Here is a 144,179-nt window from a genome sequence, read left to right as displayed (position 1 = left end):
GTAGGAACGTCAGTATTTTAACCCATCCCTCCCAAGCTGTGTATGACGTACTTATTCAAACAAAATTGAAAATTAAAGAAAAGATTAGCTCAGCAAGTGCAATGTAGGATGACATCTTCTATCTTGACACCATTGACGTCCACACCTGTGGAGTAACGGTCAGCGCGTCTGGCCCGGGTTCGAATCCTGGTCGGGGCAAGTTACCTGGTTGAGGTTTTTTCCGGGGTTTTCCCTCAACCCAATACGAGCAAATGCTGGGTAACTTTCGGTGCTGGACCCCGGACTCATTTCACCGGCATTATCACCTTCATATCATTCAGACGCTAAATAACCTAGATGTTGATACAGCGTCGTAAAATAACCCAATAAAAAAATGACACCATTGACGCTCTTTCGATCCAGTCTTCGGAAACAGGTTGATGCAGAGAACATATCATGGATATTATTACTAAATTAGTCTACCACTATTTGAAGTGCCGGTTCTTCTTCAGGACAAAGGATATTCGAAGATAATTACAAGCTCGTAAATCCGTCAATTCATCTCGCAAACTCTCAAAGATAGCAGGCAACTAATCATGGTGAGTAATTTAATTCATTAATAGGCACGTAAAATATCATTCAACTCTTTATTTACTAACATTTTGTAGGTTTTTCTGTCCCTGATTTCGCAAGCTTGTTACGAAAATATTATTTAATTGCTGAATTTATAATATTGCTTTTACAACGTTTCAGATCCCATTATACTTTCCGTTACGAATGCTCATGATAGTATTACTTGATAGAAGACTATTAATTGTGGATAAGAGACTCTAAAGGTATTTCTAAAGTTACTAATAGCCGGGTTAAATGGAAGAAATTTGCTTTTAAAAAGGACTACATTCAACATAACAAGTACTGTGAACTCCTTCCGAGTCAGGCTCATAGCAGTAACAGCGCCGCGTTGCGGCGGATCCGTGTAAACTCACAGAGTGCGTACACTATTTCTTCTATTCGTCCTGTTGATACTAATATTAACAAAGCCGTCGTCTCCGCGACTACTAATACTACTATTACTAATACTAATATTAACAAAGCCATCGCCAAGGATATTATTAATACTAGTAGGCCTACTACTAATACTAATATTAACAAAGATATCGCCAACGCCACTACTAGTACCAGTACTATTAATACTAATATTAACATAGCTATCGCCTCCGCCAATACTAGTACTAGTATTTTTAATACTAGTATTAACAATGCCATCGCCACCGCCACTACTAATACTACTATTACTACTAGTAATATTAACAAAGTCATCACCAGCCACTACTAATACTAGTTCTACTAATGGTAATATAAAAAAGACATCGCCACCGCCACAGCTGGTGCTAGATATACTAATACTAATATTAACAAAGTCATTGCCAACGCCACTACTAGTACCAGTACTACAAATACTAATATTAACAAAGTCATTGCCAACGCCACTACTAGTACTAGTACTACAAATACTAATATTAACAAAGACATTGCCAACGCCACTACTAGTACTAGTACTACAAATACTAATATTAACAAAGTCATTGCCAACGCCACTACTAGTACTAGTACTACAAATACTAATATTAACAAAGTCATTGCCAACGCCACTACTAGTACTAGTACTAAAAATACTAATATTAACAAAGCCATCGCCACCGCCAATACTAATATTATTATTACTAATATTCCTATAACCAGAGCCATCGGAACCGCCACTACTAATACTACTATTACTAGTACTAATATTAACAAAGTCATCACCAGCCACTACTAATACTAGTTCTACTAATGGTAATATAAAAAAAAGACATCGCCACCGCCACAGCTGGTGCTACATATACTAATACTAATATTAACAAAGTCATTGCCAACGCCACTACTAGTACTAGTACTACAAATACTAATATTAACAAAGCCATCGCCACCGCCAATACTATTATTACTATTACTAATATTCCTATAAACAGAGACATCGGAACCGCCACTACTAATACTACTATTACTAGTACTAATATTAACAAAGCCTCGCACTCGCCACTACTAGTATTACTATTACTAGTACTAATATTAACAAAGCCAACGCCTCCGCCACTACTAATACTACTATTACTAATAATAATATTAACAAGGAAATCGCCACCGCCTCTACTAATACTAATATTACTACTACTAATATTAACAAATAAATCGCCATCGTCACCACTAGCATTAGTACTACTAATTCTAATATTAACAAAGCCATCGCCACCGCGATTAATAATAATACTATTAATAATAGTAATATTATCAAAGCAATCGCCACCGCCTCTACTAATACTACTATTACTACTAGTAATATTAACAAAGCCATCGCCATCGCCATCGCCATCGACAACACTAGTACTAATACTACTAATACTAATAACAAAGTCATCGTCACCGCCACTACTAATATTACTATTACTAATACTAGTGTAAACACAGATATCGGAACCGCCACAACTAATAATACTATTAATACAACTCGTATTAACAAAGACATCGCACTCGCCACTACTAGTACTATTATTACTAATACTAATATTAACAAAGCCATCACCACCGCCACTACTAATACTACTATTACTACTACTAATATTAACGAAGTCATCGCCAGCCACTACTAATACTTTTACTACTAATGCAAATATTAACACTGCCACCGCGACTAGTAAGACTACTATTACTATTACTAATATTAACAAAGCCATCGCCACCGCCACTACTAATACTACTATTACTAATACTAATATTAACAAAGCCATCGTTACCGCCACTACTAGTACCAGTACTACTAATACTAATATTAACAAAGCCATCGCCACCGCCACTACTATTACTACTACTAATATTAACAAAGCCATAGCCACCGCCACTACTAATACTACTATTACTACTACTAATATTAACAAAGCCATCGCCACCGCCTCTACTAATACTATTATTACTACTACTAATATTAACAAAGCCATAGCCACCGCCACTACTAATACTACTATTATTACTACTATTAACAAAGCCATCGCCACCGCCACTACTAATACTACTATTACAACTACTAATATTAACAAAGCCATAACCACCGCCACTACTAATACTACTATTACTACTACTAATATTAACAAAGCCATCGGCACCGCCACTACTAATACTACTACTAATATTAACAAAGCCATAGCCACCGCCACTACTAATACTACTATTACTACTACTAATATTAACAAAGCCATCGTCACCGCCACTACTAATACTACTAATATTAGCAAAGCCATAGCCACCGCCACTACTAATACTACTATTACTACTATTAATATTAACAAAGCCATCGTCACCGCCACTACTAATACTACTATTACTACTACTAATATTAACAAAGCCATAGCTACCGCCACTACTAATACTACTATTACTGCTACTAATATTAACTAAGCCATCGTCACCGCCACTACTAATATTACTATTACTGCTACTAATATTAACAAAGCCATAGCCACCACCACTACTAATACTACTACTGCGACGACCACCGCCACGATTACCGCCACCCACACTTCTACTGTTACTACCATCACCGACACCACTACTACTACCAGTGACACCGTTACCGCCACTTGTACTATTACTGCTTCTAATTCCACAACTTCAGCAACCGTCATCGCCACCGGCACTGCTACTACTACTACTACTACTACTACTACCACTACCACGTCCACCGCCACCGCCACCACAACTGCTACTACTACTACTACTACTACTTTTGGCACTGCCACTTCTACTATTACTAGTACTGGTACTACTACTTCTATTACTAGGTTCCTGCTATGTAACTGAATTCTTACAGAACTCATGTTTTATATATATGGAATGAGATCGGGTTGGTGAATTGTATTTTTTGTTATTGGTATTAATTTCCATTTAATTTAATTATGTTATTTGCCGAGTATATGTTTTTATTAATATTTTTATTCTATAATGACTGGGCTCTACTACTTCTTTTATTGTCTTCATCGTGACCATGATCATGATGATTATCTAAAATTCAATGGAGGATCATCGTAATTAAATGGCGAACATTTTGTAACATTATGTTGACTTGTTGGCGAAATGTTTATATATAGTAATTGATTTTCAAAATAATTAGTTACAATAGTGTAGGATTATTTTCATCTTAGAACAAAATTTGCTTTTTATTGCTTACATTTTTGTGCTCTCAGTTACGTGCAATTTCTTCTTTATTGCCGGAACATAAACTACGCATGATTTCTTGTTTTCCACCACGTCTTTATTTGTAAACAAGTTATTTGATGTAGGCTTACACTTTCGTCTATGGTTCATTCCATTTCGAGGGATGTTTTTGAAAATAACAAGTTTGTGATTTCCGCACTTTTCGAGACGCTGTATGCTGGCACTACGTTATTGTGATGACGTCGAACACCAAGTTCACCTTTTTTTTACCTACATATGATTTTGTCAGGAGAAGGATAAGTATTGTCTTTGATTGTGGATCCGACACTTTACTTTGTACGATCTAACGTTTGATTTGCAAACGTCAAGTCGAAGTGACATTCTTGAAACGGCTTTCAGAGTAAAATGTTCTTAGTTTAAACAACAAACTTTGAACAAAGTGAATGTTGGATGATAAAATGTGTTATGTTTTAACACCTTTGAATACTTAAAATAAGTTTCTTTCGATAAGACTCTTTCTGTATTTACTTACTTCTTTCTTTTCAGCATAAATTAGTTCAAAATTTCTTAATATATTTGTAGCTTACCGTAAATAGTGCCCTTTGTGGATGATTTCTATTAAATTGTTGTGCTGTCATCAGTAGTGTTTCAGTAAGTTGGGTATAGTCGCTCCACGGTGCGGCATAGGAGACTGGTCTTCACTTCACCCGCTTTGAGATGAGATGGTAAGAGATTTGTTGGTATGCCACAGAGGAACCGGAGCTTTCGGAGGAATCGCTCTCTTACCTGGACTGTGGGCTTATGCCGGTGGTAAGCCGGAGATCGAACCTGGGTCCACGGAACTGAGTCCAACGCTTTAGCCACTGGATCATCATGGCAGCATTATATACAGTGTTAATAATTTGCGAATGAAATATGATATTTTGTTCATTTATTGAATTATCCCATTTACGCTTTGAATTAATATTTATTATTAATTTAGGGATATTGGACGCGTTGCTATTTTTGGTTTCCTCCCCGTATAATATAATTCGTACAACTTTATATGCAGAATTCAAAAGCTATCAGACGGAGGATCCTGATTTATGAAGGAAGAGTAGGCTAAATGTAAGTGAAGGAAAATTGGAGATAGTACTCAAATGGAATTAATAGAAATCAAGAAACTTCTGTGTATTCACTAATGCAAGTTTTTTGTTTTGTTTTGTTTCTTTTGTTTCAGGCCCCGCTCATATCCTGTGCCTCATCGTGGCGAGCGGGTGAAACAAAGAATGATGCATGGATGACAGTTTCATTAATCGCTGAATTTATTTTTGTAATTTTCCTTGGTATTTAAATTAGTTTATGTTCACAGCAAATTTCTAAATTGCCACTTTCATAAAATTTCTTAGTAAAACTTTACTAATCCCTACTAATTACACAATAAATACTGTAAAATGGAAAAGTAAATGCGTCCTTCTTTGGCCAAACAGGATAACTGCAACTTGTGGTACATACATACGTTTTGAACTCTGTTCATGGGAGACTCATTAAGGTAAGTTAGAAATTAAAAATTTACTTCTTTAGATTTTAAATAATTATAAATTCTTCATTGATTATAATTTGTGCCCTACATCAGCGTTTCTCAAACTATGGTCCGCGGACCACCTGTGGTCCTCGAGGTCTGCCCTTGTTGTCCTTCAAAAAAAGGCAAAAGAAAAAATAAAATTCAAACGAATTGCGTATCAGTCAATAACTGAAAATCTCAGATTTTGGAAATGACACATGGCAATCGCCTTTTTCTTTTTCTCTCAGTACTGACATTTTATGGAATTTATTACCCTGTTCGTCTACTGACTTTTCACTCTACTCTCAACCACAAAAGAGGGATTTAAAGTACTATGAACGTGATGTTTCTCGCCATATTTCCCTACACATCTGGCGCCTCTCCTGTAACCCAGCCAGGGACCACCCAAATTCATAACACAGGACCGAACCTTTTCATATATTTATGACTTTCTTAATAGTTTTGCTGACACCCAGTCTGCACATTGACATGGTCATGTACTATACGTCGTACACCAATAAAACAACTCTGAGGTCACAATTTGAATCTTATTTTCCAAGCAAATATGACGGATCTTCATGGGTACGTGATCACTTTCATTGGGATATTGAAACTGAAAACTTTCATTGATTGAAAGAGAACAGTTAATTGAACTCTCGAATCAGACAGGACTTAAAATGAAATTCCAAGCGGAAGGTATGGTTAATTTCTGGACCTCATCACAAGTGAAAAGAGAATATAGTGAACTGTACAGTGGTGCTTTAGAGATTATAATTCAGTTTGCTTCTACTTATCTGTGTGAGGAAGGGTTTTCATCACTAACTCTAAAAACAAAGTAGGCTACCGAAATCGGCTCGATGTATGTGACAATCTCAGACTTAAGCTTACCAGCATACGTCCAAATATAGAACAACTGTGCAAGAATCGGCAGTCTCATTCATCTCATTAATGTATCAACATTTATTTATTTATTTATTTACTTACTTACTTACTTTCTTACTTACTTATTTACTTATTTATTTATTTATTTATTTATTTATTTATTTATTTATTTATTTATTTATTTATTTATTTATTTATTTATTTATTTATTTATTTATTTATTTATTTTGTTTTTAGTTAATAAGTTAAAGATTATCCAAACTCTAATACCTTGGAATTATTAAAGAAACAAAAATGAATTTTCTGCTATTAACATTAGCTTAATTAGTTAATGCTAATATAAATGAATGTAATTTAATTAATTTGAATTAATTCTATTTTGAAATGCATGTATATTGATATTAAAATATACTACAAAAATGATAAACTTGCTTTCGAAGGGAACAAGAGTAAGGTGGTCCGCGGAACTGTTCTGACTTAAAAAAGTGGTCCCCACTTCCAAAAAGTTTGAGAAACACTGCCCTACATCATTAATTTGAAGTTATTTTTGCAGGAGGAATATTCATCGGAGATCACAAGAAACAGCTTCATAATGAAGTGCTGTTATTTGAGCGCGATCCATCTTTAAAAGTACGGTAGATACAGTTCAGAAAAAAGGACCCGCCTGAATGTTCTAAGTGCCAGATACAACGCATTGCACATGCTCAGTGCTCCGAAGCAGTAGAATGTAGAATGTTTTATTTTCGCTGGCAGAGTTAGAGCCATAGGGCCTTCTCTTCCCCTCAACCAGCTTTAATCAATACAATATTGACATACATAATTAAGTTAAGATTCTCCAAAGATATTCTTCTCCAGCAATGGTACACACAAGATCTTTTTGGCCAAGGTGACAAGATTGGGCGGTATGTAGCCTTTTATTTTATTTCATTTCATTTTCATTCAGTGTTCTGCCCAAGGGCAGATCTTTCACTGCAAACCCAGCTTACTCCAGTCTTTCTTATTTTCTGACTTCCTCTTTGTCTCTTATGATCCATATATAAATGTCGTCTATCATCTGATAACTTCTTCTGCCCCGAACTTTTCTCCCATTCACATTTCCTTCCAGTGCATCCATCAGCAAGCAGTTTTTTGTGCTATGTAAATTAGAAATTAGCAACAATTTTTTTTTTCTAAAAATAAGACTATCGATATTTGGGCGATATTTATCCCGAAAAACGCGATTTTTGGCCGACATAATGCTATCTGTATTTTAATATAGTTTAATGAACACGATATCCTCCTTAACAACTGGCGAGATTTTTGATAGTGAATTGGACCGACAGGTTCAATATTAATCTAGGATCTCAATGTAATGTGGAATAGTACTCGCAGCCAAATCTAGTGCATAAAACCACAGCTGCAGCATTACAGTATACTTGAAGTGTTTTATGAATTCGAGCCTAACATACAGTAATAGAAAATATCATGCAACGCGAGCACTTAGGGTGGCGATAATTCCTGATAACAATTATTTATCATATAGGTCAGTTTGATTCTTTCCTTTTTAGTCCCCTTCATGTCATAACCTTGAAGATCTTATAATCATCCTGAAACCAAAAATCTCTTTTTTAAATTTTTGTTTGTACGTCTGTCTGTCTATCTGGATGTTTGTTACCTTTCACGCGATAATGGCTGAACCGATTTATATGAAAATTGGAATATAAATTAACTTCGTTATAACTTCGATTATAGGCTATATGGCATTCAAAATACTTTATTTAAAAAGGGGGTTATAAGGGGGCCTTAATTAAATAAATCGAAATATCTCGCTTATTACTGATTTTTATGAAAAATATTACGTAACAAAAGTTTCTTTAAAGACGATTTTCGATAAGTTTTATACAATGCTAAATTTTGGTTGTACAGGAATTGTGCATTACCATATGGCGAGATGTATCCGTTTTAAAATAATGCTTTTTATATCATGGCCAGGTCAGATTAAAATACGAGTAATAAAGATAAAACAAATGACTCTGCATTTATTTAAGGTCGCCTTGAGTCCTTGGACAATAATCGGATTAATATACGGTTGATATGATATGTGTTTATAATATACTAAATATTATTATATTATAAAGAGAGAGTATTTGTCTGTTTGTATGAGGCAATCTTAAGAAACTATTTAATATATTTAAATAATTCTTTCATCATTGGAAAGTGTAATTCCTTTAGTTGGACGTAGGCTTTATGTCATTACAGAAGCTCATGAGTAAATCGAGGACTGGGCACAAATGCATATTTTAAGGTAGGACTAAACAGAACCTTACGGACAGAACTACCACCGGGCTTTCTTAGCGTGGGCCTTGTAGGCCTAATCTAACCTAGAGAGATATTTATTAACGATTCCCAAAGACTTTGGTTGATGAGAACGGAACGGACTTTAAAAGTCCAAACCTTGAATGATGACGACGACGACGATAATAATGATGAAGACGATAACGACTATGACTAGACGACGACGACGATGTTAATGATGAATTCTTAGTCCATTGTACAATTACTAGTGTACAGCTATATGGTTATAATTGGAATTCCACATTAATGCTGCTAACCATTCTTCTTATCTTAAAATATTCGCATTCGTTCGTATACTCGAAATGTAAACCTTCAATTCTACGTAAATGTATGTTGATATTTAATTCTGAAGTAACACTATGTTAATAATATCTCTATGCATATATTGTAAGGCAGTTTGTCGTGTATAATTTATTAAGTGATTAGTTGCCTCATGAGTGATGCCTTTTTGATGTCACTTGTAGGGTCTAGACCTGTCTCCGGACAGTTTACTAAACAACAATGGGACAATAACAATTCATATTATTTTCCAGTTTAAGATATCATTTCCTTCTTGTCAAAAGTATAAGATCTAATTGATAAAATTTATTTGCAAGATTCTGCATCCAGTACTATCTTCAATCATCAGCCGATGTTCAGTGTGCATCTTCAAATATTTATAAGTTATGAAGAAATAATTGCAAAATAAATGCACTTTATCCTCACGACTGGATCATGAACTTCATACTGATTAAAATCCCACGGGTTCTAATAAATTGGAATTTCTTGAATCAAAACAGTTCGGATTCGTGTTTTCATGATATATTTTCACCCTTCATAGTCCATCATTCTTCTATGAATCTGGTGGTATGTGCGTAGATTCAGTTCAGAGAATCGTGAGCATTACGGACATGAGTATAAGTTGAAGTTAACCAGCCCTAGATGAAGGTGCTAATCGAAGACACTTGCAAAAGTACATCATTTTTAATTAACAAGAATTTTTTAAACCAGATAAATTGTAAATTGTAATTTTTGAAATAATGAAGCCATGAATTGACCTTAAGAAATATTTTGTATAGACTTTCCTAAAAGTTCATCTCAATTTATTTACAGCCTTGTAAATGTTGTTCGATCAATTTCATTACGTTTGCCTATCTTAATACAAACGCATTAGTTGCAAAATATTTCGCGAGACTGCGGTTTTTTAAATGGACGAATTCAAGTTAATATTACTTCCTGTTTGTTAAGTAAATTACATAAATTACACGATGGCCGTCAAAGCTTATCATATTGTTATGATAAGCTTTGACGGCCATCATGTAACTTATATACTTATACATCGGCTTATTGGACCACTCAACATGTAATTTAAATTCCTGTTTGTTGATCTAACTTCCTGTTTGTTGATCTAACTCCAATTTTTAAAAGCAATACGTAAATTTGATCCCATTTCATGAATCTATCTTTTCATATAAACATCACGATGAATATGGGGCGATGTCAAGAAAATTGGCAACAAATCGATAGTGATAAGCAGAGCTAGGAAGTTCGTACCAAAACAGATTTCAGTTGAGTACAGCGAGGAGTATAGATACCACCCGCGCATCGCAGTGCTGCTGCTCGCTACAAATGATACACAGTTTGATCACAAACAAGGCATAGTGACATTCTGTGGATCTGTGTAGAGTCGTGAATAGTATGAAGAATATTGTTAATTTATATTAATATTTTAGATTCTGAACAAAGTGAGCTATTCTGTTATTATTGTAATTCATTCATTTTCATTCATTCATTTATTTTATTCCATAGATCTTACATGAGCAATGAAGCTTTAAGATGTGGAACATGTCAACATTTTACAATATTACAATTACAATTTTTACAAATTTTTATAGTTTTACAATTTAGTAATTTTCTACAATTTTTACAATTTTGTACAATTTTTTTTACATTTTTTTTACATTTTTTTTACATTTTGGCGAGATGTAGTGAGATGAGATGAGGTCCGAGGATTCGCCAAAATATTACCCGGCATTTGCCTTTTCGGTGGGGGAAACCTCGGAAAAACCCAACCAGTCTCGGAAAAACCCAACCAGCCTCGGAAAAACCCAACCACGTAATGTGAATATTATGCATCATTCCAAAAAGGTAAACTCATCTGTTATTAAATAATTAAGCAAACAGGAGTGTGACACACGTTTTTTTTTTTTTTTTCGATTATGCTTACTTAAATGTTGACGTCTCATACTGCTATGCATTCAGTTGTGTTACAGTCCAAGTTTAACATCGGAATTACAATACGAACTTCCTAGCTGCCATTACAATAGAAACGAAATATTTTCTTGAAAACAATTATTATGGGTTTAATATTATATCCCATATACGAAATAAACTATTAGATTCACAATGTGGTTGTTTACCTGATGACAGTAAGAAATACTGTGCTATATTTCAGATTTGCTCCAGTAGGCTAACGTCTTGTGACGTAGAACGAATATTTTCAGAGTACGAATACTGTTTTCTTTTGATAAAATGAAAATGAAAATCTTAATTATTATTTGTTATATAAAGCTAGAATCATAATTGTATACACCCACGCCTTGGGAGTAACTGTCAGCCGTCTGGCCGCGAAACCAGGTGGCCCGGGTTCGAATCCCGGTCGGGGCAAGTTACCTGGTTGAGGTTTTTTCTGGGGTTTTCCCTCAACCCAATACGAACAAATGCTGGGTAACTTTCGGTGCTGGACCCCAGACTCATTTCACCGGCATTATCACCTTCATATCATTCAGACGCTAAATAACCTAGATGTTGATACTTCGTCGTAATATATCCCAATAAAATAAAAAATAAAATAATTGTATACTTTGTATGTATGGATGAATTAATTTAGATTGGTAGTTACGAACTTTATAATTACAAATTGTTGCTTTTTATATTATTTTCTTTTTCTAAGGCTGTGGACGATTGGAGCATATGCTTGGTTACCACCCGGCTGCACATGTTAGTCGTTCTGTTTTACGGACACCGAGAGACGCTCTATTTTCTATTACTTTTCACTCGGTAGAGGTATAGTCCAAGCTCACACAACCTAACAGTTTTGGTACCAACTTCCTAGATCTAGTGATAAATATGAGACTTGCTGTGTTCATTTCTTTGTGTAACAAATATTGTGTTAAGTGATTAGTTTACTGCATTCTTGTTTGTACCACTAGTTCTTCCCATGTATCTAAATCGCTATATAATTTGGTTGATTGGAAACGATTCATTTCATTTTTCATTTCATTTTATTTATTGTATTCCATACTTCTTACATAGCATTGAAGCTTTGAGATGTGGAACAAGTCAAGATTTCACAAGAATACAATTTCTTTTGACGACATGAAGTGAAGCTGAGAATTCACCATAGATTACTTGGTATTTGCCTTATGGTTGGGGAAAACCTTCGAAAAAATTCAACCAGGTAATCAGCCCAAACTGGAATCTAATCTAAGCTTGAGCGCAGCTTCGGATCAGCAGGCTAGACTGTCTGTCGACTGAGCTACATTGGTGGCTCTACAAAAAAAAAAATATATATACAGTACATAGCAATCAGACGATTCAGTTTGCAAACCTAAACAATTATTCATTAGTTGAACTAAAAATATAATATTAGTAAATAAATTAATGCAATTTAAAATCATAAACAATTCATACAAAGTAAATAATACTATGTACATATGACGCAAATTACTTCAATTTACAGGCTTAAACAATTCATCAGTTGAGCTATACAAAAATATACAATACATAGTAAACAGATCATGTGACTTTACAGTTTACCGTAGCCGAAAACCAGCTTGGAAAAAACTCTCTATTAAATTACGAGTATTTAACGATACGTTATAATGATAACTGGATGGATGGATGGATGGATGAAATGACTTATTAATTAAGCGGTTAAGAAATAAGGAAACATGTAAGTAAGGAAATATGTAAATAAAGAAGGAAGCGAGCAAGCAAGCCAATAAAAGTGGTTGGTCATTACTCATTAGGATTCGAACCATTTTTAACTTCAAAGTGTTGGGATTGAAGATAATGACACAAAATTAGTGTTATTAGACATAGTAAATCTTTGACTTTATATTTTTGAAAACATCAATTTTAGTACATGCACTCCGAAAGGAAGTTCCAAAGGTATCTAAACACTCAAACATCGATTTTATAATTCTATATACATATTTTAAATTTAAAAACAAACATTCAAATCCGCTTCCTGTAAAATTTTGAAATTTGCGGTTACCTAGTTGTAGTATTAAGGTAACGTTATTAGTTAGGAGAAATATTTATCGGCGATCACATAAAAACTTCATAGTGAAGTCTCCTTTGCTTCGGTGTCAATTCGGTCTGCCTGGACTTGGTTAAATAGACGGCGTTGTGGCTGAGCGGTACTTTCCCGGTTGCTTCAGTCTCGTTTAAAATGCTTTAACAGCTAACCGTAGTAATATCGTTATCACGTTTTAGGAGGAAATCTGTTGCATGATTTCTTTACCGTAGTTACTCGGGGGTCGATTATCTTGCTGTTATTCGTATTCGCAGCAATTGAAATGTAGTATTCTGGTGGCAGTGATTGAATGCGTTATTCTTTTGTCTGCCGAATTGGTGCAAACAAGCAATCTCAGCTCTTCCGTTTTATTACAATTTCATGTCTATTATGAAAGAAAATAGAGTAAGAGCTCCAAATTTCAGTAAATATGAAGTGGAAATGCTCATCGAGCTTGTACAGAAATATAAACATACGGTATAATAGAAAATAAGAAGACGTACGGCGTTTCTTTGAAAGAAAAGGACGCAACTTGGAGGAAAATTGCAGAAGAATTTGATCATTTTCCTGGTAAGTTATTCATTTATATTTATTTGTATGTATGTATTTATATTCCCGTAGGATTGTAGAACTGGTGTTATAACTTTAGAGTTAGAGAATACTTCGTCACTACACTTATTAGTATAATGCATATTGTAGGCCTACAGGTAGTCGAAACCACAGCTGTAGATCTACCTACTTTTTTTTGTCATGTAATCAGGTGCTGGGGTTGGATACATTTCAGAACACGTATACCTTCATTTCCCTTTACTCCAAAATTCCAATCTTGTGCACACAAAGTAAATTATTGGCACTGGAAAGTGTCTTTTCGTAAGTATGATGATGTGCATTCGACGTACACAGACAAATCTGAGTATTTTGAGATTTACTGTTGCCAGTGAGGTATCCGTATACAGAAATTACTATGTAGACATGATATTTAAGTTAGATAAAGGAGTTTATTGAAGAATATCAAACTCATAATTACAGAATTATGAAAGTGACAAAAATTGATCATCCCTTATATGTAGACCTAACTGTATATTAACATTGTCATATAATACATATTCCGAAGTGATAAAGTGTTAAAAGTTGTGTAATCAAGATGTATTATCGTTGTATTTTTACTGCACAGGGGTTACACAATGGACCTATATGAACTTGAAAACTACATATGAAAACTTGAAGTGGAAAGGGAGGAGGGATTCCGCTAATGACAAATTGGAAAAATATAAAACAGGTGAAGGAATTGTCGGCGCGTCAAAATTAGATGAAATCGGTCAACGTATCCTAGGTATCATCAAACCAAGTGTTTTTGTCAAGAGCACTTACGATTCTGATGCAGCATATGGAGATAATGAAATGCACACTAATCATGCAGAAAATGTTTATACATACAACTATATTATGAGCGCAAGCAATGTACACGGACATCATTTCAGTTTTTATTGTACCTGAATTTTTTAATGTACTTCCCTCCCACCCTTTCTACTAGTAAACTTCCACCCGTTTTCCACACAGAACCAAGGCCATATATGCATTAAAAGTTGTTTTAAGGTCACAGTATAAAGTAGTGACTATAGTACATTCCAGAAACATGGTCTTATTTTCCAGTGAATAAAGTGAATTCATTATTGGATGATATTTTCGCATAGATACTGTGTCCGTTTGGTTATTTCGTTTTCCGGTTTCCCCCCACTCGTTTCTGCTGGCCCCTCTGCAAAGGCTAGTGGCTGGGCTATCTTAGTTCTTTTCTGAGAACATTTGCTGTTAGGAATTGGACGTGTACATAATATTATAAAGTGTTTAAAATAATTTAAATAAAATGTGTTCGTTAAGTAAGTAACTTTCACGTGATTTACCCCCTTCCTACGACCCTGCGACATAACCACTTGGGCGGACAGTAGATAGCATATCTGGGTAAATTTATCTGTGCGGATCAAGCAGAAGTGAAGATTGAATTTACAGTACGTAAGGTACTGCTCTGTTATAGAGTAGGTACAGAACTATTTCAACATGCCCAGGATTATGGCTCCTTATGTCGCCTGATTTGAGTGCTTTGCATTATTTATTTTGGGGTTACTGTAAAACACATGTCTGTTAAACATCCTACAACTATAGAAGAATTAAAGAATTACGTTGAAGAAAAAAATACATACAATTTCAGAAGATATGCTTAGAAACATTTTCGATAATATGCACAAAACACCTGCAGCATGTAACGAAATGAACGTCAACCATTTTCAACAATTTGTTTAAAATATACAGATTTTGATTATTTTTCAATTTAAATGTCCTCTACATATTGTACGCTAATGTGCTGTAGACAGTGTACTATACATTGTATAATGTATAGGTCCGCCTGGATAGTTCAGTTAGTGAGTAAAAACACTTACTGTTAATACTGTAGTACTGTATTTTGATTAAATAAAATCCCAACGAAAATTATCAAACTCAAAATCGTAGTAGTTCCCAGTTTACGTAAATGGATGCACTACTTTTCTTGCGTTCTATACATAGTAAAGTGATTTGTTTGTATTTTATACTAGTAACATCAAACTCCGATCTTCGAAGGGGTAACAAACAGTCTTTCTGTTCTCAACCGTTAATCCAAAAGTATAGCCAGGTTAATATTAGAAATGTTAGTAAAAACAAAATGATGTCCCGGTACAATGTTACACAGAGCTTAAGCAAACAGTAAACATAATTTTAACTGCTTACAATACTTAACTTGAATCAGGGAAACCCTCACTATCCAACTAACATCACAGGCCTATGGTAGTATAGCATAAACTTTCAATTATTGTGCCCAATTGTCTTATTCAGTAAGATTTATAATATACCTAGTACATACGGAATTATGCTTTCTTTTAGTTCTTTTAGTTTAGTTAATGATACTATAGAAACTACTCTGTTAATTAGCGTTGATTGAATTGGTGATAGCGAGGTGGTATCTGACGAGATGAGGCTGAGGATTCACCGTAGATTACCTGACATTGCCTTACGATTGGGGAAACCTCGGAAAAGACCCAATCAGGTAATCAGCCCAAGCGGGAATTGAACCCACGCCCGAGTACAACTCTAGATCGGAAGCCAAATGCCTCTACTGTGTGAGCTACACCGGTGGCTGGAACTATGCTGAGTGGGTCATTCCATATCAAATCAACAAAGCGCTCAACCCGACCGACTCAGATTTCTTTCAAAATTTGAGGATTTGTTTTACCTGCCGCGCTAACTAAAACTCACGAGTTTCATATGTCCTGTGCTTTTCGTTTTCTGTCAGTGGCGTTTCAAACATGAAGAAAAATCATATTTTTGTAAGCACGCCGCTTCAGTTAAAATTATATATCTCAACAACGTCTCCAGATAAATTTACAAAAATTGGGTGATACATTCTTAATATGTGATAGTTTTTATTGCTTATATTGTTTTCTGCATGTATTCAATTACACTAAAAAACATGGTGAAACAATTTTTATATATTCACATTTAAAAATGCGGGAGTTCTATTTTAAGGAAAAAAAAATATATATAGTACGCCTCAATTAGTGATATAATGAACTGATAAGTTTCAACTTGGAATCGTCATAGGTTACAAAGATAAAAATTATTATGTCACTGCAAGCGTAAGCTAACCGTGTAAGTCGCGATAATTATGTCCCACACATTCGTTGTATTTAATTATATTTGATCATATTCTTGAATGTCGCTATGTAATTTAACATGTATTACATAATTCGAATTTTTTTAATTATTACCTCAAATAAATTATTGTCACATGGATTTTGTTAAACCTGAAGTTCTGTAAGAATGCTTACCATTCATTGCTGAGATGAAATAGCCTGATCATCTTTCCAGACAGGATGCTGCGTTGTTTCAGCTGCATTTTAAAGCTGCTTAGCAAGTATAATACCCATCCTAAACAGCAGGACTGTATGAAACTTGTGTTCCAGGCAATGCGGTGGATTTTGCAAATCGAAGAGCAAGTATTTTTTCCTCTTCAGTGTAGCTTTTTTCAGTCACATAAACGGTATTAGTGTTTGGGAGATGATCCCTTGTCCAGTCGTACAATTCCCTAGGTGTAGTTATTTGTTTATTGGATGGTCTCTGCAAACTAGCACAAGCCGCAAACCTTTTAAGTGTCCCACCTACAACGTCGCATGCTCTTTTGCCATGCGATATGCAAAAATAATGCAATTCTGTTGGAAATCCAAAATCTTCTTCATGTAATGTGAGATTCAGGAAATTTTTACCTATTTTTATACTCAGCAGAAAATCCATAGGAGAAATACATAATTTTTGTGGTGAATAACAGATGTTTGTTTTAATGACTCCATTAGATATTTTTGAAACAGATGTACAGCTGTCAAAAGAAAAGTGGCCTCTCTCCTGAAATAAAGTCCCTTCGGATATCTTCGCTACAATTCGGAGACAGGCGATGTTACATGTTGTTGGACCACGTTACCTGATATCTACAGTTATAATTGAAGTATTCTGTGTGTTATTCGATAGCGTAATGATAGCGTTCAGGCCTCTTATTCATGAGGTCCTGCGTTCGACTACAACCTCGTGCTTTTTATGTTCTTTTTTGTTCTGTTTTTTGAGAGAAACAAACTATACATAAAAGCTCCTTTCTCTTTTATGATTATTTTAGTAATTAACATCAGGTTAATTAATATATTATGCCATGACTTTATCATTATGATATTGTGGCTGCAAATGGAAAGAAAAAAGATGTTATTCTCAATAAAAATATCTTTCGTGGCATAAACAAAACAAATTTACTGGGTCGGCCTTAAAATATTCAAACAATTAAGCGTTCAAAAAACAAAACAAAAAGCCACAATTCAATATTTAGTCTAACTTCCTCTTATCTCGATCATCTTGCAGTCGAGTGGGCATGGAATCGACTAGTCTTTGCAAATAGCGACTGCTCTTAGTCACGATATTCCAGGCATTCTGAACATACATGCATAAGTGTTCTGTCCATGGGCAGGTCTTTCATTGGAAACCCAGGAATCTCCAATCTTTCTTATTTTCTGCCTTCCTCTTAGTCTCCGCATATGATCCACATATCCTAATGTCGTCTATTATTCTTTTCAACCAGAGACCCAACCAATTCCTTTTTCTCTTTCTAATCAGTTTCAGCATCATTCTTTCTTCACTCACTTTTTCAAACACAATTTTATTTCTTATTCTGTCTGTCCACTTCACACGCACCGTTCTTCTCCACATCCACATTTCAAATGCTTCAATTCGTTTCTCTTTATTTCGTCGTAATGTCCACGTTCCTTCCCCATACAATGCCACACTCCACACAAAGCACTTCACTAGTCTCTTCCTTAGTTCTTTTTCCAGAGGTCCGCAGAAGATCCTTCTTCTTCTATTAAAAGCTTCCTTTGTTCATGTTTGCAGTTTTGTTGGGAAGGATAGGCCTAAATGCGGTAACATCCCGTTGCTTTCCGCACACCACTATCTCTTTCGCATCTTATTAAATTCCAGGGGGCCCAAGCGTGGAGATGAGGAGAGTGGATTTGACTAATTGGGCCCTCCGGACTTCACCGAAAGTCACGGCAAGGGTTAAATATTAATTCTATCAGGATGTTTGACCCTATCAGAGATCGGGAAATCTCAATTAGCCTTTGCCCCCCGCATCCTAGACTAGCTTCTACGAATCATCAGAAAATCTTAGAGTGTGATTGGGCCAATTTTTCCGAAAATGTTACCACACTTTTGCCCTCGTAGCTCACCGGACGAACGTCGGAATTTAGATGTCAACGTCTCAGGTTCAATTCCTCGTTACTCCTTTTCATTTTATTGTGGTTCAAGATAGTATAATGTAATAATACAAAAAGAAAAACTAATAGCAGTATTATGCAACTGGATTTTTCCAAACCTAATATTAAATTTATGTTATTTATATCGCTAAAGAACGATTACAATATAAATAACTTGAATATTATTTATACAGTATCACTAAAGAACGGTAACAGAATATAAATGATAAATATCGGTTTGTTTAATTAATATAAGATATTATATAATACGTATTTAATTATCTAAATAAAATTACCTATTTTACAAAGAAAGATGTTTTATTTGTGTTATAATAATTACAGATTATTTATATTGCGAAAGAACAATAACAATATAAGGAACTTGAATATTATTTTATAATGCTAATGAAGGAAAACAGAATATAAATGATAACTTGAATATTATTTATATCGCTAAAGAACGATAACAGAATATAAAAAGTGAATATTATTCATATCGGAATTTCACAGATTTATTACAGATGTATTTAAGAAATTGTAGAAGAATAGTAATTAGTAACAGCGTCCTATTTATTCTTCTTGGAGCCAAATTTGTAACTTTTAAAAGTGTGGTTACTATGTTGAAGTGTATATGTTGCAACGGATGCTTGATTTGTTATGTATGTGAGTCAGTTATGGGATGCTTGATGTCGTCGCAATGTCGTAATTATAGTTTGATTGTGTTTGTGTGACTGTTGTGTATTAATTTATTATGTATGGTACGGAAAGCTGCATATTTGTGTTATAGAAGTGTTACGTATGTGTGTTGTCAATGTTTTTGTATGGTTCAAATTGATAACTGACATTTGTTTTGCAATCGCAATGCCTAATTTACGGATTGTTTATGTTTTGTTTACATCGCGTAAGCCAATTTAATTTTCTTTTCCATTTCTCTTTATGCTTATCTTTTTGTGTATAAAACTATAGCCCTAACATACATACGTAAAATAGGGCTAACCCCCATTGGAGATACAATAATAATAATTATTATTCATAACGTTATAAAACGATAACAGAATACAAATGATGACTTGAATTTTATTCATATCTCTAAAGAACGATAACAAAATATAAATAACGTGATATCCATAAAGAACGATAACTGGATGTAAATGATAATTTGAACGCTAAAGAACGATTAAAAAATAAAATGAAAACTTGAAGAAGGCCCGAATCCACCACCTTTGAATCATTAAACAAGCACTCTAGCGCTGGTCTATGAGGCGCAGATATGAAACACTTTCATAGTTCCGGAACTGCTTGTACAAGCACATGCATCGTGTAATATCGCCACGACCCGAAGTGGACTTTGAAAATATTCGCTGTTCACGAGTGCGGCCACTTTTTTTTTTTTTGACAACTGTACAGCTGTAGTGTCATATTTCGGGCAGTGTGAAATTATTACCAGATTTTTAATAGAGACTGTATCGGATGACGATTCGTTATAATATATTACGAAAGTATGAATGGTTGTCTGCACATTAGTCCTGTGATGTGACTGAATTTCACCTTGAATTACGAAATAATAGTTTACAGCGAAGTCGCATAACACAACAAGCTGGCATGGCTGTAGAAATGATTTCATATCACGTAGAAACTTACTTTGTTCAGATGATATAAATGAGTGAGTCAGTAAATCACCAAGTTTCTCCAAGAGACAATCGAAAAATTTGTCTGTGGGTTTCATTACGGTCTCATGCGTTGATCGGTCAGTCGTCATCCACTGCTTGTAGGTCATTGATTCACTGAAGTTTTATTCGAAACATTTCTCTAAACCCTCTCCTATTTTGAATGGTTCAGGACATTCTGTACATTTCCTGAACAAGCAATTTATATGAGGAGGATTGCACACCATATTAGCCAAGAAATGTTGATAAGTTGGAAGGTATAAAGAAAAATTTTCTAGAAATCCACATAGACCTGAAACTTTAATAAATTGCTTCCGGCATAAGTTTTACATTCTGATAAGGACACAAACACAGACAGTATAGTTCCATTAACTCCAGCTAAGTACAATTTCTTGGTCTAAGAGCTGAAAATTTGGAGAATATTACCTTCATTTCAGGGTTAGAATTTTTAAACACTGCATATAATTCATTTCTGCTCATGTGATTTATTCCCTGATTCTTTAATCACAACAAATATTTCTTATCAGGCATCATTCTGCTTATCTCGTCAGAACGACAGAATTCTTTAACTTTACCGACAACAGCCGCGAGCAAGGCTTTTCCAGGTTTCGGATTTGGTGGACACAAAATTCCCTTTCCCTTTGCCAGGACTTTTGCTTTCCGAATTATGTATTCGAAAGCTGAAAGAAACTCTTTTTTATATTATTTACGCTCCAGCTTTTAGGTAGTAGTGTTAAAATGGTGATTTTCTCACTTCTACCGGAATTTTGACAATTTTTCTGCAACTGAGACAAAATTTCAGAATCAGAAAGGTCCTGGTTCCTCGGCGTCTTTAATATCGAAGACTTTATCTTTTATAATATTTTCGAATTTCTGTCTCTTATATTTCTCTTGTTGTAGCGTTTCTTGTTTAATAAGGAACACACCTTGGTAAAAAGACTTGTATTTAATGAACTTACATTTGCTGTAGAATCGACGTATTCTTCATTACTAGAGTCATTCTGAGGATTCTGCGTAATAGCATCATATTATATTTTTATTTCTTTGCGATACATAGCGCACACCTTTTGTTTCTGTTTTAAATCAGGAAATACATTAAGCATCCACGATATAACACTTCTTAATTTTTCCTTTAATTACAATGCCCTGATTTCTCGAAGGGATTGTAGCAAACATATAACTTAAAACGCGACTCCATTACATCGCACAAAACTACCACATGCTACAAAAACTAACGACACTGCACTTGAAACAGATCGCACGTTTTGTATAAATTGAAGACTGTATAAACTGCCACTCATGACGGCCTGACAGATAACGACGCAGATAATAATCAGACAAGTACGAACTCGCGCGCATGCAGTGTTGGTGTAAAATGGGTTTAAGTGCTACAAACCAATACATTGATATATTTTTTCACTGATATTCCTGAAACGTTTCCAAAATGAAACTTACACCAAGGGGAGAATACTCTTACCTCTATAACATACATTTTTCACGAAATAATTTATTCCCGCATTTATAGACATTCAATGTTAAAATGTGTTTCACGTGACCATTCAATAAAGAATTCATTACTTTGATGCAAACCTATTTTTTATTGAAACGTATGATCCCTTAGCTTTAAAATAAGCCCAAGTTTAAGATTCTACCTCGAATAGAAGAGAAGTTATGAATTATTTTTGTTGACGTAGTATGTGACATTTTTACATTTTTTTCTCGTATTGACAGAATTGCTGTATGGATATTGTACATTATTGAGGGCTAAAATTTTACATAATTAATTAACTTAAGGTTCTTTACCACCCTACAAATTTAATGAAAATCTGAGGTGGTCGGGTTTGAAAAGTCCACTTTTTTTGTGTTGATTTGACATGGAATGGCCCCATATAAAATCTTTGCTATTTTGTAGCATTGCGAATGAGTAGGAAACAAATATACTGGAACTATCTTGTGGTTTTGAGTTACAGGGATGTGGTAACAATAAATATCCACATATCATGTTTGCTATTGAACTATCATTTTATTCATGGAATTAAGTTAAACGTTTGTATTTTAGGGAGAGTGCTTTATGCCTGTGATTGATGAGCATGACGGAGGCGACAACACAAACTCTGAGCCAATCACTCCTACACCACTTAACAGAAAGGTAATAGTTCTTAGTTGAATAGTTTTGTTTTATGTTGGAGTTCAACCCATATATTTTAACTTCAGTGATATTAAATACCTACCATACCTGAAATTACTTAAATTCAGTGTTTCAAGTTTTAAATACTGTACCTCTTACACAGATTAACGTACAGTATTTGGATTATATTCTGTTACGCAATATCTATTAAAATAAGATTTACAGATCTAACTTGTAAAGTTCTCATAAGGATGACAGTACAATTCCTTTTCCGACACCAATACTTCTATTTCTTGCAGCGTCGTTCCACGGAGACCGTCAAAAAAAGTGGAAAGAGGAAGGTTTCTGCTAGAGACTCCATTACAAATGCCGCAAAAATGCAGTGTGAACTCCTGAACAAGGAATACCAGCTGAAAAAAGAACATAAATTGTGGAAATAAGAAATGAAAAATTACAGTTAGTAAAAACTAAAAAGGAGGTGGCAAGAGAAAAATTAAAATATTAAAAGCTAACAATGTAAATTAATAATGTACATGTTCATTTCAAATAGTTTGAATAAAGACAGTTCACCTTACTTTTACATAAAATGTCTGTTGACTACAGCCCTTCTAGTAGTTTGTCTAGGATTATCATCATCATCTCTGTAGTTTAGATGCACAGCAGGTATCTGTTGGTTATCTCTAAGGTTGCCTTGTAAGGGAATTTGATCTTGCTGGCGAATCAACTGCAGAATACGATTAACTTTAGGGTCTTCAGGAGGTAAGTTTTCTCGAGCTGCAATGGCAGTGTTGTGCAGGACAGCTGTTGCCACTATAATGTTTGACATATTTTGTAAATAGCATCGAAGGCCCACAGATAAGACAGGAAATCGTCGTTTCCAGACACCATACTGTCTTTCAACAGTGTTCCGAGTAGCTTTGTGTGCATTATTATAACTAGGGAGCGGATTTTTATGTGCTAAAAAATTTAAATATATTTATTTTTATGTGCTAAAAAGTACGAAAATATTTGCTAAAATAAAAAATATATATATTTTTTAAATATGACAAAATACCTTACTTAGCTTGAAAAAAAATGTTATTAGATACTCACCAATCACACTTGAGTATCAGTTGCTAGTAGTTGTCCGAGAATTGCAGTGAAGAACAAAGGTCATTTCCAAATTCTCTATCACAAATGCATGCCCATTATCTCTGAACAACGACTTATACTGTGAAAACGATCTTTCCACATCACAGGACGTCAGACGAGCATATTTAAAGAGAGGAATGTCACAAACACATACACCGTCAATTTCACCTACAGGCACACCCTCCAATACTTGAGCAACTTTACACATTTTTTTATATCCACTGTTTTGTCGTGAATGCACACGTGAAGCAGCAGCAATGTGCTTGTTTCCAGAAAATTGTTGGGTTACCTGAGAGCTCTGATCTCCACTTACTGATTTACTACATGGTTGGCAAAATAACACTTTTCCGTCGATAGTAAAAATGTTTTTAAATTCATCTACATATTGCTGTAGACGCGATCTTAAACTCGATTTGATTTTAGGCATCGTAAGAGGCTAATATAGGCCTACACAAGTCTTAAGGTAAAAACATGTTTCTGACTACTGACTGACAATCTCAGAGAAAAGCATCCTATAGCGACGCCACCACGTCTATACTACGCAGCTTATGCTTATGGTCCGATAACGGGGAATCACAACAAGATGTATTTCCTCACTTCATAGGCATGAGCGAGAGGCGAGAGATTTGTTTAAATTAAATAATGATTATACTGGAGCTCTTATCCGTTGTGTTTCACAAACAAAGCGGGAATGAAATCATCTTCAGAAACAATGAACATTCCTAATTATGTGTTGCAAAATCTCTCCTTCTTGTACATGTTAATTTATTCTCATATAATAACACTGATATGCTACCTAGTAGTTCTCAGAACTTGAGGCGATACTATTACAAAAATGGATCACGGATACACTACACAGCCCATAGAAACACGAAGCAACCAAGAATTTAAAAAAAAAGATAACGTATTTCTGAGTGATATAATTGATTTAGTTTTAAAATATTTAAAAGTTCTTGTAAAAAAATTATTTAAGTAAAAAAACTCCAAGATTTATGTGTTTATAATAGATTTCCTGAAAATATGTATTTACATAATTTTTTTTGTGAAAATATGTATTTTTATGTGAAATAAAATTCGGGTTTTAAACTTGAAACTTGACATTCGGAATTTTTAACTTTGTTAATTGTGTTTTATCACACGCAAGAAAAATATTTAATTACACAGGACTCCGCTCCTTAATTATAACGCTGCTCTGCTCGTGTGCCTGGATTCTGGAGGGGAGTAATGAGGTAGGACTTACATGGATAACCTCCATCTCCTAGAAGATACCCATTTGCTATTTCCCTTGTTTCCAGACGGGCCCTCAGACGAGATTCATGGAATATGGTGCTGTCGTGAGTGGAGCATGGCCATCTTGCTACTACGTCTCTGATTAACAGATTACAATCACATTTAGTGAAAAATACCCTTTCCTATTTCTATACAGTTCCCCATTTTCCTCTCCAGGAGACTGGATTCTTATATGAGTGGAATCGAGAGCACTTAATACTCCTGGAAATCCACTAATTGTAAAAAAACCTTCCATGACTTCCCTTTGGTCTCCTTGTGTGAGAGGAAGTTTGATAAATCCTTGTGCTTGTTGCAATAGCAGCTGACACATCTTGATGTATTATGCGACACACAGTTGCTTTGTCAACATTATTTACGTCGCCGAACACTCGAAGGAAGGATCCTATTGCATAAAACCGAAGAGTGGTTAGAACGCGATTTCTCGGAGAATTAGGTCTGTTTCTCTGAGTAGGAAACTCAAGTCTTTCACCTATTAATTCTAACAGCGAAGTCACAGTATCTTTTCGTAATCGAAATCTTTTTTTAAAATGCAGAATTATCTAAATCTTGAAAAGGATCGCCCCTACTCACTCTTCTATCTTCATTTTCCAGATATTGCAAATACACAAGATGAGGTGCTAAATCCATATCGACGATTATTCTGATCACGGCTCCTGGATGCACATGCATGCAATCGACAATTTAGGTATCTAGGATGCCGTGATATGTATATATCTATCTCGCAGTCTAGATGCACAAAAATTAAGAGGTCGGCTGATGACCGTATTTAAAGGCTTTTTCAATGATGCTGTTAGCTTGTTAAACGCTCGCCAACGACCGGCAAACTTTTAGCTAAAGATGGTTAAATGTCCAAAAACCCTTAAACGAGCTTGGTGTAACAGAAATTCTACTTAATCATGTTAAGTTACTAATTTTACGACGGTAAAGTCGTAACCGAGTTTGAAGCAACACGCCATTTATTGATTTTGTACTTTGTATTGGTGCGCGCGCATATAGTCTATGTGGCAAAATCTGGATAAATTGAGCTGTCTACTATCCGATTATGAACTAAACTCATTCAAGTAATATATGAGGTAACACAAGGCCTATATAAAGAAATATACAGATTCTTTCAATTAACCGAGTTTCAAACTCCTACACTATGACTTGCAAGTCATGCGTTTTACCACTCATACACAATAGATCTATTGCCTAACGTGTTTGAATGAAATTGTAACACATAAAAGGAGACAAGTGATAAGATGCTTTTACACAAATCAGTCTTGCAATTTTCGGTTTGAACCCTTTTTACACTCTTACATAGTGATCATACCGAAAGAGCTACGACTTAATTCTTTTTTACCCATTTGTGGAATTTATTTTGTATATTCATCTGAGAAACAAAACTCCATTTTCAAACAAAAAAATGGCATAACCCCCTTTACCAGAACACCGTCGAATTCAGCTATATAATGTTAGGGAAATAGAAATAATGTTATTTAATGTTATATAAATTACGTATCCTTACAGAGATGTGCTTATTTCAGGAACAACTTGTAGTCTGCATAAGTACAGTAGTGTGTGTAGTTGTAGCACAGTCTAATAGATACAGTCACGCAACTCATACGTATAAAATATGCCAACATTTGACAGCTGGCGCGACAGTAGCCCTCTAGCGGCAGGCAAGTTAAAAATGTGCACACGACATATGGTAACACATCAGAAAACGGGTTTTGCGTAATTTATTTTATATTTTTATGCTATACAATAAGTGTATATGGTTCTTATTAATTCTACTTTAGAATCCTGGAAGAATTTCACACGCAGTTAATCTACAAGTTTCGTAAGCTGGGAATAAACGTAATTCTTTCTGTTCCTTACAACTGAATCATGGCCCTGATCACGTATCATGGTTTGAAATAATATAATTGTTCGTGCGTGGTCGGTTAATTCAATTCATTCCTAAATATATTTATGAATCATTGGAACTTTGTAATTTCTGTGAGAAGAGTAAAAATTAGTAGCTTCAAAATTGTAGGGTACATCGCGTGGTGAACTCTTCTCCCTATTTCCTGAGAAATTAACGATTTTGCATACCGCAAATTGAGGTAAACTCGGCCGCTGAGGTAATCTTGAAAATAAAGAAAAGGGGAGGATTTAAACATTAATATGAAGTTCATTATTTTTCCATTTCTTAAGAACCGGTATTTCCTTTATTATTTTGAGTCACAAATAGTGCTGATGTTATGGTTGAAATTTTTATGGCAAGTTTACCGCATTTTACATTACATTTCCAGTTTTCACACATAATGCCTAATTTTAACTTATCCTACCTATATAATACGTAATTTACATGCACTTACTGTTAATATGACGTAGGTGAGAACAGATAAATGAACACACAATTTTGTTGAAAAAAATTTTAACTTCAATTAACTCAGAAAATGTAGGCCTAATTTTATTTTCAGAGCAGAAGTGGTGTAAGTCAAAAATGGGTAATGAGGGGTGAAAGTAAACATTCTGTAAAATACAGCGCAAAGTGGCAGTTAATATTGAATGTATTTAAACTATTAATAGTCAGTGAATAGCACAAAGGATATATTAATTGCTACTTTGCGCTGTATTTTACAGATTTTTTACTTTAAACCTCATTGCCTGATTTTGACTTAGACCACTTCTGCACTGAACGGCTCAAACAATCACTGGGAATGTAAAATCAACACCAATAACAGCCATGCAAATTATTACAGAAAAGATTGCTTTTTCTATTAAATTAAAAAAGGCTCTTTTATTTCTTGAGAACTTAATACGTCTGCCACATGAATCTACACCAACACATCAGAAATTTATCGACACAGTCTGGATTTATTCAAGAAGTGAATATTTTGCAAAAGGATCACTATACTCCAAGAATTCTTGCAAAATTAACACCATGATACCTACTTGAATGCTACATAATATTCAACTTTTGAAAAATATAAAGAAAAAACACGAATACAAAAATTATGGAATTACTTGCATTAAAAACTGTAGATATATTATCCAAAATCGGAATGGTTACACATTTACACATATGATCTCTGCAAAAAAAATAATATACTGTAACAGGTACAGTATTTACTTTGTTTTTATTTAAACTGTCCTTCCTGACATACAAATAGGTAACTGATAAGTAATAAATGTTTTATAGAACACAATATGTAGGCTACCTACAACGTGGATTATTGGTTATGACTGAGTTATGATTTTCTCTTGGTCTTTAGGGAATCTGAAGAACGACAAATTCGGAGATTTAAACTTGTTGTTATTGCAATTTTCGTCATTGCACACATTACCTTTATTCCGACGCATGATTAAAACGTTATTATAATATCTCGCATTCCTTTAAAGCACGTGCTGGCTGTATCAACCCTATGACCAGTGCCTTGCCTGCCGCTTGGGCGCTAGTGTCGCGAATGTTGGCAAAAAAAAGTGTTGAAGTTGCGCGACTGTATGTATTAGACTGTGATAGTAGCCTCCTACAGTCGCGCTCGAACCTGCTGACTTTTCGCGAGATCCAGTAACATGCGATCGCGACGTTGTCACAAGTACTCTCTCCGTCTCTGTCTCTCAGCGGCAGTAGTTTTAAAACTGTGGATCGCGACTCTCAACCTGAGATTGGTTCCGTAGAGAGATACAGAAGGCTTCTTACCAATAATAATAATAATAATAATAATAATAATAATAATAATAATAATAATAATAATAATAAAGGCCGAGACGTAGATGGGAAGATAATATTAAAATGGATTTGAGGGAGGTGGGATATGATGATAGAGAATGGATTAATTTTGCTCAGGATAGGGACCAATGGCGGGCTTATGTGAGGGCGGCAATGAACCTACGAGTTCCTTAAAAGCCAGTAGTAAGTAAGTAAGTAAGTAAATAAGTAAGTAATAATAATAAATATCACATTGCATCGAATGAAATTAAAAGTCACAAAATATAGAAAAATTAGTTGAGTCAGACGTAAAGAATCATACTCGCTGAATTTATATCAGTTTTTGTAATAGTTTTACATTTATTACGGTTAATAAAGTTATCGAATAACACAAAGGCGCATTGTGATAAAATAAATTGAATGATAGGCTTAATTTGAAATATCCCCACCATATTTTATTGAAAGCGGTGGCGAATGCTCTCCATACCGCCGTTTCTCTCTCTCTCTCCATTAAGGTTTTTCTTTCGTCTTTCCCCGGCAGCATTTTACTCAAATACACGGGAGAGTTTTCTTCTGGCAGAAGCGAAGTGTGAATCGTGTATTTCAATAAAGAAAAATGCTAATAGATACTGTATACAAGTCAAGATTAGTATATCCGCCTAATTCGCGGTCTCGGTTATTACAAGATTTACACGCGGTGCCTTGAACAGCGTCTTATCGGGGTTTTATTGTATTAATCCGTAAAATTGGAACCACTGGGGGTAGAAATGTGATTTTTGTTTCTTTGTGTTCAGAAAACATTAAATATTCATCATATATATATATATATACATGCACGGCCCCTACAACATACACATTTTCAGAGAGCACTTTTTATTTGATTTTGAGACTTTCTAAGCGGTGAGTATGCGTGCCCATATGTTGCAACGCAGCACTGGCGCTATTGGCTATTGCCGATAAGAGGACACACCTGCAAACATCAGGAGGTAGAACACTTCGCGCACACAGACGGTAGACCGCCGGTTCATGTACACGTCTTTGTTTATATGGTCGTCTGCTCACGCCACGCGACCAACATCTAGTATTCTAGAGGAAATTTTCGGTCCATTAACCTTATGTTCACGGGGCCGAAACCGCGAGGCCTGGTCATGACTAGGGAGCGGATTTCTATGACATAAAAAATAGGATATATGCATGCATTTATGATCTAAAAATATACAAATTTGACCAATAAAATTCAAAATATTACTTCATTAGTAACACATATATGTTAGATGTTTTAATTCTCGGCATTATACGTTGATTAAAATATAATACTTAACCAGTTGGATGTTATATTTAAGCAAATTACTTCAAACGTCCTCTGTCTTTAGAATAGCATGCTGGAAAGATACTGAAGAAACAAGAGTAACCGGGAAGGAGGAGAAAGTTACGAACACTTGAAAATTGTAAGAAAACCCTGTTTGTTGTGTACAGCATGTTTTCGTTCACAGGGCCGAACAGAAGCCTACCTGCCACTTGAAACCCCAAATCCACAGTCGGTGCATACTTTCTTTTCATTGCACTTCTGTATTTTAGAGCTATCCTGAAAAACTTTCATAGTATTACATTTTACCACGGGTCGTTATGGTTTGAATGAATGCATTGAAAAAGAGAAATGTGCAAAATATAACATTATGACGAGAATTTTTACTAAATATGCCTCAATATGAATATAGTTATTCCCAAAATATAACGTTAATATGCAGTTCCGTACTAAATATGCTACAGAATTAAAAACGGTCCAAATATGCATTTATATGCCCAATAAAAACCCTTCCATTTTCTTCAGAATACTTGGAATCAAGTTCAAATCAGTCTGAAAACCGAAACAATCCCATAGGAAAAAATATGACATGTCATAGAAATCCGCCCTTTAGTTATGACCATTAACAGTAAAGTTATCTAATTTTTCATTCTTGGCTTCCTTTAGACGTGAAACACATAACCAATCCAACCAAGCGCTATATCGTCGCGGGGTACGTTCGTACTAACAGTGTTTACTTACAGTAAACAGTATTTAAATAGTAGCGTCTGCTGCGAGTCTAGAGTTCCTTGTGCGTTCATAATATCGAAAGAAAAAACTGCGTGGCCAAGACAGACGTATGATATACAATGTGATTCTATTTTGTGACATTGAGAAGACTGCTGGGCTTACAAAACTGTAAAGAACGCAACATTACGTGCTGCAGCATTGAAGAAAAATAAGAGAACTGTTAGCAGAATACGAAAAGAAGGTAAGAAGCAGGATGTAGTGTTTCAACTACAAAGAGACGTAAAACATCACCTGTCAATACAACTGTTCTTGATGTTATGGATAAATGTATAACAAGACGCAGATTTCAATAATATTACGAGTAAAGAAAGTATATCCCAACATTAAGCAAGCTTAATTAATTTTGTAAGAAAAAACGTAGGTTTCGTGGGTGCAAAGAAATTTTAAGGAAAATTATCATATCGATTGAATTTAAGTTCAAAAATGCAAAGACAAGCGACATACTCTAATTGAGAGCTCTAATATAGACTTGAAAAAGCAGGCATATTCTCTGCCTACCTTAAAACGTAATGAATCTGGAGAGAAAAGATCAGTACACTTGTTTATTTGGACGAAACGTAATTTCATACAATTACACGATAATAAATGTTGATAAGATGAAAATGTAATACAGTATATCAGGGGTGTACACAAACCATAATGCAGGTCAAAAACTTATAGTAGTTCATGTTGGGGTAAAGATGGATTTGTTCCAGGTGCATTTTTAATGTACGATTCAAAATAAAATTATCTGATTACCATAATAAAATGGACAGTAGTAATTTTACAAATTGTTTAACGAATCACTTCATACCTGGACTACCAAAAGGATGTATGGTTGGTTTAGACCAGCGGTGATCAAAACTCGAACGGCAGTGATTGATTATACGCTAGAGACAGTCTAAGAAGTAAGGAGACGGGGGAGAGGTACATGGCATGAAAACTACAACCAGTGGCGATTCATGCATTGAAATTGATTTCTTCATCAACCCCGCGAATAAAAATAGAAAGCTTTGCTGTATCAGTGATATCACTACTGTCATCAAGAACCAATGAAAAAATATATACAAATATTCTTGTTCTTTTTTTTTTTTTTTAATATTCCTCAATGAACACAATCAGAAATTTCCTGAATTCTCTTCTGGATACTTAGTCGAGAAATGCGCAGTTTTTCAAAATTAATTAACAACTTGCATTGGACAAACTATCTCAGCCACCTTGATAATTACGCTTTTATAAGAAGAAGGCTTAAGAGTACGAGCTATTTCGTTCGCCACTAGATAACTGGCTTCCTTACATTTATTTATGTCATCTTTCTCTTCATGACGATGATTGAAGGCTGATTTCAGTTCTTGGAGTTTAATACGAGTAGCTCACTTCATTACTACACTACCACGTAATATTCAATCAGTTTCTCTATATTATTATTATTATTATTATTATTATTATTATTATTATTATTATTATTATTATTATTATTATTAAATCAATAACCAGTAAATAACTCATGACAGTCATCAAAAGATTAAAAAGAACAATGAAAATGGAGATATAGAGTAGTAATTATTTTATCATTCAAGTAAAGATGTTGGTCTGTATATTGAGGCACGTAAACTATATAAGAAATGTGGTAACACTTGCTGATAAATAATAATAATAATAATAATAATAATAATAATAATAATAATAACTGTTATGCCTGTGTATTCAGCGTAATGCTCTGTAATGTCGCTTTTATATAGGTACTACTACTAATTGAACCATTGAGCAAAGCAACATATTACATTTCCTCCGACAGAACAGCGAATAAATTCTTCTTCCTATTCTGCAGGCTACGAAACCTTCTATTCCTGCTAGAGACAGAGGGTTTGTAGAGCGACATGGTACCGATACTGCTTACCATCAGTACGTGAGCGAGAGAGAGAGAGAGAGAGCAATGTACAGGAAACTCCCCTTACTAGTATGAATGTCTTTGATTACACGATGTGATCACGATACCCAGTTTGGTCACCGCTGGTTTAGACAATGCTTCTTACCAAAACAAAGAAATTAAATAAGGCACTCACTGCAAGTTCCCGAAAATGTATTAGAAATAAAGTTGTTGCGTATGGACAGAAAATAGCAGATAACTACTGGAGAACAGAAGGTTTAGTAGAAGACGAAGTTGAAAGTATTATAGATGATAGTGATAGTGACGATAGTGAAATACATATTGCTGAAGATGACGATAGTGAAGCAAATACTGCTAATGATGGGAACGATAGTGAAACAAAAACAGCGGGCGATGCAGGCAGCAGAATGAGAGCGCGGACGAAGAAGACACAGAATAGAAGGTGGTGTTGTATCACTATAAATACGTATAGTAAGACAAACGGTACAGAATTCAATACGTAAGTGTTACTGACGCATGATATATCTTTGCACAGACGGAAAATGTTCTGACGTTCTGGCTCTTTCAGTTGTCACGAGAGCCAGATTGGATCGCAATGTTGTGATTATCTAGGCCAAAAAAATTTCTCGAAGCGCCCTCAGTCGATTCGCCAGATCGCTTGGTTGGATTATAACTGCAATGTGACATCGGATGCGTTCGACAAGGCAGACGGTGCGTTTACGTGATTATAAAATAACTAGTGGCTCGTCGCAGCATTAGCTGCATATTTTGGTGATTATATCAATGTGTTGGAACTGATAATCATTTAATTGATTATAGCAAAGTTAATGAAACCATAATTATACCATTGCCATATCTTCAATATGAAGTACTGCTTCATCTCAATACTTCATCATAAACGATGTTCTTGGTGAAATATCCTTCAACACCTGGAAATTGACCTTGATGTGAAGTAGGCATAACCTTAATTTTCACATCACTTGCTGCTTTGACTCTGCTGAATGCCACATATAACAGCCCATGGCTGAAAACGACCGAGACAAATAAATTCCAATTTTGTCTAAAGCCTGGCCTTGTGCTTTGTTGATGGTCATTGCGAAAGCAAGACGTAATGGAAACTGACGCCTTTTAAATTTAAAAGGCAAATTATTGTCAGTGGACAACAAATCCATATGTGGTAAATAGGTTACTTGTCCTTTGGATGCACCAGTAATCACTTCTAGTTTTAAAAGATTATTATACATCTCTCTAACAATCATTCGGACACTATTTACCAAACCAAAGCCCATATCCATATTTCGGATAAGCATTACAACTGCTCCAACTTTCAGCTTTAATGTATGCGGAGGCATCCCAGATGGTGTGATGGAGTGCAAATATTCTATTGGTATGATATTTATTAAATTGTCATCATGGTCATCGGGCAGTACCATATCAATACTGTTATATTCTCCTGTATATCCGTCAATTAGTTCCATTGCTTCTTCATTAATGATTGTACACTCATCATTCAATGGATAGACAATAGCTCTGTTGCAGTAAGATGTAATATTGTTATCAATAGAATTACCAAAAACATGAGTTATCAGTGAATCATTAGTTATAAATTCATCAGGAATTCTTATTAGGTTATCTCCTATGTCACTTTTGATCTCATTATTTCCCAATTGTAAAAGCCACACTGCAAAATTTTTTTCTGAAGATTTGGTTCTCATATTTGACTTCAAATGTAGTATTTTAATTTTTTACCAAACTTGAGCAGCCTGAATACATGACTCAATTACTTTAACCTTCCCTCCTTTAGGTATCATAGGCAAAACCTGTCGAAAATCTCCACCAAACACCACAGTCTTACCGCCCATCTCTTTTCCACATCTCATAATGTCCTTTAGCAGGCGATCAATGCAATTTACTGCCATTGCAGGAATCATTGATGCTTCATCTATAATAACTATGTATCTGTCCTTGAATTTTAAAACAATAAGGACTTATCCCAGGAATATGACTACGATTAGCAGAAAACGAAGAAAATGACATGGCACTATTATACTCTCTTATGTTGTTCATAAAATGATTATCATTTATCATCAAATCTTTAAGAGTATCATTAATATGAGGTTGTGGGAAATAAACCAAACCATTATGACAGCAAGAATTGAAATGCCCGTTCACCATTTCATTTTGGAAGTGTCTTGCTTGACAGTGTCCACAAATTTCATTTAAAGAGCCAACACTGAAAATTTCAATTAATCTTTCATCATGAATAGTATTTCGTGCTAACGGATTTACATTTCTATTACGGATATTGTTCACTGCATCGCGATTACAAGCCCTGGCTGCAGCAGCGCAGCGATGTCCACCGCCTCGCCTTCTTGGGCGTCCTCTTAGACTCATTTTGATATCGCTTAAAAAAGGATGAAATCACTTTATACGTAGTTCATTTTATCCACTACACTTACGAAATTGCAATTCAACTGGAACACGTTTAACTCATTTCGATATTACTTTAAAAAGATTAAATCACTTTTTACATAAATAATTCACACCATTTAAGAAATTACAATTAAACTGAAACACATGTTCAACTTATTTCGATATTACTTTAAAAATACGAAACCGCTTTTTATATAAATAATTTACTTCAATTACGCACGAATCAACTTAAACAAATGTTGAACTAAATCAAAACACGCGCTGTTTGAAAACATGATCGCTTCATTCTTGGTGGATGGTCAGGACTTGCTTTAACAAACGAAAACGCTACTGCGCCGAGCATTTCCAATCTCGAAAGTTCATGTTACTGGCGAAGATCGCTAGAAGGCTCTGACGCATAACTTTGAATTAGCTTTTGATTTTAAAATTATTTTCAACAATGAATTAACTTATTTAAAAAAAGCTATATTATGTTTCCCAAAAATCCTAGGATTAATCCTTTATATTGATATAAGGTGATATAATCTCATACCTACTGATTTTACGTTTTGGTAGTGACTTGGATTTTTGTGTGAAATAGCATAAAGATTGTTGGTAAGGATATTATCTGACAACGTTTGGAGTATATTAAGTACCAGTGAATGCCGGACATCGTTTTGGCCACGTAAAACGTTAGCATAAATTATGTCGAATAAATTATGTAAAATTTTATTGTCCATAAGCTCGTAATGATTGCACTACTACCTAGGAAAATTAGATACTCACACATAATAGCCTACATATCTACACCACACCGCATTTAAATATCTGAAAAAGACTCACACCACTAAAATATTTCATTTTTAATAACAATATAAACAATAGGATAAATCGCAAAGAACAGAACATCAGTAGGGGAAGTTATCCCCACCCTCGCTGCTTTGCAGCTCGCTAGCCACACGGCAGCTCTCTCTGTCTACTTACATAACCTCAAAAGATTTTTCTATCAATAATAACGCTATACTTCAGAATATCACGTAAATACTTATGTACAAAGACTGTGCAAATTAAAAATAATTAAAACACATGTTTTTATTGATGGCACAAGGGTAGAAAAAATAAATAAGTACATAAAAATATGTTCCCTGAACCAAAAATAAATCATTCAACAAAGCAATAACGACATGTAATTACGCGGTATTCTGGAGTCGTTCCAATAATAGAATTAATGTGTATCATTAGGGACAAAAAAACCATGAGACCATCTCTGTGGTGTAAGAGGTCAGCATGCTGGTCTCTTACGCAGAGGGCCCGGGTCCGATTCCCGGTCGGGTTGAATTTCCTCGTTGAGGTTTCTTCTGTTTTCCCTCAAATGCAAATGCCAGGAAATTCGGGCCACAACATCCCTGAATATCACCGGAATCATATTCATAACAAATCAGTAATACGTATACAGTCGCCATCTAGTTCACAACAATAGAACCAGTCTCAATAATAGTACACAGGCCTTCGGATTTCACACAGAAGATAACTCGCAGTATGATTTTAAAGAGAGTATAAATAACAGCGAGAAAAAAACCGTGATATTAACTATATAATATTAAAAAAAAAACATCTTAAGTATTCTCTGACATCAATGAAAATCAAAGACGTTGTAGTTATATATATCGAAAATCGACCTATTGACACTGTGATGTCAAAGAATCTGTTGGAAATCTTGGAGGCATGGCCTCTCTCAAAACTGACAACAGATGGATTTTAGAAAATAGGAAAATTATGTAGGAAAATTGACATTTCACTGGAAACTACTACTTTTCCGAAAAAATTTGGGTTCTAACCTTCAAAATGAGGGGCCATTTATTAAAATCCGTTCAGCCGTTTTCCCGTAATTTCCATTACCAGTTCAAATTATATATATAGATACACGCTGAAGTAGACAACAGAGAATGAGTAACTGACGTTGTTGCTATGTTTCCATGGTTACCAAGTATCTTCACGTTATGTTTATGTTCCCATCGTGAATGGTGGTCTGACTTCTTAATTTTACGAGAGTATTTATGTTCTCAAGTTAATGCTCAAGTTTCCACTTTGAATGGAGCTAACTTCAAGGCTGTGACGTAGTATGGCATACAGTGTGATTTGTAATGAAGCCTCCCATCACTACAAGACAACGCTTGCATTCTCAGTCTGCAGCATAACATAATAATGATCATCGAAACTTTTCATCAGAAAAACCAGTTCTATATATTTTATTTTATATATGTAAGATTAGAAGTTTAATTCACATTGAATTATAAGGTTTTTTATTCTATATATATTATTTGCGTGTACTTATATTTCCAGTATAATATGATTAGCCTAATAACGTGGCAATTTTTATCGAAATAGTGCGATACTTACATTCGGAAGGAGTACTTAGTACTAATCTAATTTCAGTATATTTTAATTTGCAATACAATAAGAATCCATAACATAAAACTGTTGAAAATTTGATTTATAATGAAGCCATCTTTACTTAAAGAAAGACATGGAAAGACGTGGATCCTCAGTCTGCAATCTATTACAGTGATCTACCGAACTTTTCATCAGAAAGGTCAGTTCCATCTTTTCTATTTTATGTATTTATGATTAGAAATTCAATTGGCAAAGGTTTATTGAATGCATACTATTTTCGTGTATTTTTGTTTGCCGCGTAATGTGATTAATAACGTAGTAATTCTTATAGAACTTTTGTGACACAATCTTAGAAGGAGTATTTAGTACTAAAATATATTTTCAGCGTAATTATTTCAAAATATATTACTTTTGAGTACGGGACTGTAATACAGAAACTCTTCCTACAATGTGATTTGTAATTACACCAAGAAATACATAATATGAATCCTCACTCTACAACCTGACTTACGGTGATCATCGAAGTGTTTCTTCAGAAAGGCCGAATTATCTTCTTTAATTTTACATATCTAATATTGAAGTTTATTTCGTATTAAATTATAAGGTTTTTTTCTATACAAATTATTTGCGTGTGCTTTATTTCCAGCATATTATGATTAATAACGTGAATTCTTATAGAACTTCGCGAAACTTATACGCGGAGAGAGAAATTTATTTTCAGTGTATTTAAAAATACGTTGATTTCCACTACAATAAGGGAAAATAACATACAAACTTCCTACAATGCGATTTGTAATGAATCCTTTGGTTTCTTAAAGGAAGACATGGCATGAATCATCAATATGCAGTCTATTAGGTCTATATATGTAGTGATCATGGAAACGTTTCATCAGAAAGACCAGTAATATCTCTTTTATCTTATATGTCTAATATTAGAAGTTCATTTCGCATTATTATTTTAGGATATTATGACTTCCGGGTACTGTATTTCCAGCACAATATCATTTATAATATGGAAATTCTAATAGAACTTCTGGAATACTTAATTGAGAAGGGGAATTTAATTCATTTAGTGTTCTGCCCAAGGGCAGATCTTTCACTGCACATCCAGCTTTCTCCATTCTTCCCTATTTTCTGCCTTCCTCTTTCTCTTCATATGATCCATGTATCTCAATCTCGTCTATCATCTGATATCTTCTTCTACCCCGAACTCTTCTTCCGTTCACCATTCCTTCCAGTGCGTCCTTCAGTAGGCAGTTTCTTCTCAGCCAGTGACCCAGCCAGTTCCTTTCCCCTTCCCGATCAGTTTCAGCATCATTCTTTCTTCACCCACTATTTCCATAACAGCTTTATTTCTTATTCTGTCTGTCTACTTCACACGTTCTATTCTTCTCCATATTCACATTTCAAATGCTTCTATTCGCTTCTTTTCACTTCGTCGTAATGTCCATGTTTCTGACCCAGACAATGCCACATTCCATACAAAGCACTTCACTAGTCTCTTCCTTAGTTCTTTTTTTCCAGAGGTACGCAGAAGATGCTCCTTTTTCTATTAAAAGCTTCCTTGACCATTGCTATCCTCCTTTTGACATCCTGGCAGCAGGGAAGGGGAATATATAACATTTATTTTCAGGGTAATTTTGTGAAAATAGGTACTTTGATTTTCAGTACAGTATGAGACAAAATAACGTAGAAACTGTCACTACAATGTGTGAAGCGTTCAGTTACTTCAAGAAAGGCATGGCATGAATCGTCGATATTCAGCCTATCATATAGTGATCATCGAAACGTTTCATCAGAAAGGCCAGGTTTATCTTTCTTATTTCACGTATTTAATATGTGAAACAATTCGCATTATTGTATAAGGTTTTATTCTAAGCACATGATTAGCGTGTACTTTTATTTCCAACACAATATCATTAATAACGTGGTAATTCTTGTCGAACTTACGCGTTAGCAATGTTTAATTTCTGAAGGACTATTTCGTACAATAATTTACATTTTCAATGTAAATATTTTAAATTATTTGTGATGAAACCTGTGGATACTTCAACAAGCACATGGCATAAATCCTCACTCTACAGCCTGGCATATAGTGATCGTCGAAACGTGTCATCGAAAAGGCCAGTTCTAAATTTCTTACTTCAATTATTTAATATTAGAAATATAATACATATTAATTTATAAGATTTCATTCTATGCATATTATTTGAGTGTACTTTTATTTCCAGCAAAATATCTTTAATAATATGGCAGTTCTTATACAAATTATGTGATATTTAATTTCGATAAGAGCATTTAGTAGAAATGTATTTTCAATGTAAATATTTTAATAGGCTATATTTTAATCTTCAGTACAGTAACGTAGATATTCTTCCTACAATGTGATTTGTGAAGACGTCTCGCGTTGTTTAAGAAAGATGTGACATGAATCCTCAATCTGCAGCGTAACATAAAGTGACCATCCAAACGTTTCTTCAGAATGACCAGTTGTATCTTTTAATTTTATATATCTAAGATTAGAAGTTTAATTTGCATTGCATTTTAAAATTTTAGTCAGTGCACATTATTTGCGTAGCCTACATTACTTTCCGGCATAACATGATTAATTTCGTGGCAATTCTTATAGAATATATACTTTCTTTAAATTTGAAGAATTATTTGGTACACATTTATTTTCAGTGTAAATATTTGAAAATACTTTGATTTTCATTAGAGTTTGTGACAATAACATAGAAACTGTTGGTACAATGTGATTTGCAATGAAGCCTCCGGTTACTTCAAGACAAAACATGGCATGAATCCTCGATGTGCAGCCTATCATATGCCTATAGTGATCATCTAAACGTCTATCAGAAAGGCCAGGTTTATCTTTCTTATTTCACGTATTTAATATTAGAAATGTAATTCGCATTATTTTATAAGGGTTTATTCTATGCACATTCTTTGCATGTACTTTTGTTTCGAGCGTTATATGATAAATAATGTGGCTGTTTTTATACAAATTCTGTAATACTTAAATTCAGAAGGTGTATTTAGTAGACCTACATGATCATTTTCAGTGCATTTATTTGAAAATTCTTTGATTTTTAGTACAGGAAATTACAAGAGTGTGGAAAAACATTTCCTGCAATGTGATTTCGTAGTGATCATTTAAATCCTTCTTAAGATGACAGGGTCTATCTTTTGAATTTCATATGTCTTAAAATATCAGAAGTTCCATTCGTATTAAAAAAAATTAGGTTTGATTCTATGAGTATTATTTGAGTGCAGTTGTATTTTCAGAATAATACGGTTAATAAAGAGACAATTCATAAAGACCTTGTGCGATACTTAAATCACGAAGGAGTATTTAGTAATTAATATTATTATTTTTAGTGTAAATACTTCAAATACATCGATTTTCAGTACAGTAAGGGGTAACAACGTTGAAATATTCCTACAGTGTGATTTGTAATAAGCCAAGCATGTATCCTCAGTTTGCAGCCTAACATATAATGATCATCGAAGTGATTCATCAGAAATGCCACTTCTATTTTTGTACTTCACAGGGGTAACTAATGTTAGAAATTTGTGTCGCATTATACTATAAGTTTTCATTATAATATTTGTGTGCACATTTTCGTTTCCAGCATAATATGAATAATAATGTGGCAATTCTTAGGGAACTTGTGCGATTCTTAAATGCGGAAAGCGTATTTAGCACAAATTTATTTGCAGTGTAAATATTTCAATATACTTCGATTTTCAGTAAAGTAAGGGACTATAATGTAGAAATTGTTTCTACAATGTGATTTGTAAAAAAATTTTTCCTACAAAGTGATTTGCAAAGTAGCCTCACGTTACTTCAAAAACACATGGCATGAATCCTAAATCGGCCGCCTAAAGTATAGTGATCCTCGAAAAGTTAAATCAGAAACGGCAGTTATACCGTGTTCATTTTCAATACGTAAGATTGTAAGTTTAATAATTCGTATTACTTTATTATAATTTATTTTATTGTCCTGTTCTTTTGTTTCCTGATATATGGTTAATAACGCGCAATTTTTATGGAAACTGTGCGACACTTAAATTCCAAAGAATTGAGCTATTTATTACATATTTATTTTCAGTGTAATTATTAAAAAAATTTGATTTCAAGAACAGTGAGGGAAAATAATGTAGAAAATTTTGCTGCAGTGCGAATTGCAATGAAGCTTGGCGTTACTTCAAGAAAGATATGTCTTAAATCATCGATGTACTACCAAACATATAGTGATCGTCGAAATCCTTAATCAGATAAGCAAGTTCTATCTTTTATGTATATATACCTACTAACTTACTGGCTTTTAAGGAACCCGGAGGTTCATTGCCGCCCTCACATAAGCCCGCCATTTGTCCCTATCCTGAGCAAGATTAATCCAGTCTCTATCATCTTACCCCACCTCCCTCAAATCCATTATAAAATTATCCTCCCATCTACGTCTCGGCCTCCCCAAAGGTCTTTTCCCTCCGGCCTCCCAACTAACACTCTATATGCATTTCTGGATTCGCCCATACCTGCTACACGACCTGAAAAATCTCAAACGTCTGGATTTAATGTTCCTAATTATGTCAGGTGAAGAAAACAATGTGTGCAGTTCTGTGTTGTATAACTTTCTCCATTCTCCTGTAACTTCATGCCTCTTAGCCCCAAATATTTCCCTAAGCACCTCATTCTTAATCTCTGTACTACCACGGCCACTGTCAACACCACTACCACTAATACTTCCTACTACTACCACTACTACTACTACTACTACTACTACTACTACTACAATAACGGCCACCGTCAATGTTCCTAATTATTTCAGGTGAAGAAAACAATGCGTGCAGTTCTGTGTTGTGTAACTTTCTCCATTCTCCTGTAACTTCATCTCTCTTAGCCCCAAATATTTCCCTAAGCACCTCATTCTTAATCTCAGTACTACCACGGCCACCGTCAACACCACTACCACTACTATTTACTACTACTACTACTTAGTACTACCACTACCACTACAACAACGGCCACAGTCAACACCACTACCACTACTACTTACTACTACCACTACTACTACAACAACGGCCACCGTCAACACCACTACCACTACTACTTACTACTACCACTACTACTACAACAACGGCCACCGTCAACACTACTACCACTACTACTTACTACTACCACTACTACTACAACAACGGCCACCGTCAACACTACTACCACTACTACTTACTACTACCACTACTACTACAACAACGGCCACCGTCAACACTACTACCACTACTACTTACTACTACCACTACTACTACAACAACGGCCACAGTCAACACTACTACCACTACTACTTACTACTACTACTTACTACTACCATTACTATTACAACAACGGCCACAGTCAACACCAATACCACTACTACTTACTACTACCACTACTACTACAAGAACGGCCACCGTCAACACCACTACCACTACTACTTACTACTACCACTACTACTACAACAACGGCCACCGTCAACACCACTACCACTACTACTTACTACTACGACTACTACTACAACAACGGCCACCGTCAACACCACTACCACTACTACTTACTACTACCACTACTACTACAACAACGGCCACCGTCAACACCACTACCACTACTACTTACTACCACTACTACTACAACGGCCACCGTCAACACCACTACCACTACTACTTACTACTACCACTACTACTACAACAACGGCCACATCAACACCAATACCACTACTACTTACTACTACCACTACTAATACAACAACGGCCACCGTCAACACCACTACCACTACTACTTACTACCACTACTACTACAACGGCCACCGTCAACACCACTACCACTACTACTTACTACTACCACTACTACTACAACAACGGCCACATCAACACCAATACCACAACTACTTACTACTACCACTACTACTACAAGAACGGCCACCGTCAACACCACTACCACTACTACTTACTACTACCACTACTACTACAACAACGGCCACCGTCAACACCACTACCACTACTACTTACTACTACCACCACTACTACTACAACAACGGCCGCATCAACACCAATACCACTACTACTTACTACTACCACTACTAATACCACAACGGCCACCGTCAACACCACTACCACTACTACTTACTACTACCACTACTACAACAACGGCCACCGTCAACACCACTACCACTACTACTTACTACTACCACTACTACTACAACAACGGCCACCGTCAACACCACTACCACTACTACTTACTACTACCACTACTACTACAACAACGGCCACCGTCAACACCACTACCACTACTACTTACTACTACCACTACTACTACAACAACGGCCACATCAACACCAATACCACTACTACTTACTACTACCACTACTACTACAAAAACGGCCACAGTCAACACCAATACCAATACTAATTACTACTACCACTACTACTACAACAACGGCCACCGTCAACACCACTACCACTACTACTTACTACTACGACTACTACTACAACAATGGACACCGTCAACACCACTACCACTACTACTTACTACTACCACTACTACTACAACAACGGCCACCGTCAACACCACTACCACTACTACTTACTACTACCACCACTACTACAACGGCCACCGTCAACAATACTACCACTACTACTACAACAACGGCCACATCAACACCAATACCACTACTACTTACTACTACCACTACTACTACAACGGCCACCGTCAACACTACTACCACTACTACTACAACAACGGCCACATCAACACCAATACCACTACTACTTACTACTACCACTACTACTACAACAACGGCCACAGTCAACACCAATACCAATACTACTTACTACTACCACTACTACTACAACAACGGCCACCGTCAACACTACTACCACTACTACTTACTACTACTACTTACTACTACCGCTACTACTACAACAACGGCCACCGTCAACACCACTACCACTACTACTTACTACTACCACTACTACTACAACAACGGCCACCGTCAACACCACTACCACTACTACTTACTACTACCACTACTACTACAACGGCCACCGTCAACAATACTACCACTACTTCTACAACAACGGCCACATCAACACCAATACCACTACTACTTACTACTACCACTACTACTACAACGGCCACCGTCAACACTACTACCACTACTACTACAACAACGGCCACATCAACACCAATACCACTACTACTTAATACTACCACTACTACTACAACAACGGCCACAGTCAACACCAATACCAATACTACTTACTACTACCACTACTACTACAACAACGGCCACCGTCAACACTACTACCACTACTACTTACTACTACTACTTACTACTAACGCTACTACTACAACAACGGCCACCGTCAACACCACTACCACTACTACTTACTACTACCACTACTACTACAACAACGGCCACCGTCAACACCACTACCACTACTACTTACCACTACTACTTACTACTACCACTACTACTACAACAAAGGCCACAGTCAACACCACTACCACTACTATTGCTACTACCACTACTACTACAACGGCCACCGTCAACACCACTACCACTACTACTTAATACTACTACTTACTACTACCACAACTACTACAACGGCCACCGTCAACACCACTAACATTACTACTTACTACTACTACTTACTACTACCACTACTACTACAACGGCCACAGTCAACACCACTACCACTACTACTTACTACTACCACTACTACTACAACAACGGCCACCGTCAACACCACTACCACTACTACTTACTACTACCACTACTACTACAACAACGTCCACATCAACACCAATACCACTACTACTTACTACTACCACTACTACTACAACGACGGCCACAGTCAACACCAATACCAATACTACTTACTACTACCACTACTACTACAACAACGGCCACCGTCAACACTACTACCACTACTACTTACTACTACTACTTACTACTACCGCTACTACTACAACAACGGCCACCGTCAACACCACTACCACTACTACTTACTACTACCACTACTACTACAACAACGGCCACCGTCAACACCACTACCACTACTACTTACTACTACCACTACTACTACAACGGCCACCGTCAACACTACTACCACTACTACTACAACAACGGCCACATCAACACCAATACCACTACTACTTACTACTACTACTACTACAACGGCCACCGTCAACACTACTACCACTACTACTACAACAACGGCCACATCAACACCAATACCACTACTATATACTACTACTACTTAGTACTACCACTACCACTACAACAACGGCCACAGTCAACACCACTACCACTACTACTCACTACTACCACTACTACTACAACAACGGCCACCGTCAACACCACTACCACTACTACTTACTACTACCACTACTACTACAACAACGGCCACCGTCAACACTACTACCACTACTACTTACTACTACCACTACTACTACAACAACGGCCACCGTCAACACCACTACCACTACTACTTACTATTACCACTACTACTACAACAACGGCCACAGTCAACACTACTACCACTACTACTTACTACTACTACTTACTACTACCATTACTATTACAACAACGGCCACCGTCAACACCACTACCACTACTACTTACTACTACCACTACTACTACAACAACGGCCACCGTCAACATCACTACCACTACTACTTACAACTACCACTACTACTACAACAACGGCCACCGTCAACACCACTACCACTACTACTTACTACTACCACTACTACTACAACAACGGCCACCGTCAACACCACTAACACTACTACTTACTACTACCACTACTACTACAACAACGGCCACATCAACACCAATACCACTACTACTTACTACTACCACTACTACTGCAACAACGGCCAGCGTCAACACCACTACCACTACTACTTACAACTACCACTACTACTACAACAACGGCCACCGTCAACACCTCTACCACTACTACTTACTACTACCACTACTACTACAACAACGGCCACCGTCAACACCACTACCACTACCACTTACTACTACCACTACTACTACAACAACGGCCACCGTCAACACCACTACCACTACTACTTACTACTACCACTACTACTACAACAACGGCCACATCAACACCAATACCACTACTACTTACTACTACCACTACTACTACAACAACGGCCACCGTCAACACCACTACCACTACTACTTACTACTACCACTATTACTACAACAACGGCCACCGTCAACACCACTACCACTACTACTTACTACTACCACTACTACTACAACAACGGTCACCGTCAACACCACTACCACTACTACTTACTACTACCACTACTACTACAACAACGGCCACCGTCAACACCACTACCACTACTACTTACTACTACCACTACTACTACAACAACGGCCACATCAACACCAATACCACTACTACTTACTACTACCACTACTACTACAAGAACGGCCACCGTCAACACCACTACCACTACTACTTACTACTACCACTACTACAACAACGGCCACCGTCAACACCACTACCACTACTACTTACTACTACCACTACTACTATAACAACGGCCACCGTCAACACCACTACCACTACTACTTACTACTACCACTACTACTACAACAACGGCCACCGTCAACACCACTACCACTACTACTACAACAACGGCCACATCAACACCAATACCACTACTACTTACTACTACCACTACTAATACAACAACGGCCACAGTCAACACCAATACCAATACTACTTACTACTACCACTACTACTACAACAACGGCCACCGTCAACACTACTACCACTACTACTTACTACTACTACTTACTACTACCGCTACTACTACAACAACGGCCACCGTCAACACCACTACCACTACTACTTACTACTACCACTACTACTACAACAACGGCCACCGTCAACACCACTACCACTACTACTTACTACTACCACTACTACTACAACGGCCACCGTCAACAATACTACCACTACTTCTACAACAACGGCCACATCAACACCAATACCACTACTACTTACTACTACCACTACTACTCCAACGGCCACCGTCAACACTACTACCACTACTACTACAACAACGGCCACATCAACACCAATACCACTACTACTTACTACTACCACTACTACTACAACAACGGCCACAGTCAACACCAATACCAATACTACTTACTACTACCACTACTACTACAACAACGGCCACCGTCAACACTACTACCACTACTACTTACTACTACTACTTACTACTACCGCTACTACTACAACAACGGCCACCGTCAACACCACTACCACTACTACTTACTACTACCACTACTACTACAACAACGGCCACCGTCAACACCACTACCACTACTACTTACCACTACTACTTACTACTACCACTACTACTACAACAAAGGCCACAGTCAACACCACTACCACTACTATTGCTACTACCACTACTACTACAACGGCCACCGTCAACACCACTACCACTACTACTTAATACTACTACTTACTACTACCACAACTACTACAACGGCCACCGTCAACACCACTAACATTACTACTTACTACTACTACTACTTACTACTACCACTACTACTACAACGGCCACAGTCAACACCACTACCACTACTACTTACTACTACCACTACTAGTACAACAACGGCCGCCGTCAACACCACTACCACTACTACTTACTACTACCACTACTACTACAACAACGTCCACATCAACACCAATACCACTACTACTTACTACTACCACTACTACTACAACGACGGCCACAGTCAACACCAATACCAATACTACTTACTACTACCACTACTACTACAACAACGGCCACCGTCAACACTACTACCACTACTACTTACTACTACTACTTACTCCTACCGCTACTACTACAACAACGGCCACCGTCAACACCACTACCACTACTACTTACTACTACCACTACTACTACAACAACGGCCACCGTCAACACCACTACCACTACTACTTACTACTACCACTACTACTACAACGGCCACCGTCAACACTACTACCACTACTACTACAACAACGGCCACATCAACACCAATACCACTACTACTTACTACTACTACTACTACAACGGCCACCGTCAACACTACTACCACTACTACTACAACAACGGCCACATCAACACCAATACCACTACTATTTACTACTACTACTTAGTACTACCACTACCACTACAACAACGGCCACAGTCAACACCACTACCACTACTACTCACTACTACCACTACTACTACAACAACGGCCACCGTCAACACCACTACCACTACTACTTACTACTACCACTACTACTACAACATCGGCCACCGTCAACACTACTACCACTACTACTTACTACTACCACTACTACTACAACAACGGCCACCGTCAACACCACTACCACTACTACTTACTATTACCACTACTACTACAACAACGGCCACAGTCAACACTACTACCACTACTACTTACTACTACCATTACTATTACAACAACGGCCACCGTCAACACCACTACCACTACTACTTACTACTACTACTACAACAACGGCCACCGTCAACACCACTACCACTACTACTTACAACTACCACTACTACTACAACAACGGCCACCGTCAACACCACTACCTCTACTACTTACTACTACCACTACTACTACAACAACGGCCACCGTCAACACCACTACCACTACTACTTACTACTACCACTACTACTACAACAACGGCCACATCAACAGCAATACCACTACTACTTACTACTACCACTACTACTACAACAACGGCCAGCGTCAACACCACTACCACTACTACTTACTACTACCACTACTACTACAACAACGGCCACCGTCAACACCACTACCACTACTACTTACTACTACCACTACTACTACAACAACGGCCACCGTCAACACCACTACCACTACCACTTACTACTACCACTACTACTACAACAACGGCCACCGTCAACACCACTACCACTACTACTTACTACTACCACTACTACTACAACAACGGCCACATCAACACCAATACCACTACTACTTACTACTACCACTACTACTACAACAACGGCCACCGTCAACACCACTACCACTACTACTTACTACTACCACTACTACTACAACAACGGCCACCGTCAACATCACTACCACTACTACTTACTACTACCACTACTACTACAACAACGGCCACCGTCAACACCACTACCACTACTACTTACTACTACCACTACTACTACAACAACGGCCACATCAACACCAATACCACTACTACTTACTACTACCACTACTACTACAAGAACGGCCACCGTCAACACCACTACCACTACTACTTACTTCTACCACTATTACAACAACGGCCACCGTCAACACCACTACCACTACTACTTACTACTACCACTACTACTACAACAACGGCCACCGTCAACACCACTACCACTACTACTTACTACTACCACTACTACTACAACAACGGCCACCGTCAACACCACTACCACTACTACTTACTGCTACCACTACTACTACAACAACGGCCACATCAACACCAATAGCAATACTACTTACTACTACCACTACTACTACAACAACGGCCACATCAACACCACTACCACTACTACTTACTACTACCACTACTATTACAACAACGGCTACCGTCAACACCACTACCACTACTACTTACTACCACTACTACTACAACAACGGCCACATCAACACCAATACCACTACTACTTACTACTACCACTACTACTACAACAACGGCCACCGTCAACACCACTACCATTACTACTTACTACTACCACTACTACTACAACAACGGCCACCATCAACACCACTACCACTACTACTTACTACTACCACTACTACTACAACAACGGCCACCGTCAACACCACTACCACTACTACTTACTACTACCACTACTACTACAACAACGGCCACATCAACACCAATACCACTACTACTTACTACTATCACTACTACTACAAGAACGGCCACCGTCAACACCACTACCACTACTACTTACTTCTACCACTATTACAACAACGGCCACCGTCAACACCACTACCACTACTACTTACTACTACCACTACTACTACAACAACGGCCACAGTCAACACCAATACCAATACTACTTACTACTACCACTAATACTACAACAACGGCCACCGTCAACACTACTACCACTACTACTTACTACTACTACTTACTACTACCGCTACTACTACAACAACGGCCACCGTCAACACCACTACCACTACTACTTACTACTACCACTACTACTACAACAACGGCCACCGTCAACACCACTACCACTACTACTTACTACTACCACTACTACTACAACGGCCACCGTCAACACTACTACCACTACTACTACAACAACGGCCACATCAACACCAATACCACTACTACTTACTACTACCACTACTACTACAACGGCCACCGTCAACACTACTACCACTACTACTACAACAACGGCCACATCAACACCAATACCACTACTACTTACTACTACCACTACTACTACAACAACGGCCACCGTCAACACTACTACCACTACTACTTACTACTACTACTTACTACTACCACTACTACTACAACAACGGCCACCGTCAACACCACTACCACTACTACTTACTACTACCACTACTACTACAACAACGGCCACAGTCAACACCAATACCACTACTACTTACTACTACCACTACTACTACAAGAACGGCCACCGTCAACACTACTACCACTACTACTTACTACTACCACTACTACTACAACAACGGCCACAGTCAACACCAATACCACTACTACTTACTACTACCAATACTACTACTACAACTACAAGAAAGGCCACCGCCAACACCACTACCACTACTACTTACTACTACTACCACTACTACTTACTACTACCACTACTACTACAACAACGGCCACAGTCAACACCAATACCACTACTACTTACTACTACCACTACTACTACTACAACTACAAGAAAGGCCACCGCCAACACCACTACCACTACTATTTACTACTACTACCACTACTACTTACTACTACAACGGCAACCGTAAACGCCACTACCACTACTACTACTACTACTACAACTGCCACCGTGAACACCACTACCACTACTTCTTTCTACTACTACTACTACTACTACCACTACTAATATTAATAACAAGGCCACCTCCATCGCCACTACTTCTACAGGGACTACTACTGCTACAACGACTACTATTACTACTAATATTAATAACATGGCCACTTCCATCGCCACTACTTCTACAAGGACTACTACTGCTACTACTACTACTACTAATAAAGTAACAAGGCCACCTCCATCGCCACTACTATTACTAATATTATTAATAACAATGCCACCGCCATCCCCACTACTCTAACACGAACTACTCCTACTCCTACTGCTACTACTAATATTAATAACATGGCCACCTCCATCGCCACTACTCCTACACGGACTACTACTACTACTACTACTACTACTACTAATATAAATAACAAGGACACCTCCATCGCCACTACTACCACACAGTCTACTACTACTACTACTACTACGAATAATAATAATGCCACCACCATCGCCACTACTACTACTGCTACTACTAATATTAATATTAACAGTGCCACCGCCATCGTCACTACTAGTATTACCGCTACTACTACTACTACTTCTACTACTACTAATAATATTAACAAGGCGAACGCCACCGGCACTACTACTACTACTACTACTACTACTACTACTACTACTACTACTACAGTATTACTACTACTACTACTACTATTACTAATATTATCAAGGCCACCGCCATCGCCGCTACTGCTACTACTATTACTATTACCACTAATACTACTTCTAATATTACCAGGGGCACCGACATCGCCACTACTAGTACTTCTACTGCTACTGCTACTTCTACTACTACTACTACTACTACTACTACTACCGTTTCTAGCGCCCCCGCCAATATTACTACTGCTACTACTACTACTACTACTACTACTACTACTACTACTACTACTGCTACCACGTCCACGTCCTTCTCTACTACTACTCCTACAACGGCCACCGCACGGAGAAAGCCACTGTCACCGCAACTACTATTTCTAGTACTACCCCTACTACTATTACTACTACTACCACTGCCACCGCAACCACTTCTACTACTACTTCTACTATTACTTGGTCTGCTGGTACTACTACTGCTACTACTACTACTACTACTACTACTACTACTACTACTACTATTGCTTCTTCTACTACTAGGCTACTGCTAAGTAACTGTATTCTTACAGATCTTTTTTTTTATATATGCTAAATGAAATCGAGTTATTAAATTGTATGGAGAAATTCGGTTTTTACTTTTTTTTGTTCTTGGCATTAATTTCCATTTAATTTATTTTTTTGGCTGTTTTTACATGTTTATTAATTAATAATGTTTATTATACTATTACTGGACCCTACTACTTCTTTTATTGTCTCATTATGATCATGATCATGATGATTATCTGAAATTTAATGGAGGATCATCTGAAATAAATGGCGAAGGATGATTATATTTTGTAACATTTGTTGATTTGTAGTCTACATGTTTATATATAATAATTGAGTTTCAAAATAATACAATATTGTACGATTATTTTCATCTTAGAACAAAATTTTACTTTTACTTTATTTGGCTATTTAATGACGCTTTATCAACTACGAGGTTATTTAGCGTCGATGAAACTGGTGATAGCGAGATGATATTTGGCGAGATGAGGCCGAGGATTCGCCATAGATTACCTTGCATTCACATTACGGTTGGGGAAAACCTCGGAAATAACCCAACCAGGTAATCAGCCCAAGCAGGGATCGAACCCGCGCCCGAACGCAACTTCAGACCGGCAGGCAAGCGCCTTAACCGACTGAGCCACACCGGTGGCCGAACAAAATTTGCTTTTAATTCTACATTCATATACTTTATTCAACATAAAGCTAAGAATGTAAATTAAATGTTCAAGTAATTAATATTAGATCTATTCGTATTGCTTACATTTTTGTGCTCTCAGTTACGTGCAATTTCTTCTTTATTGCCGGAACATAAACGACGCATGTTTTCTTGTTTTCCACCACGTCTTTATTTATAAACAAGTTATTTGTTGTAGACTTACACTTTCGTCTGTGGTTCATTTCATTTCGATGGATGTTTTTGGAAAATAACAAGTTTGAAACGTAACGTAGCCAGCAATGAATTAATGGTTTCCGCACTTTTCACATAGAGATGATGTATGCTGACAATACGTCATTGTGATGACGCCGATCACCAAGTTCACGTCCTTTTTACCTGCTTATCGTTTTATCAAGAGAAGGGTAAGTATTGTCTTTGATTGTGGATCCGACACTTTACTTTGTACGATCTAACGTTTGATTTGCAAACGTCAAGTCAAAGTGACATTCTTGAAACGGCTTTCAGAGTAAAATGTTCTTAGTTTAAGCAACAAACTTTGAACAAAGTGAATGTTGGATGATAAAATGTTTTATGTTTTAACACCTTTGAATACTTAAAATTAGGTTCTTTCGATAAGATTCTTTCTGTGTTTACTTACTTCTTTCTTTTCAGCATAAATTAGTTCAAAATTTCTTAATATATTTTTAGCTTACCGTAAATAGTGCTCTTTGTGGATGATTTCTATTAAATTGTTGTGCTGTCATCAGTAGTGTTTCAGTAAGTTGGGTATAGTCGCTCCACGGTGCGGCATAGGAGACTGGTCTTCACTTCACCCGCTTTGAGATGAGATGGTAAGAGATTTGTTGGTATGGCACAGAGGAACCGGAGCTTTCGGAGGAAACGCTCTCTTACCTGGACGGCGGGCTTATGTCGGTGGTAAGCCGGAGATCGAACCTGGGTCCACAGAACTGAGTCCTGCTCTTTAGCCACTGGATCATCATGCCAGCATTATATATAATGTTAATAATTTGCGAATGAAGTATAATATTTTGTTCATTTATAGAATTATCCCATTTACACTTTGAATTAATATTTATTATTAATTTAGGGATATTGGACGCGTTGCTATTTTTGGTTTCCTCCCCGTATAATATAATTCTTACAACTTTATATGCAGAATTCAAAAGCCATCAGACGGAGGATCCTGATTTATGAAGGAAGAGTAGGCTAAATGTAAGTGAAGGAAAATTGAGGGGTTTGCCGGAAGAAAGGCGGATACACCTCTACGCCCTTCTTCGGGAAAACGGTTTAAAATGTAGTGAATAATTCGCTAATTATAGTAGCGAAATTTTGTTTTGATTGTACTGTACATACCTGCAGGAAAGGACTGCTTGCGTGCGTGCGTGCGTGCGCGATTTAGTCAGTCAGTCTACAAGCAGAGCCAGTGCTGCGCGTTACGCATACTGTACTGTGTGTGTTTTCTCTTGGTAGAGACTAAGCATATATATATATATATATATATATATATATATATATATAGTTCAATTTAGTCAGTCCAGTTGTTTCCTTTGACTGCTTTTCATGTTCATTATTGTCCTTGTTTTAAGAGTAAACAAACTTATGAAACTCGTAGATTCAGACGGAAATATTTTATGTTCTATAAAGAGATTTGTTACAATATTCTAATTTTTGGGCTTATTGTTATCAGGATTATAGAAAGAATAAATTTTATTTATTTATATTCACACAAAATGGAGATTTTCTCTTTCTGTTATATTCAGAGATTTTGCTTTGCGTACTTAATGTCTACTCAGTATATCTGAAATAATGTAAATTACTTTAGAAGTATATAATAAATGTCATAAAATGTATCTTTGTTTCAATTCCGCGTGAAATTTAAATCTGAAATCTACATTAAATCCCCTAAGCAAATCATTATATGGATAAAGGGCGTATAGACCGAAGTTTTATATGGTAAAAATATAAGGAAATTTAATAATATAAATTGCCTAAATGCTACAAAACATTTATACTCGCTAAGATTTTTAATTTAATGTATAATTTTGTTCACTATCTGTATAACATTTTATTCAGGTGCGTTTTAAAATCTTAGATTTTAATTCACCATATTGACGTATACGCCCTTTTTCCGGCAAACCCCTCAATTGAAGATATTACCCAAATGGAATTAATATAAATCAAGCAACTTCTGTGTATTCACTAATGCAATTTATTTTGTTTTGTTTTGTTTCTTTTGTTTCAGGCCCCGCTCATATCCTGTGCCTCATCGTGGCGAGCGGGTGAAACAAAGAATGATGCATGGATGACAGTTTCGTCAATCACTGAATTTATTTTTGTAATTTTCCTTGACCAGTCTTTTTCAGAATACTTGTTACCGGATATTTAAATTAGTTCATGTTCAAAAAAAATTTCTTAATTGCCACATTCATAAACGTTCTTAGTAAAAATTTTACTAATTACACATTAATACTGTAAAATGGAAAAGTAAATGCGTCCTTCTTTGGCCAAACAGGATAACTACAACTTGTGATTCATACATACATTTTGAACTCTGTTGATCGGAGACCCATTAAGGTTAGTTATAAATTACAAATTTACTTCTTTAGACTTTAAATATAAATGCATAATTGATTATAATTTGTGCCCTACATCATTAATTTGAAGTTATTTTAGCAGGAGGAATATTCATCGGAGATCACAAGAAACAGCTTCATAATTAAGACTTCTTTGCATTGGTGTCAATGCGGTCTGCTAGAGGCGTTATTTGAGCGAGTTTATTCGTATGTCGATTGTTCGCCAGTCATCTTTAAAAGTACGGTAGGTACAGTTCAGAAAAAAGGACCCTCCTGAATGTTCTAAGTGCCAGATACAACGCATTGCACATGCTCAGTGCTCCAAAACAATAGAATGTTTTATTTTCGGTGGCAGAGTTAAGGCCATAAGGCCTTCTCTTCCACTCAACCAGCCTTGATAAATACAATAGTGACATACATAATTAAGTTATGAATATTTACAATACACTAAAGATTCTCCAACAATATTCTTCTCCAGCAGTGGTACACGCAAGATCTCTTTGGCCAAGGTAACAAGATTGGACGGTATGTAGCGTTTTATGTTATTTCATTTCATTTTCACTCAGTGTTTTGCCCAAGGGCAGGTCTTTCACTGCAAACTCAGCATTCTCAAATCTTTCCTATTTTCTGTCTTCCTCTTTGTCTCGTCTTGTGATCCATATCTTAATGTCGTCTATCATCTTATATCTTCTTATGCCCCGAACTGTTCTCCCAGTCACATTTCTTTCCAGTGCGTCCATTAGCAGACAGTTTCTTGTGCTATGTAAATTAGAAATTAGCAATAATTTTTGTTCTAAAAATGCGGCTATCGATATTTGGACGATATTTATTCCGAAAAACGCGATTTTTGGGCGACATAATGCTATCTGTATTTTTAATATAGTTTAATAAACACGACATCTTCCTTACCAACTGGTGAGATTTTGATAGTGGACCAATGGTGAATTAGGCCTATAAAAAGAAATATACATTTTTCTTTTAATTAACCGGGATTCAAACTCAAGCACTAAAGTTATGCGTTGTACCACTCATACACAATAGATCTATTGCCTACCGTGTTTGAATGAAGTCGACCAAGACTGCATGGCCTGTAGTTGCAGTGGAAGGTTTAAGGAACTACTACTAATATTTATTAATTTTTAGTAAAAAGGCTCTTTCTTTCATATTAAATGTATATTGTTATATAGATTTATTACGTGATGATGCAGATTATCTTTTCTCTTTTTTCCTTCCTTTCTTTTTTAGAAGACTGCTGTTTCACCTCTTGTCACTACATGTCGCCAAAAAATTGTAAAAAGAAAATTATAAAAAAAATTTCAACTGTAATCTTGTAAAATTTTGACTTGTTCCACAACTTAAAGCTTCATTGCTAATGTAAGACCAATGGAATACAATAAATGAAATGAAAAATGAAATCAGTTCTGCAACTAGAGTTCTTGGTGTAAAATTATCCATTGTAGCTAACATAATTTCCCAATTATTGAACCACAGTTCATTAAAATCAGTAATAAGTGTTTGGAATATACGTTTTACATCAACCGTTTTGAGAGTAAAATTACACTGAAATTAAAGAACCATTCCTGTGTGAACACTGCATATACGATGATCCCGAGCTGGTCCGAGGTGGAACTTGATCTCTGAATACCGACCAATATTTCCGCGCTAAAGAGTGTACAGTGATTTACAAAGTGATATTAAATTTGTGCCACTACTTTCCAGTCGGAAATGCCGGAGATGACAGTACATGAGTAGAGGAAGCAGAAGAAGATTTCAATATTATTCTCTCTCTCTCTCTCTCTCTCTCTCTCTCTCTCTATATATATATATATATATGTATATATATATATATGTAATTAGAATATGATCAATTTTAAAAAGAGGTATGCACAATACTGCATAATTTTATTGTTATAATCTTACCTTAATTTTGGTTTATAAATGTATCTTCTGTTATATATATTTAATAGCTTGATAATTGTTTGAAAGGCATAGTGAGGACCGATAAGCTAATACACTGAAAATAGGAATAGTCAGGGTCCGTCTGTGCTTATCTGCTTAACAAGTATTAATTGTTAGAATACTTGTTAAGCAGATAAGCACAGACGGACCCTGACTATTCCTATTTTCAATTGATAATTGTTGCTGTTTTTATCGCAAATGTGTGTCTCAAGTATGCTTAGGTGTGTGTATGTGTGTGTGTGTGCGTGCGTGCGTGTGCTTTTCTTGCGGTATATATTTCAACATGCCTCATTGCATAGGTTGTAATATTACATGTTTTGACATTTCTAGATAATTACATTTTTAAAATTGCAAATTACCAATTGTGTAATCAATAAATGTCTGTGTGATAAGATATACAAGGAGAACAAAATCATAGTTAAATACCATTCCAAATTATGAATCCCTACACCTTCCTCATTACAAATTTACCAATTAGGCCTACATAAGCAATATTAATTCTAGATTATAAAATTCTACATTAGCAATAAAGATATATAAATGATAATATATCATGTGGTGTGGGACACCACTTTTATTCTTTTTGTTTTCCCCGACATCTTTCCCACGGTTTTGTACTTCTAATATAGGCTACTCTTACATTATTTGCTGGTAGTTCTGTTATATGTTATCAGAGAGCGTTGTGTTTCCTTTCTTTTGTTTTTCTTATTTCTTTTTTTTTTTCTTAATAGGGTGCGTTGAAAGAAAATGCAAATGTAGTAAGATTTTGTAGTACATAGATTATCACAAAGAAATAAAGAGGGAAAAAAGGTGTGGTTCAGGGAATATCATTGAAATGAACGAAAGTAAATTTACGGGTAATGTTCGCCAAAGCGTTAACAACGCGTTGCCGTTTTATTTGTGGTCTAAAGAAAATACCTTGATATAACATTTTTGTATTACATACGAGTAATATGTAAATGCAACAGTTTTTGTTTAAATTTACAAATTATTTATTAAGTACAATATGATATAATTTAAATTAGTACATGGAGAATTAAATTAAATTTTATGTTTAATTTAACAAGTTTTGTCACGTTCGGCTCGCGACAGGAACAGTTTGCCTGAAAGATGATAACTGCTCATGCGCGGACTTGATTAATAAAAACCTAAACTAACCAAACCTAACTAACCTTCGTATATGCAAGATCTGTAACCGAAGAAAGAAGGAAAAAAGAAAAATAACAGTATCTAATGCTAACGTCAATATATTTGAAAATATGGATAAGGAAACAATATAATTCTAATGAGAATATATTTCAAAATACTTTTAAAGAACAACATAGGCCTAAAACCTAATGAGAGTGTATTTGAAAATATGAATAAACCTTATAATTGTCAGTGTGTCTAATTTAGACTAATACATGCATCTGTTCATCAAACCTACCTAACCTTGTTGCTAACAGTGGTGTTGTCTGTCAGTAATGTCCAGAACGAAGGAGATAGAGAGAGACAGACAGACAGAGAAACAAATTTCTCCTCCTAGCGACGTCACAGGCCAATGTCATGTCCTGTGTTGGCGACATTGTGTATATAGTTCTATTTCGTCGTAACCTTGACGGCAAGGTTGAAAGCTATCATAGCTAATTCTTCAGTTTAGCGAATCACGGTATCGGAAAAAATTTGAAGAAAGTCTACTAAAATGTTTTTTATTACGTTCTTGAAGTTTATATTAATGGCAACTAGTTTCCCCCAACACTCCTAGACCAACAGACGGCTCTGAATCTTTCCACAGACATTTCAAAAGATTGTTTCATACTTGAAAACCTACAATGCGTGCAGTAGCGGAAGCATTGAAGGAAGTGCAATGTTAAACTTACATATCGCACATCCAGTAAAATACTGTCGTATGTCGAAAATCACATAATACTTTCGTAAATTATTTCCAACTCTGTTTTTAGCTGGAGGTATAAAATTCTCATAATGAAATATTAAATTATCAAAGGTTTTGGTACCTATTTATTAAAATATTTTTACAGCAGTATCTTACTAGGAAATAGCATATCTTTACAAATCACAATTTTAGATTTACGACACTATTGTACTGGGAGTTCGATATCAATGAATTCGCTTGTAACAGTCAAGAAAACAAAACGTACACAAATACAAGAAAAGCGGGTCCATATGACTAGGCCTATAGGATATCGGTAGTGTGTTTATGAGAATTTATGTTGGTTAGATTGGAGAATGGATGATGTCATAAGATTGACGTCAATGGTTAGTGTGATTACTTTTTGTGTTTGCGGGAAACTACTGGGTGTTCATTTCAAAGTGTGTCATGACGTCACTGTTGATGAGTCAGCGATTTGAAGCGAGTTTCAGCTTTTGTGTCAGAGAAGTTGCCTATTAATCAAGGCCTTCAATCTGAACTTGAGAACGTGTACGGTATAACTTGAACGTCGTAGCAACAGATGGCGGTCTGTACGGTCTGTGTGCTACCATTACCTCTTTCGAACTGTGTTTTGCGCGGGCAAGTCGTACGCAGAGAATTTGTTATCATCGTTTGCGTACGGCAACATTCCACAATACAAATCAGATGCTCCGTGTCCATGTTGACCGTCGAAGTTAATGTCAACAAATACATAAGTAATCGTCTTAACCATCTCCACATATCCCGACAGTAAGAAAAAACTCACCTCAGTACATGTTTCGAAACAGTTCACATTCCTGCCACTACCGGCGTTACCGTACGTATCGGTAAGTACTCTTCTGAATGAACGCCGTACTTGCTAGGCAACTTCTCTGGCACGTAAGTAATGCACCTCTGCGGAAGTGTAGGAAGATTGAGTTAGGCTCATCGACTAGCCACATGACGGCATACAGCGAGCCATGACACACTTCGAACTGAACACCCAGTATATACACCAGATGGGTGTGGATTCTGGTGGTTAGGTTGGTACGTGTGTAATTTTTATTGTCGGTTGGTATTATTGTACGTAATTTAAATTATACACTGCTATTATGAAGTCTGTCGATGCAGTCAATGACCATACCGATGACAAGCAGGAAATGTAAATGTTGTGTTTGAGATTTTGAAGAAATTCTACATGAAATAGAATTTCTGTTAGAATTGCGTTTGGTTAATTTCAATTTTGACAGGTATTTTGTGTTTCGTCAGGCACTAATATCAATTAAACATGCCACACATCATACAATAATCATATGTTCTGATTCACAAAGTGCTTTACAAAATATTGGAACGGTAAAAATATCACCGAAATTAGAATGGCTGGAGATAAACTGTAAATACTACCTACATAAGTTAGACCAACAGCATAATTATACCCAATTAATTTGGACCCCAGGGCATTCGAACATACACGGCAATGAAAAAGCAGATGCTCTAGCGAAAGAAACAATCACTTTACAAAAAGTAAACATCTTCTTGGTTCCTTAGCAAGATGCAATAATTTTTTGGAAAACACAAGCACCACAACTGGCTAATACGCACACAACCTTTGATTGTGCTACAGGAGCTCCTACTACCCAACCATGGTTTACCAAAAATTATAACGCTACACGAATTGAAATTGCTTTATTTCAACAAGCTCTTACACCACGGTACCTCTATAGAACAAGACGTGCAGAAACTAACTTATGCACGTGTGGCGAAGTGGGAGACATGGACCACATACTTTTAGGATGCGCATGTAACAAAACCCAGATCACTAAATTTCTTAAAATAACATATAAGAAAATCGGCATTGGTCCTTGGAATAATCGAGCATTATTACATTAGAAGGAATTGTTTATAGCTAAAGCTTTAAGGAGGCACACAATACGTTGCAAAATGAAATTATAAGACATACAAGACCATAGACTTGTAACCAACAACCATTCATTCCCTTATGATATATATATATATATTTTTTTCTACATGGATAATACTTATCCATGTACGGTATACGGATACTAATATCGGTTGGTACAACTGATCGAGCGTCGAAAAATAACTCGAACTCAAGTCTGTCGATGGTAGGGATGTTTGCTGTTGGCAGTTTCCGTGAAGTGTGGATGTTGAACATTACTGTATTAGTATACTACATCAGATTTTTTCAATTTTATTAGATCCACGACAAGTTTTATGAAATTTTTATTACCTAAATATGTTCATTGTTATCAAGTATTACGTTATTAACTAGGATCTTTTTTATTACTGCCTTAGGACACACTGGCGTTTTAAGTAATAAGAAGTGTCGTTAACCCTGAAGTGAAATTGATGGTAAGTCGTTATGTTATTAGACCATTTTGTTCATAATTTAGTTATGCCCACATATTACTTGCTAAGAATGAATTCTAATTATTTATATAGTTTTAATTCGAAAAGTAACTAAATTTAAAGAAAAGGGTTCGTTAAAAGTCACTGTTAGGTTGAAAATTCTCTCTATTTGGAACAAATTACTGTCAAAATTCTTCAATTTGTGAAAGTTTCTTACATTTGAAAATACTTAATTTATTTATTGTTTGCGTAGTTGGTTGTGAATTCCGTTGCAGATCCCGTGTATGTGGACCTATTTGTTGTTGTTTTTTGTATATTTAATTTGAGTTTTAAATTTGTTCGAGGCCTACGATTATGAATTAGATGGGTTAAATAAGGAGCTAGCTAAGTGACATGAGGCCGAGGTATGTGACAAGGTTAGTGGGTTAGTTCAGGGGATATCTGAATGACATGAGACCGAGGTATGCGACAAGGTTAGTGGGTTAGTTGAGGGGATATCTGAATGACATGAGGCAGAGGTATGTGACAAGGTTAGTGGGTTAGTTGAGGGGATATTTGAATGACATGAGGCCGAGGTATGTGACAAGGTTAGTGGGTTAGTTGAGGGGATATCTGAATGACATGAGGCCGAGGTATGTGACAAGGTTAGTGGGTTAGTTGAGGGGATATCTGAATGACATGAGGCCGAGGTATGTGACAAGGTTAGTGGGTTGGTTGAAGGGATATCTGAATGACATGAGGCAGAGGTATGTGACAAGGTTAGTGGGTTGGTTGAAGGGATATCTGAATGACATGAGGCAGAGGTATGTGACAAGGTTAGTGAGTTGGTTGAAGGGATATCTGAATGACATGAGGTCGAGGTATGTGACAAGGCTAGTGGGTTAGTTGAGGGGTTATCTGAATGACATGAGGCAGACGTATGTGACAAGATTAGTGGGTTAGTTGAGGGGATATCTGAATGACATGAGGCAGACGTATGTGACAAGATTAGTGGGTTAGTTGAGGGGATATCTGAATGACAAGAGGCCGAGATATGTGACAAGGTTAGTGGGTTAGTTGAGGGGATATCTGAATGACATGAGGCAGAGGTATGTGACAAGGTTAGTGGGTTGGTTGAAGGGATATCTGAATGACATGAGGCAGAGGTATGTGACAAGGTTAGTGGTTTGGTTGAAGGGATATCTGAATGATATGAGGTCGAGGTATGTGATAAGGTTAGTGGGTTAGTTGAGGGGATATCTGAATGACATGAGGCAGAGGTATGTGACAAGGTTAGTGGGTTAGTTGAGGGGCTACCTGAATGATATGAGGTCGAGGTATGTGATAAGGTTAGTGGGTTAGTTGAGGGGATATCTGAATGACATGAGGTCGAGGTATGTGACAAGGTTAGTGGGTTAGTTGAGGGGATATTTGAATGACATGAGGCAGAGGTATGTGACAAGGTTAGTGGGTTAGTTGAGGGAATATCTGAATGACATGAGGCCGAGGTATGTGACAAGGTTAGTGGGTTGGTTGAAGGGATATCTGAATGACATGAGGTCGAGGTATGTGACAAGGTTAGTGGGTTAGTTGAGGGGATATCTGAATGACATGAGGCAGAGGTATGTGACAAGGATAGTGGGTTAGTTGAGGGGACATCTGAATGACATGAGGCAGAGGTATGTGACAAGGCTAGTGGGTTAGTTGAGGGGTTATCTGAATGACATGAGGCAGAGGTATGTGACAAGATTAGTGGGTTAGTTGAGGGGATATCTGAATGACATGAGGCAGAGGTATGTGACAAGGTTAGTGGGTTGGTTGAAGGGATATCTGAATGACATGAGGCAGAGATATGTGACAAGGTTAGTGGTTTGGTTGAAGGGATATCTGAATGATATGAGGTCGAGGTTTGTGATAAGGTTAGTGGGTTAGTTGAGGGGATATCTGAATGACATGAGGCAGAGGTATGTGACAAGGTTAGTGGGTTGGTTGAGGGGATATCTGAATGACATGGGGTCGAGGTATGTGACAAGGTTAGTGGGTTAGTTGAGGGGATATCTGAATGACATGAGGCAGAGGTATGTGATAAGGTTAGTGGGTTAGTTGAGGAGATACCTGAATGGCATGAGGCCGAGGTATGTGACGAGGTTAGTGGGTTAGTTGAGGGGATATCTGAATGACATGAGGCTGAGGTATGTGACAAGGTTAGTGGGTTAGTTGAGGGGATATCTGAATGACATGAGGCAGAGGTATGTGACAAGGTTAGTGGGTTGGTTGAAGGGATATCTGAATGATATGAGGTCGAGGTATGTGATAAGGTTAGTGGGTTAGTTGAGGGGATATCTGAATGACATGAGGCAGAGGTATGTGACAAGGTTAGTGGGTTGGTTGAAGGGATATCTGAATGACATGAGGCAGAGGTATGTGACAAGATTAGTGGGTTAGTTGAGGGAATATCTGAATGACATGAGGCAGAGGTATGTGACAAGGATAGTGCGTTAGTTGAGGGGATATCTGAATGAAATGAGCAGAGGTATGTGACAAGGTTAGTGGGTTAGTTGAGGGGTTATCTGGGTAACATGAGACTGAAGTATGTGTCAAGATTATTGGGTTAGTTGAGGGGATATCTGAATGGCATGAGGCAGAGGTATGTGACAAGGATAGTGCGTTAGTTGAGGGGATATCTGAATGACATGAGGCAGAGGTATGTGACAAGGATAGTGCGTTAGTTGAGGGGATATCTGAATGACATGAGGCAGAGGTATGTGACAAGGTTAGTGCGTTAGTTGAGGGGATATCTGAATGACATGAGGCAGAGGTATGTGACAAGATTAGTGGGGTAGTTGAGAGGATATCTGAATGACATGACGTCTAGGTATGTGACAAGGTTATGGGTTAGTTGAGGGGCTATCTGAGTAACTTGAGACTGAGGTATGTGAGAATATTAGTGGGTTAGGTGAGGGAATATCTCAATGACATGAGGCCGAGGTATGTGATAAGGTAAGTGGGTTAATTGAGGGTATTTCTGAGTAATATGAGGCTGAGGTATGTGACAAGGTCAGTGGGTTATTTGTGGGGATATCTGAGTGACGGAAGCCGAATACTGTCAATTCAATTATTTAAATGCGTTTTCTCTCCCATGTATAGTGTGTGGAAATGCCGAAATTTCGCCTATGGGATTGCGTTGATATTCTATTTTCAGTAAGAGCTGATGGGCTCTATTCCAGAATGATGAATGCAAATCGCAGAATTCAAGATCACCTGTAGTTCAGGAGACACTGATGAAGACGCAACATCGCGTTGAAACGGGCCGTCTGTTCAAGGTATATAACCTTTTTTAAAAACATTTAATAGTTTTTAACGTGTGACTAAACAATTTTATGTGTTTAACAAAGTGTTAACGTGAACTTGAATCAATGATTGTGAAATTATTTGAGTGATATCCGTTTTCCAATAAGAGCGGATGTGTTCTGTTCCAGAATAAGATATTGTGAAATTGTTTTTGTGATATCCGTTTTTCAATAAGAGCGGATGTGTTCTGTTCCAGAATAAGATATTGCGAAATTGTTTTAGTGATATCCGTTTTCCAATAAGAGCGGATGTGTTCTGTTCCAGAATAAGATATTGTGAAATTGTTTTTGTGATATCCGTTTTTCAATAAGAGCGGATGTGTTCTGTTCCGGAATGGGATCTCTTGAAGTTGTGTGCAGTTAATGCTTTTAGGCAGTTTTATTTACTTGTATTGTTTTACGGAGGCCATATTATGACGTCACTGCCGCCATGTTGTGACGTCATCATTTGTTAAACTTTACGAAAATTGATAGCCTATAATAAAAGAATCCGAGGGTTGCACAAAATTGAGGCACAACTCCGAAAATAATACCAGTAAACTCACTTTTAATACAATTACAGGAATGATCCCGAAGTTCTGAAAACGCATTTCATTTTCTGCTTCGAAGAGAAAAGCACCATGACTTTCAAACTGATGTGGAGAAGTAGGTTAAGTGGCCAAATTTTATTAATAATGTTCAAATACTCATGTAAATAAATAATTAAATTCTTTATGAAGTTATTATTTTACTCTACTTAAAATTTATCTTCATAATAGTAAAGGAATGAAGATCCTGTTTTTAATGCTTTATATCTTGAGATACAACCTGCGGTATTGCAATCCTTCTCTCAATGACAATTAATTTTGTCTCATTAAAGCAAATAAACAATATTTCGTAGTTAAAGAAGGGAAATTATACGAAGTATGCAATATTTCTTATGCTATGCAGCTTGGATTTAAAACAATAACGCAATGTACTCGTATAGTGTGCAAAATTCATCGGTCTCTCATATATTATTTGGAAATAGTACCTCAACCTCCAAACAACAGCCCCATACCTGGGTTGGGTAAACTCTGCGGTAGAAATTTATAGTCTAGATTCCGGTATAGTATTAGGGGTTTGGGTGACAGAATCGGGTAGCTAGGGATAAATGTCCATTAGTAAATATGTTCCGTAGAGCTAGGATTCGTATGTAGTAAAAGCTAATATTTTTAGTCGGTATAATTTATAAACATGCAAGCTATGCCCCCAACTCCTTATACTTGCCATTCTTGTCATTCAGTACTTTCATTAGTTAGCGCTAAGGGCCTTTAATCCTCTTAACCACCACTTACGAAACCAGCGGGGGGTTTAAAAGCTGCATGTCTAGTCCTCGTGACTTTTCTTGCATTTCGAGACTTGTCAACCTTCTTAACCGGGATCACATCGACTCAACTATACTCGGCGTCATTCTTAACTCTTACTACATATAAATCCTAGCTCTCTCATTAGTCTGTTGACATATTTATTCCTAAACATTGGTTTTATTAAGTACCTACTGAGTGTCTGTAACAATCACTTAACACCACATATAAGGAAAACATTAACAAAAAATTATACACAAATTAATAAATCTGTTATTTAAGATTTTGCCCCATGGGTTGAGGCACTACTGGGCACAGCTGGGACCATAAACGGTGGAGCCAAAGTCTCGATTATGGAAATTTATTAGCATCCATCACATTCGAAATAATCTAGTGCCTTCTTGGGCCAACCAGTGCATCCCCTATTAACTTGGCATTAACTTGTTTTATTTGCATTTAGGTGATACGTAAATGAAAAATTAATGCTAATCAATACTTATCGGTAATATTTGCCTTTACCAAAAATCGATTCCAAAAGCATTAATTTTCTATGCTCTATTGACGCAAGGAAAGAGGTTGCCTGCGGCGTACTGATATAGGAATTAACCATTAACCTACTCGAGTGAGAGGCATAGCATATCTGTTGTGACGTCACAGGTGCTGGTGTAAGGTCTGTGTAACTTACCGATGGCCGCGCTAGGGTAAGTAGATAGATAGATAGATAGATAGATAGATAGATAGATAGATAGATAGATAGATAGATAGATAGATAGATAGATAGATAGATAGATAGATAGATAGATAGATAGATAGATAGATAGATAGATAGATAGATAGATAGATAGATAGATAGATAGATAGGTAGGTAGGTAGGCAGGCAGGCAGGCAGGCAGGCAGGCAGGCAGGCAGGCACGCAGATTTATTCGTTCCATAATATTCTTATATTTGTTTATTTAGCATAGAATAAAGAACATATCCAATTCTTACGTTTAATACTATATAAAATGCAAATATGACATATGTACAGAATTAATACCTTAATGACAATAATATTTAATGCAATATGTTTACCATTTAATAGTATTAAAATATTTACACAGTACTGTGAAATATCAAGAATTCATCTACAGAATAGAAAGTGTGAGATATTAAGTATTTTTTTAGTTTTACCTTAAATAATGCAGGGTTTTGGCTATGATTCTTAATGTCTTCAGGAAGACTATTGAACATTTTTATCGTCATGTAACGTACTCCCCTTTGATAGCATGATAAATCTGATGATGGCGTATGAAAATAATTTTTTCTGTGGGTATTTATACTATGCATGGCTGAATTAGTTGGAAATTTATTAAAGAGTAAGTATAATCTCTAATTAAAAAAAAAATCTACATGATTCTCCAGCCTTTGCTTCAACTCTGTTATTCTAATGGCTCTTTTTTTGTAATAAGAATAAATCTTTACTATCTGCAGAATTTCCCCAAAATATTATTCCGTAGCACATAATGGAATGAAAATAGGTGAAATATATTGTCTTTAAGATACTGCTGTTTAGAAATTGTTGGAACAGCCTAATTGCGAAGCATGCTGAGGTAAGCTGCCAGATCCCCCGTATTTTACCCAAAAATTCGTCAGTTTTCCGTCTCACGTATTTGATAATATTTTCTCCCGTAATGTATTTATTAATTTATTTAAATGGAAAATATGGAGAGTACTAGGATGCTGTGGAAGTTATTCTAATGACATATTTCTAAGTATAATCTACAATGACAAATTCTCATTAATTTTCAACGTTTTTGTTAGGAGAAATTTAAATTGTAAAATTTTCTGAATTAATACAAAGCAAGTGATAAGTATTATTAGTACTATGAGATTTAATTTAAATAACTTTTGCCTACTGTTATACTGTATATAACATGCTCCTAAAGGTCGATAATGTCTTGATGGAACGATTTTGGTAATTATTTCCAAAATCTCTCGTATTTTCAGTTTGAGAACCTGGCAAACCTCGTAACCCGAGGCAATTGAAAAAATACGATGAAAATAAAATCGATCTATTCTTAATAGTAAGATGAATGTTTATAAATCATGCAGTAAAATAGAATGATGGTAAATGAAATTATCCTGCATAATTAATTAAAAAACTCTTTTCTCAGCAATATCCGAACCCTGAACTTCGTAGTCTGCGATCAAGAGCGGTTGCAGAGATCCCTCGTGGTCTATTTCGCTACCCTCGTGGTCTATTTCGCTACCCTCGTAGTTTATTTCGCTACCCTCGTGGCTTCTTTCGCCGCCCCTCGTGGGTTCTTTCGCCGCCCCTCGTGGTTTCTTCCGCCGTCCATCGTGGTCTTTTCCTTCGTCTCTCGTGGTCTCTTCTGCTGCTCCTTGTACTCTTTTTCGCCGCCCCTCGTAGTCTTTTCGTTGCATCTCTCTTTTTTTGCCGCCCTGGTGATCATTTTCGCTGCCCCTCGTGATTTTTCTCGCCTCTACTTGAGATCTTTTTCGCCGTCCTCGTGGTCTTTTCTTCCACACCTAGTGTGCTTTCTCTCCGCCTCTCTTGGTATTTTTCGCCGTCACCTCGTCATCTTTTTCCTCCGTTCCTAGTGGCCTTTTTCGTCGCCCCTCGTGGCCTTATCGCCGCCCCTCTTGGTCCTTTTCGCCGCCCATCGTAGTCTTTTCGCCCCACCTCCTAGTATTTTTCGCCGCTACTTGTAGTCTTTTACCGCAGCTCCTCGTGGTCTTTTCGCTCCACTCCTCATGGTCTTTTTTTTTGGCTCTCGTGACCTTTTTTTCGCCGCCCCTTGTGACCTTTTCCGCCGCCCTTCGTGGTATCTTTTCTGCCGCCTCTCATGGTCTTTTCCGCCATTCCCGTGGTCTTTTTCCTCTGCCCCTCTGGTTTTTTTCCCGCCTCCCCTCGTCCTTTTTTTTGCGTCCTTCATGGTCTTTTTTCGCCGCCCTTAGTGGTCCATTTTCGCCGCTCCTCGTGGTTTTCTTGCCGCCTCTCGTGATTTTTTCGCCTCTCGCAGTGGTTTCTTCGCCGCTACTAGTGGTTTTCTCGCCGTCCTTCGCGGCCTTCTTTGTATTCATTCTCTTCGTAGTCTTGTCTTCTTTCTTATTGTGTGTTTTGTTGGTATTCTTCCTCTTCGTAGTCTCATTCTCTTCTTAAATCAACACAACCTCTACTTCTTCCTGTTCCTCTGCCTCGTCTACTTCGTCTTCATATTCTTATTCGTCTTGTTTCTTTGTGTTTTTTCTTTTCTGGCTTTAATCGTATTTTTAATAGCTTTATCAATTACTGAATGAGGTGAAGGTAATGATGCCAACAAAATGAATCCAGGGTCCAGCGCCGAAAGTCACCCAGAATTTGCTCTTAATGTGTTGAGGAAAAGTCTCAGAAAAACCTCAACCAGGTAACTTGCCCCAACCAGGATTTAAATCCGGTTCCGATCGGTTCATAGTCAGGTATGCTAACCGTTACTCCACAGCGGTGGACCCGTCTTTGTTCTTCCTTATCGTAGTTTTGTTTCCGTAGTCCTGTTTGTCTTAAGAGTTTTGTTCATCTGTTATCTTAGAATTCTTCTTCTTTGTATTTTTATTCTTCGAAATTCTTTTCGTCATAGTAATATTAATTTACTTCGTAATCTTCAGTCTTTATGTTTTCCGCCTTTTTGACCTCATTCTTCCTTTTGCCTTTCCTAGTCTTCTTTAAATTCTAGTAGGCCTTGTACTCCTTCATTTCCTAGTCTTCTTTGTTTTCCTTTTTATGGTATTCTCTGTCTTTTTTGTCCTTTTAGTCTTCTGACTCTTCTTCGTCTATTTACTCCACGGAGTCTTTATCTTCATGGTCTTCTTTGCAGTATTATTTGTCTTTTGTTTCTTTGTAATTTCCTTTGCTTCCTTTTTCACAATTATATTTGTGATGCTGTTCATTGTCTTCCTCTTCCTATTACTTGTAGTCTTATTCATCTTTTTAGCCTGCGTACTCTTCGTATTCTTGTTAGTCGTATAATCTCCTTCATCTTCTTCTTTGTAGACTTCCTTTTCTTTCTTTTCGTAGGCTTGTTCTCTTAATGTTTGTAGACTTCTCAGTTTCCTTAACCTTCAATATATTTTTTTTTTTTAGTATTCAGTATGTGGCAAAACAAATGACACTGAATTGTTATTTAATCGTGTTGGTAGAAAGTATGTGTTCAAAATGTGTATAGACCCAAAAACAAAATTTGAACCGTCTGAATTTTGTTTCTGGGTCTGTAACATGACATGCCACACATCGTTCATAACGTTTTGGAGATTATTGAACATTTTGGTGAACAAAGGTTGCTCTAAGGACACAAAAATGACATTATCTCCTCGCGTAATACGGAATATTTGTAGGTGGATCATCTGTCTTGAAAACTGATTCTTTCAACATGCCCCATATGTAGGCATCTGGGGCCGTGAGATCCAAGGAGCAGGAAGGGTACGGAAATGGAGTTCCACGAGAATTTAGGCGATTTCCAAAGTGTCGTTGCAGAAGGGCAAGTGACTTCCCGGGGGTATGAGCAGTACCTCCATATTGCTGCATCTATTGTCGTTGGAGGGGAAAGTTTCTGGTGCGACAAAAACGGCGCAAATCCCTCACGAATGGGGTAATAATGAGGTCTCTGTAGAGTGCCTGGATTACTGGTTTTGGATTCTGTGCAGCATCCTCGACGAAATAAGAGCCCAATTTTCAATGACCGGATGCAGCGCATAGAATCGTAACCCGCGCACTGTTCGGTGGTTTCTGTAAGTTCATGCATATGTATATATACTTTTTGCTGGTTGAGTGGAAGAGAAGGCCTTACAGCCTTAACTCTGCCAGCTAAAATAAATCATCATCATTATTATTATTATTATTATTATTATTATTATTATTATTATTATTATTATTATGATATCAGGCCGTTCAAACCCTAAAAAACGAGTTGTTTGTCAGTTAATGTAGCCATGAAGCTAAATATAGCTTTCATCTGAAAACCATATGTTACAGAAGAAATCTGCTGAAATACTATTATCGGGCTCGGTCACCACTTTGTTAGACACTGAGCAACTTGAATGCGGTATGAAAATTCACCCAACTCTTTAAACATCGGCCGAACAGACTTATTGCTCAAACCAAGTTTCAGCGATGTTCGTCGTAGATTATGCTTTGGGGACTGTAACACCAGGACTCTCGTTTGTAGTGACAGTTATTGGGCGCCTTGTCTCCTTTCGCTGACTTAAGATTGATCTCATATGACAGAACTTTTCAACGACAGCTAACATTGTTCTGTTATCTGTTTCCTCTTTATTAAATAGTTCCTCGTACTGTTCTTTACCGTGAGACAAATTTGGATCATTCTGACGTCCTACTCCATATGACCGGAAATAATGTTCCACAATAAACACCTTCTCCTCTGTTGTGAGAACCATAATTGCAGAAAACACAACACTAAATTCACAATATATCAAACTATTATATACAATAAATATTCTTCGTTGCTAGGGAAACGTAGACAACAGATGAACAGTAATTTCAGTGTCGTTGGTTTTGTCGCATACCGTATTTGCAGTCTCCTTCGACTATGAGTACCTTTTTGTAGACGTCTTTATCTGCATTTATTGTTCATTTCAGTACCTCCTTATTCTTTTATTTTTTGTGGCCTTTCTTTTCTTCTTCATCTTCATGGTTATTCTTGGCTTCCTCTTAAGGTTCTTTCTTCAAGTTCTTCATCTTATCTTTCGTCTACGGTTTCTGACAATTCATGGCATGCTTTGCCTTTTTCTTCTGCATAATCTTCATCGTCTTCTTCCTCTTTGTAATCTTGTACGTCTTGGTATTTACTATTACTCCTGGTCTTCTTTCTCATATAGATTTCTGCGTCCTGTTCGCAATTTTAATGTTATTAATCTAGTTCCTCTTATTATCTTGCGTCATATTTTACACATTCCTAGTCTACTTTATCTTTCTCTTTCCAGTTTATTCGTCTTCTTGACACTCATTCTCTTCTTTCTCTTCGAGATTTTATTTTTCTTGTAAATATTGTTGTTCTTCGTATTGTTCTTCTCTTCGTTGTCTTTCTTCTATTCGTGGTACATTTTTTATACTAGTTTCTTCAATGAAAGGCTTACGAGAAAAATCTTGAATTGGGTAAATTTATGGGCCTGGGGGATAGTGAGTGAAAAGTGCTATGAAACTCTAGCCCTCCACTTCGAAAGTTGTATGCTGTGATCCCTTAGCCTGGAGAAGTTGACCATCACTGCTATAAACAATAACATGAAAAGAAAATAAAATAAAAATAAAATTATTTCTTTCCTGCTCCTGGATACAATAATGAAATATGACTTTCATAGCACAGTAATTTGTAGTAAGTTACAAATGTAAATGGCAAGCTTCATTAATTACAATTTGCACTAAATGTTATTAAGAATAGTATTGTCAATAATATCTCATATTCCCCGAAAAATTCTATGTTCATATTTCTTTATTGTCTTTTCATCAGTACCAACTTCTTACTTTTTTTCTACATAACTTCTACTATATTTTGGTTTTGTTGGTGTAACTTGTAATATCAGTCATTTGGAGACGTTCTTATTGTGAGAACTTATTGCTGTTCAGAATGTGAGTAAGAATCATGAGAAAGATGGAGAAAGTGGAGAATACTTTTGATATTATAAATGATATTTGATAATTTCACTATCTTCAAGTTACGACACATAAATTAATAATGCATTACATACATTTTACATCGTACATTTTATTAGTTTTATGTCTGAAGGATTTTAGTTATAATTCATACAGAAATCTATGTGCGATTGCAATAATTACAAGTCAAGATTTATAAAGTCTTTAGCCAATTACAGTAAATATCACAATTTGAGTGAGATGTTTCATGACTAAAATAAAAATTAAAAGTTAGCCATATTTGTATCTACATAGTGATTTATCTCGTGCATAATACTCCTGCAAAATAGAAGGCACTTGAAGTTGTGGTAATCCAGCGAGATAGTGCTGCAAGGAATGGTGCAGATAGTGATTTTCCAGCACTAGAAGATCACGATATTCAGTCATCTCCATTCGCTTCTTATCTGCTTCGCCAACACGTAGCCAGAACAGTTCCAGATCTTGGAAGTCATGAAATATCTACAAAAGATTGAAATTTAGAATTAGGTCTACTACAATGTTTGCCTGAAGTATACTGAGTTCTGAAAAATTACTTTGCTGAACTCTGTGGTGTGCAAGAGTAGATCTAAACAAACAGTTTGAGATACCGAGAAACAAATAAATGCAAACCCGAAAAGGTAACACGAAAGTATAGGATACGTTCGTTTCGTTGTATAAAAAGTAAGCGCAGTCATTTTTGAACGTTAACTATCATATTTTCAGAGTTATGGATGTTTTCAATTTGTTACTTACGACCGTAAACTTGGTAAGTTCTTGGATAGAAAACTTGGACGGAAGTGATAAAGTCAGTGGCGGCTCATACATATTTAATGCATAGTGCCAAAATCAGTGGTATATCCAGGATACCCTAAGGGGGAGGGTAACTCTTTTTCCTACTATAAGCAATAATAATAATAATAATAATAATAATAATAATAATAATAATAATTAGAGACGAGAATTCCATGCAAATGCATGTTTTTATAGGAACATAGGACATAGCTCATACTTAGTACTTATCCTTTTCATTACTTGCCGGTTCCAAATATGTGTACTTTTCCCGTGCATATTTGCATGTTTTCGACTTTTTAGGGATAAAAACATGCATAATGCATATTTAGGTAATTTTTAGCTTAATAATGCATATAATATACATTAAATTCAGTTTAAATGCATGTTTTAATGGTTTTGTGTGGATACCTTAGTTTCTCGATTTTATGTCCCACATTTTAGCTTCAGAAATCAGGATTGAAGAAAAAAAAAAAGAAAAAACTAAATAACAGAAAAATTAAATAAAATGTTAAGATTTTCTCAATAAGGTGTTAGAGGACCTTTCCCTGGACGGAAGTCCACTTTTACAACACTCTACCGACGACCCTCTATACACTGCGTGTCATAAATTTATTACGTTGGATATTTTGAGAATAGTAAGTAGAGAGGAAATATAGAGGGTTCAAGGAAATTGCCGACAAATAATTTAGGTCAAAAGCATCCTCTTTCAGGGAGGTTGTAAATTCTCTTCCTTTTCTAGTACTAGTAGCAATTTAGATTCTTCTAAAATTGGAATCACCGTTAAACTGTGTTTGCAGTGTGTGAATGTCGTAAGTTGTTAATGTGCTTGTTTATTCTGTTTGCGCGTGTTAATGTGGTTCTAATATGTTTCCAATTTAAAGATTCCAAAAGTATACTCTTTGCACAGTGGATTACTGTAAAGGAAAAGATTTTATTAGGTCAGATGAGGATGTCGTATTTTGCGACTGTTGGAGTAAAGAGTAAAGCAATGCTGTTCTGTTTCCGAATATTTTATATGACAATTGTTCTTTGTAAAAAAATTACAAAACTTGTTCAAAATAATTATTAAATTACGATGTCCGTTTTTAAATCGTATCTAGGTAACCGTAAGGTCTATTATAATTTCAGATGAAATGTACTAAAAAATTTCAAGTCGACCAGCATGTCGCATCTGTTTCACATATTGCAAGAATGCAACAAAAGAAATAATCTTCAAAGAATTTCATAGATCCCTCAGTTATGCCCGTGGGAAAGTGGATGTAGCGGCGAAAAACAAATTGGACAGGGTCCTAAATGCTAACCCGGACTGCGGATTCTTTTGTTCAGTGAAGAAGGTTATTTGTGGCGAAAACTTGAATGAAGAATTTGACCTGACACTGTCACAAATATGTTCATTCAAGTTTAAACCCGTAACTTCTTGCAATATAGAGACAAGTGCAGAAACCTCACAGAAACCAATTTAAAAATGTTATTAGGTTTTTAACTGTGCAAAAAAAGTGAAGTGAAATAACACATTTTGAAACAAAAATAAAAGTGCATATTTTATTGTATTTTTCGCTTGATCATGCATATTTCATAGTTTGATAGTGCATGAATGCATGCATATTTTGGGATTTTATAGTGCATAAAATTCTTGTCTCTAATAATAATAATAATAATATTATTATTAATAATAATAATAATAATAATAATAATAATAATAATAATCACTCACCAAATTTATACAACTGGAGCACTTGAGCACTTTTGTTGACCAGGTTAATATGCGCGATAGATAAAACCCATTCGCCTATTCTTCTGACTTGAAAATAAATCCATCATTTTTTTGTTGAAGTTGTCTATTTTGCAAACAAAACTCTTCAGATTCATCGTGCCCTCTTAGTGCTAAATCTAGTGCCCCACAAAATCGCATACAATTTATTATTAAATTTAACACATATCTGTTTTTATCAACTTGCTCATTGTGTTTTGCAATCGCGAGTCTGTAGTGTGAATTTAACTGATTTTCAGTGTTCGCTTTACCCAGCATAGACAAACTGAAGACGTTATTCATATTAACCTTTGACTTATGATGTGATTTATTTTACCCCATAAGTGTACTAAATCTGTCACACCCACTTTTGACCAGCTAAGTTCACCTCCGAACAGAACACACGGGAAAAAGAAGAACGCATTTTTCACATCACATCCACACAACCAGTTATTTTTTAAATAAATATCTGGGTTGAATTTGCGAGATCTGTTAACTTTAGCACTTTGCTGCTTTTGATGAATATTTAAGTGCGGTGTTGGTCTGCCTAATTCTTTAACACGAAGTTTGTTTTCATATGTTAATGTTGAAAACTGAGATTTCAATAAAGCGCCAACCGAATTCATTTTTTAACAGTACACAACACCATAACACGACCACTATTACGATGACAACCTCACGACTTAACACGTTCACACTACACTTGGTACTGTTGGTAGAAATAATAAAGTGAAAACTTTCTCAAGCCAAGTTTTCAAGAAACCGGGAGAGATTTTATTATCTTATTGTTGCAGTCTTCGCTAAGAAACTTGTTCCGACAAAGCGGAAGGACAGACAGAGCGAGAGGTTGTAAGGGATCGGCGTAGTAAATGGGGATGTATACAGTTTTACAAGCATTGCAAAAGCCAGCTGCAATTTGTGCCTGGCACATTTCAGATCATGCTTTTAGATGCTGAAAAGGACGAGCGAACATGAAGATTGCGCGCGCATCCCATTATATTTCTTATGGGATGTAGTGCCTGGCACAGATCCATCCTCCAAACACTGGTTACAACGTGTTTCGCTGCAAAGATCATATTGACGGTAGAGTTTGTGTAAGCGTAACCTGTTTCTCTCAGGTTTTGAGCGGAAAATATGAATTCTCCTTTTCCTTCTGTATTCTAGTAGTGCCATGGCACAACGGCACTACCTCTAAAGCCGCCCCTGGATAAAGTAGCTTTTATGCTTTTTACTGTGGGTACTATCTGCATAGTTACATAAGTGTACTATAGCTTTTAATAAGCTTATACTCGGAACTTAACGGGCATACAACTCTTAATCTAACTATGAAAGTCATTGCAGAAGTTGAAGGACTGGATTTAGGATCTTTCGAATGGTGGCAGATAATTATTTCTCTGTTACAAGTAATTGAAATGTGATGAAAAAGTTGTTGCAATAGTCCAATCTTTCCTGAAAGCAAGCACTCAAACGATGAAAACAGGCTTTTGTTTCTTTCAAATGACTCAAAGTCATGGTATAATAATATTTGATCTCAGTTTCTAAAGAAAGATTCTACTGCGGGGGGGGGGGAACTTCGATTTCTAGTGGTCGAGTGAAAGACAGTATGTTTGTAGAAAAATATCATTGTGATATTAGTTCGGTTCTTAACAAGAAAGATTGTTTTTCTCTCAAATTTTGAAAAAAAAAAAAAAAAAAAAAAAAAAATTGAAGTTAGAAGGACGAACTATTTGTTTTTTTCTGAATGTGACTATCGCACTAAAACCACAGTCTAGTATATAAAGTCACGAAGCTCAATACGTAGTAAATATGCATCCATAGATAGTTGCTAATCACTAGGATCGCTAATATCGCCTCATTACAGACAATGCGAAATAGTACCGGCACAGTCTATTGTTCCTAGCACCCTCACAACTCAAGCTTCTTGACTGTATGTACTAGACCAGGGCTGGGCTTCGGGAGGGCATCCAAACTCTAAACGGGGACGCTTAATATTCATCAGGGACGGAATCAACGCTGCGGGGAAGAAAGGGGATGAAGAGAAATCATATGGCTCCCCGTGAGAGAGTAGAATCGGCTCTTCTGCCCAGCGCTATACTAGACTGTGCTGAAACTCTGTCTATCGTGGCATTAGAGCCGTTACCTGATTCGACAGTTTAGGAGTAGTTAAATTTCTATAATAGACCCAGAAGTTACGTGACATACTTACTCGAAGTATGTAACATAAATCAAAGTATAATCAGTTAAGAAATATAGACAAGATTGTTTTCACGGAAGTAAATGATGACAGAATTATGTGATTAAGAGGCGAATTTCTACCGTACATTGAAAGATTACAAAAATCTGGCCAGAAAACAAAGTCAGCCAAATGACATACAAACTTTTAATTTCACAGCACAATTAACAACAAAATACGTAAAGTACCTACTTTAAATTGCAGAAAATATGTCCGCATTGATGATAATGAACTTCTGTTCAGCCATTTAAGAAGGAATTGTAGCTTCAGTGAGTTTATTAATGCCATGTCATGTGTATATGCTTTTGAAGATGGCTTTAAAATATGTAACTATAATTATTAATCATTTTGATACCTGTAACTTAGAATTCCAAACTTTAAAGATAGTAGATATAATTACAGTGTATAACAGTGTTGTTTGTACACCTCATATATTAAACTAATCTTTGAAATGACTTTAAAATTCTAAATATAACAATAAAACTAAATTCATTTGGTTTCATGAGTTAAACACGAACACAGTGACATTAATTAAATTTAATTTACATACATCTGTTACATAAAAATTTAAAACTACATATACCGTGAAATACATGTAACACTGTTGTTTGCACACTTACCCGTCGGACAGAGGGTAGTTACATTTAGATGCATAGTAAATAAGAATGCAGTGTGCACAGGGTTGTCTTTCAGTGGAGATCACTTGCTGTTAGGTCTGTCATTGAGAATTGTGTACAGTGGACCGTCAGTCGTAAGGAGCTCAGTTCCGATTTGAAGAAAGTTATTTTTCGTCTGGCTCTGAAAGGCTATTTATTTAGGAAAAGGGATAAAGTAGTGCATAAAACACATCCTACAGTACAACACATTTTAGAAAAATTTCGAAATCATAGAACTTGGCATAAATTGGCAAGAAAAACCAAGAAAAAATTGCCAAATACACGTGACGAGAGATTCATAGTTAATCAAGTTGTCAAAAATCCAAGAATAAGTGTTCCACAAATTCGAGTCATGACTGAAGAGTCTTCAAGCACTAATCAGTAATCAAACTATCCGGCGTGTCTTGTGAAAAATGATTACCATGGGAGAAGACACGAAAGAGTATATTAGATTAACTTCGATAAAGAACAAGTTGGTAAGGATGAGGAATTTTGGAACAGGGTGATTTGGTCAGATGAGACGAAGATAAATCTTTATGGTTCCGATAGCATTCATAGGATAAGGAGAAAGCCCAACACAGATAACGACAGAAGCAACACATTACCTACAGTGAAAGACGGGGGTGAATGCATACTATTGTGGGGCTGTATGTCTGCAAATGGTGTGGCGCATGTGACGCCTATACTCCTTGCTATATCAACTGAAATCTATTGTTTTGGTACCAACTTCCTATCTATGATTATAACATAATGATCAATATGGTCACAGTTCATGATAAGGCAGGCATCAGCACGTTTCCTGATCGGCAATCGTATACGGCATGATATCATTTATCTATCGTTTAATCTGCAGTGTCCTAAATCGAGTCCTAGAGTAATTACTTACAGGGATATCAAAAGAATAGATGATATTGCACTGAAAGAAGACGCTGCGCAACTTCCATGGCACATGATCTGGACATTACGAACTGTAGACGAGAAAGTAGACTTATTCAATACGTTAATACTTCAACTTTATGACAAACACGCACCATTAAAGACCAAACGTACCAGAAAGACCCCAGCGCCTTGGATGACGACTGAAATATGTAGCCTGATATCCGAACGCGACTTAGCCTATAGGAAATACACCCGCAATAAAAACGACGAATATTTTAACTTATATAAACACCTAAGAAACAGAACGACTCAACTAATAAGAAACGCTAAACTCAAATACTCCTACAAACTTATAGAGCCCAACACAACCCCTTCCGAGTTATGGAAAAATCTGAAGGTCATTGGACTTGGAAGGGCTAGTGAACAAGCAGACATACCCATCCCACTTGACCGATTGAACGAACACTTTGTAAAGGACCCGACCTTAAACAACACAACGAAACAAGACACAGTTTTGCCTGACTCAGCTCCCCCAACTCGAGACAAATTCTATTTTACTGACGTCACTCCTATTGACGTAATGAAAGCCATCCGACGCATCAAGACGAAAGCTCAAGGGCCAGACAACATTAGCATATTACTCATACAGAAAATACAAGACATAGTAATACCTACAATTGCACACATATTCAATAGTTCCTTAATCACTTCAACTTTCCCTAAAATATGGAAGCAAGCTTTCGTTCTTCCTCTTCCAAAAGTCAAAGTTCCCACCGACCCGAACGGCTATAGACCAATCAGTATCCTGCCAGCCATATCAAAAGCACTGGAAAGAATCGTACACAGACAAATTACTAACTACATGAACGAACACAAACTATTCGACGAGTATCAGTCAGGTTTCAGAGCTGGACACAACACAAGCACTGCTCTACTTAAAGTGACAGAAGACATTCGTGAAGCAATCGACTCTAATAAAGTAACAATACTAACACTTCTTGACCTTAGCAAAGCTTTCAACTCTGTAAATTTCGACCTGCTCACCCATAAATTGAGAAATCTGCATTTGTCAGAGACTGCTGTGAGTTGGTTCGAATCCTACTTACGGGAAAGACAACAATGTGTTGTATCCGGGAATCGAAGCTCTTCCTGGTTTAACATAGCATCAGGTATACCACAGGGTTCGGTACTCGGACCATTGTTGTTCACAATATATGTCAGTGATATTACATCTCATGTAAGGCATTGTAACTATCACTTGTATGCTGACGACCTTCAATGCTACATCTCTTCCCGCTTAGATCGAATAAATGACGCTATAGATAAATTGAACAAAGACATTGACTCGATTGTGACATGGACAAAGAAATTCCATCTTAATATCAATCCTGGAAAGACACAAGCAATCATATTAGGACACAAACGGCAAACCGACGCTGTAAAGCACCTCGACATTTCCCCCGTTAAAGTAAATACAGTGCATATCCCTTTCAGTTCTTCGGTAAAAAATCTTGGCATTCACATGGATAATAATCTCAACTGGGACATGCAAATCACAGAAACCTGCAGAAAAGTATATTCTATTATTCATGTGCTAAAAAGGATAAATGTTCATCTTCCCTCTTGCTTAAAAAAGTCCCTTGTGCAGACCCTTGTATTTCCCTATTTTGACTATGCTGACATTTTACTGACTGACCTTTCCAGCGACAACAAAATGAAACTTCAACGTGCTCATAATTTGTGTGTACGTTTTGTAAGCAATGTTCGTAAATATGATCATATTACCCCATCCCTGGAAGCAATAGGTTGGCTTAAACTAGATAAGAAAAGAAATTTACATTCACTTCTCTTTCTCTTCGAAATCTTGAACTCTTCTATTCCTTCGTACCTGTCGTCTCGCTTCACTTACCTTTCTTCCCACCACAATCTGAACACACGCTCTCAAAATGAAACAATACTAACAATACCATCCCATCGCACCTCCTCATACTCATCCTCTTTCACAATAGCCCTGCCATGACTCTGGAATTCGTTACCTGCTAGCATCAGGGACTGTCGAAATAAAATTCAATTCAAACGCAAACTTACTAGGCAGTTGGTCAGTAATTGAGACTCGTTCAGACATGGTTTCTTGTAAATAGTTCTTTTAATCTACCACAAAATATCTCAATATCCGGTAATGTCATCACTATAGAATTTTGTTATTGTAGGTTTAATTTGTAATTTAGTAAATACAAAAATATTCTTTGTTCTTAACTTCTATGATAAAATGTCTAGCTTTCATTAATCAGGTATTCTTGTCGTACTTTAATTTTTATTGTAATTGTAATTGTAAATTTAATATTAATTGTAATCTTATTGTTCATATTATAGTTGTAATCCCCTGGTAGAGGGGCAGAGAAGGCCTGACGGCCTTATCTCTACCAGGTTAAATAAATAAATCCAATCTAAATAAATCTATACGTTCGAATATCCCTGGTGTGTCACTAATGCATTCCTGGAGTTCGTTAACATTTTCAACAGGGCTGAAATTCACAAACTATTTCCAATAGACTATCCCCTAACAAAAGAATTCAGATGATTGAAGCCTAGGAGACTATGGTATTGGTAAGCTGGGCGGATATATCTCTTGTAGAAGCTTGTGCTTAAGAACTCTCAAATAAAAGTGAGCCGATACTTCTTCATATGCATGTACTACAACAGCTGCCTTTCCCAAAGAGGCAATAATCCATAAGGTTGCATAGCTAATATTGAAAAAATTGAGGTTCACACGACCAAAGTCTGTTATGTAAGAAATGAAATTGTAAATGAACAATGTGTATTCAGTTGGTGGCCACAGTAATGAGTGATCATATCGTATCTTGGAAACGGATGGTTTCCGAGCCGACTTTTGTCTTGTTCATTGTCCTCTAGTCACCCTTGCAGTTTGTACCCATAATTTGGAAACACCTGCATATAATAGTTGTCCGTTCTTATCCAAGCAAACATTAGCTGAACTAAATCGTTTCTTCTGTACTTCGTTGGCTATCGTGGTCTTCTAGTAACTAAGAGTAATTGGTAGAAGTTGGCATATAAAGTCATCTATTAACGGATCTGTAAATTTTTATTTTCGTAAGTTCTGTAAGAAACCTGTCGTATTCGGGCAACAACGGCTCAAGTCACCTGGATTCTAGACTTTTACCAATTTAACTACAAATAGACATGGAAAGAGGTAACCCTAAATGGATTTGAGAGGAAAAAATGGGTAAACTGACATACTATTTCTGCGTTCAGGAGTTGGATTAAATCTTTTAAATAAACAAAAGAATACTAGTATTATACGAGAAAACTCTGACAAGGCATTTTTAACTTCATTGATGGGTTGATAATGCAAAAACAGCGATGACAAGAGCATGATCAAAAATGGACGAGATAGAAACCCAAAACTTACTCTACATCTTAAACAGAAGAGAAAGAGAATGAGAACACCGAGATAGTCTAGATAAAATGGGAAGAATCATTCCACTGCAATAAGAGCACGTCATAAGATATGAATTTGGAGGTTAAGGATTGTGTATATAATTGAAGGGCTTGGAGTAACATAATGCTAAGCCACACTCAAATTTCGCAGGAAAACAACTCTTAAATCCTGTAAAATTTGAGTGTGGTTTAGCACCATGTTGCCCCAAGTCCTTCAATTAATCTGCAAACTAAATTCAGTTATCATTTATCATTTTATTTGTTTGAAAAGGCGACTGGATTATCCAACAAATTTTATCCATTCCGAATTGAATGTTCTTAGAATTGAACAAATTTATAAATACTCTTTAATGAAATTCTATCATAAAAATAGAATGAAATTTGTAGCTCAGTCACATGATCATAATACAAGACGAAATGAAATTCTTAATTTAGTTGAACCTAAATGTTTCACATCTGCTGCTTTACTACACAGTACAAATTATGGTCCACGTCTATAAAATTCTAGAATAAAATTTCATCCAGAATTGACTACTTTAACCAATGAAATTTTCAGATCCAGAATTAAAAAAATTATATGACAGACTTCCCTGTTTTATATAAACCGTGTATTGTAAAACAAGTTTATTTCTATCCTAAGTACCGGTATATTTTTTCTATTTTATCTTGGTTACTATATCAGCATGACCTGTACTAATTATACTACTGACTTAATAGTAAGTTAATATTAATCCATCACCAGTTTCAACATCGTCTCTTTTTTCACTCAGTTATTACTAGTATTATTACTAACTTTGTTATTATCATCTTTATGTGACCTTTTTTCTTATGTATTTTGTCTACACAGTATGTATATTTATGTATGTTGCTATCTATTCTTCTTAAGAATGTGATCTTAGTGCAAAAATTTTAAATTTTATTTTAGACACCGTATAGAATTCTATTTTTGTGAATTACCGATATGTATCCTAATCTGTATAGGCCTAATCAGAATCTTAAATTTTAATTCAGAAAAAAAGGGTATGCTTGGTGAAAAAAGTAAAATTGTGTGTAATTTTCAAGCCTTTCTATCAAAACGGAACTGTCCCCGAACATGAGCTTTGCTCTTACTGGGTACTTCCATGTAGCGTTTTTTTATGTAGGCTATATGTTATTATTAAATAAATCTAAATCCAAAATTTAGTGTGGCTTGCTTTCTTAATTGAGATATGAAGTTCGTCGGTTTAGAACTCGTCTATAAAATTAGTGAGTGAGCGAGAAGTGAATGGAATAAGTCGTTGAATGAATATATTATATGTCGTTTAATCAACTATCCGAAGACAGGTCTGAAGCTCAAAAGTGATACCAACAAGGCATCACTTATGAGGCAAATAGGCTAGGAGATAATGGAATAGGGTGGCCAGTTTCTTTTCCCCTCCGTTGCATACATCGCCGATTAACTACCTATTACAGTGAGATTTACTGTCTGATAGTAGATATACCTATCAGCCAGAGCCTCAATCTTAGACTATATAGGGCGACTCATATTTATGTCCACTTTTAATTACACTGTAGTAGCGAAACCAATTAGGTTAAGTGACCCATTCCACCGCTAAAATGTACCGTATTTCATACCATTAAAAGCACAAAAGAAGCTGTCCTTTTGTTTTACTTTATTGTGTTCTCAGTACCGTCCGAAACATTTAACGTAATCAGAAAAATGTAGTGTAAATCTTAAAATATTAACCATGGCCACAAGACTGTCTGTACGATCGAACACGAATTGCTGCTCGAATGGAGGTGCGGCAGTCCCAAATTATGGTGCAGGGTAGTGGAGAATGGTGAAAGGAAGAAATGCGACGCTGGACCACAAGACCATCAAGACACTTCACGACAACTTGATTCGCACTGGCTCAGAGCGTATTCCAAATCTCAACCCTGAGCAATCTGATGGCATCACGGTGTTCCGAATTTCAACGATGACATCACTGATGCTTCATCAGTGTCGCACCGGTTCCCTCAGCTTGCAGAGGTGGTGGCAGTCTCCATCAGCCGTCACGCCATCAGTGAATCTGATTGGTTCTTGTATAGGGCGGGAATTAGCAGACGAATAACATCGTGCACTGTTGTGTCATGGTGGTGTGTTCTGCTTTAGTTCTGCTGTATTGTTTGTAATGAGCACAACGTAAAAACAATATGTTAATGGCTTATGAACGAACATGTCAACGGACCAGTTATTACTACTGGTTCAAGAAATAAATTGTTTATGCTCTCTGTTCTTTGAACGAGATGACAGTACGGAAATTTCGCAAAATCTTGCTAGCCTAGCACAGACAACAACTTGTACAGCCGTCATGATAGCCATCGAACCTTCAAGCAGTTTTGTTCCTATTTCGCTGCAGCGTGACATCATTACTGTCCACCGGTCCGGTGAGATTCGGAATATGCTTTCAGTTACGCAACAGAAGGGTACTGGCCGACCAAAAACAGTGATCGCAGAGGAGGCCAAGGCAGCCGCTACTGAAGCCTTCCAGAGAAGTCCATTCCACAGTACCAGCGAAAATCTGGTGTATGCTATGGGTCCGTGCAGCGGTTGCTAAAGCAAATGAATTAGCGGCCATGGAAGCCACACTTTGTGTAAGCTCTGTCATGTGAGGACTGTGATATCAGAATGGAGTTCACGGAGTCTCTATTAGGATGGATTCAAGAGGAATCTAATCTTTTGCGACACATTCTATGGTCAGACGAGAGGAGTGTGGCAGGGTGCCAAATGAAATGCTTGTGAGAGCAGTAGCCTACAAAATGTTCAGCCACGTCTGGAAAAATGTGCAGCAAATGCTGGTGCTTAGGGTACATCGAATATTGGTGGAATTTTAAGCAATCCTAATGACTGGACTATTAGTTAATGCTACTTTGATCCTGTCATGTTATTCATTTACTTTTGATAAACGAATAAATAGTTGGACATAAATATTGGTCGCCCTGTATATAAATATTTGAGCTTGTACAGTAGCCTACATTACCTGAATCAAAGGATCTGAACTCCCTGCTGATTTGTTATCCTCAATGGATTGTGAAGTAATTGAATCAGGGAATGGACAAACTTTTTCTTGTTCTGTTTCCATTTTCCGGCATATTTCTGCAATCTTGAGAATACGTTCCTGTTTGTCAGCTAAATTCTCCAGCCACTGAAAGCATAAAATGTAGTGAATGCCTAAAAAAATAAGTAGATGTTTTCTAAATAGCTGTTATGTATAACTATTATTAGACTATAGTAAATCAGTTTCTTCGTGATTCTGAATAAACCTTCATTAATGTTCTCTGATTTCTATTAACCGTCAGGGTGAAATTTATTAGACCGAGAAGACCTTGATGTCATGAATTTTTTCTTACAGAACAAGATTAGGTAAGAATTACACAGGTTTGATGAACTTCTGTTGTTAGATAAAACACTAGTCGTGTGTCGTCTTTGTCTCATATAGTGCCATACCAAATTCGATATGCTTGTATCAATATATACAACGCCATCGTTTTCTTTATTCATGTTTGATCCATCGTTCATCACGTCAAATTGCATTATTTGAAACAGAGTAGGTCATAATAATCAGTCTTTCTTCAAATGTTTGTAATGGGCACAGGTATATTATTATCTTCCAAAAAGTATAGAGCCTACTGGTACTTTACAATATTTTGATTGAAGTAACAAGAATTTAAGGAAGCTTTTAATAAAAAAAGGAGCTTCTTCTGCGGACCTCTACAGAAAGAACTAAGAAAGAGACTAGTGAAGCGCTTTGTGTGGAGTGTAGTATTGTATGGTGCAGAAACATGGACTACGACTAAGTGAAGAGAAGCGACTAGAATTACTTGAAATGTGGATATGAAGAAGAATGGAGCGTGTGAAATGGACAGACAATAAGAAACGAAGCTGTGTTGGAAAGAGTGGATGAAGAAAGAATGATGCTGAAACTGAGCAGGAAGAGGAAAAGGAATTGGTTGAGTCACTGATTGAGAAGAAACTGCCTTCTGAACGATGCACTGGAAGGAATGATGAATGGGAGAAGAGTTTGGGGCAGAAGAAGATAAGAAGATAACAAATAATGGATGACATTAAGATATATGGAGCATATGCGGTGACTAAGTGGAAGGCAGAAAATAGAAAAAAACTGGAATAAAAGACCTGCCCTTGGGAAGAACACTGTGAATGAATGAATGAATGAATGAATGAATGAATGAATTAATTAATGAATTAATTAATTAATGGCAAGAATTTAAAGACAACGGTGCGAAGGGGTTTCTACCAATTATTTCAATATGAAAAAAACTAAACTAAAACACTATAAGTAATTTTTACTTTTACGTTTTGCGAAATAAACTTCTAATATCTGCATTGATACTCATGCATTGATGAAACGTAACTTGTGCTAGATATAATATAACTTACGATTTTCCTCAAAATATACAGATTGGCACCTTCTCCTAAACACCCTCTTAAAGACTGTTAATAAATTTCAGAGAGAGAGAGAGAGAGTGTATGTGAGTGAGTGAGAAAGAGAGAGAGTGTTTGTGTGTGTGTGTGTGTGTGTGTGTGTGTGTGTGTGTGAAAGCGCGAGCGCAGACGAGTGTGCGTTCATGTATGCAGGCGTGGTTTTTGGGCTTTTTGTAATAAAAAGAAGGAAGAAGATAATTTTTCACTTTCTTTTATGTTCATAATTAATCGATTATTCCAGCAAAAAATTATAAATTTCCATGTGCTGAAAATAGTTAAAATAATTAAGCTAATAATTTTGGTATGTTGTAAGATAAATTATTTTTGTGGCGATAACCTAATAACAAAACGATACAAGCAAATTTAATTTGTTAGCAACTAACAATAAGATACAAGGTCTGTAACAATTGTAAAGTGTAATAAATCTGAATATGTCTAAATAATTTTAAATATTACGTAATGAAATTTATACATTAGTAATACGTAAACATAATCGAGATTTTTTATTAGCGTAGTTGTGGATTGGCAGACAAACGTTTTTTTAGTATGTTATTTTACGACGCTGTACCAACATCTCAGGTTATTTAGAATCTGAATGAAATGAAGGTGATAATGCCGGTGAAGATGAGTCTGGGGTCCAGCACCGATTATTACCCAGCATTTGCTTATATTGGGTTGAGGGAAAACCTCGGAAAAACCTCAACCAGGTAACTTTCCCCGACCGGGAATCAAACCCGGGCCACCTGGTTTCACGACCAGACGCGCTAGCCGTTACTCCACAGGTGTGGCTACCGCCTGAGCACTACCGGTAGCCAAACGATACTACTTTTCATAATAGGATAAAAGAACAGATTTTTATAATGAGTATGTAGAATAGGGATGCAAAACTGAGCCCAGTTGTGGCATACGTCGTAAGTCGAATTACGTTATTCATCCCTTCCCTCAATATCACGGTCGTTCACTTGATAAGGTGAGCGGGTTTGTATTCATGCCTAGTGGTAGAATTCAACGAATGTAATTCGGAAAATACGAATTTTTATCAATGGGAAAATGAATACTTCTTTATTCAAAACAATCCCAAAGCGCGTGTTTGGTTCTACATAAGTATGTGAGCAAACGTGCTCAAAAATGAACTTGAATAACAGCGACGATCGCTCTCAATTGACAGATGCACATCTGATTACCCTCCTCAAACAGTACAGCATAATACAGCAAAACTGGTGAGCAAAAAAAAAAAAAAAAAAAAAAAAAAAAAAAAAAAAAAAAAAAAAAAAAAAAATAGAATGGAGAGATCTGACGTTGGCCTACGTTGCAGTTAAAGCTAGGTTAATTGCAGAAATGATTTTCTTTTATATTCACATGAAAATTCTTTTTTGTTTTTATTATAAGTTCAACGTAGTCAATTTCACTTAAACTAGAAGTTTTGTACTTTTATACTTTTAAAAATCTTACGATTGCTTTAATTTTTACATACAATAATATATTATACAGGCTAAATATCATTACAAGGTTAAGGTGTTTGATTTGATTGTTTATAGCAATATGTTTTAAAAGCAAGTAGGCCTACTTAAGTATTTTTGTTCATTACTGAAGAAGTTTACCTAATCTGCTTACAACAAGAATATGTTTTGTTTAAACATTTAGTATCATCAGTTTACTTTAACCAATTGAATTTAAATGAGAAATTCTGCATTTAAGTATTTCCAGTCCTTTGCTCCAGTCCTTTGCTCTTACATTTAAATCGTTAGGTAGATATGTAAAGCATTTAATCCAAATTTGTTGGTAGTGTTTTATTTGCGTCGGAAATAACTTTCATCATTTTATTCGTGAGCACCAGTTTGTTGTAATCCGCCACATGGTTGTGGACGAATCACGGATACGCCATTCAGCCTCCGTGGATTGTGGAAGGGGAATCAATGCTTTCCTCATGCTTCCACCCCTCTCTGTCAATTCTGAATCCCTGGTTAGAGCTTATAATGATAATGTACGAGTATGTGACAACTTCGTGATAGGATATTTTTTGTCGACAATCTGCTTTCTTTTCCAGATTTCCTGTGACTATTCGTAAAGATTTTCAGTAAAGACTGAGACATTTCAATGAAATGTAACATGTCTAAAATGTTATTGTTTTATGGTATTCGAGGAAACTTCTCATGAGCTTGAAATTCAAGAAATCTTGTCACCAGTGGCGGCTCCTGCGTATTTCTTAAGAGAAGGAAAGAAGGTAACAGGACGAAATGACACCTTCTTGAATGAAACATGCTACAAATTAGCCAACATGTTGGGGTTGATCTTCCCTTCTGTATAGCAATAATCTGTTCTTGTAAACTGAGTTTCCTAAATTTTCCAAAATATATAATGTTCTCACTTTCATTCATTGTTAAATAATTGCACAAATTAACAATTACAAGGAAACTCACCTCGCAGCATTTTTCGAGCACACTACAGCATCACACGTGTTGGAAGAGACTATAGCTACTAACACGTAATCGGAACAGCGGAAATGGGAATGGGAAATAATCTGGGGAAAGCGAGAACACTGCACCCACCCACGTGATCTGTGTTGCCACATGTACATTTTAAAAATTCAGTATCACATGCTTTTGAAGAATATCGGTTTTTGTAAAGTCATACTACCATTTTTGTTCAAAGTTGCCGGTGGCCAATTAATTTTTTATGTTAAAAAATAATTTGTAGTTTGGAGTACTACTTTCAATTTCAAATATATTTGTACAAAACTGACAACTTGGCTGTTGCCCTGTCTAGTACACAATGAATGGAAGTGAATTTCAGGGGCCAAAAAGATCTGCGATACCAACGTAGAACTACTTCCTCTTTGTATATAAACCCGATTTTAACTTTCAAATATCCTTGAAAGTTTCAAACCATGAATAGTAGCTTATATAAAGTGCAATGAATAATATTTTTGATTTATAATATTAAAAAAAAGTTTATATGTCTTTCATAGCGTTGCGTTAAAACTGTTTTCATTCTGCCTCCTCCTAGATGTGTTATAGTCTGGTTGAATGCAAGATCGTTAGATGGCAGCGGTAGCGAGCTTGCTGCAGGACCAGTCGGTTTCTATTTCCCGCCCATGCGCTGATTCAGAGGAGGATCTCCTCCCTCTCCGTTCATTTACTCGCTTTAAAACTCTGCTTCTTTCTCTGGCCGCTAGTGCGCTGTTGTCTATGTGTGCTTACTGCATTAAAGGAGGAATGGATTGACTTTCCTCCACACAAACAATCTCGCATCTTTCTCACAGTTTTCTAGCAGCACATGAGCGCGCATCGTTTAAAACTCGACCAACCGAGGTTTTCTTATAGCTTTGAACTTAAAAATTATCGAATCTTCCTTGAATTTCAAGGCACATATTTTATTTGGTATTTACTTTCAAAAGAAGAAAAATGCGAGGAGGACGTTCCTCCCTTCCCTCCCCCGAGGAACCGCCACTGCTTGTCACACTTTCTGTTAATACGGTGACGTCATACAAGCGCGCCACATTATTCAAGCGATAAGAGCAGGGCTCAGAGATGTTTCTCTCAGACTGGGAATATGTACAGCAAATGTAGAAGCTTAATAAAATAGTATTTCATTTAATTATTGTCACTTAATAAACATTATTATTCGTATATAAATGAGGTGATTTATGAATGCAAGGACTGTAAAGACATAAATAATTACATTAATACACCCTAGATTCCAGAAATGAAGAAAAAATGAAGTAAATAATAAAAAGGTTAAATTTAAATACGGAAAGTATAAAATCAGAAATAAAAAAATTATATTTTTATTTCATTTGCCAAGCCTCCTTACAATAATTATAACTATGCTCACAATAACACTCAGGAACAGCATAACGTTTCTTCAAATTGTAGGGTTTCGATAAATCCCTTGTCAGTTCTTTTAGATCAGTTATTTAACGACGCTGTATCACCTACTATGTTATTTAGCGTCGATAGAATTGGTGATAGCAAGATGGTATTGCGATTACCTGACATTCACCTTAAAGTTCGAGCAAACCTCGGAAAAAACAAAACCAGGTAAATAGCCCAAGCAGGAATCGAAGCCACGTCCAAATTCAGCTCCGGAATAGCAGGCAAACATGTCTACCGCCTAAACTACGCTGGTGGCTTTCTTTGTTAAAGGATAATTTTGACAGCTATGTATTAAGTTAGTTACCTACCTTCATGCATGCGTTACTTTCAACGGTTAATAGTGTCAGCTGACTTCGGTCGTGGGCATATTCCTTGTTGAATCGGTCCCTCTGTTTGATGAAGGTGTCCTGATAGAACTGTCTCTGGTCCTTCAAGTCATATGTAATCGTAATCTTATGTTTTCGCACTCTTGCCAGGCGATCTTTATATCTCCTGATGAGGTCCTTTTCGTAAGTAGACATACATCATAATTAGCGATATAAATCATTAGATGATTTTTCGTAGATTCTCCCTGTTATTAAATTCATATTAAGTGATGACCCGAAGTAATAGACGTCCCAGGTTCACATAAAGACAGTTGAATTTATTTATAGTCAGATTACTAATTTATAACAATGACAACTGAAATTTAACACACATTTTGAAGTCGATATTTTTTTTGGGCAAATCATAAAACAGCGAACGCTAAGCTCCGCCCACGACCCCTTTCCACTTTTCCCCTACAAGCTCACCACACTCTCTAGCGGGAAAGAGGGGAAATAGGGGTTTAGGGTGGGGTGACATCTAGTGGAGGAAAGTGGAACAAAAAGAGTAAATGCGGTATCTACGAAGCAAAAGAGGAACTTCGTCCTGTTTCCCTCTCCAGCCTCTCCTTCTCTCTCCCCCTTGCTTCATGTCTCTCTTTTTTTTTTTCTTATGACTTTGTGGAGGGTAGTATTCGATCCGTTGATCCTTCTAACGAAACGCACACACGCTTTTTGGTCACACTTTAGACCTCTCGGCTACCGAGGCGAGTTGGTGGTAGAAGGGAAAATGAATCTATTTATGTTCAAGGGAACTGCCATAACGTATTGCAGAAATGAAATATATGTCGTTGGATATGTCTTAGTACGAATTTTTTTTTTTTGCCCTGATTAAGGGCAGTTTGATGTTGGAGCATGATGTACTCCTAAACTTCATCTCTCAAACTTACGACTCTGCGCAAAATGAGATCGTAAGTGTAATAGCGAGATCTGAATTCCGAATCAGTTTCCAGTCTCGCATAGAGGGAAATGTAAACGTAGTGTCGAATGTACATTACATGTGGTTGTTGTCTAAAGCACATTAATTTGGTTGTATTGTGTTGTAAAATATGAAATACGTGCGAGGCGGTAGGCAGCGATCCACCGAAGCGGAGCAGATAGTAGAGAGAGAGAGAGAGAGAGAGAGAGAGAGCAGGCGAGCGAGGTGCCGAGCGGCGAGGGTGGGGATGACTTCCTCTACTGGCGTTCGCTGTTTTACGATTTATCCAATTATTGTTTAAAGTAACTACAAACTATAATTTAAACATTTCTGAAACTAACTCTAAGGTGATGGTTTTTAGAGGGAAATATCACTGTAGAGCTACGATAATAATCAATAAGATAATAATAAAACATAATCTTTTAATTATTTGGGCTGTAATATTTCATACTTACAAGGGACAGATATACAGTGTGTTTCAGAATTCAACCAAAGAAATTTAAAACGTTGAGGAGGAGTCCTAGATAAGTATTTTGAGATATGAAATTAGGGGTCTGCGAATTCAAACTTGCGTGAATGGCGTAAAATATTTTTTGGGCCACTACGCCACTGAATGAATGTGCATGTGGCCTAGCGGTACATTTGAAAATGTGTCTGACACAATATTGCTATGTATCTGTGGCACAATCGGTGAACACTGTAGAAGGTTTCTTTCAGAGGATGAAGTAGAATGTTTAAACTTCAGCAGGTATCTTTTTTAATTTAAGATTCCGGTTTGTAATTTTAAACTTTTTTTGTAACATTAAAAAGCCAGCTCTACTTATTTTGCAATGTACTTAATAATAACAATAAATATTTAGAAGGGAGAAGAAAGAATTTAGTTTGAGAAATGCTTATTCATTGCTCTCGACAAGTCACAGTATGTTTATTACTGAACTTGTGGTGTACATAATTTGTTAAATTACTAACAACCCGATACTTAACAATCCGTTTAGCTATTATTAAATATTTGTTAATGAAACTGGCCGTATGAGTATCAAATTTAAATTTTAACAATTGATATCTCAGATATTCTTCATCGGAGACTCTGGATTCCCTATCTCAAATTGCTTTCCTACTACTCCTCTATAACCAGATAAATTTCTTCAGTTGAATTCTGGGACATACTGTAGATATAAAAATTAACAAGTTACAAAGTATGTGTGGTGCTATAAGATCACTAAAGAATAAAACAAGGTTTGATACAGTTTAATAAGGTGATCGTTGTGTTAATTTTAACACAAGATATTGAAAACTGGACGTTACGAAGAAGGGACAGAGGAAGAATTGAAAGCGCAGAAATGAGATATTTAATGCCAGTAGCAGAATATAGCCTCAGACCAGAAACACTGTTATAAGAGATCAACTACAAATATATAATTTGACTGATAAAATAGACAAATATAGAAGAAACTGGCATCACCATATATTGTCGTTATTTCTATGAAACATCGTCTGTGACAGTACAGAAAATAGTTTTTTCTTCCTCCTGAAAAATTAATTTGAAATCAATGGACGTATATAAGAATATGAAATAGTTCGGTAGAAAATTTTGGTGAATATGAACATAAATAATATCATCGAGGATAAGTGTAAGCCTATTGATATTTAATTTATTTGTTCTTCCTCCTGAAAAATTATTTTCTGTACTGTCACATAGTAAGTATCATAAAAACGACGACGATATGTAGAGCGCAAGACAATATATTGCCAAAAACAGATAATGAAGTATGAACCCACAGGATATAGAGAACCTGGACGACCAATAACATGCTGGAGAGAACCTCTGTCTACAAGAGGATGGGACTGGCCAATAGGCCTAAACCTTATCAATACTAAAAGAAAAAGAAAAACAATTTTTTTTATATTATACTTGCGAGTCAATGTATAATATATGTTTTTGAGACAGAAAAGGGAACTTAAATTATTTTATCTTTTTCATATGTTTTCTAGTAAAATGGCGAGAGACAATAAAGTTCAATTATATATTGAGGGATATATTAAGGGCCTAATTGCTACAATGCTCACTTGAGAAAAACGTGGTGGTTATGAGGAATTGGTGTTATGATAAGGGCAACAAGTGTGCATTGAGAAAACCTGCCCAACACGACTTTTTGACCATGCATTTTACTGCAGAATAATGCTTCGGCATGAAAAACAATGCTTTAACAATTAGATCAGTTGTGTGTCCGAAGATATAAATATAAAATGAATGTTTTATTAATTTTGCTTAAAAAATACAAAAATTCAAGATCTCGTCCACGTTGAGGGACAATAGACAATGAACTTAAGGGAATGCATGCTGAAGTGAAGTATGATAGGACTTGGTGTAACCTTGAGTCTTTACGATATCCGTGAAGGTCAACAGGAATCCTGAAAAACCGGCGAAGGAGATAATGGTGTTATCCTCCACGGTTGAGGGTTTTGCGATAGGTTCAGCTAACTACAAGTTTTGGAGTTAAGCGGCGTTTCCACTTTTGTAACTACGCTGGAATATAGGCAAAGTAGAGACCGAGATTCGCAGACACTGTTGCCATGTCAAGAGAAGGCAGTAACTTCCCTTGCACAAATATTATATGGTTTTCAAGTGTTCACATTTTCCTGCGCATATAAGTTAATAGGATTTTGGATCCAGTCCGAAGATCAATATCAACGCTTGATGTAGTGTGTCATATTTCCCGAGCCGAGAACTCCCTAGTGCAGTGGTTCCCAACCGATGTGCCCGGCACCCTAGTGTGCCGCGTGATCGGCTAAGGGGTGCCGGGAGATATTGAAATAAACAAACAAAAAAAAAATACTGTCTAATTAAGCCTAAAGTCTTGTAAGATCTTGAAATAAAATAAGTCAAATTATTTACTCTCATGCACTATAGATCACTTCTTTTCGATGATTCAATTATACTTGTATCCGGTCCGGCAGATGGCATTACAGCCAAACCCTGCCGAACAATCCTGATTCAGTATACTAGTATAGACTACACGCTTCCTTACGAACATTCCCGAGACTTCAACAGAACAATATATAAAATTGTACGAGTTCTGCCGCCGCTTGCAGTTGTTTTCTTCGCGTTGATTCACAATGTTTTGGTATGGATAAGTTCATTGTTAAACGTAAACGCCAGGACAGTGAAAGTGAACAGTCGGCTCCTCCGGCGGCTACAGTTTCTCCCAGATCGTCAAATGCAACACATAAAGAAGACAAACGAAAGAAAAGATCATACCTGGACGGTTACTTAGCGTATGGAGGAAAACCCTATCCCTGTGTGTTTAGTTTGTGGCGAAACACTCAGCAACGAGGCCATGGTACCTAGCAAACTGAAGCGGCATCTTGCAACAAAGCATCCTAGTGTATCACAGAAAAAAATAGTGATGTATTTTTCTGACCATAGCTGACACTGCTCTTGAAGCCTCGTTTAAAGTAGCAGAACTGATAGCTAAAAAAAGAAAAAAAAAACCTCATACTCTTGGAGAGGAAATCATAAGCCCTGCATGTAAAGTTATAGTTTCAACAATTCTTGACGAAGGAGCAGCTGATCAAGTTTCGATAATTCCTCTCTCCAACAATATAATCAGCCTCAGGATATTTGAAGTGTCATGCAATATCAACAAGCAAGTCTTGGAGAAAATAAAAACTTATAGAATTTTTGCTTTGTAAGTAGATGAGAGTATCGATATTGGTGACAAACCGCAACTCTTTGGTTTTATCAGATATATTGATGATGAAGATATTACTGAGCAGTTTCTGTTCTGTAGACCGCTGGAGATTACAACTACAGGCCACGATATTTTCGTTTCTATTAATTCCTTTCTCAATGACCATGATCTTTAATGGAAAGACTGTTGTGATATATGTACAGATGGTACATCATCTACACAAAATTTTACTGCCAGAGCTCTCAATGAAAATCCATCCACTCACTGTTTTTTGCACAGAGAGGCATTAGTCATGAAAGTGTGTAATGAAGATTTTGCTCCAGTGTTTAACCAAGTTGTGAAAATGGTGAACTACATGAAATCTCGACCTTTAAAGTGCAGGATTTTTGAACAGTTATGTAGCGCAACTGATGCAGCTCATACCTCTTTGTTACTTCACACAGAAGTAAGGTGGTTAGCACGGTGTCGTGTATTAAACCGTTTCTCAAAGAACAGGTGAAAACTTTTTTTAAAGGATGAAAATCAAGACACATTTCATGAGCTGTTACTAAGTGATTCTTGATGTTTGGAACTGTCGTATCTGGTAGATATTTGACATAAACTGAATGAACTGAATGTTTCAATGCGGAGTCGAGAGGAAACAACTATTTCCTCAACCAATAAAATGAAACGTTTTAAAAGAAAACTTAGTTCTTGGAGATCTACAGTTCACAAAGGAGATTTGTCGAACTTTCCATCTCTTCTTAATCTGGCAGGAGATAAAGATCTGGGTGAGCTGAAAGACCGCATTTGTGATAACTTATCAAGATTGCAAGATGTATTTTCCATCTATTTCCACTATGAATCTCTACTGGGTTGTCTCACCGTTTGATTTCGTAGATAGTGCGGCGAAAATAGATTTCAATGCTTGCGAACGAAGATGAATTTATTGATCGTTGTGCTGATTCCACACTCAAAGGTAAGTTCACCAAGAGTGAGGCGTCGGTGGCTGCTTTTTGGATTCGACTGAGAGAGGTGTATCCTATCCTAATGAAAAAAGCAATTAAGGCACTTTTGCCTTTTTCAACACCCTATCTATGCGAGCAAACCTTCTCTGCTATGGTGACAAAATGCAAAGCAAGAAATAGACTGAATAACCTTGAGGATGATTTGCGTGTTTCATTGACAAGTGTAAGGCCCGATATCACGTACCTGTGCTCTAAGCATCAATCACAAGTTTCACATTAATAATTAGTCGAACAAAACTCTATTGATGTATTTTTACTCAGTGATTGTGGTAAAGTTTGCCGTATTTTGTTATGATGTATAGTTACCCTTAAAAAGAATGAGACGATTCTTGGTCGTCGGAAGTTAAAGTTCTACAGCGCGGTTCACTCGATATCGACGTATAACGATAAGTACCATCACAAATAGAACAAGAATTGTTACAAGGACCACAACAAGGACAAGGATCAGTTTAAGGATCACGAAGAAGACAGCCATTTAAGGCCACGATTTCACAACATAGCTCGGGTAACAAAATATCATTGCTTCTCTGTACCGAATGGCAAATGCCTGCTATCGGATCTACGCCCTACATTCTAGACTGCTGCTATCACTGTCTTGTCTCGGTAGCTCATATAGTAGTGTGTCGGTTCCACCGTATAGCCGAAGTGTTCGTGTTCGATCCCAGGGAAAACTCTTTTTTTTTTATTGAGGTGTAATTAATTTGTTCAGAGTTCCTCGACTGTATAATTTGTCGAAAAATATGGAGAAATGAGGGATGACGATAATACTTTAGTGTAGACAATGACTATTTAGCGTGATATAGAATTATTCAAATAAGGGGCATCTTGCACAGTAAGAGTTAATAAGTCAACCCTAAATTAAATATTTAAATAACAGGATATAACAGGAAGTCCAATTATTGTTGCGAAACTAATCAAATTAAAACTAATTACGTTAAGTAAACAAATCCCAAGTTATGACACCACATTGCTACAGCTAAATTCTATGTTATTAACATAAGCATTGAATAGGTCCGTGCTTATGCGTTGGACGACAAAACCAAACATCGAAAGTTCGAATGTTGCCGCGGAATGTAACTTCTTGCTTTTTATAATGTAAATCAGATTACTAACTACAATCATTCATATTCCTTATATTATTTATTAATATTTATAGCCAACATTGAATTTGTAAAGAAAAGACTTTAGAAATCTCATATGGAATTTGTGATCTGTAGTGACATAAACATAGATTATCTCTCCTTGAAACTGGAGCCATTTTCCCACCAGCATACAAGCTGAAGTAGCACAGCCATTGATAAAAGTTTTGTACACAGAATTAGACTGAATTCCTATTCGACAGAACCTATAATCAATGGCTTGTCTGAACATGATAAATTAATCCTAAGTGTTTCCAATGTCACTGAACAATTTCAAAATATTAATTTAAAAACTAAAAAAGGGTCGTAAATGCTGTATCTAGTGACTATTCACATTTATGTCTACAAAATGAATCTTGGAAAAACGTATATGATACTGGTACTACTGATATTAAGAGTAAATGTATTGTATTTTTCACTTTAATTTCAGAATCACTTTAGTGGATGTTCTCCACTCAATACTGTGAAAAAATTCAAAAGTAAAAACATGTAGATAACGCAGGGACTTAAAAATCTCACGTATTAAAAAGAAGAATCTATATGTAATGAGTTGCAATGTAATGATCCTCATGTTCTTAAATACTACAAGAAGTACGGTGTAATTTATCAAAAATTATGAAAGAGGGAAATAGAATACATTCGAATAGAAAAGTACAACATTCAGATAATGCAATTAAAGCTATTCGGAATATTATTGAAGTTAAACTTGCAGATATTCTAAGAAAGAAAATATTTTTTCATTAAAACCAGTGATTATAAACTAGAGGACCCCAAATCTTTTGCAAATTCTTTTAATGTCTTACAGTATACAGTACAGAAATATTATTGACAACTTAAACATTCAAGATTTTGCAAAAGATACTAAAATTGGTTATTTAAGAGATGCATTTAATAATTAGTATTAATATATGTAATTAATCAATAACTGCAACAGTGCTTTTTCATTCAATCATAACATGAATAAAATTGAATGAACATTAAATTAAACACTATTGGAAACACGTAGATAAAATAGTTAAAATCAACTGAAGGGGTGAGAATGAAATAATCCAAAGCCACACTTTTAACAAAAATTGTTCTGTGCAAGTGCATTTCTTACACATATGGGAAAGCTACTAATAAAATATTGTAATAACTACTCAACAAATGACATAGCCTAAGGATTCTAAACCTTTGTAAAAGTTTGTCTGTGTGGCTTAGGAATATTTTTTAATTTCATTTTAATTGTTAGTTTTTAATATATATGCATTTATATTGTATGTGTGTGTATGTATAAATGCATTCATTAGATTAACGTTTACAATATTATAACTTGTAATTTTGTATTGTCTGTGATCATTAACACTTAAAACTTGTAAAACTCTATTTCAAAGTTATTTAAACAAACAAACAAAAAATCGTTGTGTAGACTAGGAATCGAACTCGCACTCTTCTACACGAGACGCAGAAGTCTTAGAGTCTGAGCTATGGAAACGACACGAAAGCTTTTCTTTCTGTGCGGAGTGTCGATCTAGTCATGAAGGTCTATTGTCGATTTAACTACACGATTTATGTATATATTTATCTTTTATTTACGTAATATTATCCTATTTTTGCAGTTTTTGAAGTGAATTTCGGAACGATGCTAGTAAGAAACCAAATAGCCTGAATTTAAATAACTCAATATTCGTTATCTTGTGTATCAGTGCTCTGGTCTCTGATCATGCGCAGTGTCTTACATCTGAAACTTAGGAATATTCAATCGTCTCATTCTTTTCTAGGGAAACTGTACGTTACTTATTACTTCATCTTTCAATAAATGAATATATTAAACCTCATTTTTTTTTTAAATACAAGAAAGGGTGCCCACAGTTTTTAATGTTATTCCCAAGGGTGCCGCGAACTTAAAAAGGTTGGGAAACACTGCCCTAGTGCTTATAGCCATGCCTCCTAGGTCTGTTAGGACCACGTATTTCTTGTATTTGAATTACAAAGAAAATAATATTGTGATTTTCGCTTGTCAAAATAATTTGCCTATTTACGTATTGCAGAAAGAGAGTATATTGACGGCACTTTCAAGTGCTGCTCACAGTTGTTCTGTCAGCTTCTCAGCATAAATATCATAAATAATAACATTTACGTTCCTTTAATATTTTCTCTTCTGTTAGATAAAACGTACGACACTTACAAGAAATTATTCCAATTTCTGAGGGTCTTTGTGGATCCCAGTGAAGTTTATGAGATTTTGAGGAAGCTATTCATACAGCGGTGAATTCAGTATGGCCTACACCAGCGATAAAGGGTTGTAGGTTTCACTTATGCCAGTCATGGTGGAGGAAGATACAATCTTGTGGCTCGTCACCTGAATTTCAAAGTAGAAAGTCTGAGGTCGTACATTTTTTGAAACTTTTTGCTCTATCCCTTCTGCCTACCAACGAGGTAGAACACTATTTCATTGAAGATTTGATAGCGATCAAACCAGTAAATCCACAGCTCTATGTGATAATGTAATAGAGACTTGCGTATCTACTTCCTCAACTTTCCCGCCAGAAATTTTGGCTGAATTTTCGGATTCTATCTCCAGTACAACTAATGCCTGTGAGTCCTTCCATTTGAAGTTGAATTCTCAGCTTTATTCCGTTCATTCCAATATTTTTAAGTCTTTGTTGATATATTAATTTCTATCCAAAATAACAAATTAGATCGAACTGAACAGTAAGAAGCAGTACAGAAACAAACAACAACTTTAAAAAGATCGTTTTCCTTAAAAGTGTTACGGAATAATCTGGAGGACATGATATTACACATCTGCAGTTTTTTAAAACGAGTTTGAAGTTTTTACAGAAAATGTAAAGAAGACGAAGCTAATGGCTGAAGCATTGTACAACTGTAATAATATTTTTAACCAGACCTATGTAATGTAGACGTTTTAAGTCTGTTAAACTGGGAAGAAAAATGTTGATGTAGTCGGGGTCGATGCAGAATAGTAGTTTTGGAGTCAATTCGAATGTAAATCAGGAGCCAAATGGAAAATTCGGAATTTATACTCTGGAAGCCAATTCGGAAATACTGTAGTGTAGTACTAGCTGCACATGCGGTGTACATTATAAGACCTCCAACTCTTCATTCTGCGTCTTTCCCCCGCAAAGAAACAGACTAGGAAGCGAGACAGAGGTTATAGCTGTGGCTATCGCTGCAGCTGTTTTGATTGTTGTTGCTGATCAACTGAAGCGACGAGAAAGGTCTTCCTTTTGGATCAGCAAGTGTATCAAAGGAATGGCTGAAACTGGAATCACGACTGATGAAATGAAGCTGGCTGAAAGAAAACACTTAAAAATTATAAATGAATACAATATAATATTTTATTACTCAGTCAATGACAAATCAATGTAAAATAATGACTTATTTTACAGTCATTAAGTTTACATACATGAATTACAAAATTGCGAACGTTTTCGCCTATTCAGGCATCATGTATATAAACTTAATGACTATAAAATAAGTCATTATTTTACATTGATTTGTCATTGACTGAGTAATAAAATATTATATTGTATTCATTTATAGAAATTGACAATCTGAATATTCCATCATTCTTTCTAACTTAAAAATTAGTTCACAGTCCATAATTTTTGTAAAAAAATGTATGGGCATCCTCCTTTTCTGTCGGTTCTCATTCAGTTCTGAGGCATGCCCAAGACAAAGATACCTTGTGTAGTCCTCAATGGACTCTACAGTTTTCTCAATGGACCAATCCATCACACTCCCACATATACAGAAAATCTATAAAAAAATATTCGCAAGAACAGATATAACTACAACAAACTATAAAATATTTGCAACGGAAACACCAGCTCCTACGTAAGACCTGAACTTTACTGTTGAAGAGACAGGTAGTTGCCAATGTCTCCTGTTCCCAGAGAGGAAAACTCGCGCGTGCTTCCCGCAGAGGTCGTGCGCACACATTTTATTCGGTATTACCAATTTAGAGATTTTGTCGCTAAAAATGGCGACTTCTAAAGATTTTTAGGCAACAAATTCTTTTAACTTTCCTATTGCTCAAATAGGGATTTAGCGACTTTTTCAGCACATTGTAGCGACAGAAATAAATCTTTTTCTATTGATAATAAAGAATCTAGCGACTTTTGAACTACTGTTTGGGTACTTATTTGTCACTGGCGACTGTTGCTTGTTTCTCATTATTCCTGCGCAATTTCAAAACTGGAAACTCCGCTTACGAAAGAAGACTATGTAAGAAAGAACATAGCTTCGATAACGGTCACTGAGGTTTCGAATGTGGAGTATAAAAGCCTGAATACTAAAAGAAAAGAGATGGAAGCGGAAATTGAAAACAGAGAATAGAACTAATCATTTTTCTAGAGACTAAGAGTAACATTGAAGTAGTATGCGACGAATAAGCCATCTTTGCTGTCGGTAAATCTTGTGACGACAATAATTTTTGTTATTTTTCACAGAAAAGGTAGCAGGAAAAAAAACAAGAACTCTATTTGATGTTTATACGAAATAATTTAGAAAAATGTTACGACTCTATCCTATAGAAATTACCTTGGCACCCAAATAAAGTAGGTGTTGATGCTGTTATAATTCAGATAGTTAAAAGAATGTTCAATGTATCAAGAAACTATGACCATTGTAAAATCGCTGTGAAAGTATGGTATTAGAAAACTTCCAGACTGAAATGAATTTACAAGAAGAGTCCTGTATGTTGTCGAAATACAGTGTGTCCGCAGAAACATTCCGGGGTTATAAACTCCTATAATAATTCTGTCACTATGTGTTTAACGAAGTTCATACCGGTGTCATTAGAAAGAACAGCTCAAAGAATTTCTGGAAATGCGTAATTGATAATTGTTGACCGAAACAACAGATAGCAGCACAAGAAGAAAAAAACGCCTTTTTCATCTGTGCGTAGAGCTAGACTGCAGTTACATTTCTAAATCCACCATTTCCAAGGTTCTACGTTCTGGTTTGCGATTTCAAACCTACAAACTGCAATTAGTGCATAAGTCGAAAACTGATGACCATATAAAACGACGTGTTTTCTGTGAAAATTTATTGACACTAATAACGAATGATGAAGACTTTTCAGCCAAATTCATTTGTAATGACGAGACAACGTTCCACGTCAATGGAAAAGTAAACAAGCATAATGTTGGCATTTGGGGAAGCAATAATCCACATTTCATTTTGGAGGTTGAACGCAACTCCCCTAAGCTAAACGTGTTTTGTGCCATTTCGAAACAGAAAGTATATAGCCCATTTTTCTTCCAAGAGAACACTGTCACCGGTATGAGTTATCGTGATACTGAGTGGCTGTTTCCACAATTGGAAGAAGAAGGCAACGAATTTCTTTTCCAATAAGATGGAGCATCTCCTCACTGCTGATATTCAGATCATTTAACACAATTTGCTTATATCCATCAATGCCTTAATGACAAGGGAAATAGCGGAAAGAACGTTATTTTTTCTTTCTTCTTGTACTGCCATCTGTTGTTTCGGTCAACAATTATCAATTATGCATTTCCTGAAATTCTTTAAGCTGTTCTTTGTAATGACACCGGTATTTTGCGGACACTCTGTATTGTACACAAAGGAATGCCTCAGAAAGAATGATTATAGAATAATAGAAATGAGAATGTTGTTGCTTCACGTTTGCCTTACATGCAGTTCTTGGTTTCTGTCTAGTTGTTGGTGCAGCTTAGCCGACATGTTGGTGTCGAGTATTTTCAAGAAACTGTAGTGTTTCCTGATGTCGGTTGTGCATTTGACGTAGTCGACTAGCATGGCCTTAAGTTGGTACCACATCTGTTCGATATGACGTTCGAGAGCTATGGACAGATTCTGAAGTAATTCTATAGCCTGAAAAATAATAATGACTATGAAAGTAGCTGGTTACGATACGTTAATTTTCACTAATGAACATTATATGTATGGTTATATTATTATAGTAGCATTTCAGGATACTATAAACTTAAAATGTAACAGAAAAAAAGAAGGAAGGTGAAACTGGTGGACAATTAATATTGGCTTCTATTCCTGCAGTAATAAATGTAACCGTAAAAGAAACGAACATGTTAAATAGTTTGGACTTCCATGATTACATGAAATTACTATTACTAGACGATTTTAACAATTATAAACGCTGCAAAAGACCAAAACACGGATTCCACCATGATGGATCTTGCAGCAAACTCGTAAAGCGGTGTTTGGATTTGCTGCAGCGAAGGTAAACAAATGTAATAAAAGAACAGTCTTGCTGCAGCGCTTCACATTTCTCTTAAAAACGCACGGATAGCTTCAAATGCTAACTTGGGACAATATTTATATTTTGTGGAGCAATATATGTCATTAAAATCAAATAAGATAGGTACAACTATTTAGATAATTTCACGCTAAAGGTTTTTAGCCAGTCACTAGCTTATTGATACTCAATCGACCAATGATACATATAGTCGCGACGCTGTTATTCCCGGCGTGACTCCTCCTCTTTGCTTACGTCTTAGGAAGTGAATGCTCTATAATGTCTAGGTAGGTAGGCCTATTATCGTTCGCCATTTTTGTTCTTTCGTTGCCGAGCTACCATACGAGGAATCTATTTGCACACCGTTAAACATTATCATGTCGTAGCTCCTATGATAATAAATCAAACGCACTGTAATTCAGCAAATAATTGAGCGGCAAATAACGTCTTCGTGTGCTTTCTGCGAACGCCAACGAAAGAGCCAAAATGGCGCGCGATTATATTAAGTATTTATCGAGCCTTAAGAAATGAATAACGTCTTCATCAACGAATCACAAGACGCACACGTTTAAATGTAGCCGACCTGCAACGCGATTGGCTGCCGGAAATTAGAGCGCCGGGACTATAATTGAATTACATTGATAGTTTTGTACTGCGCAAACCTAATAAATGACAGATTTTTCCAAAGAGTTCAATTGATTTGTTCCAACATAGTGGAAAGTTTAAGAAGAAATTCTAATAATCAAACGCTTACATCAAGCACACAAGTCAACATGGAACTGTCAATAATAGCAATTGCACTATGACTATTACTATAAAGTGAGTTGCAAATAAATGTATACTATATAATTTTCAAATATAAATAAATATCTAGTTCAATATAAAGCGTCATTCATTCATTCATTCATTCATTCATTCATTCATTCATTCATTCATACATACATATATATCTCACTGGAGCAAAGGGCGGAAGAGAACACTTTCCATCGGATCCGGTTTTTGACCGGATGTTTAATTTCTCCCCAGGTTTTCCCCATGGACTGTTTCATTTATGACGCTCCTCCTTCGCTATGAGTTTTTGGTCGCCCCCCCTTTTTTTTCTTTCTAGTATACAGCCTCTCTCTCCACAGTTTCTTCAGGTTTACGAAGAGTGTGCCTACATTCGCCTTACGGTTGGGCAAATCCTCAGAAAAAAAACGCTACCAGGTAATCAGCCCAAGCGTGAATAGAAACTACGCCCGAGCGAAACTACGGTTCAGTACCCTTCTATAGCCCTGGTTCAGTACAGTGTTTGTATAAAGACAGACACTGTACGGTTCAGCAGGCAAACGCGCTACCATTTGAACAGGGGCGTATTTTGCGGACTACCGCGGCTACCGGCGGTACCCCAAGGAAATTACAAAAAAAAACTTTATAATATAACATAATGTAATAATTTTGTATTATTAGTTTTACCATAGTAATTAAAATTAAAGTAATTGTTAGATTTATATGCGCTCTCTGCTCTCAAAAGAAACAAGTTGTCAAGGCGGCATCGCTGGAGAAACCGCTTGCTACTTGAGGTAGCCTGTGACCGTTCCGCTCACGCTGTCCTTCGCACAACTGCCCATCCCCCGCTCCCTACTGTTTCTATTGTGCAGTGTAGGCCGTGTGAGTTGCCGCTCTCGTGATCGGTTTCTTCGCAGGCGCGAAGCAACAATACGCTTAGTACGCTAGCTCTGAATGTGATTGTGTTCTTGCAGTGCAGTATTTTAAATCTGTGATTTGTTCGAGTGTCTAAGAGTTATATTAATTGTGAATTATTAAGTTTTTAATTTCCCAATTAAGTGATATTGTGAAAAATATGGCAGAACAAGTTTCTGGAGAGGTTTGTGTTGAAAATGACTGTGTAATAGAAGGTTTATTAAAAGTGCCTTTTAACCGTCGTACATAACAACGAGAAAGTTGAAATTGTGAAAATGGAAAGACCAACTCCTGAGTTAAATTTGTCCATGGACGTAAAAGAAAAACAGCGTGAGTACACACGCCATTTCACTTCAACATCATATGGTAAGTGGAATTGGTTGTGTGGTAGTTCTAAACTGTCTAAACTATTTTGCTGGCCATGTTTGTTATTTAGCCGCGAAACTAATGTGTGGTCAAAAGAGAGGTTTTCTAATATGAACTCCCTTCGAACGGCAGTCCTAGAATACGACAAATCAAAAGCTCATATTTGTAGTAGCATGAACTTTGCAAACTTTGGAAAGACAAGAATTTATTTACAGCTAGATAAGCAAAAAGCTCTACACATCAACCAACACAATGCTCTTGTGAAAAAAAAAAAATCGGGAGATTTTACTGCGTCTTATTAACGCAGTCTGCTTTCTAGGAAAACAAGAATTGGCTTTTCGGGGTCATAACGAGAGTGTGGAATCAGACAATATAGGAAATTATATTGAATATTTAAGTTCCTTAAGTTAATTTGACCATTTACTGGCCAATCATCTTGAGAGTTCAACAGTATTCCGTGGTACTTCTCCCGCAATTCAGAATGACTTAATATTTGCTATAAGTGGGGTTATGATAAAGAACATAAAACCTTTTGTGGCCATTGTTGTTTATGAAACAAGTTACTGCTTTAATCAGAGTCAATTGTCCACTGTTTTAAGATACGTCGACAGTACTGCCAATGTTCAAGAACGGTTTATAGGATTCACAAATGTCAGTTCGGACAAAACTGCTGCTGCTTTGTTTCAGCATGTGGAAGGTCTTACAGCAGAATACAATGTCGGCAATAAGTTAATTGCACAGACATACGATGGTGCTTCAGCTATGGCGGGAAATATTAATGGCTTGAAAACAAAAGTTCAAGAAAAGTATCCTCAAGCACTATTTATCCATTGTTACAGCCATGTTCTCAATTTAGTTTTGCAACAAACTACTTCATCCATTCCAGAATGCCGCATTTTTTCAAAACACTGTCGGGTTTAGCTGCATTTTTCTCATCATCTCCTAAAAGATCAGAAAACTCAAAGAATTTATGAACAAGAAACTCCCAAAAGTAGCACCAACTAGATTGAATTTTACATCTCGGCTTGTAAATACAATAAAGGAATACAGAGAAAAACGGACTGCTTTCTTTAAAAATATCATTTGTAATGACTCTGAAGAAAACTGGGATGATGGTGTAATTGTGCAGGCTCAAGGATATTTGAATTTTTTCACACAGTTTCAGAATATATTTCTTCTTGAAGTCTATGCTAGAGTGTTCGCACATACAGATGTGCTCTACAATATTCTTCAGACAAAAAGTCTAGACATAGCATACTACTTGCAAGAGGTATCAAAGTTAAAAAAAATACTATATCCGAGTTCAGACGTAGTGGGTTTCCGTCCATATGGAGTAATATGGAAAATGAAAATTCTTCAGCCAATACAATGGAACCACCATTAAAGCGAAGAAAAGGAGATGATGAATTGAAATACAGGCAGCTGTACTACAGCATACTAGATCGTATGCACATGGAAATTACTGACAGATTTTCTGATTATGGAAAGCTTCAGTTCACACATCTTCTAGATTTTGAAAAATGTTCTGCTTATAGAGAAAACTTCCCGAATGAGGCACTAAACAAATTATTTCAGTCCTATAACAGTCACTTTGATCAAATACTTTGAAAAATGAATTAAGTGTAATATATTCAGCAGAAGTCTTTGATTTTTCGAACAAACCTATCCATGAAATACTATCTGCCATATATGAAAACCAGCTGAACCAAGTTATTCCTGAAGTCCTTAAATTGGCAACATTAATTGTGACAATACCAGTTACGTCAGCATCGGTAGAAAGAACATTTTCTTTGTTGAAGAGAATAAAATCCTACTGTAGATCAACTCATACACAAGAAAGTTTATCCGGCTTGGCACTGATGTACATTGAAAAGTCATTTCTACAGAAACTTTGCAAGTGGCCCAACTGTAATTTCAGTGACGAAGTCATCAACGTATTTTCATCCCAATCAAGACGTCTGGAATTCACATAAATATGTAAGGAATTTTATTATAGGGATTTTAAAATATATTTTGTGTAATAATAGGGTCAGTGGTAGCCCAAACCCTTTAACCAGCATACGCCACTGCATTTGAACTATGTCTATGGAATCCTTCTTTTGACTTCCTTGCAGTAGCTCTTGGTGCCATTTATTATATATTCTAAGTATTTGAAGCTGTCTACTTGTTGCACTGCCTCATTTCCAATTCGCACGTTTACCTTTATTTTTCTTCCGTTAACGATGGTTTTCATCTTGTTTGCATTTACCTTCATCCCATACTGCTCACAGGTATCATTTAGCTTCAGTAATTTCTCTTAGTATCATCTCCTCTTCTGCTAACAATGTCATATAATTAGCAAATCTTATGCACTTTCTTCTTCCTTCCATGCTCTGAAAACAATTCTTCACTAATTGTCCAAGTGGATGTTGTGTGGGGTAAGTGATAAAGGGCAATGTTGTACTTATCTCCCCTGTCTTGACTTGAACTCGTTTCATATAAAGATTACTGAATAGTTTTCTCTCTTTCCAATCCACACGAATTTTCTTCAGAATCCCATAAGTATATACAATACATTCTGTCAAAAGCCTTTTCCAGGTCCACAAATACTACATACATTTCATAAAGCGTTATATACATTTATAATAATTTTCAAAATAAATAAATAACTTGCGCATTTCACAATGAAGCATTATAATTATATTAATCTCTTCACTTGTTTCATTACAAGGAGTTCAAGGCTCTTATTTTCTAAAATATTAATTTATCAACGAATTTCATATTCTAGAAGGCTTATGTAACTTATCTATAATTTCTGCTTTCACAGAAAATTATTGGAACACACCCATGCAATAAGATTGGTTTTATTTTTCGCGTGTGAATTCTCTAGTCAGGGATGGGCATAATGTTCCCGCGCGGATGCTGCTTACAGTTTAAGCGAGAACATTATGCCTATCCCTGATATAATAAATATATACCACTCATGGTGGTCTTTTTCTGTAACAATTTCATTTCACTTTAAACTCGTGTTTCTTATCACGAAATAATTATTTCTCGATCTTTGGTTTCGAAATAATTTATTGTTATGACAAGAAATATTCGTTAAACTCAATTAAATTAATACCAGAAAGCTATCAGAAATTTTGGTATTAGCGTTGAACATTTTAGTTTATACCAAATGTACCTAATAAATTCATTGGGAGGTTACAAGTAACCAAGAGTATTTCAAACGAATGTAAGGTTGTCAATTTAATAAATACATTACCACCATCATTCTTAAACTTTTATGCACAGGGACTTACGAAAAATATTTGGATGCAGAAGATTTTGAATATTGTGATTGCTTTATGTGAAGATCGTTAACATGCAAACATTTTTAATTGACATAGAATCCGATCAGAAAGATTAAATGTCCTGTTGATTATACAGAGCTTCAATTTAAAAGAGAACCCGCCGTAGATAGCTACAGCATATGTTGCAAATGGTGTCCCTTCATTTCAAAATATTAGTCCACAACAATTGATTGTCACTTAGTTGCTAATTTTATTATAATTAGGACATACTGGCTCAAAGCACTCGTCGTTGCCCGGGTTTTCCCTTTTGCTTCTATTTTTAATTAAATAGATTGTAAGATTTTTCGGAGATCTCGGAAACTCAACTACAGATAACCAAAACGAAGCTTTTCTTGTCCCTAAAGATTGATTTTTACATAGCGTCGCTTAAATAAATTAATGGCCGCTTTATCCGGAATGCCTGCCAGGGTTAACTCAATTTAAAACGGCTGAAGATCAGTCACCGAAAATAAAACATTTCATCATGTGTCTTACGTTCTACTGTCTTTTAATTAGTATTGTTTTGAAATTTTGCAAAACAAAAATATACCTCTCTGTCCCTATACGCCCGCTTGGCATTGACACAATGTCCTACATTAATCTGAAGCTGTGCTCACATACATTTCATGTAATTTCATTACCATGTGTGCTTTCACTTGACCTTCAAAGACAACTGACGATAAATATGGAAGTCCCTTGTTCCCAATCAGAACCCTTTGGGGTGTCATGGTGAGTTAAATTTACCTGTTTGTATATAAAGTGTGGAAGTTAAATAGCCTTGGAGATTTTCAGAGCGAATAGCTCATGTTCTATGTAACAAAAAACCATAATATCATTCTGGTGGAAAGTTAATAGTTTTTCAGAAAAACATGTTTTTTTTCTTCTAATGTTTAACATCTCTTATTCGGTAACTATTGCGAGCAGGGTTGTGAGTTTGTCCATATTGATAGGAAAACTAATACAAAATAATTTCTCTCTTGCGTATTTTATTAGTGTGGACCGTTTTCGTGTAAATTTAATTTTTAAAACCTTAAAATTCAAGTCATTGCACCGTACGAGTTGGTTGCAACACAGCGCCAGAGAACAGCTCATCTAGCGAGACACACCGAGTTCGTTGACCTCTGACATCTGTATCACGAGAAGAGTGTGTTAGCGGCGATGTTGCCGGACTGCTGAAACTTCAAACTTAATTTTCTACTTAACCGTGCATTTAATCACAAAACGGAATATAGGTTTTCTATTCATTTCAGAGTACCCTATCGTCCCTTTAATCTCCAAGGTTATTTCTCTCCCACTCTGTATATTAGGGTTCCCAGATCTCCGGATGTTACAAGGAGTGCCTGGTTTTATTAATCTTCCAGCCGAAAAGAAACTCTTGCGCGAGAAATTGCTTTTGAAATTTAAATTAGTAATATAGTGAAAATTGATTCTTCTCATTAGTTGTATTAACAATAACAACTATCCATCAAATTATTTTAAAGGTGAGCGTCTGTGTCAAGCTTTTAATGACGCAAACAAGGCGGCTTGAGAAGTGAATGTTTGTGGTAGAGTTGGCAGCAGCACGCGTCTCGTCAACTGACTTATAGGCTAGTAGACAGCCAGATACTATCTCATGCTATGCAACAATAGAAAATTATGTAAATAGAAATTAAAACTGTTAATGTTATATGTTGAAAATACGTTCTAGAAATATGATTTAAATCAAAGACATTTATGGTTATATCTACTGTATTCAATAAGTTTTGTCTTGAGCAGTCGCGTCTAACTCTGTAACATTAACAGTCGCGCGAGGTGTTGCTGACACTCCAAATATAATGGGTTTTGTTTTTAGTGAACAATTAAAATATCGCTCTTTTTTCATTTATACATTCATTCAATGTTATACAGAAGAGCAGGCGTTTTATTGCAAACCCAGTTTTCTCCAATCTTTCCTATTTTCTGCCTTCCTATTTGTCTCCTCATATGATCCATATATCTTAATGTCGTCCATCATCTGATATCTTCTTCTGCCCCGAACGTTTCTACCGTTCACCATTTCTTCCAGTGCATCCTTCAGGAGGCAGTTTTTTTTTCTCAGCCAATGATCCAGCCAATTCCTTTTTCTATTCCTGATCAGTTTCAACACTATTCTTTCTTCACCCACTCTTTCCAACACAGTTTCATTTCTTACTGTGTCTGTCCATTTCACACGCTCCATTCTTCTCCATATCCACATTTCAAGTTACTATGATGTACCGAACTACATATATTTCCGTGCAGGAATTCTTCATTACCATATGGTGAAGAATGGGTAGAACGGAGAAAAATTCTCTCCGGCACCGAGATTCGAACCCGGATTTTCAGCTCTACGTGCTAACGCTTTGTCCACTAAGCCACACCGGATTCAAATTCCGATATCGGATTGAATCCCTCTCAGTTTTAGTTCTGCCTCTCTGTTCCTCTCGGAGAAAAATTCAGTGACATAGTAGATGAGAGTAGGCCACCAAAGGGGAACAATAAACAATTGAATGCGCTTTCATATTTAAGTATAAAATATAGGGCTGCCATTTGAAATTTCAAAGTGAGGGTGGCTGGGGTGGGGAGTGATATCTAAAATGCAATTAAGCCTGGTTTCAGACTTCCCACTCAATATATAAATTGACGTGTTTTTTGTTTAAATTCAATTCAATTTAAATAATTAGTTATTTAGACTGGGAAGTTTTTAAATGAAAGCCCTGCATACACACACATACATACATACACACATACATACATACATACATACATACATACATACATACATACATACATACATACATACATACATACATACATACATACACACATACACACAAACTTTCGCTTTTATATATTAGATTCATATGACTTAGAAATTTGAGAGTGTAATATAATTATTACTCGACCAAGGTCAGTGAGTCCCGCAGCCCGGAGCGCCACTTGTACTTCTGTGTTCGTAGAGCGTCATGGCGATAGTTCACATTACGCCCGCGTCTCCACTCACCTCGGTCGAGTACTACGAGTAAAATATAAACATAGTTATGCTATGTAGTGTTCAATGTGTTGTTGTTGTTTAGTCAAATGTCCGAAGACAAGTCTGAACCTCACAAGTGATACCAACAAGGCACCACTTATGAAGCAACTAGGCCAGGAGATACTGGGGTAGGGTGGCCAGTTCCTTTCCCCTCCATTGCATACATCACAGACTAGCTATATTACACTAGTCAGACTTCAGATGTATACAATGACACACATCGTCAAGTGAGATGTACTATATCTGTCAGAACCTCAATCAGGGGAATTTCAATGTGTTGTCCTCTTTTAAATTGAACCCATTGTATTAGCAAAGTTAATAAAATGATTACTAGTCTTCGAATCCTCGGCCAAGAACGGAGGATTTTAAAGCGCTTTAGAATCTTTAACATTGCTTTCTTGGGGGGGGGGGTAAATCTGGACGACTCATGTCATAGAATTGCGGCACCAAAAAGAATGCTATTCAAAGAACTCCAGCCAAAATCGGTGGTCCATTTTTCGCCCACGCTGTATTTCTATACAATGCGCAGTAAAAAGAGCATACGTAAAAAAGTGATGGTTTTCAGTAAAGCAAAAGCGAAGTTTGAAATGAGAATCAATAGCATAATGATGGGATGGAAATCTGACGCTGTACATCATTATGGAAGAAGAGAGGAAGATAAACATTTGCCCATTAATATAACATTTAAAAAATAAATTTTTATTCACATGTAGAGCAAAACTCAAAACCATCCGTTTCTGACTTACAACCTTTTACCGTGCACCATATAATCTCTGCAGTAGAATGCGTCGTCGAATATAAGCATCCATGCAGTACTGTTAACTATTTAATAGTTTTCTTTTGGGAAATGGCACTGGATTTTACAATCCACTATTTAATTAAACTCAGGATACATATTCTTATAGTTAAATATGTAGAAATTCATTAAGTGGAAGGCTTTACCTTGTTTTTTTCGTCGTCTACTTTGGCATTGCTTTCACTAACATAGCTAGTCATATATGTTTCGAAATGCCGTTCCATTGCGATCATAATTGCTCGTAGCTGTCCGTCACTTGTATCTTGCTCAGATATAATTGAACTTCGGAGACCAGAAGCCTCATTTGTTATTTCTAAACATTCAGCGTCAAAGTCTGCTTTCATGTCATTCATTCGGTCGATAAAGGAAGCTGCAATATTAGCAATATGTATTAAGTTATAAGATTTAATTTGTTTTCTTGTGAACGTTACAATCAGGCTTAGGATCAGGAACACTTTAGCAACCAAGGTACGTACAACTTGACTATAGAGATCCTTGAACATAGTAGACAGGCATACTGTGAATGTAAACAACGACGTCAATGTGCTGAGTTATATTGTACTGTTAATAGTAGCCTACAATCTAGTGACGGTGGAAAATGAACTAGGATACATACCTCACAAGTTTTCATGTCCCTCGGTGACGTTGAAGACGTTAGCGTTACAATGAACAACCATGTACATACAGTACTACAGTAGAGCGTCTCGTTTAGGCACAGTGAAAACGTAAACAAAGTGCAGGTAACGTGTGGGGGGAGGACGAGCCGTACGATAAACACGAGGAATGCACAAGGTTTTAGTTACAACATTTATGGCGGAGCATTAATTGAAATTACATTTCCCAAAAACACACAAAACAAAAGAAAACAAATTGCATAACGTTACAATGGAAATTTCAAGTTACCTTAAGCGATGGCTATTGGTTGGTTTAGATGTCAATGTCAATAACTCCGTAGCTATTATTTTTCTCAAATCATTCTAACATATCTGATGATACTACTGTTATTGCAAGTTATCTAGAACCTTACATCCCCTAAGTCTGTCTTTCGAACTGCTCGGTACGGCATGTACTCATCAACGTAACGGCACGGCAAGGATGCCCGTCCCTCGGGTAACGTGACTCCTTTCAGAAAACGTTGGTTGTTTCACTTCACGGCTCTCTACTGTAAAAGAACTTGGTTCAATACAGACATCATCATCTCAGGACACTCCGGTTTTGAGAGGAGAACAGCAGATTTTAATTAACCTGTAATGAGTAAGTATTTAAATATAAACGTGTGTACAATCCTCTCTCATCCGAGCTGGGGACCGGCAATGGCGGAGTTACTACAGCTATTTCTATAGCCCTACATTATATTGGCCTACATGACTCACACCTACAGCCGATATGTACATATTTTTATAACAATATTTTACAGGATTATTATTTGAATTTACATTAATTTACAATTATACACAATCCTTATCCCTATCATTGCTGCCATCATCGTCATCGTCTTCATCGCTTGATCCAAAATTAATTATTATTTCGTCAATGGCATCATCCATTCGGAATTATCTTCGTAAACGTAGATACTACTTTCTGAACAAGATAGAATTCTTCGATTGTATCCCGAATGTTGATCGAAGTCGTCCACTTCAACTTTACACAAGTCCTAATTCTGGAATGAAATAGTATGTTTTGCAGAACTATAACAAAATAATAACTTACAACAGTAATTCATTATGTCGCTCACAGTACACACACTATTATACATAACTATTACAACAATAATTTCTAAACATTACATACCTGTTCTTTCCCGGAATAGTGTGAGGTTCATTCGGTAGTAATTCAATATTATTCTTAATTCTCTTCACGGAACTAATACCTTTGCCAGAGTATTTAGCCGCTCTCTTATATTCCTTATGAAGAGGTTCCAGCAAACATATTTTGTTTAATTTTTCCCCCTCACAACATTTATGTTATATTTGCGATAATTTTTCTTTCTCCGCTGTGGATAACAGCGTTACTTTTTCTCCGCGGTGGTGTGATTTCACCATACTTACTACCCTGTGGTTGCTGCTCCATGTTAACAATACTGGTACACAGTGAAGGAAATAGTCCTATATTTCTTGCAAAGAGATTATGATGCGGAGCATGCGCAAACAACTCGGTTGGCTCCACCTACGTTACGCGCTTCCTTCCCTCTGCCCCTCTGTCCCCGCTCAGAAAGTTCAAGATAACTTGCAATAACAGTACTATCCCTTGCTTACCGCAAATGAGCATATACGGTACTTAGGTGTACATTTTTCTGACGTTTTGTATATTCGATTTCCTAACCGTTTCAAATGTAAATCATTTTACCTTTTGGGTATGTTTTGAAAATTATATATTACGCTTTGTCAAACCTGGCAACTTTTTCATAAAGGAAGCTTAATTTATTATTATATATACATATTTTAACAAACAAGCAATTGTAACGTTGAAATAATTCAATATAACAAATCAAATTTTGCTACTTATATGATGCTTTCAAGCAGCATTTTTTACGGTAATGAATTTCATTCTCTGTATGACTAACATAACATCACTGTCTTTTGTACTGTACCTGAATAAATTGAACTTTGAGAAGAGATAATGTTAATTCGGCCACAGAAGACGGTGATAATATGTTAGTCATAGAGAAAATGAAATTCATGACCGTAAGAAATGCTGCTTGAAAGCAGCATCATATAAGTAGCAAAATTTGATTTGTTATATTGAATTATTTCAACGTTACAATTGTATTGCTTGTTTGTTAAAATATGTATATGATAACCTTATGCAATTTGTGCTCTTCCGTTTTGTGTGTTTTTGAAAAATACAATTTCAATTAATGCTCCGCCATTAATGTTGTAACTGAAACCTTGTGCATGCCTCGTTTTTATCGTACGGCTCGTCCTCCCCCACACGTTACCTGCACTTTGTTTACCTTTCCACTGTGCCTAAACGAGACTCTCTACTGTAGTTCGAAAACAACTGTTCACTATAAATTGAAAATGCACCGTGATGGCCTGAGTTTGTTTCGTAGGGAAAGACGGAAGAATACTGTACCTCCGATCACGAACCAGATTGTACACTAACGAACAGGTAAATAAAACCCAACGCGCCACCTCACTCCATCTGTACTCCGTTGCACTCTAACTTCACTTCATTCTTAAATTGTCTCGGATCCTAAGCCTGAGTATAATATACTTATATGTATATTTTCATTCTAAAATGTCCGCTGAGATTTAAATTTCGTAACTTAACTATTACCTGAGTTTTTAGGCTTTCACGGTGACTGTGATTAGATTTAGATTTTTGAGTAATCCACCGTGTCCAGGAACTTAATATTTCCGAAGTTCCGGAACTACATACAGGTTCCATCATCAGAATAAGCGACCTCTCTGGTATCACTCTGAAGGTGGAACCTATATGTAGTTCCGAAATGTTGAAAATGTCAAGTTGCAAGACACGGTGGATTACCCAAAAGTCTAACTCTAATTATTAACTATTATATGTTTGTTTAATGAGGTATAAAAGTATAAATAGCGGGACCAATCTCTGCGCTTGGCGGCCGTTGCACGAACGTTAGAATGTTTGGATGACTGAGTGGAGTGAGGCAAGAAGCTGCAAGCAGGTACAGGTTTTTTTTTTTCAAAAAAAAAAAAAAAAAAAAAAAAAAGGGAACCGAAGTAACCGAAACTTTTGTCTGGTCTTTTGACCGTCTTTACACAATTATATGCTTCACATGGCGTCCGTCATTATCCATTACGTACTGCATGTGGTCAATGATATGTGTAAGCATGCCAGCATACTGATCTGGAGTTATGTTCAATATCACAGATTCAATGTTTTCCTTCAGGTCGTCAAGGGTATATGGTATCGAATTAAAACACTGTTCCTTTAACATGCCCCACAGAAACGTGTCACACATCGTGATGTCCAGGCTACTGGGGGTATAAGAAAAGGCAGATTCCCTGGAGACTACCCTCTTTGAAAAGAGTTCCTGGAGGAACGGTAGAGTACCACGGCCAGTGTGTGGTGTGGCTCCGTCTTGCTGGAAGACTTGCTGCTCAAAATCCAAACCTCTGATCTCACAAAAGTCTGTAAATCGGCACTGAAGGCGATAAGGACCTGCCGGCATACAGCAGCGTTGACAGTGATAGTATCACCATTATCATTTTCAATGAAATACGGGCCTATGACGCCATGACTTGAAATTGCTCACCATACAGTGACTTTTTCAGAATGTAGGGGTCTCTGCAGGTACTCGTCAGGCTTCTCCCACTCAAGAAATCTAACGTTCTGCTTGTTAACATGACCACTCAGGAACACATGGCATTCATCTGACCACCAATTGTCAAGACTGTGTTCATCCTCATAGAGGCAGGCCAGTATATGAGTACAATATTGCAAGTGAGTGCGATAATCTGGGGGCCTTAACTCACGCAACGTCTGGATCCGGTATGAGCGGGCACCAAGTTCCTTAACCACGCGCCACAATTGCAATTCCTTTGATATACGCCGAAAACTCTTCTTCGATGACTGCAGAACTTTCTCCATCACACGACCGACATTCTCATTGCTCCTGGTGGTGCGGGATCTTCCTGAATGTCCCTCATTATGATAGGTCACAGACCCTGTTTATCGGAATATTTTTACCCAAAACAGAATAGTCTTTTTTTGTGGTGCAGATCGCTGGAAATAGTTCTGGAAAGCGGTTGTGATGAATTTCAGGGAAGCCCCATCATTCCGTCCTGTCCCGTAACTCCGGAAATAATATTCCACGTATCATGCACGTATAGGTCGGCATACTGTGGCATGTCGGCTCACTCACTCACTCACTCACTCACTCACTCACTCACTCACTCACTCAACTCAGCTCAACTCTGAAACATAAATAAATAAATAGACCGTAAGTTATCTTATATTAAAAAAAAACTCAGTTTCGGTTACCTTTCTTTTTTTGAAACACCCTCACCCGGGACGAACACACATGCAACAGACCAACGTTTTCAGTCCAAGCAATCCTGTTAGTCCGGCTACGGAGGTGTGATCTAGTTCTGACGTACGCTAAGCTCACAGATTGGTGCTGTATCTTGTACAATAGTATTTTGCATTGATCAAGTATCTCCAACCAGTTACTAAGGAAAGTTGCTATGCAGAGTGGAAGTGAAATTACCTTGCAGATTGAAAGAGATGATTGGGTACATCTAAATGAATAGAAAACCTATATTACGTTTTGTGATTAAATGCATGGTTAATTAGAAAATTAAATTTGAAGTTTCAGCAGTCTGGCAATATAGTCGGTAAAACACACTACTCGTGATACAGATGTAAGAGGTCAACAAACTCGGTGTGTCTCGGAAGGTGAGCTGCTCTCTGCCAAGACGTTGCTTCGTGCAGTGGTTTGAATTTATGGTTTTTAAAAATTAAATTTACACAAAAACCGACACAATATTGAAATACGCCAGAGGAATAAATTATTCTTTATTAGATTCCCTATCGATATGGAAAAAAAAAATCACGATCCTACTCGCAATAGTTACCGAATAAGAGGTTGTTAAACATTTGGGGGGGGGGGAAGAAAAAAAATGTGAACTTTCCACCAATATGATATTATAGTTTTTTGTTACAACATAAACTTTGTATTAACCGTAACTGTACTTTCTATTGAGTAGCGTAAATAAGGTGTAAATTTCCAAATTCTTTTGAAGAGTGTCAACATATCAAATTGGACAAAATGTGAAACAAATAATTATCACCCTTTGCGTTCCTTGTTAGATCGTGCGTTTAAAATTTTTATAACTAATCTGATATATACTTTAAGTACGATCGTTCAGTGGCGGCTCCTGCATATTTTTTAAGAGGAGGAAAGAAGTTGACAGTACAAAATGACACTTTCTTGGAATAAACATGCTATAAATTAGCCTACATGCATACATGTAAGACCAGGTAGTGTTGAGGTTGGCCTTCCCTTTTGCATAGCAATAATCTGTTCTTGTAAACTGAGTTTTCGAAATTGTCCAAAATATGTTTTCACTTCCATTCATTGTTGAATAATTGCACAAATTAACAATTACAGGCAAATTCACAACCTCGCAGCATTTTCGCGCACACTACAGCATCACACGTGTTGGAAGAGACTATCACGCAACATTGTTGTTTTCAGTTATTGCTTGTAAGTTATTAAGTTAAAAATCCTGTAATAGCTAGAATTGTGATGTAGGCCTACATGGAGGGATGTATTAAACATTTAAATGCATATTTATGCTGTAATAATATTATTAAATGAGGTTTTTGTACATTTGTATGTTGACTGACAGTAATGTTCTGTAATATACTAATATCCTTTTGAATTTTCTTCCCTTCAAATTAAAAATGTCTAAGTTTTACTTTAAATATTCATATCCCACGCGTGTTGAAAAGGAATAACAATGGGGGCCGACTCGCTACTCTGCTACATCCACGGACCCTGGCTTGCTGTACGATCGTCGTCTGCTACACTATTTTCCGTCCATGCGCAGAATCAGAGGAGGATCTCCTCCCTATCAGTTCATTTACTTGCTTTAAAACTCTGCTTCTTTCTCTGGCCGCTAGTGCGCTGTTGTCTATGTGTGCTAACTGCAGTAAAGGAGAAAAGGATTCACTTTCCTCCTCACAAACAATCTCGCATTCTTCTTACAATTTTCGTGCAGCACATGACCACGCGTCGTTTAAAACTCGTTCAACCGAGGTTTTCTGATAGCTGTGAACTTAAAAATTATCGAATCTTCCTCGAATTTCAAGGCACATATTTTATTTGGTATTTACTGTCAAACTAAGAAAAATGTGAGGAGGACGTTCCTCCCTTCCCTCCCCCGAGGAACCGCCACTGCGATCGTTGATTAAAACCTGTATCAATAGTTGTCAATACACTTTCCAATTTAGGCCTACTTAAAACTACCACAATTCACGGAACACACTGTAGCGTAGTGGATAAGACACTACGCTACGTCTTGGATTCGATTCTCTATAGGATCATGAGTTTTTCTAATTAATTCAATCTTCCAGTTCCACTATGGCCCGGGTTCATCAAGCTTCTAACAGAAATTAGCACCAGGGAGTTTTCCTTGGAAGAAAATGCGGCAAGCACATAATACTGGCATCCCTACCTCTGTTAATACTGATTGTCTGCGAAGGTGTGAGGCTTATTCTTCCGATACCCTGCACACCTTGTGGCCTGAAATTTGAATCTTTACTTTGTTAGTACCACTGATATTAATCATTGCGTAACAGTTACCTGTAGGTATACAAGATTTACTTACCAATTAAATTATCAATAATTTCTAGATGCTGATTTAGATTTATTGCATATTGTAGATCTGCTTCATCTAAACAATCTTTTAATTGACTTATGGCAAAGTTCTTGTTATCAATCGTGCGCTCGAATACACGCCATACAGTCTGAAATAAAGAATGAATTTCTGTGAAGGCTAGGTATATCTGGGGAACAAACTTTCAAAACCTAACATGTCACTTTCCAGAAAATACTACAAATATCTGTCTCTGTAATAAACGAATTTTTTTCTGTGGTGGAATTTCATAAGTATGTATAGAAAATATATATATATATATATATATATATATATATATATATATATTGCAACTTTTATACAAGAATAATGTGACTTTTATTTCTATATTTAACTACACACCCGTCAACAATGGGTATTCCACTCAACACAGCAACACAGTAGTCGTTATTGCACTTCACCAAATGACAATGACAATTCACGTGTTTTATTGAGAAGAACAACAATGTACTCCTAATTTCAACTAATGTTCACAAAGCACTATGTGCAAAACAAAACTGTCAGTTCTCAGTTCACAGTTCGCTCGCCTTGGCTAGTTATTATAGCTCACTCACTCAAGTTCACTGCACGTCTAACTCAGATCTTCGCCTGGTCGCTGTCACAGTTACAGACTCACTCATGTCGAACCCCGGTCTCGAAGGCTGGTTTCCTTGCTCGCTCGAAGACTCATGTGTAGACTGACTGACTTCCGAAGACTAATTCGAACTCAGGTCCACCTCGCTCGCTGCCCAAGGCTGGCTCTCTCTCTCTCGCTGCTGACTAACTAACTCACAGCTGACTCACTCTCCCTTTTATTTATTAAATCACTCGTTCTCGAATCTTCTGCGTCGCGAAGCCTCTGGGACCCGCAACAATCGGTCTCCAGACGTTTCCTTACTTCCGTCGTCAACTCCGCGCCGGGACCGAAGTTCTTTCCCCTTTGCTCCGCGCCGCGCCTCAGCGCCTGCCGAAACTCGAGTTCCGCTTCCCCGCGCCTCCCTCTCTGACAGACGCGCGCGAAATTCCCCGACGCGGCCAGTGTTTTCCGGCCTGCCGTCACTATATATATATATATATATATATATATATATATATATACAAGATATACATTTACCTAATATTTCACCACAGAAAATATTTTGTTCACTGCAGAGATGTAAGTTTTTGGCATCTGAAGTGACAAGAAGCTGTTGCCGCCTTCAGATGGAACACCAGTCATGACTGCCTTGCAGCACATCTCTGCAAAATTGAAATCCTTAATAATGAAGAATGCTCCTTATGCAACTTACCAGGTTCATCTATAGGAAGAGAACATCTATTCACATGCACTGCACTCTGAACAAGGAAGCACAACAAAATAAAAAGTTCTCTCAACTTTATTGGGAAACAAGAAGCAAAATGGGTTAAATGATCCCAAATTGCGCCCATTAGAGAACAACAACAACATTAATAAATACTGATTCTAATGTTAAAAAAATGTTTAAATGTAAAATACATTTCTGTCAAGAATGTAGGAAAACTTTGATATGTTAGGGGCTTAAATTATTAAGTACATTAATCTTACTTTACTGATTGTAATGGTCGGAAATGTAGAATCGATTTTTGTCAAATACGGTATATAAGAACATATAGCTAAGTGAAGAGCAGAAATCATTAATATTACTGATTGTAATATTTTCAAATATAGTATAAATTTCTGTCAGGATAGTAGAGCACTTATCTAAGTTAAAAACTAAAATTATTAATGATGAAGGATCGGTGCAGCGGAGAAAAATTCTCTCCTGCACCGGATTCGAACCCGGGTTTTCAGCTTTACTTGCTGACATTCTATCCACTAAGTCACACCGGATTCCAGTTCCGATGCCGGATTGAATCTTCTCAGCTTAAGCTCTACCTCTTAGTTTCCCTTTAGTGGCCAGCCCTCATGCACTGTATCATAGATGTGTGACAGTGGCACAATGTCCAACACACTAATGTGCAGAGGTGCACTCAGTACGAGTGACTAAATGGCCGGGATTCGACGGAATGAGCGACGTCTTAAATCACTAATTGATTATATAGGCCTACGCATATGATATTATAGCGATGTACGGTACCGAAGTACATATGATCTTTCCATGCAGGAATTCTGCATTATCGTATGATCAAGGATCGGTGGAGCGGAGAAAATTCTCTCCGGCACCGGGATTAGAACCCGGGTTTTCAGCTCTCCGAGAACTTTGCAGTTGTTTAGACAACGCCCGAAGACAGGTTTGAATCTCAAAAGTGACACTAATAAGGCGGGATGTGTCTCAATTCCATAAGTTCAGATAACCATAATGTCTATTAAAATAACACTAGCAACGGCTATACAATAGAAAAAATACGAAATAATATCAGGAGGCTTAAAGAAAAACATTCGATTATACATTTCGGATAGGTTAAAGCTTACGTAGTCTCAAAAATGAACTGGCTGACAAGTTGGCCAAGGAAGTAGCAGCAGAAGACTGCATTTAAGTAGTCTGCTACAAGAAACCTAAAAACGCTATAATGAATTAAGTTAGAAGGGCTCATAAAATCACCGAACGAGTGAACCAACAGAAATAAAGGGGCTAAATGCAAGACTTTCTTTCCTTCAAGCGCACAATGTAGAAATGAAGTAAAATGTTTAACTCCTGCGTTTATAAAGAGAACTTTTTGTGTGCAAACAGAAAGCGAAAGTTCTTAATTGGATGCATATTATGTAACTTTTTAGATGTAGATTCATGTCTTCTGAATAATATTTCAAGGAAAATATATGAGCTATAAATGGGTATAACATTGGCAGCATAATAAGGTAATTGCACCGTATCTTTCGAAACTTGTAAAACGTAAATGGAAGTATATTTCAACTTCATCTTGTTCTTTCTTTTCATTTGTATTAAATCTAGTAGCTTCAATTAGTTCTCCCTAACGATCAATTTCTATTAAGTTTGTAATTTAGAATTACAGTAGAGAGTTTTAAATAGCTATATTGGAATAGAAATTGACAACTCCTAGCCTAAATTTGTCATTAGATTTTGATAAAGATGTGAACTTCTAGAATCAATCATTTTATTTATATAACATTTCCGTACACTGCTGTATTTGTATATATGTTAAAAGAAAGTGGCACAATTTTTTAAGTGACGCTTATGTGATTTTTAAAACTTCTACAATTTTCATACAAAATTTAAGAATTTTAAACTACATATTCATGGCCACAATACTGTCATTGTACAACATTTGGTGGCATTAGGGCTAATAGTTTCGAAATTATATTTTATATCTATTTTATATTTACGTCACTAAAAAGGCTCCTTGCGACAAAGTTGTCAAAATTATTAGTTTATACTTTCTCAAAAGCTTGAAAATAGTCATGGGAATAAAAATTAATTACCTTTATGAACTCGGTCTAAATATATAGTTACAATAATTTTGTGTAATTTCATGAATTTACCATTATAGCATATTTTAATCTAAGTAAAATATGAATATGTCCCAAAGGAACTTAAATGTTATTTATCAACATTTAATTGAACAGAGAATGAACTGACCGATATGCTTGCAAGGAAAGGAACAACAATATTACGAACAAAAAAGTCAGTTTTCCATTTTCATCAGTAAAACGGGTAATAAAATCACTTTCTCACAACAATACTCTCAAGAATTTCAAAAACATGCTGCAGATAAGAAATACTGTAGAACATCCTTCTCTCCAATCCAGATGCAGTTCAAGGACCAAGAAAAACAGCAGTAGCAGTTTTTAGATTGCTAACAGGCCAGGATTGTTTAGCGAGCCACCTCTACAAAATAGGAATTCTGACTTCACCATCCTGCACTCTATGCAACACTCAAACCGATATGAACAAAGAACATCTGAAAACCTGCAGCACACTGTCTGGAGAGAAAGACCTAACTCAGAAGTATTGTAGAACAAGAGCGCTAATGGCTTCATTGCCAGATGCCAGGCATTAAACAACAACAACAACATTTAATGGACCTCTTTGAGAAGTTTCAGATCAATCTGACAGTAACTCTTGTGCAAGCCGCTTCTTTTATTCAAGAAACTGCTTAAAATTTTTAAGTCGACATTTCTCTCAACTCACTCACACAACGTAGGCCTATGTTTAGCCACATTTGATTGTATGGGATGGTACCTTGCAACGGTGAAGGTTTTGTATAAGAATGGATTTCGTATGTACATCCACAGGAAGCAAGCATTTCATATTTTTTTCAATTCCTTTTTTTCTCTATTACAATACTATATATAAAAGTCGCGTGACACAGTTTGAAGGGCTCTCAACTAGGAAAAGAAACCATAATATGGAACTAGAATGTTCAAATATAATTACCAACATAAAACAAAAAAAAAAAGTGGAGTTTCTTAATTTTTCACCAATATTTCACCATAGTTTCCCTTCATTCCTTAAAACTATCCAAGTTCCTTTCCCTTCTAACCAATTTTTTTATTGTTCTACGTAAGCATTTTTGCCAACTTGCTAGGAATTTGAATTAATCAATTAATGACTATAGTCTATAATTGAATATGGCCTACTTATTGATTTGTCCATCAATTATTAATCGCAGTATTGCTGCTGCTATTGTTTATGATAATGATGATGATGATGATGATGATGATGATGGTGATGATAGGGGCCTATTAATGATAATGATGAAGTTAAATAATTCAATAATTGATTAAATGGCGATCTTACTCGTGTTAGTTATGTAAGCCGCACATGCTTACATAATTAACACGAGTAAGATCGCCATTTAATCAATTATTTATGTTCAAGTGTTAAAAGTAGTGTACGAAAGATTCAACATGGATTAAATAATTCGTTAAGATGGACGAAAATGTACACATTTCCTGCCAAAAATATTTTGATTCGTTCATATATATATATATATATATATATATATATATATATATATATAACTTACAAATGACTTTTAGAGAACCCGGAGGTTCATTGCCGTCCTCACATAAGCCCTCCATCGGTCTCTATCCTATGCAAGATTAATCCAGTCCCTACCATCATATCCCACCTTCCTCAAATTCATTTTAATATTATCCTTCCATCTAAGTCTCGGCCTCCCCAAAGGTCTTTATCCATCAGGTCTCCCAACTAACACTCTGTATGCATTTCTGGATTCGCCCATACGTGCTACATGCTCTGTCCATCTCAGACGTCTAGATTTAATGTGCTAATTATGTTAAGTGAAGTTCTGCGCTGTGCGACTTTCTCCATTCTCCTGTAACTTTATCCCTCTTAGCTCCAAATATTTTTCTAAGCATCTTATTCTCGAACACTCTTAACCTCTGTTCCTCAAAGTGAGCGTCCAAGTTTCACATCCATACAGAATAACTGGTAGTATATGTTTCTTTTTATATAAATTCTAACTTTCAGTTATTTTTAAAGCAGACTAGATGACAAAAGCTTCTCATTCGAATAATGGTAGGTATTTCCCATATTTATTCTGCGTTTAATTTTCCCTCGAGTGTCATTTATATTGTCATTGTTGCTTCAAGATATGTGAATTCTTCCACCTCTTCATAGGATAAATTTTCAATTTTTCTATTTCCATGTCTTACTGTGTTCTGGTTACGAGACACAATAATATATTTTATCTTTCGGAATTTACTTCCAAACCTATCTCTTCCTACTTGCTTCAAGTAAAATTACCGTGTTTTCCCTAATAGTTTGTGGATTTTTTCCTAATATATTCATGTCTCCGCATAGACAAGCAGCTGATGTAACCCGTTCGATTTCAAACCCTCTCTGTTTTCGTGGACTTTCCTAATGGCATATTCTAGAGCAGCGTTTCCCAAAGTGTGCTCCGCGGAGCCCTTGGGGCTCCGCGAATGATTCTCAGGGGCTCCGTCCGCGACAGTTATGAAGATCACAAAAATTTCTGCTTCCATCTAGTCTCTAGCGGTAAAAACAGAAACTACTTCCATTAAGCGAAAAATACTTTCTTAGAAAGTAGTTTCCGCTCTTCTTGCTACATAGAAGCAGCAATAATAGATTTGCTCGTCACTGGAACTATCTCGATCTTTTTTGCTTGCCAAGTACTCGATAATTCTCGAAATTTCTTTTATGTTTTATATACCTGGCAGGCAGCGTTTATTATTCGTGGTACGTGGAACCTACAATCTATTGACTATTACGTTGCCTCAAAAAAAAAATATATACCTGCATATTAATTTGATTGCGCAAGTGTTAGCTAAACTTTCGTTGAAATGGCACTGTGGCTTAAGACGGGCTCCCCAAGACCTAAGAGTCATCAACTATCAATCAATGCTCAATCAAAGGGAGATAATAACAACTGTAACCTTACTTTCAAAGAAGATAGTGCGAATTCCTCGGAATTGAGTTCAGAATATGCTGAACAAATCCTGCCTCAGAGTCTACGATGCCTAGTGTACAGGTATTGAAAGGAAGTATAATATTGTGATTCAAATTTGAACATGGATTTCACTGAGTTTGTTGGTTGACGTCCACAATGTGTGATATATAAGCTTAACAAAGTTTTGCCCAATAGTTCTATGTTCCCTGCGAAGCTTAGACGGCATTTCGAAACTCATCCTGAATTCAGAAATAAAACTGCAGACTACTTCAAAAGAAAGTGACGAACTCCATGCATTTCAGACAACATTTTTATCTCATGTAAAGACAAATAACGAGAAAGTACTGGAAGCGTCGTATTTGGTTCGTCATGATCTGGCTCTTGCTGGTAAACCTCACACCCTTGCTGAAACTGTTATGAAACCACTATTAGTGAAGGTAGTGAAGTGCATGGTGGACGAAAAACTGCAAACTTAACCTTATCAAATAACACTGCGCATAATCGATCCAGAATTTATCAAGAGATGTAAAAAATATAATTTCCCGTATTAGTCAAACGAAATTTTCGCTACAGCTTGAATCCATGGACTTTGTCGGATTAGCTGTGTTAATGACGTTTGTGCGGTATGAATTTTCAAGTTCGTTCATGAAGATATTTTGTTCTGCAAGCCATTGCCATCCTCTACAAGTGGTACTGAATTTGTTTTCTTCATTGAAAACTCGATACCGTGGAACAATTGCATTGACGTGTGCACATATGGCGCAAAGGCCATGGTAAGTCCTGTTGCTGGCACTGTTACAAGGATAAAGAAAGTTAAAAAAAAACTGCACAAGTAGTCATTATGTACTACACCAACACGCCCTCGCAACGAAAAAATGCCAGCGATAATAAAGCAGGTACTAGACAATGCCGTCAAAATTATCAACTTTGTTAAGGCACGACCTTTGAAGTGTAGGCTACTCAAAATCCTGTGTGAAAATATGGGAAGTATACACAAGTCATTGTTATTAGTATTACACACTAAAGTGCGATGATTGTCGCGCAGTAAAGTGTTGCCCCGTTTACATGAACTTCGAACGGAAGTTTCTTCACTTTTGAATGATCAAAACAGTTTCCTAGCAGATTATTTGAATGATCAGAAATGGTTGTGCAAATTATGTTACTTGGCAGACATTTTTTCAAAAGTGAACGAATTTAGCTCATCCATACAAGGTAAACGGAAGACTATAATCGTTTCCTGTAAGAAAAATCCTAATGTAAACAATAGCACGTGACTGAAGTGGGGCTTCATTGGCCGCTGTTTGACGCCATAGATTCTCAGTACGTGTTCCCGCCTCCTGTTGTACATTCTGTTTCATGTTAAACGTTTCCCGTTACTCGTCATGTAGGCCTAACCTCACTACTATGCATTCGTTTGCTTAGGAAACATTTACTTTATAATTTGTTATTTTAAACTTAAGGTCAATCGCTGCCGGACAAAGGAGTTATTCCTTCCAAATCAGAGCCGTCAGAACTATCGTCGGCAAGATTAATGACGGGACGGTCCACAAAGCGTCAGTTATCCCTTCCAGCTGGAAAATGCGGTCTGACTGACTTGCTCTGAATAGAAACGTTGGATTCAACTCACTTATTATATAGGAAGACAATTTGTTTTTCTCCGCTTTTGAGAGGGTTTCCACTCTTATGTTTAATCACCACACACACCGAGGATGCAGACGCCATACTTCAGTACCACGTACACGTGAACAACTAGGAGCTCAAGTGACGCCAGCTTGTTACAAGAACAGACTACCTCGGTATTACTGTTGGTATTCATCCGCGTTCATAATACCAAACAAAATATAAATGTACCGGTAGCTTTTCTTTTACATATCGTTTCACATTAGAGTGAAGTTACATGTTTCATCATATTTAGCAACTATAATTCAATTTTTTTAATTTCAAATAATACAAGATTATGGTTTCCAAACACAAACTATATTTTCCTGCGTCATATGAGTGTTTCGACTGGGAGCCAATTACGGGTATGACAGCAATGTGCTTATATTTACATTAGGATTTTTCTTACAACGAAAACAGTAGGCTATATATTCGATGCTAATGACAAAATTCCCGTGCTGAAGAAAAAGATAGGATTCTACATGGAAAGCGTCGAGAAGAAGGACTAGACATGTTTCTCATTGACATCAAACTTTATAGAAGAAAATAACATAAAAATGAATGATTCATTCATAGCAATAATGAAAGAACACCTTGACAATTTGCTTCAAAATATGAAGTCATACTTTCAAGGGTCACCGGCGTGGTTCAGTCGGTTAAGGCGCTTGCCTGCCGCTCTCAAGTTGCGCTCGGGCGCGGTTTCGATCCCCGCTTGGACTGATTACCTGGTTGGTTTTTTTCCGAGGTTTTTCCAAACCGCAAGGTGAATGCCAGGTAATCTATGGCGAATCATCGGCCTCATATCGCCAAATACCATCTCGCTATCACCAATCTCATTGACCATAAATAACCTCGTAGTTGATACAGCTTCGTTAAATAACCGACTAAAAAACTTTCAAAGGGACACTCATGAATCGATTCTAAAGAAATGTGAGTGGATTGCAGATCCATTTCCAGTTAAGTCAAAACCAGCAGTCCTCACTGCGGCAGAATATAAGGTTTCGGAAAGCCACTGTCAGGCAAACCACTTCTCGAATTTTGGGCTACGTTAGGGAAGCATCTTTTGATGTTAAGTTCAGAAGCAAAATTTCTCTTACCACCTTTTGGTATTATGTTTGGTACTACGTACCTTTGTGAAACGACCTTTTCGAGGTACACGCTTACAAAAACAAAATATCGAGCTTGTTTGGACGCAGAAGACGATATATTATGTCTTCAACTGACTTCTATGACACCGGACATTGACAAACTCTGCCGCAAGAAGTAGGCATATTCTTCACATTAACTTCGGGTGTATATGTAAAATTGTAACATGTTTTTAAATATCTTAACTACTTGTTATATAATTTTGTAGATTTAAATAATATTATCTTCAGTACTGTTTTACTATTGTTTCCTTTATTAATGTAGCCTTATATAACTTATTATTCATACTTCCGTATATGTATCGTGTGTAATATGCTTAATCTGGTTTCGTCTAAGAGCCTGGAGGGGGAGGGTACTTAAAATCGTCAACGAAGAGGGGGCGAGAATATGTCCTCTTTGCGGTAGAGGCGAGACATCACACCATATTTTATCGGAGTGTGAAGCCACAGACTCTCTGAGGAAACGATTCCTGCCAGAGTCCTTCATTACATCTAGCAGGGGGCACTTGGCTACATACGATATATTAAATAACACCAAATTCTGTGACTGTGTGGAAAAATTTATGGCAAATGTTCGACAGTTGAGGGTGGAACTGGCCGAGGGGGAGGGAGCCGAGGAAATAAGGGGAAGAGTTACTTATTAGTGTTGTAATGAGTAGTATTAACACTGAGCGAATGAGGTAATTAGGGGATAATGTTCTTTTTGTATTTATTGTGTCTTTTTTTCAATTTGTATTTTATTGCGTATTTTTATGTATTACCTTTATATTTATTATTTGGGTTATTTGGTGCAGTTTCAATAAGGAATTGAATTGTTTATGTATGTATGTATGTATGTATGTATGTATGTATGTATGTATGTATGTATGTATGTATGTATGTATGTATATGTGTGTGTGTGTGCGTGTTTCACTGTGTTTTTCCTTCATATCTTACATTTATTTTATTTTTATTATTTTTTTTTAATTTGGTATGAAGTTTGATTAGTTATAATTGTGATAATTAATGATAATGGTAGTAACAATAATAACTGTTGTTTTACTATTTTATTATTAGTAGTATTATTTTTGTTTTGAAGTTTCAAACTATCCATAGTTATAGCACATACGGCCGCGATGGATCTTGTGTACACGAGTTTGTAATATGCCTCATAGAACATAGACAGATAAAAAATAATAACTTAATATGTCTTGGGGCTCCAGGAGAAAATTTTGCTTCAAAAAGGGCTCAGTGGCTGAAAAAGTTTGGGAACCGCTGTTCTAGAGCAAAGTTAGAAACATATTACTAAATTTTAATTTAAATCAATGGACACTGAAAAAAATTCTCTCTATTCATTAAAAGAAATAGTGTTTGCTGAATTTCTTGCAGATTGGATTCCGTATTTAATAAACTGGTCCATTATTCTTTGAATGTATGTATTTTATATTATCATATAAAGTTTGGTCCATATCAGTCTATATATAGGTATAATTTAAGATAGAAATATAGAGGTGCTTATCGGGCAGAACATGAAGCATACCTACATATTTCAACCTAAGGATGCTTCTTGTGAAACGTGGAATAATGGATTGCGTATCGAATGTGCTGCCTGGCTAAGCAGGCTCCACCATCCGCCACGCTGTTCATTTCTCTCCAATCTAATCCGTATACCATACCTCTGGCGGAGATCTACCGTTCCTCTTTGCTCTATACATTTATGAATCATATTCTCAGACAAACAACGAATTGGGGACTTAGAAGCCTCTTCATACAGAACTATATTGTCGTCTAGAACTCACCATCATCATCTGCCAATACTTGGACAAACTGCGAAGAACATCTGTTGTAGCGGACGGCTACTCTGACACCACACAAACACAGATGCCTTACTTTACGAAACGAAGGTGATAATTAAAGGCAATTGTGGGTAGTGTTGATGAAATAACGAGGAAAAACGAGAGATCCTTGCGAAATATTCTCACAACATGGGCTTTTTCCTCTACAAATACAAGTCCGCCTTAGCAGATATTTGAACTCAAATCGGCGCGGCAATCGTCGTGAGCCAACGTTCTGCTGACATACCAAGGCGGCTTATAATTTATTTAAAATACACATATACACTCATAAATTGTCATCTATATGATTTGTTTCTTCTTTCACTCATGAAATTAATATAGGCTAACACCTTACCAAGGCATCTTCTTGCATCTGAGGCATTTTCATCTCTCTTAACATATCCATAAATTTCCACTTAAGGGTCTTCCAGTTATAATCTGAAATCCGCAGTTCTCGCTGCAAATGATCCTACGAAGATGAAGAAGTAATATTTAGTAAATATTATAATATATTATGTTAATGTGTGCTACAACAGAAGAAAATGTCGGAATGCATGATGTAAAGAGAAGGAGAAAAAGAAGATGAATGTGACGATTTTGTTATTGCTACATAGAAATAAGACTGTTTTCATTTATTGGTAATGCAAACACCAGGAGCAAACGAATTTAAGTTTGAAGAGGTGTTTACTTAGACGCCCTAAGTTGACAGCCCCACCATCATCACATTCGCTATACACCAGTATCAGTCCGGCATTTATGAGTTTGATTGTTTTTATATGGCTGGGTTACCAGCCCAACACAAAATCCCCACACTGGAAGACCAGGTTTGATTTTGGAGTACCTTCCCCTTGGTGGGTTGGCGACTACAGCTTTAGAGGCCCACGTCCCCAGAGCACTCCGGTTTTTTGGCGCCGGAAACACGTCAGCCACACTCTCACCTTCAGGTAGCCAGGTGATAGTTTAGTGAACAGATGCTACATGTCGTAAGCTATTGCAGCATTTTTTAGGTTGTAGGAGCTCATCCCTACACTCATCCCAGGAATATCCACTCTTTAATAATAATAATAATAATAATAATAATAATAATAATAATAATAATAATAATAATAATAATAATAATGTCAGATTCCAAAGCAGCTATTCTATCAATAGTCTCTAGACACATACCTTCATCTCAAACAGCAAAGAAGGGCAGCACTGCTACTTACAGACCTGATACTAAATCTACGTATTACTCTATGAAAAGATTTATTAAATCTACATACTTAGGCTTCAACAAACAAAATATAATAACACAATCTCAAGGGAAAAATGGAACTCTTTGCATCATAATCCACAGTTAATTCCCGATTTACCATGCAAATCGTCTATAGCTGCATTTAGATTGGCAACAGGCCATGCCTGTTTGGCCAAGCACCTGCATAGAATTGGAATATATCAATCCCCTAACTGCCCATTGTGCAATTCAAATCAAGAAATGGATTCGGAACACCTCAAAATCTTTGCTTCAGTGGCTGACCATGACAATATCTTTGAAAAATATTGGAGTGCAAGAGGTCAAATGACTTTATTGTCAAACTCCTGGCATTAGAAAACAACAACATAATGATAATAATAATAATAATAATAATAATAATAATAATAATAATAATAAAACACAATAAGGTATCGATTTTTTTTTAATGAAGGTGTCTAGTGCGGAAAAGTTGCGACTTGTGGCAGAAAGACTGCAGGAGAAAGAAAATTAAATTTAATCAATATCTTGTGTCTCCGCATCAATACTGAAGATTTGAATTTATAACGCATAGGCCTATTTGTAAAAATTATTATAACGACAGTCTGCACAGCGAATAGGGATTATAAAGAATGGACAATGAGCGAATTTTCCTGTGTTATGTTTCTCTGTGCGCCAGCATTTAGTTCTACTTTCAAGCGCTAGAGGTTAGTGTAATCGAGCATAGGCTAAGATAATAATTGAGAATAGAGTTGAGACACAGGATTCAAACATCGCCTACCTTATTGCATAATCCAGTAACGCTTTGCTTCAAATAAATTCAAGTTAACAGCTTTTCCTCATTTCTCAGTGACGAACTAGTTGTAATAATAATTTTTTATATTTCAGATATAATAAATTATATTATAAAATAATATAATACATTATAAAATTATGTATCAAATTCGTTTAATATTTGTATATAATATAATATAGGTATATGGTTTTACTTCTCATAAGAGTTTTGTTTTTCCATTTTCAGTGCTATTAAATCATTACATATTTTAATTGTTGTTGGGGGTCAACGTTTCAACTCTCATTATAAAGGAACTTAGAGTCTACACATTACAGTTAATGACGGATTTATTATTTTATGGATCCAATTTGTTTTATTTAAGTACATAATGTACCTAGATGTATTAATTATATATGTGTTATATTTCCATTGTGTCGACTGCTAGATGGTGTGATGTCAGCGCCAACTCTAGGGAGAAAGCAGAATCTCACGCTCTAGCTGGCTTGAAGGTCATTGAAATCAGTCCGGCTACATCAAAGGTACCGACGCGAAGTGTCCATTCTTTATAATCCCTATTCGCTGGTCTGCATACCTATACAGCTAACCCCCCCCCCCCGTCAATCAGATGTTTTAAAAGTTATCAAAAGTGGTACAAGAAGAGAAGTATCTGGCACCACTATCTTCTTTTGGTGTGAGAGAAGAGAAGGATGATGGCAGTCAGGGTAGCGTCTGCCCTGGAGTCGTGTTTGGTAAGCTACGCTGGCCAGGTTTGTACCGCTGTTGTTCTTGTGAAACAGTGTACCATATCAGTGGTTTAGTGGTACATGAAATAGTTCTTATGCATCGTGTTGTTATTGATTGGAAAGAATAATTCCGTACTTGCCATACCTACTGCTGAGAGTCCTTTGCTCGGTACACCAGGACCGATAAGAGAGTCGCAACTTCCAACTTCTAAGGACGTGATAACATATTTTTTTTTTTTAATCAGGGAGTTAAAGACAAACGAACTAGGTTGAAAACACCTTTCAGTAAAAGACATCGCTCATGCTACTGCCGACAAAGTTATCGAGGTTTGGAAAACAGCAAGCGAAGAGTAATGGATATTATAAAATTGTATCATAGTAAATATCATAATATTCTGAAATCGCAAAAATGAAGTGGGCTAACATCAAGGGCGCATGAGTAGGCTTTCATTAATAAAGGTCGAAAATTGTTTGATATATTCACTTGTAAGTACCCGGACACCGACAGCCTCTGTGAATGTAAGTTAAGTAGGAAAGTTCCATCGACAGAACTATCCTTTCTAATAGACCAGAGAAATAAACGAAATATGATTATTGGTAATATCGACATTGTAACGACCAAGACACTATTTAAGAGTGAATATTAATTTGTCTTCTCCATGCAAATGAACTTCCACTCCGCCATCTAATGAAACATTTCGCTGGTATCACTACAGGACCAGGAACACGTTTTGGACCTATCGGAGAAGAGTTACTTCATTGTGAGACAAAATCGGTGGAGAATTTCAAAGCCATAGAAGTATCCTATATCAACAAAATTAACGTGGAACGGATCTCCGATCTTAGTACTGACCAGGAGTATCTTCTGGGGATCTGCCAAGCCGTTCATTCTGACCTTTGTCCGATAGAGCTTGAAAGGAAGAAACCAGCCTGTTGTTCAATCTCGAAAGCTTACAACTGCTTGTAGAATTCTCCGCTTGTATGTGAGCCGTAGGAATCCTTCACATAATTTAGTGTACATAGCTGAGAAATGCCATGCTTCGAAACGAAGTCTGTCAACATTTGACACCGGAGTGTACTACTAAGGATGGGTGGGGGGATAGAGCTCGAAGAACAGCCACCTCCTCGTAGTGAGCCCTGTGTTATTTCTGAGTGTAAATTTAAAGAAATAGGCGAAAAGCTGTACACAAAAAAAATTGAAAACAGACATAGAGCATTAGGCTCGCGAAAATTTAAAGCTGATGTGGGGATACAGGATATTGTCGAATTACTATTGTAAATTTTGATACTGAACAACAATGTAATTTTATTATCTCAACAATAATTATCATTCTCTACAATTTAATTTCACTCCCGTCAACAATGGGATTTGCTCTCCGCACAGCAACACAGCGTTCGTTATTGCACTCCACAAACGACAATGACAATTTACTTGGACTATTATGAACAACAATGAACTGTTAATCTTAACTAATATTCACAAAGCACTATTTACAACACAGAACTGTCAGTTCTCAGTTCACAGCTCGTTTGTCTTGGCTAGTTCTTCTAGCTCAATCACTCGCGTTCACAGAATCTCGAACCTCAGACCTTCAGAGACGATCCGCTGCACTTCGAACTCAGGTCCTCCAACTGCGGTCCACTGCACTCGAACTCCGGGCTTCAGTCTCCACAGTTACGGACACAACTCAAGTCGCGCTCTGGTCTCGAAGCTGGCTTCACTGCTACACAAGTCTGTCTGGCTTGCTCTCCACTGACTTTAACAACACTGCCTTACTGACTGACTGACGTTCACTTGCGTCTTCTCTTTTATAACCAAACTATAGTTTCTGGAGAGTTCGCGAAAGATTCCACTCTCGAATAAGCTGGATATTTCCACTTCTCTGCCGCGGTGGCTCTTTCCCCACTCCACTCTACTCCCTAAGCCACAGCACATGCCACAGGAAGCAGATGCGCGCGCAACCTCCGCGCCGGCCGACCTTGCACTTCCTTCTGCTGGTCGTGAGTTCGAATCTCACGTCGCTGTCACACTATTTTCTTTTTTTTCTACGCTCTTTCTGCCACAAGTTGCGACTTTTCCGCACCAGCCACCTTCATGTTTCAATTTTTTTTTCCATACACCCTAATACACAATATTTATGTAAATTGTAAACAATTTTAATAATGACCCTCCCTTTGATATAATACTGCGTACGCCACTATTACTGAAGGATAATAATAAAAGAAAAGCGCACAAATGTGCATTAGTTTTTGCTATAGTGTAGCAGAGATTTTGTCCTCTTAGTGCATTTGCTAAAGTGGTGAAGTTTACATTCTTTGAGCGTGTTCCGAATCTCACCGGTGAGCAATCCGATGGCATCACCGTGTTCCGAATTCCACCGATGACGTCATTGATGCTCCACCGGTGTCGCACCGGTGCCATCAGCTTGCAGAGGTGGTGGCAGTCTCCATCAGCCGCCATCAGTGAATTTGATTGGTTCTTGTATAGGGCGGGAATTAGCAGACGAATAACATCGTGCACTGTTGTGTCATGGTGGTGTGTTCTGCTTTAGTTCTGCTGTATTGTTTGTAATGAGCACAACGTAAAAACAATATGTTAATGGCTTATGAGCGAACATGTCAACGGACCAGTTATTACTACCGGTTCAAGAAATAAGTTGTTTATGATCTCTTTTCTTTGAACGAGATGGCAGTACGGAAATTTCGAAAAATTTTGCTTGCGTAGCACAGATAACAACTTACACAGTCGCCATGACAGCCATCGATCCTTCCAGCAGTTTTGTTCCTATTCCTCTGCAGCGTGACGTCATTGATGTCCACCGGTCCGGTGAGATTAGGAATACGCTGTTTGTTGCACAAAAAAAAAACACACACACTCTACAGTTCTACACACACTCTCTCTCTCTCTCTACCCCTTCCTCCCTCCCTCTCACTCCTTCGTCCTCTCTCTCCTCTCCATCTCCCGCTTCCTCCCCCTCCCTTCCTCTTTCCTCCCCTCTCTCTCTCTCTCGATGGTTCATGGGAACTTGATCGAGTATACTGTTCTCCAACCAGGAGATAAACCGTGAAAGGAATGTGCTTACTAGTGCGTCATCTATTGGAGGGAAGTAGATAGATAATATTAGAGTTATAACGTCAGTTTAAAAATCATGCGCTCTCCTCCATTTGTTATTTCCTGTATGGAGGGATTAAAAGACCAAGAGATTAACAGTGATCTAATTTTGTAACTAGGGTAGTATAAAAATGTGTTATGGTTTGTGCTTTGAGAGATAGCCAATAGAGATATGAGTACCCACGTGTGTGACCTTATGACATCAACATTCATTCACAGCATCACCCCGCTTCCCTTCATTCCCTGGAGACTGTCTCGTGGTTGGAGTACAGTACACAGCTTGTGATAGAAGCCATGTATTGCCAGTGCGCTCCTCATGACTTTATTCGGCCCAGTCCAGTTTCGATTCGTCATTGCGTCAGTTGAATTTATACATATTCGCATTATTCGTTGTTGTTGTTGTTGTTGTTGTTGCTGCTGCTGCTGCTGTTGCTGTTGTTGTATTCAACAATGGATAATGCGAGAATGTATAAATGCTCTTTCAATGTATGTTCTGTAGTTTGCTAACACTCACATTAAGAGTTATCTATCCAAAGCTAGAACATGTTATAAGTAATAAGTAATGAATGATATTCATATTAACAACACTGTAATAAAGAAAACAGTATGAGATTAATTGATTTCAAAATAAGTCTTATTGTTGTATCCCTTACAAGCACACATTCCTACGCACCCCTTAATTAATGTCGGCCGAACCAACTGCCTTATTATTATTGAACAATTAAAAGAAAGTTCTAATAGTTCTATTGACAGACGTTCCTTCCTAACTCCCTAACTCAGTATGTCTTTTTTGCCAGGCATGAAACATTATTATTATTATTATTATTATTATTATTATTATTATTATTATTATTATTATTATTATTATTATTATTATTATTTTGTTCAAGTTGTGGAATGTTTTCTCGTTTTTAGGGTTTGGAAAATTTCTTTAACGTCTTGTAATAAAATTGTAAATTTATAGTAATGATAACTTCGTTACGAAGTCTATCAAACGGTATGAAAAAGCAATAATAATACTCAAGATAGTCCAGATTACTCAAGTGAATTGTCGTTTCTGTAACAGGAAATTTCTAAAACATTGTTTTCATGCTATCTCCTCTCCTTCTGTCGCTGCCGCATGAATTTTTTTTTTAAGAGCATGGTAGTAACAATAGTTTAGAAATTGGTTGTCTGATAACCTTAAAATAACAGTTTTGATAGATGGAAATTTTGTTCGGATTATAAATTATTGTAAGAGTTTTAAGTTACTGTATTGATTTTTTATTCTGGCCGATACATAATTAATATATATTGCATCTTAATAATCCAATTGACATTATCTTGATCAATTACTATTTGGACTTGGATAAAAGTGTTAATAAGAAACATAGTACACTCCCTTCCGAAGCAAATAATTCCGTGGCTCCAAGGCAAAATGTGATGTCATTTTTGCAGTTTCTCAGGATCGAGAATTCAAAGTTTGAATGACTCTATGAAATCATAGTAAATATTTTCGTAACAACGGGTTGAAAATAAAAATAATAGAGATAATAATATGCATGTCATCTTTTGCTACAATAAAGATGCCATCAGGATACATAACATATCGCAAAATCTCATTTTCGTCAAAAATTGACACATCACCTTTTGCCTTGATTTCTTGGAACCACAGAATTCATGCCATCAACTGAATGGACCGAGACGAGTTTAAGGATCTGGTGCAGGTGGAACTTGTCAGTTCTTTTCTCTTTACAAGAAAGTAAGTGAACACACCGCACATTTTGATGGTGAAATTGAAGAAATTTGTACATATATACAAACCATTTCTGTAGTTGCAACACTGCAAGAAAATTGTTATAGATATTATCTGATTCTAAGGCTGAAATTCAAGCAATAGTATCTGTCACATTTTCAAAATATGGGAAAAAATTAAAGAATTTAAAGCAATATAAATCAAATTCAAAATTTATGTAAAGACGTACCTTTGAAATTAATTCTAGCACACTGCGGCATAAATGGAAACGGGAGAGCGAATACGTTAGAGAAAATAAGATAAAATATTGTTATAAAATAAACCATAAGTTTTTATAGGAGTCTATAAAACGAATCATAAAATATAAAATCGCCTGTAATCACAATTTAAAATTAATCAGTGGAAATGATCATTCTAATTGGAGGAAAATTTTCAAGACCTTGGATTGATACCTGAAGCACCTCGTAGATCAGCTGTAGCCATGTTTAATTTGATCACTGGAGATGATTGGATAATCAAACGTCTCTACAGGATTGGAATAACCATCATAGCAAACTGTCTCTTATTTCAGGAAATAGACATGGCTATGTATCACATAGAAATTTATAACGTTCTTAAGAGACATCATGATCTAATATCAAAATATTGGTAAGCAAGAAGGATCATCAAAATTCGGAATCAGAGTATTAAAATGAATTACCCTACGGAGCTGTTTCTTTCTCTCCTCCTCTTCTAGTTTCTTTGCTGCCCTTTTTTCAGCTTTTGTGAGCTTCTTAGACGGTGGTTTAGGTGGAAGGGGCTTATCTTGAACAAGGTCAGTGTTCGCAATCATGTCATTCTGAAATGAGAACCCAATGGAAATAAATAATGGAATTATAAAACACTAATGAAATTGAGACGTACATCGCACATTATTCAAGTTGTAGTCATGTTTTGTGAAATTATTATTGGCGCACCGTGAGCCGGACGGCTAGACAGTCGGTTTTCCATCCTGGTAACCTGAGTGCAATTTGTGGAAGACTCCTGTTTGCCATACCGACATTCTACCATTGTGCCATTAATCATCATCATCATCATCATCATCATCATCATCATCCGGTGTTATGTAGTTCGCCTTCAATACTGCACTGCGGACAACGCGGTAATAAAGAACCACAGCTTGGATGTGTCGCTCGTCAATAGGAACACTTGGGTGAATGATGCAAAGTCAAATACTCGTCAATGGAAAAAAAAGTAATTATTTAACACAAGACAGCTTAGAACTAGTTTTCTGACAACGGTTTTTTAAAAGCGAAATATTGCCCCATGATTAAAAAATTATCTTATTGGTAAAGTAAATACAAAATCTTTGTCAGTATGATTTGTTATCATCCGAAACTGTGCACCGTTTTTATAGTATGAGCACATAGCAATATTCCTTGACCATACTGATATGCTGATACAAGACAAGGAAACATTCTTAATTTATTTAGAAATAGCTACTTATTCATTTCCCTGTCTGGAATCAACCCTCCACTAGGCTGAATTTCAGCAAGAATCGTTACTGTTTGAACCATAGTACAATTATTTATTTGAGAGACTAATCAGGCAAGGCAAGCTACTTTAAATTAAATTCACCAATTTTGTTCAAATGCCATACTGTATTTATGTTATTTTTATATTGCAATTATAATATAACATAATATATTGCGGAAATATAATAAATTATCCCTTTATGTAGAGAATTTAAGTGAAATTACTGTTTTTATCACATCATTTTTAAACCATGAATATTTTATTTAGTAACAGTATTTTAAATTGACGTCTTGTAGCATTGAAGTGCTAGCATTCTTGGATCTTCGGTACTTCATAATAATGTTTTGAGTGTAGGTGCAAGCCTGACATCGTCTCGACTTCACATTTCGAAACTTTCATCATGTTACAAAAATTACTAAACAGATCATAGGAACTTATTTTACATTACACTCACTTCGTTACATTATATTTGATGAAGAAGAGGGAAAGGCCAACAACTCATGGATTACGACGGAAGTTCAAGATATAGGCTACAGTATAAGATTTTTACCAAGTTTATTCATATACTGTCTAAAATCTGCATGATTCTCAACCTTTTAGCCCTATTTTCTTCACTTTTTTGTTTTTTTGCGGAGGAGGGACCCGAAGGCTTTCATTGTAGTCTGAGGCTTATTGTGCTTATCACTCCTATTCTGTGAATGATGTGAATGATAGGGTAGCCGAACGGCCGCGCTCTTGTACAAATACAACATACCGCACCTTGAACGTAACCCGCATGTGGTATGGATGATGATGATGATGACGATGATGATGATATGTGAATTAATCAGCATACTAGACCATAAGGAATGCATTGTGTTTAAGTTCCTTTTTAATATATTACTCATTAAAATAATGGAAACTTTATTAGTACGAGTAACATTTACAAAACAGGTGATCTCTCAGATTATTCTACAGCTAACGCGAATATTAATCCGCAACCATTTGCGGAAGTTGTGAGTGAATACGATAATGGGAAGACAGCGTTACAGTGCAAATAATGGAATATGGTTATATAATTATGTATGTATTCACATAATGAGAACATAACTTTATCTTGTTGCAGAAACTATTGAGTTTTAATTTTCTTCAATAAAGTAACAATTTCAAAATTTAAAACCATATGATTTACTCTTTTAAAGGAATGCTGTTTAAATAATATATGAATTTATGCCATTTTGAGAGATTGATTGGGAAAAGTGGCTTGCAACACCTCAGCAGAATTTTCACCTTTCTTGGACTGTCGGCAAATACATGGCAAAAATTAAAAAAGTACAGTCAATAAAGATTATGAAATTAGCAGGAAGATCTGATCCTCTAATAAGCACATTATGTACAGAAATGCACTTGAACTACAATTCTGCTTTTAAAGGTTTTTCTATCGGCTCGAATTATAAGAAAAAAATACAAAATTATGTTTTGCACTAAAACATAAGCGAAGTTAATGATTCTGACTCGTGATATTGAATACTTACAGTTTTCCGTTAACCAATAATGATGTTTTAAATTGTACCTGTATATTTCAATTTATATAATCTTTAACTATTAACATGGTACAGAAATGTACAATGATTAAAATAATATTCATTTACATTGTTTAGTCTAAAAATACTGACATGACAACGAAAATATCTGAAAAAAATAGAGATCTCTATATTTAATACCATCCGTGACGTGTTACACAATTCGGATCGAAATTTACTTACCCACGACTCAAAATTTCCCTGCGAATAATGTATATAATTATCTTCACATAAAGTTATGTTTAAAATGTAGTACTAACAGACGGTAATGAATTCTTAATAATTGTATAGATATTAAAATTTGATTATCTTACTTAACAATGCCCGTCTGTATTATTGAACATTAGAGTATATAACTAAACTAGAAAATTTTTTGTTCTTCTTTAAATGTAGTATTATGTTGTCTTGCCAGAAACCATTATGTGCTATTGAATGAGAAAACTGTATCAATTGTTACATAAAATATCAATAAAACCAAGGCCTTGCTCTTTAGTTTGAGAAGATAGGGCTTATGTTACTGTTACGTCATCTCCATCGCCGTCCTCGAAGAAATGAGTGGCTATAACGGACCATAAAGTCGAGTCTTATCAGCGCGTGAAATTACCCAATGTAACTCGTGTGAATTTTTGCTGATTAAAAATGAATCATCAGAAGAATCCATTTGTAT

The 144,179-nt window shown here is 36.4% G+C and overlaps 2 protein-coding genes across 2 annotated transcripts; both read right to left on the bottom strand.

Moving 5' to 3' along the window:
- Window positions 1-73,945: 73,945 nt before the first annotated feature.
- LOC138695290 (dynein regulatory complex subunit 2) lies at window positions 73,946-104,954 on the bottom strand. Its single transcript, XM_069819722.1, has 4 exons — window positions 104,761-104,954; window positions 92,289-92,483; window positions 86,643-86,807; window positions 73,946-74,351 (listed from the first exon to the last, which is right to left on the bottom strand). Exons 1-4 carry the CDS (start codon window positions 104,902-104,904, stop codon window positions 74,124-74,126), a joined length of 732 nt encoding a protein of 243 aa, XP_069675823.1. The 5' UTR covers window positions 104,905-104,954; the 3' UTR covers window positions 73,946-74,123.
- Window positions 104,955-114,655: 9,701 nt separating this feature from the next.
- LOC138695175 (dynein regulatory complex subunit 2) lies at window positions 114,656-143,616 on the bottom strand. Its single transcript, XM_069819635.1, has 5 exons — window positions 143,465-143,616; window positions 141,136-141,273; window positions 133,192-133,305; window positions 121,841-121,979; window positions 114,656-114,897 (listed from the first exon to the last, which is right to left on the bottom strand). The coding sequence occupies exons 2-5, from the start codon at window positions 141,265-141,267 to the stop codon at window positions 114,656-114,658; spliced, it is 627 nt and encodes a 208-aa protein (XP_069675736.1). The 5' UTR covers window positions 141,268-141,273; window positions 143,465-143,616.
- Window positions 143,617-144,179: the final 563 nt, after the last annotated feature.

The sequence above is a fragment of the Periplaneta americana genome, chromosome 2, assembly GCF_040183065.1.
Source record: "Periplaneta americana isolate PAMFEO1 chromosome 2, P.americana_PAMFEO1_priV1, whole genome shotgun sequence".
NCBI lineage: Eukaryota > Metazoa > Arthropoda > Insecta > Blattodea > Blattidae > Periplaneta > Periplaneta americana.
Note: the sequence above shows the minus strand (reverse complement) of the source record. Positions and strands in the feature narration are given on the sequence as shown.

Coding starts and splice junctions, on each gene's coding strand:
- LOC138695175 (XM_069819635.1), bottom strand. CDS start 141,267: ATGATTGCGAACACTGACCTTGTTCAAGATAAGCCCCTTCCACCTAAA. Junction 121,980..133,191: donor AGATGCAAGAAGATGCCTTG/GTAAGGTGTTAG, acceptor TCTTTATTTCAG/ACTGTATGGCGTGTATTCGA. Junction 114,898..121,840: donor AATTATTGATAATTTAATTG/GTAAGTAAATCT, acceptor CTAATATTGCAG/CTTCCTTTATCGACCGAATG.
- LOC138695290 (XM_069819722.1), bottom strand. CDS start 104,904: ATGTGGTACCAACTTAAGGCCATGCTAGTCGACTACGTCAAATGCACA. Junction 92,484..104,760: donor ACAGAAACCAAGAACTGCAT/GTAAGGCAAACG, acceptor ACTTACGAAAAG/GACCTCATCAGGAGATATAA. Junction 74,352..86,642: donor GTTCAGATCCTTTGATTCAG/GTAATGTAGGCT, acceptor AATCTTTTGTAG/ATATTTCATGACTTCCAAGA.